This window comes from Trachemys scripta, chromosome 9 (genome assembly GCF_013100865.1).
Source record: "Trachemys scripta elegans isolate TJP31775 chromosome 9, CAS_Tse_1.0, whole genome shotgun sequence".
In the NCBI taxonomy this organism is placed as follows: domain Eukaryota; kingdom Metazoa; phylum Chordata; order Testudines; family Emydidae; genus Trachemys; species Trachemys scripta.
This window is the reverse complement of record NC_048306.1, coordinates 55,001,571-55,145,749: the sequence shown is the minus strand read 5'-3', so window position 1 is coordinate 55,145,749 and position 144,179 is coordinate 55,001,571. Positions and strand designations below refer to the sequence as shown.

Here is a 144,179-nt window from a genome sequence, read left to right as displayed (position 1 = left end):
ACGTTCATCAAACCCTGCTACTGCTTCTTCCTGTCTAATCTCTCCCTATTTCTTCTCTGTCCAAGAACCTGCTCCTTGAGCCCCTTCAGATCCTCGTTTTGGAAGATGCATGCCCTGACTCAATGGTCTCGGAATGTTCAGAGCTGTGTAACCATGAGAAAGTGTGCATATGGAGCCCAGTGTTCTAAATCATTACTGTTCCCTCTGAGTGTGCCATCACAAGTGGTCTTGGGACCCTAACTATTCCTCTTTCCCTTTCTCTTGTGCAGTTCTACTTTAACTGAAATTTAGTGTGTGTTTATTGTAATTCACCATTAATAGTAAAAAAATAATAATAATAAAGTTTTGTTGGCTAGTTCCTGATTGTTTGTAATGGCCGACAAAGTGAAATGCCCAATCTTCAGATTGTGGGCCTTGTGGAGTAAAAACGCCTTCCTTCTCACATGCCGGCACTGTTTGTGTCAGGGGTGTCACTGTAAACCTCTTTTGCCTGTCCAACATTTGCTTTTAGAATAAGGACTAGCAGAGATGGCTTTAGCTGCTCACCCTGTGGAAACTGCATTGCAACACTGAGACATCTTTGGGTCCATCAAAGATCTGAATGAAATTGAAAAATCTGAATAATTGCCCATCAGGGAATATTAAGAAGTCCTTGGAAGTACTGTTCTGTTGTCATGTAAAGGTAGGTTCCTCCAAGAGGACAGATGAAGAAAAATTTAAGAAGATGATTGAGTTCTCAAATCACATCTTTGCAGCACCATGCAGATTCTGCATACAACTGGCTTCTCTTTGATCCTGTCATAATTCTGAATCATAAGAGTAGAGCTGAGCGGTTTAGCTCTCAACAGGCCTGTGAGAGTGAGTCTTCAGGAGAAAAAAAGCAACTTTGAAAACATGGGGAGAAAAAGTGTTTTCCACGAGGACAGCTACTAACTAAGCCAGAAAGATTGCCAAAAAGGATTGCAAAATCATTTTTAAGTACATCAGAACCAGGAAGCCTGCCAAATAAACAGTGGGCCACTGGACAATCGAGGTGCTAAAGGAGCACTCAAGGAAGATAAGGCCATTGCAGAGAAACTAAATAAATTCTTTGCATCAGTCTTCACTGCATAGGATGTGAGGGAGATTCCCACACTTGAACCATTCTTTTTAGGTGACAAATCTGAGGAGCTTTCCCAGATTGAGGTGTCAGTAGAGGAGGTTTTGGAACAAATTGGTAAATTAAACAGTAATAAGTCACCAGGACCACATAGTATTCCTTCAAGAGTTCTGAAGGAACTCAAATGTGAAATTGCAGAACTACTAAGTGTAGTTTGTAACCTATCATTTAAATCAGCCTCTGTACGAGATGACAGTAGGGATAGCTAATGTGACACCAATTTTTTAAAAAGGCTCCAGAGGCGATCCTGGCAATTGCAGGACAGTAAGCCTAACTTCAGTATCATGCAAATCGTTCGAAACTATAGTAACGAACAGAATTATCACACACATAGATGAACATCATGTGTTGGGGAAGATTCAACACGGCTTTGTAAAGGGAAATCATGCCTCATCACTCTGTTAGAATTCTTTGAAAGAGTCAACAAACGTGTGAAGAAAGGTGATCCAGTGGATATAGTGTACTTGGATTTTCAGAAGACCTTTGACAAGGTCCCTCACCAAAGTTTTTGTGCAAAGTAAGCAGTCATAGGATAAGAGGGAAGGTCCTCTTATGGATCAGTAACTGGATAAAAGACATGAAACAAAGGACCAAAAAAAAAAGGTCAATTTTCAGAGTGGAGAGAAGTGAATTGTGGTGTCCCCCAAGGATCTGTACTGGGATCAGTGCTGTTCAACATATGCATAAATGATCTGGAAAAACGGGTAAACAGTGAAGAGGCAAAATTTGCAGATACAAAATTACTCAAGACAACTAAGTCCAAAGCAGATTGCGAAGAGTTACAAAGGGTCTCATAAAACTTGGTGACTGGGCAACAAAATGGCAGATGAAATTCAATGTTGATAAATGCAAAGTAATGCACATTGGAAAACATAATCCCAACTATACATACAAAATGATGGCGTCTAAATTAGCTGCTACCATTCAAGAAAAAGATCTTAGTCATTGTGGATAGTACTCTGGAAACATCCACTCAACATCCACTGGTGCAGTGCCAGTCAAAAAAGCTAACAGAATGTTAGGAACCCACTAGGAAAGGGATAGATAATGAGACAGAAAAGATCATAATGCCACTATATAAATCCATGGTACACCCACAACTTGAATATTGCATGCAGTTCTGGTTGGGTTGCCCCATCTTATAAAAGATATATTAGAAATGGAAAAGGCACAGAGAAGGGCAACAAAAATGATGAAGGGTATGGAACAGCTTCCATATGAGGAGAGATTAAAAAGCCTGGGACTTCTCCTTTCCCAAGCTGAAATGACTAAGGGGTGATATGATAAATGTCTATAGAATCATGAATGGTGTGGAGAAAGTGAATACGGAAGTGTTGTTTACCTCTTCACATAACACAAGAAGCAGGGGTCACCCAATGAAATTAATAGGCAGCAAGTTTAAAACAAACAAAAGGAAGTACTTCTTCACACAGTGCACAATCAACCTGTAAAAAGAACAGGAGTACTTGTGGCACCTTAGGGTACATCTACACTACAGCGGGGAGTCGATTTAAGATACGCAAATTCAGCTACGTGAATAGCGTAGCTGAATTCGACGTATTACAGCCGACTTACCCCGTTGTGAGGACGGCGGCAAAATCGACTTCTGCCGCTTTTTGTCGGCGGCGCTTACTACCACCTCCGCTGGTGGAGTTAGAGCGCCGATTCGGGGATCGATTGTCGCGTCCCGACGGGACGCGATAAATCGATCCCCGAGAGGTCGATTTCTACCCGCCGATTCAGGCGGGTAGTATAGACCAGGCCTTAGAGACTAACAGATTTATTAGAGCATAAGCTTTCGTGGACTACAGCCCACTTCTTCGGATGCATAATCAACCTGTGAAACTCATTGCTAGGGGATGTTGTGAAGGCCAAAAGTATAACTGGGTTCATAAAAGACTGAGATAAGTTCATGGAGGATAGGTCCATCAAAGGCTATTAGCTAATATGGTCAGGGATGCATCCCCATGCTCTGGGTGTCCCTAGTTTGTTTGCCGGAAGCTGGGAGTGGATGATGGGATGGATCCCCTCGATGATTGCCTGTACTGTTCATTCTCTCTGAAGCACCTGGCATTGGCCACTGTCGGAAGACAGGATACTAGGCAATATGGACCATTGGTCTGATCCAGTGTGGCCATTTTTATGTTCTCATTAGTTGCTGCAGATTCACTGTTTCATGGCTTGGCAATACATTATTTTCATGTAAATTTCTGAACTCTTAAGATAACTTTTGATTTCTCTTTTTTATGTTCAGCATTGATATATTGCTGGTATCAGCAGTGTAAAGAATAAAGATGCTAAAATTGGATGTCTTGATTCTGCACTAATTGGCTATTTGATAGAACCATAAAGATGAGGATAGTATCAACTGAATTCTAAATAGGTTCCGTTTTCTTTTCTCATTCTGGTACAGTTTTGCTCAGAAGTACCATTCTCAACCTGCAACGACAACTTGTTTGTCATTTTCAAAAGGTCTTTCTGAGTCGAGACCAGCAGGTATGTATTATGGCACTACTGTACTTTCGATACATTAACCCTTTCGTGATGAGGAAGGAGGAGGCCTTTGTGATGGACACGTTTATAAAAGCAGATACTAAAAGTAGTACTTTCATGTCATTAGGTTTAGACACCTCCGTTGTCTCACTTTAGTTTAGTGCTTCTGTTAGATAGAGGTCAACCTGGACACAGGCTTCCTGTGAAGTTTGGAGCAAAGTTATGCTAATGCTGAGCAGTTGCTCTCGAAATGGACCATCTTGGGCTCTCTTCAGTGTGTCCTTGTCTCTGGAATGGCAATACTTGCAGAAGGGATTTAGTTTGTTGCTGTTGTGCATTTGTCTGATATCAATGACTTTCTGTCTCTTCCAGGCTTATGGGGGTGCATATGATGTGATGAGTTCGAAGCATTTACGAGGAGATGTTAATTACGCATGGCCTACAGCAGAGGTTGCAGTAATGGGTGCAAAGGTAAATGCAGGCTGTGTTTCACTTCTGACTTCCAGCAGCCATAACTATCTCTGAAAAATCATTGAGGAGACTTGCTGAGATTAATGCAACTGATTTTTTTCTGAAGTATCTTACTAGTTTATAGCACAGCTTTTATTGTAGTGCTTTAAATCCTATGTCTTAAATAAAAGTTTTTTTTCAAGATGGATTAATTATTTCAGTCCAGTTTCAGGGCATGTTTGTATGTCTTTCTAGGGTGCTGTCCGGATCATTTTCAGAGGAAAAGAAACAGATGCAGAGGCAGAATATGTGAATAAGTTTGCAAATCCCTTCCCTGCGGCTGTCAGAGGTACCTGGGACTTTGTTCTTCAAGTTCCTTTCTTAAATTCCTTGGTTAAAATCCTTTGAGTGTCAAATTTCACTTATGTGGTCTGTGGTCACGGCTAACACTTTGATCAAATATTAGTTTAATCACACACGGCATTTTAAAGACAGGGATTTAGGAATGAAAGTGGCACTAATCATAGTTTGGAAATTATTCAAACGCTCTTACATTTTATTTTATTTTTTTTTCCAAATTCCAGCTACAAAACAACACATCTGAAGGGCTTCTAATTCAATTTCTTTGAGGCACTGGTGAGATGTAGGACACAGGGCCATGTCTGAGGTGCTGATAAGCGTAATAAAAATGTTCTAAATGTAAGAGGCATTTCAAAACCTGGACAACTTCCATAGTACTTCAGAGCACTCTGATAGTTTGGGTGGAGTTTAATGAGGTGTGCTGGTCAACTTTAGAAGGGACCAGACTTCTGGCTCAGCTTCAGTTTCCCACGTACACTACTGCCCCAGGTGGTAGGCCAAGGGCCCTTAGTTTTTGTTGTAGTGGATGTAATTCTGTATTTCCATATATTTAAAAGTTTATTTCTTATAAGTTGAACCTTAAAGTGCATTTTTACTCTGAAAAACGTGTGTGTAGAAATGGCTCTTTCTCAATGAGACCATCAGTTCCCCATATGTTTTAGTTACATCTGCTTACTCTACTGATCAGTATATTCATTTGTACCACATTTTAGTCCTGTCAGTAGCACAACGTGGTAGATTGTTTCCTGGCTAGTGGATTATCAACAGAAGTGTTAAATGTTTTCACTGCAGTGTTTATTGTTGGGGCTTGAGCCAGAAAAAAAACAGAATTTCGCTATCAGATGCCAGGTTGAATTTGCAGAATTGACAGAAAATACATCTTGTCATTTGTAAACTGAACTGACTTGATTTGAACTGCAGGAGACTATACATATAGAATTTCCCAATGAAATTTACAGTTATTCTTGAATTGAGACTCACTGTAAGTCTAAATTTCTTGGCTTTCTAATGTTTACTTATTTGATGATAAAGTTTATGCAAAGCTTTTTAAGTTACTGAAACACATTGTCAACTTTGTCAGTTTAACTCAAATGCTTCTCTTGCAAGTTAAGTTACAAATTAACCATTGCATGCAGTTCTCTAATACATGAATTGTTTGCTTTGCAACATCAAAACTATGCAGTCACTAATTACAACTAGATATATTGTGGTTGGGAGGCAATAGTGTTTGTGTGTAATTTGTTTTTGGTAAATTAAACAGGGTTTGTTGATGATATCATTGAACCTTCTACCACTCGAATCCGCATTTGCCGTGATCTGGAAGTGCTGGCTAGCAAAACGCAATCTAATCCCTGGAAGAAGCATGCGAACATTCCACTGTGAATATGATGAAGAATTGGCTACAAAATGAAGCCACTTTTGTGACACGGGGAAGTGTTCTAAATACATCTATTCCTTAGTTAAAGTGGAGAACTTAAACTTAGCACTATGAACATTTCTTTTAATTTTAATTTGCTTAAGTATTATGTAGCAATAAATTTTGAGAGAATGGTTTTATCTGGTATTATATGATTACTTTTAATTAACAGATTCTTTATTTAGCCAACAGTCCTGAAATTGCTTCCTCCTTAGAAGTCATGAGTCCAAACAGATTCCAAAACCTCATTGTCTGATCTTCTGTGATGGAGACAGGGAAGGAATGTCCCTTGAGTCCATTGGCTTTCTATCATTGTTCGGCACAGACAGAAAGGGCTCCAATAGAGAATCATGCCTTTGGATCCAGTCAGACTTTGGTATAGTTGAGATTTGGGCAGGACAACGGTCTGGGAACGGTGCATCATCTCTGGATCCTGGCCTATTGGGTCTGTCCCTGCATTACAGCACCCATCATATTTGTTAGGCAAAACTCCCAGTATGCTCCCTTTAATGGTGCTGATGGTGGGGTTCTTGAAGCATTGGGAACCATCCTGAATGCAGAGTCTTGAGGAATTTGCTCTTGGGTTCCATAGCTTCACTTCCTGTGATGTTCTCTCCAGCGCAGCTGGTTTTACGCAAAATGCTTTGGGTGAGATTGCATTCTCATATGTGGGTGTAATAACACTTGGTGGGTAGAAACTTAATTGTTTGTCTAATTAAAGTTGGATTTAATGAAAGGTGTAAAATGTGCTAAAGTATCCTGACATTGCTCAATCTACTGTTACTTTTATCACAACTTTCTATTGCTCTTTGTGACAGAAAGTAAATTAATATAACAGTGGAAATTAGTGATGGCTAATTGAAAATAAACAAGGTATGCAAATTACTGCACTTCAACATGCAGATTTGTGCATTTGGGGAATTTAAATAGCACACTGAGTGGTATGTTCAGTGCTTTGTGTGTATGGGACTGGTGCCTTGTTCCTGTGGGGTGTGATGGTGCGGATTGTCAGGAATCAGGACCTACCTCAGATCCAGTCTCTGGGCAACCTAACAAGTGCTGCCAGCCTGTAGTAGGCTGCCTGATTGGCTTCACTGCCTGAGTGGTGGAAAGAACCGGCAGACAGGCTCTTAAGTCCAGTGGCTGCTCAAAGGATTCGCCCACAGCTGTGGTAGCTCCTGCACCTGCTTGTTCCCAGTCTTGCTCCCACCTTGTTCCACCCCTGATCTGGTCTTTCCCCAGTCTTGCTTTGCTTCAAGTAACAGGCTTTTGACACTCGGCTCCGATTCCTGTCTTTTTTTACTCTGGCATTTGACTTTTGACTCTGGTTCTGACCCTGAGCTCCAATTCCTAGCCTCCAACTCCAGCTCCGACCCTGAGCTCCAATTCCTGACTACATACTCCTGCTCCAACCACTAGACATAATCACCATGTCCTGGTCTGTAACACAGATAGAGGTGCCATGCGTGAAGATGTTGGCATTGCTTCAATTGTGTGATTTTTCACTTTTTAATTTTCATGTGTATAAGGTTTATTTGTTGTATGTATGGCACTGAGAAAATGAAATTAAAATCCACAAAGAAAGGGAACAATTGGTAATGTTTTCCACTACCAACCCTGTGACATCAGACTACAAGCATGTCTGCTATAAAGCAGTACAGGAACACAAAGGGCCTCCTGCAGGTAAAAAAAAAAGGTGGGGGGCAGAGAGGTGATTAGAGGAAAGAAGTAAACAGGCCATGGTGGGTTACACAGCCTCTGCTGTCAACAAAGTGTACATCTGTGACTGCAGCCAGCATAATCCAGTTGATTTAAATACCTAACTGTAGTACTATGGGGTGGAAACGGGTATCTGAGTGTGAAGTAATTTTTAGATAAAATTGCTAAAAGAACACCAACCAAATTATTAAAATTGATAACTGGGAGAAACAACAATAAAACAGATGGAATTATTAACTGATTGTCAGGTGACTAGTTCAGGGAAACTAAAATCAAAATAACTGTTTTTGTAGAAGTGCAATGAATTTTATATACTTGAACTTCAGTAAAATATTTGATAAGGTGCCACATGGGAAATTAATAATTAAATTAGGGAAGATGGGGATCAGTACACGAATTGTAAGATAGGAACTGGCTAAAGGGGAGATCAGACTTATTTAATATTTTTGTTAATGACATTGGCATAAAAAGCAGGAGCGTGCTGATGAAACGAAGCTGGCAGCATAATAGAGAAGGAGATTGCAATATTATACAGGCAGATCTGGATGACCTTGAAGACTGTAGTGAAAGAAATGGGATGATATTCAATAATACAAAGTGCAAGGTCACTTCGGGTCTAATAATAATAATTTCTGCTACAAGCTGGGGACTCATCAGTTGAAAGCAACAGAAGAGGAGAGAAACCTGGTTGTGTAGGTTGATCGCAGGATGACTGAGCTACCAGTGTGGTGCAACTGAAAAAGGCAAATGCTATCCTAAAATGTGTCAGACGAGGCATTTCCAGTAGAGATAGGGAAGTACTAATGCTATTGTACAAGGCACTGGTAAGACATCATTTGGAATACTGTGTACATTTTGGGTCATTCATGTTAAAGAGTAACTGGAAAGAGCTTGGCTTGTTTAATCTAGCAAAAAGAAGTCTGAAAGGGTATATGATGGCTCTCTATAAATACATCCGGGTGGGGGTGGGGGCAATACCAGGGAGGATGAAGAGCTATTTAAGCTAAAGGACAATGTTGGCACAAAACCAAATGGATATAAATTGGCCATGAACAAATTCAGGCTGGTAATTAGAATTTTTAACCTTGTTCTCTAAGTTCCTGCACATGGATCCCACTTAGTTTCCATGTGCCCCAGCACAGGAGTTTGAAGCATTTTCATTAGTAGTATCCAGTAGGAGTCTTGCATGCATCCTGCATGTGCTTGTGTTCGCATAAAGGTAATTCTTATAACTGACTCCCATGACAGATATCTGTACTGTCTGGGTGAGGAACATCTCACTACATGTGAGATTTGCAAGTCCTTCAAGAAGTGCACACAAAAGGAGAGAGAGTCCAGACTGAAGCTTTTTCTGATGGAACGCTCCATGAAAGCTACTTCAGACTCAGAGGCTTCTGTTTTCACAAGTCTCTCTCCAATGCTCCTGTCACCAGAAATGTGACACCTAATTCTGGAGCAATTAAGTAGACAAAAAAGACTCAGGAAGGTTCTCCAGAGAGTCAGGGACCTTTGCTATCCAAGGACTGAGTGTCTCTGATTCTGTTTCCCAGCACTGAGCTCTGTCTCTGCTGCCAGGAGTCTTCAAAGGAGCCACTAGTGCTGGGGATTGCAGAGCGGCTAGTGCAGACGAGCTCTTCCTGGTGTGGGAAAAAGAGGGACTAGGACCTGCCATGCTGCACTGCAGCACAGAGCTGATAGAGAAACTACCCCCTTCAGCTGAAATATCTCCAGGAAAGAAGAATCATCTGCGTTCCTCCTCTTCAGCACCATCTTCAGCAGCACTGCCTCTCAGAATCATAGTGCTCAGGACAGTCTTCTGCAGAGCTTCCCTTGTCAGCCTTGATCAAAGCCTGCTCGGCACCAGCAGCTGCAGCTGCAGCGGAAGCTTCAAAGCAAAGAGAGGCACCTACAGCATCCTCGCTACAGGGACCTTTTACAACTACATTTTCAGCTCCAAAAGCTTCTTTTGTATCTTCACCAAACTTCAGGGTCACTCCAGAACCTCAGTCACCAGTCTGGGAGGTTTCCCCGATCTCAGTGCCAGACAGATCCTCTCTTCAAAAAGAATTGAGGGTACCTCTAATGAAAATGTCTTTGAACCAGTATGTCAGTGCAATTAAGGATTTGAGTACCACTCAAATCATTCAATCTCCTGCCATGGCTTCTGCATTAGAGGTTTCTTCCTCCAAAGTCCCTGATTCCTCTGCAGACTCTGACAGAAGCCCTCCACAAAAAGGGAAATCACATGGATGGAAAGAAATTAAGTCTAGGGAGGCATATGGAAAAGAGCCTCCTAATAGTCCTGAGGATGCTAATTCTAACTCTGCTGCTTGGTTCCCTCCAAACTGGCCAAACATCCCTTTCTCCTATAGTCCACAACCTTGGCCTTCATGGCCTCAATAATCACAATTTCAAGGACAAGTTCTCCCACAATATACAGGATCTATTTGTGAGCCACCTGCTGTAAACATTTTTAATTCTAATAACTCTACTGGTCAAGTTCAAGATGCAGAGGAACAACAGATTTCAAGTGATGATGAAATACCAGCCCATCAGGACAGTCCTTCTGATCCTGTACTTCATTTTTCTTCCTTGCCTTATAAAAACCATTTCACAGACTTCAGCTGATGATTTTACCACCTTTCAGAAAAGCATATGGCAAAAATACTAGAAGTTCCTTTGGAGACAGTTGAGGAACAAGCATATAAACTTTTTGATACTCTACAGCCAGCATCCTGAAGCTGGGCTGCATTTCCTATTAATGAAGGGATACTGGATCCAGACAAAGATATTTGGGCTTCCCCAGCTTCCATTTCAGCTAATGCAAAATGCACAGATTGTAGATATCAGGTGCCATCTAAAGGATTTGTGTATTTTTATGCTCATCTGGCTCCATCATCACTGGTGGTTGCTGCATCCAATGAGTCATCAAAAGAGTCTGGGAAATCTACCCTTAAAGAGAAAACCCAAGACAATGCATTTGGTTGGGGGGGGATTTATTCTTCCTGGGTTTTACAGATCAGCATAGCAAAATATGATTATCTGCAATGGGATAGACTGAGAGTTTAAGCACAGGTTACCTTCGGAATGTAGAGGTGAGTTTAAAGCTACTTGTGAATAAGGGCAGCTTATTGCCAAAACCTCTCTTCTAGATGTATTAAATGCTGTTGATTCGAGTGCTCATTCAGGGCAAGTCTAAACTACAAAATTAAGTTGACCTCCGTTAAATTGATGTACAGCCACCACAGAAATTAAACTGCTTTTGCATGTCCCCACTACGCTCCTTGTGTTGGCAATGCACATCCTCACCAGGAACGCTTGCACCAATTTAACTGTCAGTGTGGGGCATTGTGGGACGGCTTCTGAAAGGCAAGCAACAGTCAATGTAAGCAACAGTGTGTCTATACTGACACTGCATCGACCTAACTACATCGGCTTAAGTACTACGCCTATCACTGAGGTGGAGTTATTAACTCTGTATTGTGGGCGAATTACATCGGTGTGAGCTGCATTTTAGTGTAGATGCTTACAGAGTTGGGTCTCTGTAGGCTGCCTTATGTCAATCTAACTCTGCAGTGTAGATCAGGGCTTAGTGCATCACAATACATGTAGTCAACACTCATATGAGGATATGAAATATTAAGATACGACAGGCTACCACTGTAATTCAACCTTAATTTTGCTCCCTGAAACTTGCAATAGCAACTGGGAATGGGCCAAAAACCTGGGTCCTGTAATAAAGAGACACGAGGAAGGACGGAGAGAATGTGTCATTGTTTGTGTTGTGTTCCATAGATGTGGCATGGTGTGTTATCTGTCAGCTTTACCAAAAGTAGTGCAAGCGATTATTGAATATTTGTCAGTCAGTGGTTCAAATCTATTCTGTACCAAGGCTGATGAATCTCTGTGTTCATTAAAAGATTTGAGAGCCACATTCAGATCATTGGATTTATACACTCCTCCTTTCAAAAAGAAATACTTTTGTCCTCAAGCTTCACTCAGATATAGGAACACTCAATATCCTCCTTATTCATATTCACAACAGCAGAGACCTTCTAAACAATCTGTAGAAGGAAGGCTAAATGTTGAAAGAAGTCAGCTCCACTATCCTCTTCTGTAAGTAATCAGTCGGATCAGACACAAAAACATCAAATTTGATGTGATGGTCGAGGATCTTGGACTAATTTATAAAAGTGTTGTATATCCTTTACTTCACCCTTTGGTTCCCATCTATCTTATTTCCTGGAGACTTGGATGGCAGTCACCACAGAGCAATGGGTCCTTCAAGTGACTAGGGATGATTCTGCTGTTCAATTTCAATCCCTCCTCCTTGCCACTCTCCTTCCTGGTCTCTTTTCAGGGACCACTCTGAGAATGCCAAGCATCAGGAGATAAACTGGCCAAATTCAGAGGAATAGAATGAGTCCCTCAGGAGTATATTGGAAAAGGTTTCTATTCTCACTATTTTTCATACCAAAAAAGAAAGGTGGCTTATGTCAGATTCTAGATTTCAGGAACTTCAACAAATTCATCTGATATGCCAAGTTCCACAGGGTAACTCTCGCTTCGGTCATCCCTACACAGGATCCCATGGATTAGTCCATTACACTTGACTTACAGGATGCTTACACATACACAATATTTGTTTTATGGCTCTGGGGAGTCAGTACCAATTCACAATTGTGCAGTTCGGAATTTCATCAGCACTGAGGGTGTATAGAAAGTGCCTATCAGTAATTGCAGCCCATCTGTGCATATACAAGGGTTGTATATTCCCCCACACAAGCCAATCATCTACGTAAGGGAGAAGTTGTGAACACAGATCGTAGTGGCAGTAAAGAAAGTGATTCATTTATTTCCATCCCTAGATTTGAGGATTAACTTTAAAAAGTGAAATCTGATTCCATCACAGTCCCGAGTTCATTGGTGCTCTCTTAGTCTCAATAGCAACGAGTGCATTCCTCCCACCATGTGGTTTTCAAATTAAAAAAAAAAAAAAATTGATTTTCCACTCCGCACTTACTCTCAAACAATAATAAAGAGGCGCCTCATACTTCTTGGTCATCTGGGTTTATGTACATTTGTAACTAGGGCCGGCTCTAGCTGTTTTGCCGCCCCAAGCAAAAAAAAAGGACGGCCAGAATGTGCCGCCCCTTAAAATGTGCCGCCCCAAGCACATGCTTCCTCTGCTGGTGCCTAGAGCCGGCCCTGTTTGTAACCCCATTTGCCAAGTTACATATCACTCCATTTCAAGTGTGGGTCAAGTCTGTTTACAGACCAGCAATCCCTGATATGCCAATGAAAGTGCTGATTCCAGATCAAATTCTATCCTCAATGGAATGGGATATGATAGAGGGAACTGTAGGTGTGGAAATTCCATATACCCTCTGATTTGTGTCTAAAACTTTGATAATAAATGTCTCCAAGATGGGCTAGGGCAGGGCCGGCTCTACCTTTTTTTGCCGCCCCAAGCAAAAAAAAAAAAAAAAAAAAGCCGCCCGGACTGTGCTGCCTCAAGAATGGAGGGAATTCCACCCCTTAGCATGTGCTGCCCCAGGCACGTGCTTCCTCCACTGGCGCCTGGAGCTGGTCCTGGGCTGAGGAAAACATTTATATCATATTCAGGCTCATGGCCTCTGGTCTCATCTAGAATCCACAATTCACATAAATGTACCAGAACTAAGGGCAGTGACATTAGTTTGCAAAGCATTTCTACCTATCATAAAGAATTCTTCAAGTTCTCACAGACAATTCCACAGCTACCTATTACTTAGACGGGATGGCACAAGATGAGGCCTTCTTTGACAAAAAGCCATAAAGCTTTGGGTATTGTGCATTCAGAATCACACCAATCTGAGAACTCTTTAACTCCCTAGAGAGAAAAATGGTCTAGCAGATTCACTAAGCAGGAAAATGCACATCCTATGAATGGGAATTAAAAAATTCAATACTAAACCAGATTTTTTAAAAGTGAGGGCTTCCCCAGATAAGACTTAATTGTATCAGTTCAAAACAGGAAATGTCCTATATTTTGCTCTCAAGAAGGAAAGAGTCCAGGATTTCTAGCAAGCACATTCACAACACTCTCCCAGTTCTGGATTTTTCCCAAAACCATGTGTTCTCCAATGTCCAGCACTAAGAGGAATAATAAAATTTGTTCCTCTAAAGACACAAAAACATATCACAAATCTTATTAACCTAACTGGGTGTAAATATATCCTTCCCTTTAAACACGGCACTGTTGTTTATGGTAAAAATGAAGTGAATTTATTAACAAAATATACATAGGATTAAGTGAGTTCAGGTATAAAGAACAAAGATAGTTACAAGTAAAACAGAATATGTTTCTGTCTAAAATTTAATATAGCCGGCTTTATTCAAGATGGTTTCTCTCACCAGTTTACCAGCAATGGCTGTCTTTCCCTCAGTCAGGACCTCCTAATTTCTCTTGTTGTCAAGGTACAACAAGGTACTAATTTCTTCATCTTAGATGAAAGATCTTTACCTAGGCATGTGTCAAGGCTGCTTCCCCACTCTGAACTTTAGGGTACAAATGTGGGGGCCTGCATGAAACTTCTAAGCTTAACTACCAGCTTAGATTTGGTCCGCTGCCACCACTCCCAAAGTGCTAATTCCTTTCCCTGGGTAGCCTTGAGAGACTCTTCACCAATTCCCTGGTGAATACAGATCCAAACCCCTTGGATCTTAAAACGAGGAGAAATTTACCATCCCCCCTCCTTTCTCCCACCAACTCCTGGTGGATCAAGATCCAACCCCCTTGGATCTAAAACAAGGAAAAATCAATCAAGTTCTTAAAAAGAAGGCTTTTAATTAAAGAAAAAGGTAAAAATCATCTCTGTAAAATCAGGATGGAAACTAACTTTACAGGGTAATCAAACTTAAAGAGTCCAGAGGAATCCCCTCTAGCTTTAGGTTCAAAGTTACAGCAAACAGAGATAAACACTCTAGCAAAAAGGTACATTTACAAGTTGAGAAAACAAAGATAAAAACTAACACGCCTTGCCTGGCTGTTTACTTACAAGTTTGAAATATGAGAGACTTGTTCAGAAAGATTTGGAGAGCCTGGATTGATGTCTGGTCCCTCTTAATCCCAAGAGCGAACCACCCCCAAAACAAAGAGCACAAAAACAAAAGCCTTCCCCCCACCAAGATTTGAAAGTATCTTGTCCCGTTATTGGTCCTTTGGGTCAGGTGTCAGCCAGGTTATCTGAGCTTCTTAACCCTTTACAGGTAAAAGGATTTTGGAGTCTCTGGCCAGGAGGGATTTTATAGTACTGTACACAGGAGGGCTGTTACCCTTCCCTTTATAGTTATGACAGCATGTTTCACACACATATTCGATTCCGGAGACTTCGATCTCCTGCTTGGTTGAGGAACTCATCTTACACAACTTGCAGCTTGTGTCTGTCTAGTGATGGATGCCAAAAATGGTTTTTGTCCTTGCTTATATCTCCCAAAGCTCAATGACTTTGTTTCAAGAGGCAGGATGACCTCATGCTGTTCTTCCTTTCCTGTGGGCTTCCCATCCCCCTATATTGGGTGGGCAAACTTTTTGGCCTGAGGACCACATTCAGGTTGCAAAACTGTATGGAGGACTGGGTAGGGAAGGCTGTGCCTCCCCAAACAGCCTGACCCCCGCCCCCTATCTGACCCCTCCCACTTCCCACCCCCTGACTGTCCCCCTCAGAACTCCTGACCCATCCAACCCCTCTGCTCCTTGTCCCCTAACCATCTCCTCCCAGGACCTCCACCCATAACCGCCCCTGGGACTCCACCCCCTATCCAACTGCCCTGCTCCCAGTGCCCTGAGTGGTCTGACCCCTATCCGCACCCCCGCCCCTTGACAGGCCCCCCAGGACCCTATGTCTATCCAATCCCCCCTGCTCCCTGTCCCGTGTCTGAACATAAGAATGGCCATACTGGATCAGACCAAAGGTCCATCCAGCCCAGCATCGTGTCTAGCGACAGTGGCCAATGCCAGGTGCCCCAGAGGGAGGGAACCTAACAGGTAATGATCAAGTGATCTCTCTCCTGCCATCCATCACCACCCTCTGACAAAGAGTCTAGGGACATCATTCCTTACCCATCCTGGCAAATAGCCATTAATGGACTTAACCTCCATGAATTTATCCAGTTCTCTTTTAAACGCTGTTATAGTCCTAGCCTTCACAACCTCCTCAGGCAAGGAGTTCCACAAGTTGACTGTGTGCTGTGTGAAGAACTTCCTTTTATTTGTTTTAAACCTGCTGTCCATTAATTTCATTCGGTGGCCCCTAGTTCTTATATTATGGGAACAAGTAAATAACTTTTCCTTATTCACTTTCTCCACATCACTCATGATTTTATGTACCTCTATCATATCCCCCCTTAGTCTCCTCTTTTCCAAGCTGAAAAGTCCTAGCCTCTTTAATCTCTCCTCATATGGGACCCGTTCCAAACCCCTAATCCATTTTAGTTGCCCTTCTCTGAACCTTTTCTAGTGCCTGTATATCTTTTTTGAAATGAGGAGACTACATCTGTACACAGTATTCAAGATGTGGGCGTACCATGGATTTATATAAGGGCAATAAGATATTCTCCATCTTATTCTCTATCCCCTTTTTAATGATTCCTAACATCCTGTTTGCTTTTTTGACTGCCGCTGCACACTGCGTGGACGTCTTCAGAGAACTATCCATGATGACGCCGAGATCTTTTTCCTGATTAGTTGTAGCTAAATTAACCCCCATCATATTGTATGTACAGTTGGGGTTATTTTTCCAAATGTGCATTACTTGACATTTAGCCACATTAAATTTCATTTGCCATTTTGTTGCCCAATCACTTAGTTTTGTGAGATCTTTTTGAAGTTCTTCACAGTCTGCTTTGGTCTTAACTATCTTGAGCAGTTTAGTATCATCTGCAAACTTTGCCACCTCATTTTTTACCCCTTTCTCCAGACTGCCCCGACCCCTATCCATACTCCTGCCCCTAACCACCCCCTGGGATCCCACCTACATCCAACCCCCCTGCTCCCATTCCCCTGACTGCTCTGACCCCTATCCACACCCCTTCCCCTTGACAGGCCCCCTGGGACCCTGCCTATCCAACCTTTCCTTGTCCCCTGACTCCTATCCACACCCCCACCCCCTGACAGGCCCCCCAGGACTCACGCTTATCCAACTCCCCCATCCCCTGTCCGCCCCCCGAACCTCCGCCCCATCCAACCGCCCCCTGCTCACTGTCCCCTGACTGCCCACTGGGACCCTCCACCCCTTATCCAACCCCCTGGTCCCCTTCCATGCCGCTCAGAATAGCATGTCTGGCAGCCGCGTTGCTCGGCAGGAGTGTGCCACCCCGCTGCCCAGAGCGCTGCCTGCGCGATGGCGTGGCTGTGGGAGGGGGGGACAGCGGGAGAGGGGTTGGGGTTAGCCTCCCCGGCTGGGAGCTCACAGGCTGGGCAGGACAGTCTTGCGGGCCGGATGTGGCCTGTGGGTCATAGTTTGCCCACCTCTGCCCTATATGATTACTATGTTAATGGGGCATCCATTGTTTCTGATTCCTCAATGCTTAATTTATGTATGAGACAGGTGGATAGGTGTGACATTCCCTACTGTCTGGATAAACTATACAATGACTCCATAATTCCTTACATAGTGTTAATCCATATACAGTATTTCACAATGATATTGATCACCAATATGTCATTAGCTTTCAGAAAAGACCTCACTCTATTCACTTTTATAACACAGTACTATTGTATACAGTCAGTTGGTTTAGTTGCTTATCACTTGAGGCTCTAGAAGGGCCGGAGCACTCAAACAGCTCAGGAGTTTTCAGAACCAGCTATGCAAATATTCCTGCCATATAGTCTTGTAGACGGACCGTCTATGCCTAATTTGTATGTGGAAATGAGGCATCCACCTAAGATAATGAAGGAAAACCCAGCATGTAAGCAGGGTATTTTCAGAGAGTTACTCAGTCTCTCAGCAGAGGCAGGATGGTTGCTGTTGGCACAGAGTGCACAGGGCAGGGGTAAGGCCTGGTGTGATGGATGGGGTTGCTAGGAATGCAGCCAGGGCAAAAAGTCCTATTTTCTAATGATGGAATTGATGCACTAAGCTTGGAGGCAACCCCTGCATTATGACCGGCTGCTTGGACTGTATCTGTGGAACTCAATTTATTGTATAGTAAGTAACCTCTCATTCTCCTTCAAGTGTATGGTGTTATAAGTGCTCCACTGTAGGAGACTCTGAAGTAGTAACCCAGTGTGGAGTGGGGTGCTGAGGAGGTAAATCCAAGATAGTTTGGAGGACTCTGTTATCAAAGTTGTGTCAGCCCTGGAAGCAGGTAAGATTGAAGTAATGCTTGGTGAATGTTGAATGAAGGACCAAGTTGCAGTCCTGCAGATTTCTGCTATGGGAACATCCTTCAGAAGGGCTAAAGATGTGGATTGAGCCTTAGTGAAATGGGCTGTCCTCTATGGGATGTGTGTATCCTAGTAACTTTATAGCAGGTCAAGATACAACCACAATCCCACTTGGACAGTCTTCAAGTGGAAATTTGCTGTTCATTTGGCAAAGGATATAAAGATTCTGGAAAAGGACCTAAAAAACTTAGTATTGTTGAGCTAGAAGGCAAGAGTCCTCCTGAAGTCTAGTGTATATGGACTAGCTTCCTCCCTCGAGGATAAAATACCAGAAGACTAATCTTCTGATGGATATGAAATTCTGATGAGACTGGGAAAGAAGCAAGGGGAGGGAGGTAGCATGGCTCTGTCATGGTAGAAGATAGTGTGTGGCAGGTCTGCCATGTATGCCCTGAGTTCCCCATTCTTCTGGCCATTGTGATGGCTATTGGAAATAAAGTCTCGAGGGAGAGGTATAAGAGGAAGCACATAGCCATTGGCTCAAAAGGTATTGACTACAAAATGAAGGTCCTATGTGGGAGCAAAGTTTCAGATAGGAGGAAATAAATTGTGTAAACCCTTAAGGAATCTAACCATGGTTGAGTGTGCAAAGACTGAAGCCCCTTCAGTAGGTGAATGGAAGGCCATGATAGCGACTACAAGTACTCTGAGATCATTGACAGATCTTGTGTCTTTTAGTCCGACAGGTAATTTAGGATTCTTGAAAGTGGGGCTTCTGAGGCTTGCAAAGAGTGGTGAAAGCACAAGGAATGGAAACATTTCCACTTTTGCAGTTAAGTCTTGCAAGTAGTGGGCTTTCTGCTAGACAAGAGAACCGACTGAATGTTAGGAACTGAGCCTTCAGAGTTGAGGGATTGGGATGGTTCAGGGAGCCTGAGGTCAGTGACAGGAGATTTTCCCCAAGGGGAAGATGGAGAGGGGATGTTATGGCGAGGTGAAGGAGGTTGGAGGACCACACTTGTCTTGGCCACAACGGTGCTATGAAGATAACATACCCCTCCTTGTCGTAATCTGAGCAAGTTTTGAGGAGTAGATGTATAAGTGTAGAGTAAGATGTGGAACCAGCATATTAGCAAGGCATCTCTCAGGGAGTGATGGCCATATCCTCCCTTGTAGCTGAAAGAGCGACATTTTTAATTGGTTGAGGTTGCAGAGAGGCCCCAGGTTTGGCAGATACTGTGAAAGAAGGAGTTGTTTAACTCCTGCTTGTGGTCCTGCTCAGGGATTCTGCAAGTGTGTTCTGAAGGCTGGGTAGATTACCTGCTGAGAGTTCTATCTGATGGAAGATGCACGAGTCGTAGTCTTGTCCAGCATTACCCAGATAGAGGCCTTCTATGTTGTGAAGGAAGTGGTCACAAGCATAGAGGACTGCCCTTAGATTTAGGATATAGACGTGGAGCGCTATTTCTTGTAGGGACCACTTGCCCTATGCTGTGACTCCTTGTGTACACACACACACACCCATTGTGAGGATTTTTCATGGTGGAGGACATAAGAATGGGTTTCCCACGCAGACCTTCAGTGGGTCTTCCCACCGCTGGAGAGAGTCTAGTACCTGCGTAGTCACCATGATTCGTTTGGAAAGACTGAGTCTGTTTAGGGTGTTCATAGTACTTAGTCAGGCCTGAAGACATCTGAGATTCAGTCTCACATGTGGCTTAATGATTGTGGAGGCCAACACATGTCTCAGAAGTTGTAGACAAGTCCTTGTAGTTGTTTGGGTGCTGTGCTGTAAAGATCAGTTTGGACATAGTGGAGAATCTTTCCTTGGAGAGTATCAGAGGGGTAGCCGTGTTAGTCTGGATCTGTAAAAAGCAACAGAGAGTCCTGTGGCACCTTTAAGACTGACAGATGTATTGGAGCATAAGCTTTCGTGGGTGAATGCCCACTTCGTCGGATGCATGTCACCCACGAAAGCTTATGCTCCAATACATCTGTTAGTCTTAAAGGTGCCACAGGACTCTCTGTTGCTTTTTCCATGGAGAGTTAGGTCCCGATGGTTAGGAAGTTTAGCATGGCTTCAATGAAGTTTACCTGCTGGACTGGTATTAGTGTAGACTTCTTTAGATTGGTGCAAAGGCTCAGGAACTAAATAAGACTAGGACCTTGGTGGTTGCTGACTGGGCCTCTTGTGTGGAGTGGCCCCCTGAGAAGCCACTCATCCAGATATGGAAAGACTGTGTTGCCCCACTGATTCAAGTGAATTACTACTGCTGAGGACGCCTTGGTAAAGACCCTCGGAGCTCTGGAGAGTCCAAAGGGGAGGATATAGTATTGGTAATGTTCCTAGCCTATGACCAAGCATAGAAAGTGATTGTGGGTGGGGTGAATAGCTATATGAAAGTAGGTGTCCTGGAGGTGAAGGGAAACAAACCAGTCACCCAGATCTAGGGATGGGAGTATGGTGGCTAGTATTACCGTCCCAGTGAACAGAAGCACCAAATGCAAGTTTTTCAAGGGGGTTGTCCCGGTGAAGGAGGAGAGACTACGTGACCTTTAGGGTGAATTTGTTAGTTTGTTTGTCGTGTGCCTGCTTGATTGAAGTTTAAAGTGTAGTCTCTTGTGGGAGTTGTTTGTTGAGTCTTGAAATGGAGCCCTGCACAGATACAAAATTTCTATCCGCTTCCTATGTGTGATCTGCAAACATGGTCCGTGTATATCCGTATCCATGGTTTGCATATATCCTCATCCACAGATATAAAGTGGATATCTGCAGATTTGCAAGGCTCTAGATGCAAAATTTGGATCTGCATCCATCTGTGATCTGCAAACATGATCCGTGAATATAAAGCAACTATCCACAGATTTGCAGGGCTCTACCTAGAAGCCTGGTAGGCAAGGCTGAGAGCTTCCTAACGAGGCTATAGCCTGCTATCCTTTGATCCCTAACCCCTTAAGAATTCCTTGATGAGTGGCAAGGGCTAACTCAGGGAGAACAGTGGTTTAAAAAGCCAGCTCAGAAGCGACCAGAGGAGCTAGTGAATAGGAGCATCAAATGGGAATTTTGTGGGGGAGTTTAGAGACGGCGCATGAGAGCCAGATACACCTCATAAGCATTCTCTAAACTTAGGCTAATAACCCCCTCCCCCCAAAAAACACTGGAAGAGTAAAAATAATTCAGGCAGAAGTCCTGGAGCAGAATGGAGGCTATCCAGTTTATTGCACTGAATGCAGCATGTACGATTCTCTGCCTTGTAGGAAGTTAGCATACATGTGCTTTTGGTGCAAGCGACTCTTGGCCTTCAGAGACCGTGAACAGGCTCTCGAGACCAGAGTGGCTGAACTGGAGGAGATAAGTGAGACAGAGAGGTACATAGAGGAGATTTTCTGGGGCACAGTAGAGTGGTCCCACCCCCAGTCTGACAGCCTCTGTGATGTTGAGGGGGGATGAAAGTCTTGGGGAAGGAGAACATTAAGCTAGAGTGGAGGGAAACGATCCCACAATTGAGGCTCTCCTTCCAGATAATGTCATGGTATCCTCTCACACTGAGGATACCCCTTCAGGGGAGGGGAACCCAGTTATTAGGAAGAGTCAGGTAATTGTCATAGGGCGTTCAATTATTAGAAATACTCATAGTTGAGTTTGTAGTGACCAGAAGAACCGCAAGGTGAATTGCCTGCAAAATGAAAAGGTTGTGGACCTCTTGAGACATCTAGACAGACATGCAGTGCCGGGGAGGAGTTGGTGTTCATGGTACATGTAGATACCAGTGACATAGGGAAGGATAGGAGAGAGGTCCTGGAGGCCAAATTTAGGCTGCTAGGTATGAAATTAAAGTCCACAATCTCCATGGTAGCATTCTTTGAAATGCTTCCAGTTCTACTCACAGAGCCAGTTAGACAGGCAGACTTTCAGGGACTTGGTGTGGGGATGAGACAATGCTGTTGGAAGGAGAGGGTTAGGAACTGCAAAACCTTTCGGGAAGGAAAGGCTCCACCTAAACCAAAACAGAACCAGATTGTTGGCATGTGAAATTAAAAAGGTCATAGAGGAGTTTTTACACTAATGACTTGGGGGAAGCCAACATATGGTTCAGAAAGACACATCCCTTAGGGGAGGATTTATTAAAGGGCATACTCGATATCTTAGTAAAGAGAAGAGGGTAGAAGTTGATGAAGTGCAGATAGGAACTAAGAGAAACAGTGAAATGAAAGAGTCCCATTCAGTTATATCACATGAAGGCAGACCAATAGTAACAAATTTTAGAAGTGCTTGTGTACAGATGCTAGAAATCTAAATATTAAGATGGGCGAACTTGAATGCCTGGTGTTAAATAAGGATATTGATAAATAGGAATCACAGAAACTTAGTGGAATGAAGTTAATCAGTGGGACATGGTCATACCAGGGTACATAATGTATAGGAATGACAGAGTAGGTCATGCTGGTTGGGGAGTGTTACTACATGTGAAAGAAAGCATAGAGGCAAATATAGTAAAAATCTTAAATGAATCAAATAGTAAGAGAGAATCTCTATGGATAGAAATTCCATGCTTAAATAATACAATATAGCAGTAGAAATATACTGACGATCACCAGACCAGGATGGTGATGCTTACTGTGAAATGTACCAGGAGATTAGAGAGGCTACAAAAACAGAATACCCAATAATACTGGGGGATTACAACTATCCCCATATTGACAGACATGTCATCTCAGAACAGGATGCAGAGATAAAATTTCTATATACCATTAATGAGTATATAGAAGCAACTAGTCCTGGAACCCACAAGGGGAGAGGCAATTCTTGATTTAAACCTAATTGGAACATAGGATGTGGTCCAAGAGGTGAATATAGCTGAACGACTTGGTAATGGCGACCATAATGTAATTACATTTAACATCTTTGTAGAGGAGAAATACCAAAGACACCCCACACACACACACAATAGCATTTAACTTGAAAAAGGGGAATGACATAAAAATTAGAAGGCTAGTTAAATGGACCAATCAGAAGAGAGAAATGCCTGCAAGCTGCATGGAAACTTTTTAAAAACACCATAATAGAGGTTTAAACTAAATGTATACCCCAAATAGAAAACAAGACAGTAAGAGGACCAAAAAAAAAAAAAAAAAAAAAATGCCACCATGGCTAAACCACAGAGTCAAAGAGGTAGTTAGAGGCAAAAAGGCATCATTTAACAATTGGGAGTCATATCCTACTGAGGAAAATAGAAAGGAGCATATACCCTTGCAAGTCAAGTGCAAAAGTATAATTAGGCAGGCCAAAAAAGAATTTGAAGAGCAACTAGCAAAAGGTGCAAAAAACAACAGCAATTTTTTTAAGTATATTGGAAGCAGGAAGCCTGCCAAACCGATCAGTGGGCCACTTATTGATTGAGGTGCTAAAGGAGCAATCAAGGCCATTGCAGAGAAGCTAAATGATTTCTTTGCATTGGTCTTCACTGCAAAGGATTCCCATACCCTAAGCCATTCTTTTTAGGTTATAAATCTGAGGAACTGTCCCAGACTGAGGCATCAATAGGGATGGTTTTGGAACAAATCAATACATAAAACAATAATAAGTCAGCCAGACCACATGGTATTCACCCAAGAATTCTGAAGGAACTCAAATATGAAATTGTGATGCAACCTATCACTCTCTGGTAATTAGCTAATGTGGTGACAATTTTTAAAAAGGCTGCAGAGGTGATCCTGACAATTGCAGACTGGTAAGCCTAACTTCAGTACCATGAAAATTGGTTGAAACTATAGTAAAAACAGAATTATCAGACACACATATGAACAGTGTGTTGGTGAAGAGTGAACATGTTTTTTGTAAAGGGAAATCATGATTTTTATAGATCTGTCATATCTCCCCTCAGTCATCTCTTTTCTTAAACTGAACAGTTCCAGTTTCCTCATGCCTCACCGATCTATTAGAATTCTTTGAGGATGTCAACATGCAGTGTGGACAGCGGTGACTAAGTCTATGTAGTGTACTTGGACTTTCAGAAAGCCTTTGACCAATGTCCCCCACCAAAAGTTCTTAAGTAAAGTAAGGAATCATGGGATAAGAATAAAGATCCTCTCATGGATCAGTAACTGGATAAAAGATAGGAAACAAAAGGTAGGAATAAATGGTCAGTTTTCACATTGGAGAAAGGTAAATAGTGGGGTCCCACAGGGATCTGTACTGGGACCAACATACATAATCTGGAAAAAAGGGATAAGCAGATGGCAACATTTTCAGATGATACTAAATTATATAAGAAAGTTAAGTCCAAAGTTTACTACAAAGTGTTACAAAGGGACCTCACAAAGCTGGGTGACGGCAAGAAAATGGCAGATGACATTCAGTTGTTGATAATGCAAAGTAATTTATACTAGAAAACATAATCCCAACTATACATACAAATGATGGGGTCTCTAAACTAGCTGTTACCACCCAGGAAAGATCTTGGAGTCGTGGATAATTCTCTAAAAACATCTGTTCAGCGTGCAACCGCAGTCAAAAAAGCTAACAAAATGTTAGGAATCATTAGGAAATGGATAGATAAGAAATATCATAATGCCACTATAGAAATCCATTGTACACCTACACCTTGAATATTGCATGCAGTTCTGTTCACCCCCATCTCAAAAAAGATATATTTGAATTGGGAAAGTTACAGAGAAGGGCCACAAAAATGATTAGGCATATGGAACAGCTTCCATATGAGGAGACTGGAACTGTTCAGTTTAAAAAAGAGACGACCGAGGGGAGATATAATAGAGGTCTATAAATCATGAATGGTGTGGAGAAAGTGAACAAGAAAATGTTCTTTACCCCTTTCTACTTTCATTGGGAGGTCAGTAATACAGCCAGCAGCCACTTGACAACATTGGTATGTTAGTGAATTTGCACAAAGCATGAAAAACACCAACACTTAACAGGCTCACCATGTGAAGGTTGTCTTGGTTTATTCCAGAAAGACGGGTTCAAATTGAATCACATCAGGACATCTCATGGGAGATGTGGACAACCCCTCTTTAAATGGAAAATGAGGCAAACACCTGTATGCGAGTGTGGTCACCAGGCACAAACAATGGAGCACATATCTGAGTGTCCCCTTAATTCTTTTGCTGGGGGCCTGAAGGACATTCACTAGCTCCTTGCTGCAGCAATGTGCTGGCTATCAGATCTAAATATAAATTTGTAGTCATTGCTGCCTACCCAAGCCATACAAAAGAAAATTATTTGCCCCTTCACATCAGACACAAACCATGGGTCACCCAATGAAATTGATAGGCAGTAGGTTTAAAACAACAAAAGGAAGTATTTTTTCATACAATGCAGTCAACCTGTGGAACTTGTTCCCAGGGGATGTTGCGAAGGCCAAAAGTATAACTGGGTTAAAAAAAAAATTAGATACATTCATGGAGGATAGGTTCATCAATGGCTATTAGTCAAAATGATCAGGTATGCAACCCCATCCCTGAGTGTGCCTAAACCTCTGACTGCCAGAAGCTGGGATTAGATGATGGGGGTGAATCACTCAATAATTAAAAAGAACAGGAGTACTTGTGGCACCTTAGAGACTAATAAATTTATTAGAGCATAAGCTTTCGTGGACTACAGCCCACTTCTTTGGATGCATATAGAGTGGAACATATATTGAGGAGATATATATACACACATACAGAGAGCATGAACAGGTGGGAGTTGTCTTACCAACTCTGAGAGGCCAATTAAGTAAGAGAAAAAAACTTTTGAAGTGATAATCAAGCTAGCCCAGTACAGACAGTTTGATAAGAAGTGTGAGAATACTTACAAGGGGAGATAGATTCAATGTTTGTAATGGCTCAGCCATTCCCAGTCCTTATTCAATCCTGAGTTGATTGTATCTAGTTTGCATATCAATTCCAGCTCAGCAGTCTCTTGTTGGAGTCTGTTTTTGAAGTTTTTCTGTTGTAAGATAGCCACCTGCAGGTCTGTCATTGAATGGCCAGACAGGTTAGTGTTCTCCCACTGGTTTTTGAGTATTATGATTCCTGATATCAGATTTGTGTCCATTAATTCTTTTGTGTAGAGACTGTCCGGTATGGCCAATGTACATAGCAGAGGGGCATTGCTGGCACATGATGGCATATATCACATTGGTAGATGTGCAGGTGAACGAACCCCTGATAGTATGGCTGATGTGATTAGGTCCTATGATGGCATCGGGCTTTGTTACAAGGATAGGTTCCTGGGTCAGTGTTTTTGTTCAATGATGTGTGGTTGCTGGTGAGTATTTGCTTTAGGTTGGGGGGTTGTCTGTAAGCGAGGACAGGTCTGTCTCCCAAGATCTGTGAGAGTAAAGGATCATCTTTCAGGATAGGTTGTAGATCTCTGATGATGCGCTGGAGATCTACAACGTACAAAGTGTACTTGCTTTTCTTTTGAAATCCAGTCACTGGTAAAACAATTGGTTTAAAAAGAAAATACTTTTACCATAACTCTTGTGTAGCACTTTCTATCTGGAGCTCTCAAAGTGCTTTACAAAGGAGGCATATATCATCATTGCTGTACAACAGTTGTGAAAACTGAAGCAGGGGCCTAAACCCCAGATTTAGATTCTACAAGGGGACAACACACTGCCACACAACCTTATCTCCGTGGTAACATTGTTTGGGTTCTGTTTTTGTTTTTACCATTAAATTTCCTAGTTTTTTGAACAGGGAAAGATCTGTTGCTGGTGGGAGTTAGTAGAAATTTAGGCAGTTGTACATATCATTCCTGCAATTTGCACCCTGAGTCAGTCAGCCTTCCCCTCCCATCAGCTGGGTCCCACCAGCCCTGATTTGGCCCCACCTCACCAGCCATGTCCCTGAGCCATTCACTGTGTTCCCCTCTACAACCTGGCTCTCTCCCCAGTACTGTACCCAGGACCTCCACCGTCATCAGGAAACGTTTCCTTGGTGTCCTCATTCCCTGGTATACAAATATTTCGATTGCTGTTACTTCCCCCCTCCCATAACCCGACTCACAAGCAGTGCCTGGAGCGAAGAGCAACTGTGTTACAGTGGAGCGGTGGTCCTGGTCATGTTTCACAATGGTTGGCAGGTGAAGTTTGTCACAAAGCCAGCAAGAGAAATCCCAAACAGGGTTTCTGTTCCAAAATACTGACAGTTTTATGGTTGAGACAAAGATCCTCTGACCCCTGTCCAATAGATGCACCCTAGTTCAGAGAAACAGTGAGGTGTTTTGAACCAAACTACCATAACCCTTTGAAACTTTGTGGGTGAGCCAAAGTCCCACTATGTTTTGTGTTTGTAATTCTTTGTCTTAAAGTTCATCTTAGGTTCAACCTAAACTGACCCTAGTCCTTTGTGTTAAACTAATCAGTTTGAACCTCTCTAGTTTGGCACCCTCAGGACCTGACCAGTGCCAAACCAGAGAATTTGCCAAACCACGGGAAGTCAATATTATAGCGAGCGGGTCTCTCTTTATTTTTATCTCACCAAGGCAAATAAATGGAACAATGCTTGCAACACCGCCTAGCCAAGGCTTACCGGCTCTCTTCATAACAAAGTGTTAGTGTTGTTACACAATTTTACTGTACTGGCACAAGAAAATAAGTAGATAAATCATAAAATAATATGAAAAAGAAATAGATAATAATAATATAGGTAAATCTATAATTTACTCACCTAAAATTATGCCTGAATTTCACTTCCAAAGTAATATGACAAGAACTGCTAACTCAAATTACATTTGAGTTACGTTGGGGTCTCTGCTGTAGGTATATTCGGGGTAGATGAAGTGGAGGCAACAGGATTTTTGACTGTAGAGTGCTGCTCACCACTCCTCTTCACTACCTTTAACCAATCTTCCAGCTTGGCTTGTCTCATGTATTTTGTTTTTTCTTTAATGAGTTTTTCTTGTATCATGTAGAGAGACATGATCTCTTGCTCATAAATGAAATGTCTTTGCTCCAGTCCTTCTATTAAATTTGTTGCCATCTGAATGCATTTATCGATAGAATTTTTTTCTGTGACATCCTCATCATCTTCCTCACCATCACTGGCTTCTTCGTTATCTTTGTTTTTTCTCTGCTGTACCATTTGCACAATTTCTTCATGCGTCATTTGACTAACAATTGGTACATCTTTGTTGACTTCCATCCAGTCTAGTAAATTTTCCTCTCCCAAATCCTTGGTTAGCTCAAGCACTACAGGGTGGGACATACCACTGGCATACTCCATTAACAATTTTTTGGTTTTCAAACACTTGAAATCCAGTGAACTCGGACTCGTCATTGACATCAGGACTGTCCTAAAACATTAGGACTGGACACAATTTGTGCCATCTATTCTTCAGAGTAGATGGAGTTACTCTTTCCCAGGCTCTAGCTAGTGTCCATATAATATTCTTGAGGTTAAAGTCTTTCCTAAATGTTGTCAAACTCTTCCCATCATTAAGCAATACTAGCAATTGGTGCATAAACTTGGGCCTGTACATATACTTCAGGGATCATAAGATACCCTGATCACAAGGCTGAATCAGTGAGGTACAGTTTGGCAGTAAATACAGTCCCACCACATTATCTTTGACAAGCAGCTCTACTTTAGGGTGGGCAGAGCAATTGTCAAGAATCAGCACAATTTGGCACTTCGGATCCAGACCTATCGAGGTGCAATGGGCTCTTGCCTCCGGTATAAAATATTTCTCAAACCACTCGAGACTAGATTAGTCGTTATCCATCCCTTTTTCTTGCCAAGGTATGTCACGGGGAATATTTTCACCCCTTTGGATGCCCTTGGGTTCACACTTTTTCCAATAACCATGAGCTTGAATTTGTATGTGCCTGCTGCGTTGCTACAACCAAGGACAGCTACCCTGTTTTTTCGACTCCTTCGTACCAGATGATGGTCCCTCTGCATCAGAAGCCAACTTTTTTTTTTAGGCATACAACGCCAGTAGAGAGCAGTTTCATTGGCATTCTATACCTGCTCTGGGGATAACTTCTAATTTACAACTAACTGTGCAAATTCGTCAACGTACTTAGCAGCAGCTTCTGTATCTGCACTTTTTCTCACCGCACACATGATGTAGATGAATGCCATGCCTGTTTTTAAATTTCTGAAGCCATCCTTGCAAATAGTCACACTCATGCTGCAGGTTAAGTTCTTTGTGGAATATTTTTGTTTGTGCTATCATCATCTCACCTGAAATGCTAACACCTTTGTTCCTACGAAGATTGAGCCAATGTATAAGCTGCTTTTCCCCTCCTTCAATGTCTTATGAACAATCATACTTTTTTTATTGTCACTTTTGGCAAAAAAAATTAAGCTGGTCTCTTAGAAGACATATTTAGGGGTAAATTAGAGCCAAATAACAGCACAGAACACTGAGAACCAGGACTGGTGGGACTTTGCCGGACCGTGGGAATCTTGGCCCCACCCACAATAAGTGGACACCCGGCTAACTAAAATCATGCTGGACCACGGATGTTTCCGGACCAGAGACTGCCGGACTAGAGAGGTTCAACCTGTAATCAGGAAAAGGTATGTAACCAATCAGTAGGATTGTACTTAATCATCCACTTTGCTTTTACTTAGCTGACCTAGTCCAAATGCCCCAAAAGGGACCACTTCTAATTAATATGGGGGAAATGTTTTCTGTGATTAATAAAATGATAATCTATCAAAAGATGCTTTTAGATTATGAGTCATAAAAAACAGATACTGAAAACAGGTTCACAGTCAATAGGTCATTTTTCCTTGATCTCTTTTCTGTTAACACCCATAATACATTAAGGAATGCCTAGTCCTATAGATTTGTACTGTCATGGACAAAATAATGTGCTATACCAGTTTTCCTTATCCATTTTATCAATTACTAATTTTATCTATTATAGTGCATTTATGAGTATCCCTTTTGACTGTGAATCTGTTTTCAGTATCTGGTTTCTATGATTGATAATCTAAAAGCATATAAAGCAGATATCCGCAGATTTACAAGGTCTTTAGATATCAAATTTGGATCTGCATCCATCCGCGATCTACAAAAATGGCCCACAGATATCTGCTTTATATGCGAGGATCATATCTGCAGATCATGGATTGGCTGCGGATACAAATTTTGTATCCGCACGGGGCTGTACAGATGTGTTCTATAATCAATGTAACAACAAACCATTATGTGATGTGTTGATTAATGAATGTCTAAAATATTAGGAGCTAAATATGGCAACAGATGCCATTGGCTTATTGATTAGGTTGAGACTATTCAAAATAACCAAAATGAGGGCAAAACCAATCCTGGGAAAAAAGCATAAGAAGATGTTCCCTGTTCTAAACTGGTATATAAAGGGTGAGTTTTTGGAAGATAGAAGTAAACTGAAGTACACTGCCCCATCACTTCTCCATTAACAGATATTGGTATGTATCTTTCCTTTCTGTATTCTGTAGAGTGCTGTATTAAGTATTGACTGACTGTCATACTTAAATAAAACTTCAGATGAGTTTATTATTTCACATCATGTCTTACTAAATCTGAGCATACAACAGGTGTCAGAGTTTGTAATGTTTCTATGCCATCCAGTACATTTTCTGGGCAGTCATGAGCCCTGCAATTTCCCAATTAATGTTCTTCCAATTCTTATTTATAGCTTTCAAATTTTCACTGTAGCAACTATCCAGACACTCAGCCAAACCAAAGAAAACTACTTCAAGTGTCTCCACTTAGGATTCTCCAGTGAGATAACTATCCTGCCATGAGAACTTATCCTTCAAAACTCTGCACCCTTTAGTAGAAGTCTTATGTACCCAAAGATTTAGGACCTTTCTGGCTAAGTGCATCAAGCTACAAATAGTCAAGGATGGTTACAAAAACTCTGAAATCACTTTGTTTTTAAATGTATTTCATGCCTGTGATCATCATGATATTGAAATGAATATGTAATATGGGTTTGTTTCTTGCAGCTTCTGCTGGATTACCGAAAACCTTTTTTCCCCAAAAAAGCTGTATTGGGGAAATAATTAACTGTAATAAACATCAACATGGCAGGTAAGGCGAGGGTTTCAGCATATATTCTGTTGTTTTCTTAATACATTAAGTATCTTCAACCACCCCACTTGTATTTTTTTTTAAGTCACATTATCTTTGTGCTGTTATATTTCCCGTCCCCAGTCATTGACTTCACTTGATTAAAATGTTATAGGTGATCTAATTAATTCAAAGGAAATTTTATCTCCAACAATAAAAAACAAACAGATTTTTCTAAACCACAAAACATTGGAACTTAAGAAAATTTGAGCTACGTACCTATGTAATTGTTGAGTTTGGCTTTCCATGCTTATAACATAGAATCAACCTCAAGAGTTCTTCTAGTCCAGCCCCCTGTACTCAAGGCAGGACTAAGGATTACCTAGACCATCCCTGACAGGTGATTGTCTAACCTGCTCTTAAAAATATCCAATGACAGAGATTCCACAGCCTCCTTTGGCAATTTATTCCAGTGCTTAACTAATTTCTGCAATTTACATGTCAGACCTACAAAATAATGTCCAGTTACTTTGCGGACAGATACTGCACATTTGCAATTACATAAATGTTTTCTTTTGTGAACAATACTCAGGAAAATCTTTTGAGGAAAAAAATAGCACAAGTTTTGGAATACAAGAAGAGTAACACATTCTAAAGGAATGAATAAAACAGTCAGACTTAACCTGCATCAATTTTCTGCTAACTTTTCTTTGGAAGGCATGCAGTATTTTTTTCATGTAATAGAATAGAATCATAGAATATTAGGGTTGGAAGAGACCTCAGGAGGTTATCTAGTCTAATCCCCGGCTCAAAGCAGGACCAACACCAACTAAATCATCCCAACCAAGGCTTTGTCAAACCAGGCCTTAAAAACCTCTAAGGATGGAGATTCCACCACTTCCTTAGGTAACCCATTCCAGTGCTTCACCACCCTCCTAGTGAAATAATGTTTCCTAATATTCAAGACCTCCCCCACCTCATCTTGAGACGATTGCTTCTTGTTCTGTCATCTGCCACCACTGAGAACAGCCAAGCTCCATCCTCTTTGAAACCCCCTTTCAGGTAGTTGAAGGCTGCTATCAAATCCTGCTCACTCTTCTCTTCTGCAGACTAAATAACCCCAGTTCCTTCAGCCTCTCCTCGTAAGTCATGTGCCCCAGCCCCCTAATCATTTTTGTTGCCGTCTGCTGGACTCTCTCCAATTTATCCATATCCCTTCTGTAGTGGGGGGACCAAAACTGGACACAATACTCCAGATTTGGCCTCACCAGTGCCAAATAGAGGGGAATAATCACTTCCCTCAATCTGCTGGCAATGCTCCTGCTAAAACAGCCCAATATGGCGTTGGCCTTCTTGGCAACAAGGGCACACTGCTGACTCATATCCAGCTTCTTGTCCACTGTAATCCCCAGGTCTTTTTCTGCAGAACTGCTGCTTAGCCAGTCGGTCCCCAGCCTGTAGTGGTGCATGGGATTCTTCCTTCCTAAGTGCAGGACCCTGCACTTGTCCTTGTTGAACCTCATCAGATTTCTTTTGGCCCAATCCTCTAATTTGTCTAGGTCACTCTGGCCCTATCCCTATGGTCCAGTGTATCTACCTCTCTCCGCAGCTTAGTGTGATCTGCGAACTTGCTGAGGGTGCAATTCATCCCATCATCCAGATAATTAATAAAGATGTTGAACAAAATCAGCCCCAGGACCGATCACTGGGGCACTCTGCTTGATACCGGCTGCCATTGATATTGAGCCATTGATCACTACCCGTTGAACCCGATAATCTAGCCAGCTTTCTATCCACCTTATAGTCTATTCATCCAATCCATACTTCTTTAACTTGCTGGGAAGAATACTGTGGGAGACTGTATCAAAAGCTTTGCTAAAGTCAAGATATATCACGTCCACCGCTTTCCCCATATCCACAGAGCCAGTTATCTAATCATGGAAGGCAATCAGGTTGGTCAGGCATGACTAGCCTTTGGTGAATCCATGTTGACTGTTCCTGATTACCTTCCTCTCCTCCAAGTGCTAGAATATAATAGAGGCATCGAATATAATGGAATCTTCATCTTATAAATGATGGGCCTGATCCCCCAGCACTGGGATTATTTGGAATATTAACATTAACTTCAGTGGGATCAGGATTGAGATCTTTTTTTATTTCAATTTCCCACAGAATCTCCTGTGCTGCATATTTAGCCACTGTAATAAATGTATTTGTCAGTTACATGACAAATGAGTATAAATTAAAAATATTACCAAAAAATGCTGTAAATTAACTTTAGTTCTCCGTTATGTTGTTGTGATGTAATGTATCCCGTATTCACACACTATTGTAGTAATCTTTGTACAAAGCATGCCTTGCAAGATATCATTTGAAAACTCATAACTTGATGATAAGTGATATCAGGGTAGAATGCATATCGCAATATGTGTAAAGTGATGAACATAAGATGAAATCATGACGAAAGTGTGTTTCCCAGATAAATCTGGGGAGAGGCTAAACCAGTTTCTCAAAGACAAAGGGCAAGCTGATGCCCCAGCCAGGTGTCAAGAACACTGATGGACTATCACCTATCAAATGGCCATTCTTTGGCAAGAAAGGGGGGCAGGGAGAAAGAGGTCTGCATCTTAGGCTATGTCTATTCTACTGCTTATGTTGAAATAACTTATGTCACTGCAGGTAGGGGTGTGTGTGAGAGAGAGAGAGTGACATACGTTATACAGACATAAGCGCTAGTGTAGCCAGTGCTGTGTCAGCGAGAGAGCTTCTCCCACCAACATAGCTACTGCTGCTCACAGGGGCTGGAGTAGTTAAACTGAGGGGAGAGCTCTCCCATCAGGTTAGAGCGGCTACATTAGAGAGCTTGCAGTGGCACAGCTGCATCGGTGCAGTTGTGATGCTGTAAATTCTCTAATGTAGCCATGCCCTTAGCAAAGAAACAGTATGAGGTCTCCTTCCTCCACCAGACCCCGTCTCTTGGTTCTCAGCTGGAAATGCTTTTCAAAGAGGGACCGAAATTATAAAAAGGAATGGCAAACATCCCCAGACATCCCTCTCTCTCTCCCTATCCATCTCACTCTTCGCACTTGAGAAGACAAAAGAAGCCGCCATTGGACTCTGGGGGAGGGGTCCTAACCTGAATAGTTTGGTCAGTAATACCGTTGAAAGTATGTGGTGAGAAACTTTGCTTTAAATCTAACATAGCTTGTTGAATTAGAGGAAGTGTTTTGTTTTTATTTTTCTTGTAACCATTTCTGACACTTATGCCTCTTCGCTTCTACTCACTTAAAATCTCTTTGTCGTTAATAAACTTGTTTTATCTAACTCAGTGTGTTTAATTTAAACTGTCTGGGTAACTCTAAGGTAACAAACTAGTGTATATTATTCCCTTAAAGGAATAACAGACAGTACAGTTGAACTGACCAAGAGAGGGCTGGGCAGTACAGGACATACATTTCTGGGGGGAAATCCCAGGACTGGGAATGTGTTGGGGTCACCCTGCAGAAGTAACCAAGGCTGGTAAAAGCCAGAGTATAACCCAAGTGTGACTGGCAGGTTGCAGTTACACATAGACCCTCTGGGTGTGGCTTGCATGCTGGAAGACTTTGTGAGGCAGCAAGACATTTTAAGGCACCCAAGTGTGACAGATTTCTGTTACCAATCTGCCTGAGGCATTAGGTGATCAAGCTGAGGCCACAGGATCGTTAGGGGAGGAGATGAAGGAGCACACCAAGTGACTAATTTTAAAGCTTTATTAATAAAATAACAGCGGTGAGTGCGGGGGATCCCCACATCACTCAAAGGAATGAAGAAAGCATTAGTGCCCGTGTCCTAACCCACTTTCATACTCAGACATGCATAACTCAAGGCTGGCCAAGCCTGGGTGTAACGTAAGAAGAAGAGGAGGAAGGGTGGAGTTCTGTCCTGTGCACAGGCCATCCAGGGTCCTCTGTTGATCTCTGACTTGCTTTGGCTCTCAGGAGGGTTTTTAAGTCTTGGGTTCTTTTGGGGGCGTTTCATTCAGGGACCTCTGTCCCCCGTGCTCTTTGTCCCAGTCCAAACTGGCTTTCTGCGGCTTCCTCAGCTTTCCCAAAACACACCGGCTTCAGGGATGCAAGACTTTGTTTTCCCCCTCGCTGGCCTTCACTGTCTCGCTAGTTTTTGCAGCCCCTGCAGTTCTGTTCAACTGAATCCTCCTTTCTACAGCTGGTCGGGGTTGGAATCCAGGCCCCCGTCTTTCTTGGCAGGCAGCTGAGAGTTGGTTGTGTGCTGTGACTTTGGGCTGGAGTCAGCGTCTTATCTTTGGACCTAGCTGGAGCGTCAAGTTATCCCATTCCTTTCTCCCTTCCTCCCCCTTCGGCCTCTTGCAACCTGCAAAGGAATCTTTCACTCCACACTCACATCTTTAACCCTTCCCAAAATGCCTTCCGATGCCTGCAACAGCGTTAGCAACATATAATGTTGATCTGCCTCCCCAGGGGACCCCCTGAGGGAGGGGGCCATTGGGTTGTGACACAAGGTTGCACAGAGGCGAGACACAGCCCCTCACTGGTCTAGATTGCACCCGGTATATGAAAGTTATCTAATGTATCCACAAACAGCAACAACAAGCCATATATTTTCACTGAGCAATGATTTATATTTTTTTAATTCAACAACTAATTACAACCCTATAGTAAAATTCCACCTTCTTTTGTATTCAAGCCATCACAGCTCATACTGTGTACAGATATCTTTTATATAGATACAATAACTCCTCACTTAAAGTCATCCCAGTTAACGTTGTTTCATTGTTACATTGCTGATCAATTAGGGAATATGCTCGTTTAAAGTTGTGCAATGCCTCCTTCTAAGGTCATTTGGCAGCCGCCTGCTTTGTCCACTGCTTGCAGGAAGAGCAGCCCGTTGCAGCTAGCTGGTGGGGGCTTGGAACCAGCGTGGACCGGCAGCCCCCCATCAGCTCCCCAGTCCCCTAAGTTCCCTGTGCAGCAGCTGCCCAGCAGGCTATCAGTTGCCGACAGTTCAGCTGTCCCTTCCCCCACTGCCATGTGCTGCTCCTGCCCTCTGCCTTGGAGCTGCTCCCCAAGACTCCTGCTTGCTGTGTGGGGGGGAGGAGAGAAAGAGGGGGGCCCGTCAGGGTGTCCCTCTCCCCCCTGCTCTTGCACCCCACTTACCCATCTTCCATAGAGCAGGGGGACACACGACAGAGCTCAGGACGGAGGGAGCTTGCTGGCAGCAGCTGCGGTCTCAGCAAGCTGATCTAATTAACAAGGCAGTGTACTTAAGAGTAGGGTCAGCGTACTTAAAGGGGAAATGGGCATCTCTCTCACACATGGTGTGTGTCTCTGTCTTTGTCTGCAATGCTGTCTCCCCTCCCTCCATTCCTGCTGCCTTGTAGAGTGTGAGAGTTAACCATTGAGGGCTCAGCCAATTGCTAGTTCATCATTTAGCAGTAAGGCATTCCCTGGGAAATATCCCACCCTCTGACTCCTCCACCTCAACCAGGCTTCACAATCATCATCACTGTGTACCAGTATTAAATTGCTTGTTTAAAACTTATACTGTGTGTGTGGATATGTATGTGTGTGTGTGTGTATATATATATATATATATATGTATATATATATATATATATTTTTTTTTTTTTTCTTTTGTCTGGTGAAAAAAATTTCCCTGGAACCTAACCCCCACATTTAAAATAATTCTTATGGGGAAATTGGATTTGCTTAACATCGTTTTGCTTAAGTCGCATTTTTCAGGAACATAACTACAACGTTAAGTGAGGAGTTACTGTATGCCTTATAACAAATCTATAAGTTGTGAAAATATATGATAATCGCTTAACTGCAACACTTGACTCCATCATCACATATCCATTTTCTCTGATTAGCAGACCGGGCACTTCCATTCGGCAAAAGATAGAAAGGTTGAAGTTGTGCACACCAGGAAACAAGCCCTACAAATCTTTGAACAGTATCATGGCAGTCCAAGGGCTGGACATCAAGGAATAGTCAAAATGAGAATTGCACTGACCTCAAGATACTATTGGCCAGGAATGATAAAAAACATCCCAGACTGGGTATGTAAAGTAATTAAATAAAATGCTGAAATATTTAGTTTAAATGTAAATACAAATTTTAAATTTGCAAATAAAGATATTTATACTTTTTGTGTCCAAGTGTAAACTCAGTTCCTTTGCAATAATATTTTAATACATGAATGCTAATGTCATATTATTCACTCCAAACTAGGTTGAGAGATGTCTGCATTGCCAGAAAATGGGAAAGGAATTAAATTTGGATACCACCTTGAAAAGTATAAAGGTGGATTTTGGAGGGGTAGACATCTACTACCTATCTTTTGAAATTTTGTTTGCATCCTTTCCATTGTCAATGCATTAGGAATTGTCTCAGTGCACACTACATTTATGTGGTACAAAGTCTTATTCCTTTCCATAGAAAGCAGTAAGGAATCTTTTAAAGAGTGATAATTGTTTATCATTATCCATGCTTATTATTGCTACACAATGAGGCATGACGTAGTGCAACAATGACCTCTATTGCTCTTTGGCATGGTGCATTTCTGTAGGTTATTCTTGTGTCATTTTTCCTACCCCTATTCCTATAGTTCTTTTGTTTTGTTTGTTTTTGTTTTCAAAAACAGAAATTAGATTCTTATGAGGTGGTTGGGGAAACCACATTACAGTGTTTACTCGCAAAAAGAACAGGAGTACTTGTGGCACCTTAGAGACTAACAAATTTATTTGAGCAAAAGCTTTCGTAGGCTACATCCCACAAAAGCTTATGCTCAAATAAATTTGTTAGTCTCTAGGGTGCCACAAGTACTCTTGTTCTTTTTGCGGATACAGACTAACACAGCTGCTACTCTGAAACCAGTGTTTACTCTATGTGGGCTTATTGCAGGGGTGGCCAAACTTTTTGGCCCAAGGGCCACATCCATATATAGAAATTGAATGCCAGGCCATGAATGCTCGCGAAATTGGGTTTGGGGTGTAGGAGGGCTCTGGGGTGGGGCTGGGGATGAGGAGTTGGGGGTGCAGGAGGTTGCTCCAGGCTGGGACTGAGGGGTTCGGAGGGCAGGAGGGGGATCAGGGCTGGGGCAGGGAGTTGGGGCATGGGAAGGGGTTGGTAGGCAGGCTTCAGGCAGCGTTTACCTCAAGCAGATCTCAGAAACAGCGGCATGTTCCTCCTCCAGCTCCTACGCAGAGGCGCGGCCAGGCGTCTCTGTGTGCTGCTCTGTCCGCAGGTGTCGCCCCTGCAGCTCCCATTGGCTGCGGTTCCCAGACAATGGGAGCTGCAGGGGTGGCGCTTGGGATGGGGACAGCATGCAGAGCCCCCTGGCTGCCCCTACGCGTAGGAGCCGGAGTGGGGGGGACATGCCGCTGCTTCCGGGAGTCGTGTGGAGTGGGGCAAGACCCCAACCCTGCTCCCTGGCTGGAGCGGGGCAAGCCCCAGACCCAACTTCCCGGTGGGAGCTCAAGGGACAGATTAAAATGTCTGCAGGGCCGTATGTGGCCCCCGAGCCGTAGTTTGCCCACCTCTGGCTTATTGAGAATATTTAATAAGAGAGATCCAAAGTAACCTGTACCTAGGACAATAGGCCTTGGGAATTGGTGGGAGTGGATGTAATTAGGGCTATTACCAGCAACAAACAAAGGATACCAGTATATCTTGACAGTCATGTATTATCTTCCAAAATGGGTGGCATAAATCAGCACATGAGGTGGGAAAGAAAATCTGTAAAATTATAAATTGATTTGGATGTCTATGGTGAATATTGACGGATCTTGGTTCTGAATTCAGTAATGAGGTAATGACTTATTTTTTAGATTTTTGTTCACTATTTCTTCAACCACACTATCGGGTCATAGATATTTGACACTGACTATGGGCTTCATTGTCTTCATGATTTTTTTTACTGTAAATTGTTGCTGACACATTTTTCTGTCTCCTTACCAATTTTTTTTATAACAAACTGATTGCAAACTTATTTTTCCATGTAGTCATTCTAAAAGATAGAATAGGAAACCATAGTAATTACGTGTAAAATCAATTTAAAATAGGAGAAGGAACATACATGCAGACATTTCCAAAGGAAACTTTATGGCATAATTTTATTCTTTCACTTTAACCTGGCCCTTTGTGGGGAAAAATGGGGATATAACATAGCTTCATCAGCTCATACCACCCACAAACCAATGGACTGGATGAAAACAACAAATCCATCAAATTTTAGAGGGGGAAATTTCAATACTAAATACAAGTAGCATGCACCAGGCCATTAGCTACATATTGGTAATACCTCTTCAAGATCAATTTATTACATTGCAACTCTTTTTATTGTATCAAATGTGAAATCAAAAATAATCAAAGCTCTGCACTGTGATGTCCTCCTCCTCAGACCTTCTTGATTCCATATAACCTGTCTCAATCAAGACATCATGTTAACTATTTGTTTTCACAAACTAATCAATCACCATTTCTTACAGAGCACTGTGGAAGTTGGTTGATAACACTGGGAGTAATTGGGATGAATTTTTTTATAACATTTTCTTTTCTTTTAAATCTAAACTGCAAATGAGAACAAAAATGTCATCCTTTCAACTGTAGTATGGCTTTGAAGCAACATTTCCAGACAAGGGCTCAGAGAATTATATAGTAAGTGTATTTAAATACCATCAGTACTTAAGTACTAAGTAGTAGCAAACACAGTGCTATGTAGGGGAATGAGTAAATACGGTAAGCATGTACTGAAATTGGGAAATACAGTTGTAGCCAATTAGTTCATTTAATCATCTATTTATTATTATGTCATGTGGTCTGGTCAATTCATATGCTATTTCATACATAATCAAATAGATTTAAGTTACTAGGCCATAGTCTTAAGCATGCTTGACATGAGTGGGTGATTTAGGAATAACCCTACACCAGTAGGTTACATGAGATTACTGCAAAAGATGTGCCAATAGGTAATGTTATGAAAAAAACAGATTTAAATTAACTGCAAGCTGTTGTCCAAGATCATGAGACACCTGATTGTAACATCATGGAAAGTCCTGTCCTGACTGCAGGGTACATGTTATGCATAGATGCTAATGAGAATAAGAGGAACTAAAAACAAACTATGTAAAATGAGGCACCCCAATATTCATGGGGTGTGGAAGTACAGATAAGGAAAAGAGGGTTTTCTGTAGAATATCTTTGAGGATGTGAGTATGACTAAATTCTTAAATTCTGCATTTTTGTAGGATTTACATGTGCATGGGTAATTGTAACTTTACTTATTGCTTTAATAAAACTTGTAGTACCGATAAAACTTGTGAGTATATCTGTGATCACTATCCTTGGACTTTGTGCGTTTCTAAAGTCTCCAAATTTGAGAAGCGCACCAGAGGTAATGTTCACTTTGAGCTTGAAACTGTAGCAACAGGAGTTAAACCCATGATAGTGTAATACAAAATTACTAAATTCAATTTAAATAAAAAAAGGCTACACAGTGTAATCTAGATTGCATGGTTTGCCTAATTGACAAGTACAACTGCATTTTTCTTTTTTCAAAGAACACAGACTGGAATGCAAAATGATGTATTATTTCTTCCTTACAATGCACCAGGTCACTGGGTTATTGCAGTAAGATGTTTTCTATTGTTATACTTTGGGATTGTATCCACTAATGTAGTACTACATAATAGGATTCAAATACAGCTGTGATATAATTTCTTATATTTTGTGGGTTTTCAATAAATTTAATAGATACAAATGAAAATGGAACTTCAATGTAAGGCTTGAAATGCTGAAGACTGCAGTTTAAAAATAAAATGCTAGTCTAAAGAATTTGTTGTTAGATTGGTAATGTATATTTAAAAAATACACCAAGAAATTCACAATATGATTTTCTGTTGTGTATTAGTGAGATATTACACAAGTATCTGCATGCAGTGTTTTGAAAAATCATCATAAAATTGTTGAAATTATATTACCAATAACGTATATATTTTTAAATTATATATTTTAAACTTGCATATAACATTCATGGAATCAAAAGAATTGTTAATAATTGAGCTCTTGTGTGATGAGACAAGAGATGTGAAAGAACGTTCTTGAGGAACTGGAGGTGATTTTTAGGTACTTATTTTCATACTTTACAGGTAGTGTTAGTGTGAAACTATTTTCAATAAAGATGATATAGCAACAATGAAGACAATATGATCCTGATAGCTACAAATAAAAATGGAAACAACACATTCTTGTACTCACTCTGTTTAGTACTGTACATTGACTGAACTTGTAGGTTTTGAGCATGGACTAACTACTTCATTGAATGTGGACCCAAAATACTAGCATTTAGCATGAGTGTGAAGGTGGTGTTAGCAACACATGCCATAGCAAATCAAATTATATATTGCATACGACTCTATACCATAATATGAAACAGTATGTGTGTGATATATATACTATGAGCATGAAGTAATTGCAACCATTCATTAAATAGAAAAATAAAGGAGTACTAAACATCTAGAGTACCTGTAAGAAAAAATGAAACCCACTTATAAAGTTGGCTACTATATGCCTTATACATTTCAGATTGTTCGTCTACCGAGAAACTGGAAAATCCATATTGGGACTCTGGAAAATTAAAATTGTGGAACACAGGAGACAAGCAGATGGGCACAACTGTGGGCCAGTCATTCTAAAATTATTCAGTGTAAAATTTTGATTATTTCTTAATGATGTGTAATTATGATGTGTTTTCTAATTAAAAGTGTTAGTTTGTAGAAATGTATTTAGACCATAAAGATATCAGTACTATGGAAACCACACAAGAGACTCTAACTATATATAGAAGAAAAATCACAATTCTTTAATGAAAGTCAGGTAATAACTTTGTTACAAGTACCTAGTGAGACCAGAGTATATGGGAAGATAACAGGCAGAGTGGAATAATGTCATATCACAAAGTTATCTTAATACACATACAGTAGGATATGTTATAGGTTTGGTTCTCTAACGGTCTCTCTTTATGATTAGTGAAAAATGGGGAGTGGGTAGATGGTTGACATTGAAAGAGCAATGAAATCTAATTGGATATAGTTATATCCACCAGCAGTCAACTAGAAGTTTGAGATAAATAGAACCAAATATAATTTAAAATATGACCCCCAAAAAGAAAAAATATTTGCAAATCAGTAACTTAATACTTGAAATAATTGACATTCATGAATAAATCAAGATTTCTATTTAGAGTTTTGGTCATAAGGTAATCATCATTTGATTACATTATATTGATTTTGCAGAGAGCATGAAGGAGTACTGCATGTCCTGCGCCTTGTCATACACAAAAATTAAAATGAAGATTGCATGCTGGTAAGAAACACAAAATTGCATAGTTAACACCATGTTTGAACAGATAAGTAAACAGAATACTGTATGATTGTTTATAGCACAAGAACAAAAGTCATGGCCCAAGATCCATCCACTTGCACATAGGCCTGATGGAATAGCTTCGCTAAGGATCAGAATTGTTGTAATAATTCCACATTAGTAAATATTTCCACTGCTGCTGACTAAGTTTCACTAATGCTTATATGTTCAAGGAATATTATTTTATAATTGTATGAATTAATTGAAATTATATTTAGCATAATTAGTTCTGTCATAATTTTCTCATCTATTACTTATCAAAGGTACAGTTTGACTCTTGTAAGAGGTAAGCATATGTGCCCTACCTTCCAGAGAGAACCAGTGAAGACATCCTAAGTGATAAGAAGAAAGAGCACGACTGCAGAAAATGTGTATAGTTGGGATGTTTACAAAAGATGTATATTGTATGATTATTTTCTTAAGGTCAATATTTTTATTTTCTTGTTGGAATACAAATGTGTAATAGAGAAGTTAAATTTTAATGTTCATTTGAGTAAAGGAACAATATATGTTAATCACTGTTTCTAAAAATGGGTTTAGATGCTTGATTTTGAAATAATGTTGAAATGTAAAGTAAGCTATTCTTGTTTATATACCTTGTTATAACAAGTTTTCAAAATTTGAAAAATACCTAGATAGTAGCAAATTGTGACAAGACAGAACAACCATCTATCACAATTTGCTACCTCTGGATTAGAGGATGGGAACGGTGGAAGGTGACAAATTGTGAGAGGGCAGCAAAACAAAACCTCCCATAGGTGTCAGTAACTACTACCAGTAGCAAAATGTGATGACAGCAGTTTTAGATATTACAGCGGGCCAGCGTCCCTGCTGTGCTGTGCTGAGACAAGCCGAACCAGGCTTTTTGAGAGTCTGTGCCAGATTGAGCTGAGACGTGCTGGGGTGGGGTCTGCTCTAAATTGTGCTGAGCTAGGCTAGATGGTGGGGTGGTCTAGTCTTTGCTGTGCTGAGCCAAGTTGGGCAGGGGTGTGCGCTATGCTGAGCCAGGTGTGGTGTGTGTGTGTGCTGAATTGTACTGAGCTGTGTTGGGTGGAGGGCTATGCTTGGCTGTGCTGAGCCATGCTGGGTTGGGGTCTAAGCTGGGCCATGCTGAGCTAGGCTGTGGGCCTGTGCTCAGTTCTACTGGGCAAGCTGGGGCTGTACTGAGCCATGCTGGGTGGTACGAGGTTGTAATAAGCCGGGATGTGCATGGGATGCATTCTGGGCTGGACAGGGTTGAGGAGGGGGTCTGTGCTGAGGGGGGTCCATACTGGACGATGCTGGGCAGGGGTTTGACATTGGCTGTGCTGGGGTCTGTCCTGACCCACGCTGGGGGTGGGGTGCTGAGCAAAGCTGGGCAGGGGCTGCGCTCCAGGGTGGGTGGGTGGGTGTGTGTGTGTCCGTCCCCCTCTGGGCTGGACTGTACTAAGCCACGCCGGGTGGGAGCTGGGCTGAGACCAATAGTGGTCTGTGTTGAGCCATGTTGGGTGGGGGTTTGTGGTGGGCTGAGCTGTGAGAGCCGGGATGGGGGTGGGTGCATCCCGGTCTGGACAGAGTGCTGTCTGTGCTGGGCTGAGTCAGGTGGCAGGTTGCGCTGGGGGCCGAGCTGGAGGTCCATGCTGAGCTCAGCCAAGGCAAGCCAAGCAGGGGTAAGAGGGCGGGTCTGTCCCATGCTGTACCGAGCCTGGCTGGATGGGGGTGAGATCTATGCTGGGCTATGCTGAGATGGGCTGCATGACAGTAGGGTCTGTGCTGGATTGTGCTAAGGGCTGGGCTGAACTGGGCAGGGGTCCGTGCTGCGCCAGGCTCTGATTATGCTAAGCCAGGCTGAGCAAGCGTCCGTGCTGTACTGCGCCATGCCGCGTGGGGAGCTGGGCTGGGCGGGAGTCCGTGTTGTGACGGGCCGGGCGAGCTCCGAGCTGTCAGGGGCTGTCCCCGGCGCTCGCTCCTTGGGCACCGCCGGGTACCGCTAGGGGGCGCTGGCCACCCCCTCCACCCCCCGGGGCTGGGCCTCTGCTGCGGGGAGAGCCGCGGCCGGGCCGCGCATGCGCCGTGCGCAGAGCCAGGCGGCGGCGGCAGCGATGGCTCTGCAGTGACGGTTGGCTCTAACGGTTGCTATTGACATTGCGGCGCGCAGCGGCCAGCGGATTCTGCCGAGCGCCCAGCAGGGGAAACTATTGGCTCCGCGCAGGAGGCCGCGGTCGCGGCGCGGTGATGCGGCGGTGCTGAGGCCTGGTGCATCCGCCCCCTCTCCTGCTGTTGGATCGGGAGTCGCGGTCCGGGCCGCCGCCGCCCTGCGCTGGGCTCGCGGTTCCTTCCCGCCCCGCGCCCCCATGCGGGGCCCCTGCTAAGCCGCCGGCGGGACGGGTGAGGGCGTGTGGCCGACAGGAGCAGGCCCGGCGGGCGGGCGGCCCGGCATGGCCCGCAGCCTGGAGTAGCGCCGCCGCCGGGCCCGCTGCAGGCGGAGGAGGAGCCTCGCGGCCGCCGGACAAGCCAGGCCCCGGCCCCGTGACACTGCCGGAGAGGGCCGGGCGGGCCCTGCGGGGCGACGAGCGAGCCCGGCGCAGCGCGGCCCTTCGCCCCGCCCAGCCCGCGCCGGGCAGCGCCGCGGCCTCCGCGCCCGGCTTGGGCTGCCGGTCGGCTCCAGGGGCCCCGGACCCCCGTTGACTCTCGGCCGGCGCGGACTAGCCGCTGCCCTTTCTTCTCACCCCGGAGCCGTGGGCGTTGGAGCGGCTGCGATGAACCCGGTGAATGCCACTGCTCTCTACGTGTCAGCGAGCCGCCTGGTGCTCAACTACGACCCCGGCGACCCCCAGGCCTTCTCCGAGGTCACCAAGCTCCTGCCTTACTTCCGACAGTCCCTCTCCTGCTGTGTTTGCGGTGAGGAGCTTTCTATTGTTCGCTGCACAATGAATTCGGGGCCTTGTGTACCCTTGGGAACCAACAGCGCTGAAGCCCGATTATTTTTACACCCATTTAAATGGGAAATGATAACGCAAATCTTACCGTTGTTTAACCCCTTTTCAGGGGTGTGGGGCACCTCTATAAGGTGTGACACCTGTTAGGAATCTGTATAGCTTCCAATGAAGTTAAATTTTTCCCCCCACTCCTATTGTATATTTTCCAGCAACTCCAAAATTGCTCATCTTGTCCCTCAACAAATTGGAGAAATGTAGAAAACATTCCAAGAATGTGTGTGCTGGGAACAAAACCCCTCTAATTTTTGAGGTCTTATAAAATACCCAATAAAGGATTTACCATGAAAGTTTCCAACTCCACTGGAAAACATGCAGATATAAAAACAACAAGGAGTCCGGTGGCAACTTAAAGGCTAACAGATTTATTTAGGCATAAGCTTTCATGGGTAAAAAACCTGCATCTGAAGAAGTGAGGGGTTTTTTTACCCATGAAAGCTTATGCCCAAATTAATCTGGTGCCACGGGACTCCTTGTTGTTTTTGTGGATACAAACTAACACGGCTATCCCCTGATACTTGACATGCAGATATAGAAACCTTGCTAATTGAGTCCAAATTTTTTAAGTATAGCTTTGTGCAAAAAGAAGCATTCAATACCTCAGATCATTGTATATAGTATCTTGTAACCGCTGTGTCCTGTTACAGAGAAGCTGAATTTGAACCAAAATGTTTTGGCAACAGGCATTGGAACCAAAACATTTACACGTGGGTGTACTGTATTTCCCTGTCTACTTGATTTGCAAAGCAATAGATGTGGCAGGGCAGTTCCAGCAGTGGCTGGGTGCGCTGAGTGAGGGGATATGATGCTGTTGGTGGAAATGGAGCTGGTGGCATTCTTGTGTGGATAGATTGGGAGAATGTGCAAGTTGTGGTAGGTTTGTATTGCTAGCTGGGAATGGAGAGTACAATTCTCAGCTGCCTTAAAAATTAGTTGCTCTTGACTGTCTTAAAAGACTTCTGGAAAGTGTGCAGTACTGGGCAAAAAAAACCAACAACAACAACCGAACATTGGGATGCATAAAGACAATAATACAGAAAGCGTGCTATTATAAAATCAAAGGTATACTGTCTCCTGAAATACTGTGGGTCAGTTATGGTCAGTCTACCTCACAAAGGATATACTGAAAAAGAGAACACTTCGCGGTGGGTGATAACAATGATTAGAAGTAGTGGGAAAACTTTCATTGACAGAACAGGAAAAAAAATTGGGACAGTTTTTTAGAAAGGTGATGAACAAGGGGGGATGTGACAAAAGATACACAAAGCGCAGTGGTATAAAGAAAGCAGACCAGGAACTTTTATTCTCCTTTTCTCATAATGGAAGAACAAAGGGACAGTCAGTTAAATTGAAAGGCAGCAAATTTAAAACTGACAAAAATTTTCACATACAGATGCTTCCCAGGTTATGCAAACCCAATTTACGGAAATCTGGACTTATGGAAAAAAGTTCCATAAGTTGCCTCTCTCCTTTCTTTTTTTTTTTTTTTGCATAATTGTCGGAGATATGTTCCTGACTTGCGCAAAATTCGACAGGGAGTCAGGGAGCTTCTGTAACAAATAATTACCCATATAGCTCATTGCCATAAGATACCATTGTGGCCAAGAGTGTAACAGGATTCAAAAAAGAATTGCAACAGAGGGTCCTGTGGCACCTTTGAGACTAACAGAAGTAGTGGGAGCATAGCATTACAGCAGTAAGGATTAAAATAGGCAAAAAATATTTGGAAGGGGTATAATCCCTCCTGCTTTTGGACAGAAATCTAACTCTCACAGGTGGGGTTTAAAATAAAATGCGGATAGGTTATTCCATAACTTCCTACTGTGTCGTTTCTTTAAAACATCTGATACTGGCTGTTATTGGAGACATGATACTGGTCTGATTCAGTATGTCAGTTCCTGTGTTCCATTTTATTTTGCTAATTCAGATCCTTATCCTGCAAAGGCTTATTATGCTTAACTTTATTACCAGGAGTAGTCCCATTGAGCTACTCCTGGTAGTGAAGGTAAGCGCACAAATGGGTAATTCAGTTTGATTTCAATGAGGCTATTCAGGATCAGGGCCTTAGCTGATAAGTCTTCTCAGTTAGTCTCAGATGGTGCTTCTTATGTAGGAGCTGCTGGCTCTTCCTGTGAGGGTATGTCTGCAGTACAGCACAGCTACAGTGCCATGGTGTAGACTTTTTGTACATCAACGGCAGGGATTTTTTGGTCAATGTGTAGTTAAGCCATTTCACTGAGAGGTGGTAGTTAGGTTGACGGAAGAATTTTTCTATTCATCTAGCTGCATCTGTAGAGTGGGTTCGGTCAACCTAACTGCATTGCACATGGCTTGAAACATTTCACAGCCCTGAGCAGTATAGCCATGGCCGGAGCAACCACTAGGTAAACTAGGTGGCTCCCTAGGGTGCCAAAAAGCGGTGCCCCAATTTTTTTTTCACATTCCCTTCACAGAGGTGGTCCAGGGCAGGGTTTGCCTTGAGGGGCTCGGAGGATGCTGTGCAGGGAGCGGGTTCCACTTGCGGCTCCAGTGGGGCGGCCAGGGGCGTGGGGGGAACCCGGTGGTGAATCTGGGCGCTCCCAGCTGTTACCTGCTTTCTGCTGTTTCCCGGGCTGCAGCTGGTAGGAGCCAGGCCCCACATACGCCACGGTGCCGCCCGCGGGCCGAGTCAGCACCCGCAGAGCCCGGTTGTACATGCCGGCTGGCCCCGCACCTCGAGACCCACCGTGTTGGGCCCCGCGGTGTCCATGGCCGGCGGCTGCAGTCACCATGGACACCGCGGGGCCCAACACGCCAGCCTTGCCACCTCCACAGCCGTCGGGCACCCACCCTACAGGCAACACTCCTCTCTCCCCCCAGACCCTTTCCCCTGTAACCCGCCCAGCAGCACTCCTCTCTCCCCTCAGACCCTGCCCTCGGGCACCTGCCCCGCAGCACTCCCCTCTCCACCCATAGAGCCTCCCCTTCCCCCCTGCAACCCACCCCACAGCGCTCCCCTCTCCACCCACAGAACCTGCCCCTTAGCACCTACCTCTGCGGGCGTCCTCTGCAACCACGGGCCCTGCTGGATCCCTCCGCTGCGCCCCACATCACTGCGCCCCCCCTGCCAGCCCCGAGCCGCCTCCTCCCCAAGCCCCCGAGATCTGTGCTCTGATCCCCAAAACAGCCCTTTCCAGATCCATGGGGGGAGAGGGGGGACAGGAGGGACTCTAGCCACGTGCAGGAGACCCAAGGCCATTTGTTTTCATTAAATATGTAGACTAAATAATGAAATTAATACATTTTCAAACTGAATGTGTATTAATTCTAATGAACAATGCCACATTATGCAGTATTCATTTTTGAAAGTTTATAATAAATGATGCTCTGGGGGGATGGGAGGGGGAAGGGAGGCTCAAGGTGGAAGTTTCGCCTAGGGCGCAAAATATCCTTGCACTGGCCCTGAGTACAGCTAGGTCAAACTAATGTTTGTGCCTTAAAATCATACAAATAAGAGGTTAGGTCAGATTGACTACTATCCCTACCCCTGCCTTCAATACCGAGGTAGGATTGTTTATTATAGTACAAATACTGCACCCATCTGTCTCAATGTTCTATTTAACCCTAGTCACTAACATTATATGATTCTTCTCCAGCCCCTCTGCCTGATCGTTTGACTCTGTTCTCTACCTCATTGGTTCTCAACCAGGGGTCTGGGGCCCCCTGGGGAGCTGTGAGCAGATTTCAGGTAGTCTGCCAAGCAGGGCTGACATTAGACTTGCTGAGGCCCAGGGCAGAAAGCCAACACCCCATTGCATGGGGCTGAAACCTGGGGCCCCGAGCCCCGCCACCTGAGGCTGAAGCCAAAGCCTAAGCAACTTAGCTTGTCGGGGCCCCCTGTGGGGTGGGGCCCGGGGCAGTTGCCCAGTTTGCTACCCCCCTAATGCCAGCCCTGGCTTTTATATGCAGAAAAACAGTTGTTGTGGAACAGGTGGGCTGTGGAGTTTTTATAGTATGTTGGGGGCGGGGGGGCTCAGAAAGAAAAAGGTTAAGAATTCCTGCTCTACCCCTTGACCTCCCTTAAGCCTTCTATCATTTTTTCTTGCTCATGCTTAATCTCTTTCATCAGGCCTCTTTACTTTTGTCTTCCCATATGCTATTTCTCTTCCCTTAATACCTCCTGTCTTTAACTACTGTCCCATCTCCCTCCTGCCCTTCTTAACCAATCTGCTTCATTTATTTTCATTGCCTTGACTTTCTCTCTGCTAACTTTCTCCTTGACCCTCTGTAGTCTTGTTTTCATGCCCTCTGCTCCAGAGATTGCTCTTTCTTAGGTCATCAGTGGTGAAGTTCAAGAGCTGTCTTTTCTTTTCCATCTTCTTCCTCCTTGCCTCTTCTGTCTCTTTCACTGTGGTAGACCTCTGTTTACTTGTCTCCATGGTTATTTTATCTCATACACTGCTACTTCAGTGTTTCCCTTGGTGGTTCCACCTCCTTTTCCCCCTCTTTTTCTTGGGATTTCCACGAGCTCCTTGTTCTCCTTCCACATCTCTCCCTTGGATTAATTCATCTATTCTCTCGGCTTCATATACCTTATCTACAATTATAGCTTCTAAATCTCTCTATCCCTGACTTCTTCCACTTCTGTTCAGTCTCATTATTATTATTTGTACTACAATAGTGCATAGAGGCCCCAACATAGTTCAGACCTCACCCTCCATTTTGCTAAATGCTGTGTGTTTGTATAGTAAGAGGCCTCCTTGCCACAGAGAGAAGGCCCCCCCTTGAATCTACAGACACTTAAGCATGTGAATAGTCCCGTTGAGTAGGAAAGCTTACAATGTGGCACTCAGTGTGTCAGTCATCAATTTAAACTCACTATGACCAAAAGACCTTGCCATCCCCTTTTCCCTACCTGCCATTCAAGTGTTCACTCCCTCTCCCACTTTTCTATCATGGCAGAAAATGTGTGATCTGTTTCTTTGGCCCCTCCAACTTTGGTTTCATTTTTCTCATTTACTCCCTGTATCCAGTTTGTTGCTAAAATCTATTACTCCTCAGTGGTTTGAGCAGTGGCCTGCTAAACCCAGGGTTGTGAGTTCAGTCCTTGAGGGGGCCATTTAGGGATATGGGGCAAAAATCTGTTGGATGATTTAATTGGGGGTTGGACTAGATGGTCTCCTGAGGTCCCTTCCAACCCTGATATTCTATGACTATATCCAAAATCTGTGTGTTCCTTTCCATCTCTACTGTCACAGCCCTTGTCAATGCCTTAAAGGGGACCTAAAAAAGATTAAACAAAACAAAACTGGATTTGTGCTGTTTTTGCTGCTTTATTAATGTGTAGTGGTGGCCTGAATTCTCCCAACTACTTCCTGCCCTTCCCACCAAAAAAAAATTATGCTTTTTGGTTTTTGTTTTTTAATTTAGGAATGTCAAGTATGATTTTTCCCTGGGTTTTTTTTTCTGGAATACATCAGAGTGTTTCATGGATGTGTATTGTAATCTCATTTCCTTATTGAAGAAGTGGAGTTGGGCAGTTAATGAATCTTTAACAGAGATGTACTTTCTCCAAAATATTAGTCATTGAAGTTAAATAGGTATTAAAGATGACTTTAAAATAACTTTATAATTGGAGTTGTTTCCTTTTTAGGCAATTTTAATTATTTTTAACCTTTTTGTTGGCTTTTAAATTAGAAATATCAGGAGAGTAAATCTGGGATGAGAAATAATGAGAAAATATGAGAGCTGTGTCCTGACTCTAATTGAATGGGCAATGGATGTTGGATCTTTAACAAATGCTTCCTTTATCCAAAATGTTAGTAATTGGAGTTAAACAGGCATTAACAAAAAACAAAGAATTTTAAGCAGTCTACCTTGTCTACATGCAGAAATTTTAATGAAACTGGTTCAGCAACTCATTTTAAAACCCCATTTAATTTAGTTAAACCTGTGCAAACTCCTGTATGGGCTCTGATGTAGGTTTAAACTGGTTTATGTAGATTTAACTTATTCCTGATCTTGTGCTCCAGGCACACATTCTCCTTTTAAGCCTTCCTCTAAACCAGAGGTGGGCAAACTACGGGCCACATCTGGCCCGCGGGATCCTCCTGCCTGGCCCCTGAACTCCTGGCCTGGGAGGCTACCCCCAGCCCTCCCCCGCAGCCTCAACTCGCTCTGCAGCTGGCACAATGCTCTGGGAAGCGGGGCTGCGAGCTCCTGGGGCAGCGCAGCTGCAGAGCCTGGCCTGACCCAGTGCTCTGTGCTGCGCAGTGGCACGGCAGTGCAGCTGTAATGCCGCCAGTCACTGGTGCTCCAGGCAGCGCAGTAAGGGGGCAGGGAGTGGGGGGGGTTGGATAGCGGGCAGGGGAGTTTGGGGTGGTGGTCAGGGAGCGGGGGTGTGGATAGGGGTTTGGGGCGGTCAGAGGGCGGGGAACAGGGGTTGAATGGGGGCAGGAGTTCCAGGGGGGCAGTCAGGAATGAGAGGAGGGATTGGATGTGGCAGCGGGGGGCACTCAGGGGCAGGGGCTCCGGGGGGCGGTCAGGGGACAGGGAGCGGGGTGTGTGTGTGGATGGGGCAGTGGTCCTGGGGGGGCCGTCAGGGAACAGGGGGCCCTCTATACAATTTCCGAAACCCGTTGCGGACCTCAGGCCAAAGAGTTGGCCCGCCCCTGCTCTAAACCCACATTGTTCCACAATCCTTCATTCAACTGTAAAAACAAATTGATCATTTCATTTTAAAAAAACGTATCTACTAAAATAAGAAATTAGTATGATTCATACTTTACCTCCCAATCTGTTTTGTGGAGTCTGTGCTTTTTGTCTGCTTCCTTTTCTCCAGTCCCTCTTTTTGCCTGTGTTTTGTTGATTTTAGATTGTGATTCTGTGATGCGGTGGAGCTCTGTTCACTTAAGTGGGGCTTCAGGTAGATCTAATGTCCCCCTGTACAGAATGTGTTGCCAGATTAGGGCCTTGGTCATAAAGTCTTCAGCGTCAGAATTTATTTTACTGTGTCAGTAAAGTGGTGCGCACATTTTGGATGCAGCATACAAAATAAAGAACAGTATATTGCAGGGGTCGGCAACCTTTCGGAAGTGGTGTGCCGAGTCTTCAATTATTCACTCTAATTTAAGGTTTTGCGTGCCAGTAATACATTTTAATGTTTTTAGGAGGTCTCCTTCTATAAGTCTATAATATATAACTAAACTATTGTTGTATGTAAAGTAAATAAGCTTTTTAAAATGTTTAGGAAGCTTAATTTAAAATTAAATTAAAATGCAGAGTCCCCCGGACTGGTGGCCAGGACCCGGGCAATGTGATTGCCACTGAAAATCAGCTCGTGTGCCACCTTTGGCACATGTGCCATAGGGTTGCCTACCCCGGTATATTGTATAGTCTAGTAGTTTTAAAGGTCCCAAGTCTTTAAACCATGATTTGAGGACTTCAATGGCTCAGACATAGGTTTGATAAAGGAGTGGGTGGGTGAGATTCTGTGGCCTGCGTTGTGCAGGAGGTCAGATTAGATGATCATAATGGTCCCTTCTGACCTTAAAGTCTATGATTCTAAGTGATAGGACTTCCCGCACTTCCCTTGGAAGATTATTCCACAGCTTAATATATCTCACTATCAGGAGACTTTTCTTTTTAATTTAACGTAAATTTCACCTTTTTTAAATTTTGTTCTGGTATGCTTAATTATTCTTCTGATACCACCCTAAAGATATCCCATTTAACATTCTAGGTTCTTCCAAAACAGAAATCTGTAAAAGGGCAAGCATATACAGTGGCTGAAATCAGTTTTGAGGTATAGTAATTCCTTAAAGCAGAAGAAATCTCACATTCTCTTGATAATACTTTTAAAACCGTCTTAGGGCTTGTCTGCAGACTGGTCTATGGAGGTGTGCATTGCAGAGAGCTCTGAACCACCCTGTGTATACCCTGCTGGCACAACTAAAAGGTATTTAGTGTGCACTAGGTACCTTTTAGTTTGTGCTAGCAGGTTCCACACAGGGCACAGTGCTATGTGTTAGAGCGCTGTGTACACCAGTCTTGGCAGAAGTTTTTGGAGCCACTTAGTGGTGGCATGACAATTAAAACTCTAACACAGGCCTGGTTTGTTAGAAACATTTCCACTGGTGTAACTATATTGATGAACTTACACCAGTACAAAGCCCTAATGTAGATAGGCTGCACCAATGTAAGTTACAAGAGTAAACTGCATCAGTGCATGGCCTCTACACTGTGGGTTTACTACAGTGTAATTGCATGTATGAAGCAACAGAGGGTCCTGTGGCACCTTTGAGACTAACAGAAGTACTGGGAGCATAAGCTTTCGTGGGTAAGAACCTCACTTCTTCAGCAAGAAGTGCTGTATGAAGTTACACTGATGCACATCTGGAGTGTAGACATGATCATACAGTGATAATTACTTTTACAGCACTATAGGTGAGCATGATGCTTTTACAGACAAATGCAAGAAGACTCTTCTCTAAAGAGCGGGTAATGTAGAAACAAACCACTCCAGGGTTTCTGTGAGGCATTGGTGCATTCCTTAGATGTGTTTGGGGCATAAAAATTAAGCTTACTAATGCACACCCTCAGGTCTCTTGCTGTTAAAATATGGTTTGTTAATATTACAATTCATTCGAAAACAAAGTTTTGTAAACAGTTATGCAATATATTCTTCCACTATGGAAAAAGTAGTTCTTCGAGTGCTTGCTCATATCGATTCCAATTAGGTGTGTGCGCGACATGTGCACGATCGTCAGAGAATTTTCTACCCTAGCAACACCCAGTGGGTCGGCTGTGGAGCCCCCTAGAGTGGCTCCTTCATGGCGCTGGATATATACCCCAGCCAACCCAGCGCCCCCCTCAGTTCCTTCTTACCGCCCTGACGGTCGTTGGAACTGTGGAGCGCGGCATAGCTGTTCTCCACTCTCCCTAGCTTATCCTGTTATTCTGTAGATAGTTGTAGTTATATTTGTTGTATAGTGTTAGATAGTTATTCATTTTACTTTTTAATAATTGTAAATAGTTAGCGGGGGTTAAGGGGGTTGTTCTCCCCCCTTTCCCCCCCGGCGCATAGCCGGGCTCATGCCCAAGGCTCCTGGCTTTAAGCCATGCGCGTCCTGCGCTAAGCCTATGCCCACGAGTGATCTGCACGACTCGTGTCTGAAGTGTCTAGGAGAGTCCCATCAGACAGATAAGTGTAAAATCTGTAAGGCCTTCAGACCGAGAACCAAAAAGGAGCGGGACTTTAGGCTTAGGCAGCTCCTCATGGAGGCCGCACTTAGCCTGGACCCTCCATCAGCGCGTCCGGCCCCGGCACCGAGCGCCTTGGAGCGCAGCGCCCCTGCGGCACCAACCGGTACTGCACCGCGGGCAGAGTCGGACAAGGCCTCACGGCACCGGCCTCCTTCGGCACCACACCCGCCACAGGGGCCTCGGCGCCAATCCTTGACTCCGGGACATAAGAAATCCCGCAAGGTGTAGGAGACTGCTGTCCTGAAGACGCCGGCTCCCCCGGGGCCGGGGGTGGAGCCACGTCCACCTTTGGACTACCAAAAGCAAGTGCCTGCTACGCCGTCGACTCCGGCTCCGCGGCCGTTGAGTCCGGTGCGGACAGGATCACCACCTCGGCCGGTGGTGGAGCCTTGTCTTCCGTCCACCCCACAGACCTTCGCGACGGAGAGAGACCTTATTGCTCTCACGGAACCGGCACCTCTCCAACCACCAGCACCGTTGGCTCCTCGCGCGGTGCAATCCGGGGGCAAGCCTGCCCTGGTGCGCCCGCCGTCTCAGGGCATGGACTCACGGCACTGCTCCAGGTCTCGGAGCAGGTCCCGACGCCGCTCGCAGTCCCGGCGCCGACTATCACCTCGGCACCGGTCGTACTCGCGGCCAAGATCCTCGTCGTGGCACCGCTCTACGTCTCGGCACCGTCACGATCATCGGTACCGATCGGACTCCAGACGTAGTTCCCGGCACCGGTACGAGCACCGCTTGAGTTCGAGGGGCCGCTCCCGGTACCGTGTCTACTCGCGGTCATCCTCATCCAGGTCCAGGTCAGGATCTCGGCACCGACATGGACATCAGCACCGATCCCAGTACCGCTCACCGGCACTGCGCAGGGACCGATCATCTCCGGACCGGCACCGATTGGCACCGTATCATCCGGAGCCGATTTCGGCGCAATCGGCACCGCCTTGGCCTTCGAGATCGGCGTCTCACTCCTCCGATGGGGCCTCAAGATCGGCATACCCTCCTCAGGGGCAGGCTGCTGAGGCTGACTTGGGCCACTGGCGGGAGGTGGCGGAGGACCCTGCACAGGGACCTACGCACTGGTCGTTCTGGACCCCGTGGGCGCATCAACAGGCGCAGGGGGCTCCATCATCAGCCTCTCGCTCGGCACGCTCTGAGCACAGGGCCCCGGAGGCCACCATCTCCCGCCCTCCCCGAGGGGGCATGGAGGCTCCCGTGCCTGCACCACCTGAGGCCCTGGACCCAGGGACAGGCAATGCTCCACTTCAGGGACCCTTGGAGCAGGACCCGCCATTAGACCCCTTGTCACCTGAGGCATCCTCCTCATCTTCCCCAGATGAGGCGGTGGCGGGCACAACCGCCACAGGTCTGCCCCCGATAGATCTTCTGGCACACCAGGACCTATTACGTAGGGTGGCGCGTAATATGGACCTCCAGGCAGAGGAGATAGTGGAGGTACAGGACCTGGTTGTGAGCATCCTCTCCGCGGATGCCCCATCCAGGGTGGCATTGCCTTTGATTCGGACGATTCAGGCTAATGCCACTCCAATGTGGCAAACTCCTGCCTCTATTCCACTCACAGCCAGAGGGATGGAAAGAAAGTACTTCGTCCCTTCCAAAGACTATGAGTACCTATATACTCATCCCCAACCGTGTTCACTAGTCGTGTCATCGGTGAACGCAAGGGAGCGTCACGGCCAGCAGGCTGCAGAGCCCAAATCGAAGGACGCTAAGCGCTTCAATTTGTTTGGGCGTAAGGTATATTCAGCCGGAGGGCTGCAACTTAGAGCGGCCAACCAGCAGGCGCTCTTGAGCCGCTATAACTTTAATTCCTGGGACTCTATGGGGAAGTTTAAGGGGTTGGTTCCCCAAGACTCAAGGGAAGAGTTCGGGGCCTTAGTGGAGGAGGGTAAGAAGGTGGCACGGACCTCCTTACAGGCCTCCTTGGACATAGCGGACTCGGCTGCGAGGACGCTGGCCTCAGGTATCGCCATGCGGCGAGTCTCCTGGCTCCAGGTCTCGGGCTTGCCGCCGGAACTGCAGCAGACCCTGCAGGATTTACCCTTTGAGGGACACGGGTTGTTCTCGGACAAGATGGACTCTTGGCTGCAGAGCCTCAAGGACTCGAGAACAATCATGCGCTCCCTGGGGATGCATGTCCCAGGACCCCAGCGCAGACCCTTTAGGCCCCAGTCTCAAAGGTTCTACCCTCTCCCGCCTCATCCGAGACAGGACTCCACCAGAAGGCGGGGATGAGGTGGTAGGCGAAGGTCGACCGGCCCTCAACCTGGTCAGAACCAGGGGCCACCTAGACCACCTTCAGGTCCTAGGCAGAACTTTTGAAGGTGCGGTCGAGGACGGCGCCCCAGCCACTACCAAGGATCCAGCTCCCTCCTTTTGGGATCGCCTCTCCCATTTCCACCGTGCTTGGTCCCTTATAACCTCGGACCGTTGGGTCCTTCGCATGGTGGAGAGGGGATACGCTCTCCAGTTTTCTTCGTTCCCTCCCTCCCACTCCCCCTCCCCGTCCCTCTTCAGGGACCCTCCTCACGAGCAACTCCTTACACAGGAGGTTTTTACGCTCCTGTCTATGGGGGCCATAGAGGAGGTCCCACCAGAATTAAGGGGCAGGGGGTTTTATTCCCGCTACTTCCTGATCCCCAAGTCAAAAGGGGGTCTGCGACCCATCTTAGACTTACGCGGACTCAACAAATTCATAGTAAAGTTGAAGTTCCGCATGGTATCATTGGGGACCATTATCCCTTCCCTGGATCCTGGAGACTGGTTCGCCGCCCTCGACATGAAGGACGCATATTTTCATATAGCAATCTACCCGCCTCACAGGCGCTTCCTGCGATTTGTGGTAAACAAGGTGCACTACCAATTTGCAGTCCTTCCCTTCGGCTTGTCCTCGGCCCCCAGAGTGTTCACAAAATGTATGGCTGTCGTGGCAGCATACCTTCGTCGACAAGGGATACAGGTGTTTCTTCTTCGAGTGCTTGCTCATATCGATTCCAATTAGGTGTGCGCGCGCTGCGTGCACGATCGTCGGAGAATTTTCTACCCTAGCAACACCCGGCGGGTCGGCTGTGGAGCCCCCTAGAGTGGCGCCTTCATGGCGCTGGATATATACCCCAGCCGACCCGGCGCCCCCTCAGTTCCTTCTTACCGCCCCTGACGGTCGTTGGAACTGTGGAGCGCGGCATAGCTGTTCTCCATTCTCCCTAGCTTATTCCGTTTTGTAGATAGTTGTAGTTATAGTTGTAGTTGTTATATAGTTAGATAGTTGTTTAGTTTACTCTATTAATAGTTGTTATATAGTTAAAGGGGATTAAGGGGGTTGTTCTTTCCCCCTTTTTCCCCCGGCGCATAGCCGGGCTCATGCCCAAGGCTCCCGGCTTTAAGCAGTGCGCGTCCTGCGCTAAGCCTATGCCCACAAGTGACCCGCACGACTCGTGTCTGAAGTGCCTGGGAGAGTCCCATCAAACAGATAAGTGTAAGATCTGTAAGGCCTTCAGACCGAGAACCAAAAAGGAGCGGGACTTTCGGCTTCGACAACTCCTCATGGAGGCTGCACTTAGCCCGGACGCTCCTTCGGCGCGTCAAGCCCCAGCGCCAAGCGCCTCGGTGCACAGTGCCCCGGCGGCACCGACTGCCCCGGCACCGCGAGTGGCGTCGGACAAGCCTCCGCGGCACCGGACCCCTTCGGCACCGGACCCGCCGCAAGTGCCTCGGCGCCGATCGTTATCACCGGGACATAAGAAATCCCGTAAGGCGCAGGAGACTGCCGTCCTGAAGACGCCGGCCCCCCCGGTGCCGGGGGTAGAGCCGCGTCCACCGGCGGAACACCAAAAGCAGGTGCCTCCGGCACCGTCGACTCCGGCTCCGAGGCCGTTGAGTCCGGTGCAGACGGGATCACCACCGCGATCAGTGGTGGAACCGTGCCTCCCGTCGACCCCGGAGACCTTTGCGACGGCGAGAGACTTGATTGCTCTCACGGAGCTGGCACCGCCCCAACCACTGGCACCGTTGGCCCCTCGTCCGGTGCAATCCAGGGGGAAACCCGCCTTGATGCGCCCACCATCTCAAGGACTGGAACCACGGCACCGATCCAGGTCCTGAAGCAGGTCCCGACGCCGCTCGCAGTCCCGGCGCCGAATATCACCTCAGCACCGGTCGTACTCGCGGCTAAGATCATTGTCGCTGCACCGTTCTACGTCCCGGCACCGTTATGATCGTCGGTACCGTTCGACATGGAGACGTAGTTCCCGGCACCGATAATAGCGACGCTCGACGTGGAGGGGCCGCTCCCGGCACCGGGCCTACTCGAGATCGCCGTCCAGGTCCAGGTCGGACTCTCGGCACCGACGCGGTCATCGGCACCGATCCCGATCTCGGCACCGCTCACCGGCACCGCATAGAGACAGATCGTCCCCAGACCGGCACCGTACGGCACCGTACGGCACCGTACCTCCCAGAGCTCATCTCGGCACGGTCGGCACCGCCATGGCCTTCGAGATCGGTGTCTCGCTCCTCCGATGGGGCATCGAGATCAGCATACCCCCCTCAGGGGCAGGCCGATGAACCGGACATGGGCCACTGGCAGGAGATAGCGGAGTATCCCACTCAAGGTCCTTCGCACTGGTCGTTCTGGACCCTGTGGGCGTACCACCAGGCACAAGGGGCTCCACCACCATCAGCCTCTCGCTCGGTGCACTCTGAGAGAAGGGCCCCAGAGTCCACCATCTCTCGCCCTCCTCCAGGGGGCATGAAGGCTTCCGTGCCCGCACCACCTGACGTCCTGGACCCAGGGGCAGGTGATGCTCCGCTCCAGGGCTCATTGGATCAGGACCCGCCTTTGGATCCCTTACCACCTGAGGCATCTTCCTCATCTTCCCCAGATGAGGCAGTGGCGGGCACCTCGAGCACAGGTCCACCCCCGATAGATCTCCGGGCACACCAGGACCTATTACGTAGGGTGGCCCGTAATATGGACCTACAAGCAGAGGAGATAGTGGAGGTGCAGGACCCCATTGTAAACATCCTCTCTGCGGATGCCCCATCCAGAGTGGCGTTGCCCCTGATCCGTACGATCCAGGCTAACGCCAATACGATATGGCAAACTCCTGCCTCTATTCCGCCCACTGCCAGAGGGGTGGAAAGAAAATACTTTGTCCCCTCAAAGGACTATGAGTACTTGTATACTCATCCCCAGCCGTGTTCACTGGTGGTGTCATCAGTGAATGCAAGGGAGCGCCACGGTCAACAGGCCGCAGCGCCCAAATCGAAGGAAGCTAAGCGCCTCAATTTGTTTGGGCGTAAGGTTTATTCAGCCGGGGGGTTACAACTTAGAGCGGCTAACCAGCAGGCGCTCCTGAGCCGCTATAACTTTAATTCCTGGAACTCTATGGGGAAGTTCAAGGAATTGGTCCCCCAAGACTCCAGGGAGGAGTTTGGGGCCTTAGTGGAGGAGGGTAAGAAGGTGGCACGGACCTCCTTACAGGCCTCCTTGGACATAGCAGACTCGGCTGCGAGAACCCTGGCTTCAGGTATCGCTATGCGGAGAATCTCCTGGCTCCAGGTTTCGGGTTTGCCTCCGGAACTGCAGCAAACCCTGCAGGATTTACCCTTTGAGGGACACGGATTGTTTTCAGATAAGACGGACTCTCGTCTGCAGAGCCTCAAGGACTCGAGAACAATCATGCACTCCCTGGGCATGCATGTTGCGGGTCCCCAGCGCAGGCCATTTAGGCCCCAGCCTCAGGGATTCTACCCCCCCCCCCCTCGTCAGAGACAGGACCCTGCCAGAAGGCGGGGGCGAGGTGGTCGGAGAAGGTTGACCGGCCCTCAACCTGGTCAGAACCAGGGGCCACCAAGGCCACCTTCAGGCCCCAGGCAGAACTTTTGAAGGTGCGGTCGAGGACGGCGCCCCAGTCATCCCCCAGGATCCAGCCCCCTCCTTTCGGGATCGCCTCTCCCATTTCCACCGTGCTTGGTCCCTTATAACCTCGGACCATTGGGTCCTTCGCACGGTGGAGAGGGGATACGCTCTCCAGTTTTCTTCTTTCCCCCCCTCCCACTCCCCCTCCCTGTCCCTCTTCAGGGACCCTTCTCACGAGCAACTTCTTATACAGGAGGTTTCTACGCTCCTATCTATGGGGGCCATCGAGGAGGTTCCATTAGAGTTAAGGGGCAGGGGATTTTATTCCTGCTACTTCCTGATCCCCAAGTCCAAAGGGGGTCTGCGACCCATCTTAGACTTACGTGGACTCAACAAATTCGTAGTAAAGTTGAAATTCCGCATGGTCTCTTTGGGGACCATTATCCCTTCCCTCGATCCTGGAGACTGGTTCGCCGCCCTCGACATGAAGGACGCATACTTCCATATAGCAATCTACCCGCCTCACAGGCGCTTCCTACGCTTTGTGGTAAACAAGATGCATTACCAATTTGCAGTCCTTCCCTTCGGCCTATCCTCGGCCCCAAGGGTGTTCACAAAATGTATGGCCGTCGTGGCGGCATACCTTCGTCGGCAAGGGATACAGGTGTTCCCGTATCTAGACGACTGGCTGGTACGCGGTCGCACCAGAGAGCAAGTTCGAGCTCACGTCCACATAATAGTGCACACATTCAACGAGTTGGGCATCCTACTCAACGAGGAGAAATCCACTCTAGAGCCTACCCAGAGAATAGAATTTATTGGCGCAGTCCTAGACTCCGGACGTGCACAAGCTATCCTACCAGACAATCGCTTTCATACCATCACGAGCCTCATTCAAGGGCTCAGGGCCTTCCCAACTACCACGGTGAGGTCGTGCTTTACCCTGCTGGGTCACATGGCTTCTTGCACGTACGTAACCAGGCATGCCAGACTTCGGCTTCGCCCACTCCAGACCTGGGTGTCATCGGTATACCGCCCATATCGGGACAGCCTGAACATGGTGATCACGGTCCCGAACTCGGTCCTGACCTCCCTCACCTGGTGGCTAGATCACAGTGTGGTTTGCGAGGGGATGCCGTTTCACGCCCCACAACCCTCTCTGCACCTGCTCACAGACGCTTCATCTCTGGGTTGGGGTGCCCATCTCAACGAACACCATACCCAGGGCCTGTGGACTGCACCCCAGCTATCCCTGCACATCAATGTTCGGGAACTGATGGCGGTGCGTTTGGCGTGCCAAGCATTTCTCCATCTCCTACGTGGCCGCTGTGTGTTAGTTCTCATCGACAACACCACGGCCATGTTTTACATCAACAGGCAAGGAGGAGCACGTTCGTCGACTCTATGCCAAGAGGCCATTCGCCTATGGGACTTCTGCATCGCCCACTCAATCCATCTCACGGCATCGTTCCTCCCTGGAGTCCAGAACACTTTAGCGGACTGACTCAGCAGGTCCTTTCAGACGCACGAGTGGTCTATCCGTCCGGACATCATCTATTCCGTTTTCCAGAGGTGGGGGTTTCCCCAGGTAGACCTGTTTGCATCTCGAGCCAACAGGAAGTGCCACGTGTTCTGCTCCCTACAAGGGCGAGCTCCGGGCTCTCTATCGGATGCGTTTCTCCTCCCCTGGAAAGACCACCTGTTTTACGCCTTCCCTCCATTTCCTCTGGTCCACAAGGTGCTGCTCAAATTACGCAGAGACCAGGCACAAGTAATTCTAGTCGCTCCAGCGTGGCCGAGACAACACTGGTACACCACACTGTTAGAGCTCTCGGTTCAGACACCGATCCCGCTCCCGTTGTGTCCAGATCTCATCTCTCAGGACCACGGCCGACTACGTCACCCCAACCTACAATCACTCCACCTCACGGCGTGGTTGCTCCATGGTTCACCCAGGCAGAGCAGCAATGTTCGCACTCTGTCCAGCAGATTCTGCTGAGCAGTAGGAAGCCTTCAACACGGACCACGTACTTGGCCAAGTGGAAGCGGTTCTCCTGTTGGTGCGAACAACGAGCCACGTCCCCGTTACAGGCACCTATTCCTCTCATATTGGAATATCTCCTCTCCCTAAAACAGCAGGGTTTGGCGATATCTTCAATTAGAGTTCACCTGGCCGCTATATCGGCCTTTCACCCAGGGGAACTCGCGTCCTCGGTATTCTCTAACCCGATGGTCGTTAGATTCCTCAAGGGCTTAGACCGGATGTACCCACAACAATGTCAGCCCGTTCCGACGTGGGATCTCAACCTGGTTCTCTCCAAGCTCACAGGTCCTCCATTCAAGCCACTGGCCACCTGTTCACTTCTGTACCTATCCTGGAAGACAGCCTTCCTCGTAGCCATCACCTCAGCAAGGCGCGTTTCTGAGTTTAGGGCACTTACATCCGAGCCCCCATACACGGTTTTCCATAAGGACAAAGTGCAGCTTCGCCCACATCCTGCCTTTCTTCCTAAGGTGGTCTCACCGTTTCACATGAATCAGGATATATTTCTCCCAGTCTTCCATCCTAAACCACATGCTACTCGCCAAGACCAGCGTTTGCATTCTTTGGACGTACGCAGGGCCCTGGCTTTCTATATTGACCGCACAAAGCAGTTTAGAAAGACGACGCAACTCTTTGTTGCAGTGGCCGACCGAATGAAAGGCTCACCGGTCTCCTCACAACGCCTATCCTCCTGGATCACATCTTGCATCCGGACTTGCTATGACCTGGCAGGTGTCTCAACACCGCACCTCACCGCTCACTCCACGAGGGCCCAAGCTTCCTCGACTGCTTTCCTGGCTCAAGTTCCGATCCAGGACATTTGTAGAGCTGCAGTTTGGTCATCAGTCCACACATTTGCAGCTCACTACGCACTGGTACAGCAGTCCAGGGATGATGCTGCATTCGGATCAGCGGTTTTGCACACGGCAGTGTCTCACTCCGACCCCACCACCTAGGTAAGGCTTGGGAGTCACTTAATTGGAATCGATATGAGCAAGCACTCGAAGAAAAGACGGTTACTCACCGTTGTAACTTTTGTTCTTCGAGATGTGTTGCTCATATCCATTCCAAACCCGCCCCCCTTCCCCACTGTCGGAGTAGCCGGCAAGAAGGAACTGTGAGGGGGTGCTGGGTCGGCTGGGGTATATATCCAGCGCCATGAAGGCGCCACTCCAGGGGGCTCCACAGCCGACCCACCGGGTGTTGCTAGGGTAGAAAATTCTCCGGCGATTGTGCACGCAGCGCGCGCACACCTAATTGGAATGGATATGAGCAACACATCTCGAAGAACAACAGTTACAATGGTGAGTAACCGTCTTTTCCTATTTGAGGGGAAAGGTTATAAGTGCTTTTTCTACTGCTTTAATATATTTTTTCTAACTTTTTTTCTAGATTCCCAAGATAATTTGTACCACTTCAGGGCTTGTTCAGAAGTTTAGCTGACTTTTCAGCATCAGCTTACCACCAATTTATAACTCTTACTTTTACAAAAACTAAATTTGGAAAACTTTAACTTTCCCAGTTAAACTTTTATACTAGAAAGTGAGTTAGCTTAACGTGGCCACAAACTGCCACAGAAATACTAGCTTAGCACTTTGCAGGGAGAGACAGTTCTAAAGGTGAACCTTAAAGGATTTTTTTAAAAGCTGGGCTTGTATCATTTTTTTACTTTCGGATGTATAAAGAATGCCCAAAATGTTGATTGTTTATTTTACAGATGTTTTCTGTTTTTGTTTTTTTAAAACCTTAAAAATTACAGGAATGACAGGTTTGGCTTTCCTTGGTTTTGCTTGAGGCCTCCGGGATGCCAGCCTTCCATCATTCCTTTCAAACCATTATTAGTGATATAAAATAGCTACATAATATCTGTTTTAGAATTACCCTGAAAAACTGTCACTGTGGTGCCCTAGAGTATTTGTTCTTGTGGCGATCATTATAGGGGGAAAAGTCATTTTCATGCAGTTTTTGTATCTGTCAGTGGCTTTCAACCTTTCCAGACTACTGTACCCCTTTCAGGAGTCTGATTTGTCTTGCATACCTCAAGTTTCACCTCACTTAAAAACTACTTGCTTACAAAATCAGGCATAAAAATCCAAACGTGTCACAGTTCACTATTACTGAAAAATTACTTACTTATTTTTACCATATATTTATAAAATAAATAAGTTGGAATATAAATATTGTACTTACATTTCAGTGTATAGTATATAGAGCAATATAAACATGTCATTGTATGAAATTTTAGTTTGTACTGACTTTGGTGATTTTTGTGTGTCTGTTGTTGTAAAACTAGGTAAATATCTAGATGAGGTGATGTACCCCCGGAAGACCTCTGTATACCCCCAGGTGTATGCATATCCCTGGTTGAGAACCACTGGTCTAAGTGGATTAGGCTGTGTGTTGAAACTTTTACAGGTTAGCTAGGATTCCAGATCATGTAGCGTTTAGGGCTCAGGCAGCATCTCCATGTTAGTCTGGTACATGGAATTGCTTTTTTCTGCATTTTTCTCTTGTTTCAGCATCCAGGGCTGAAGTTATCTTTGGGAGGGCAATTCTGCCATCCTTGTTTAGTTAGAACAGCTCAGTCCACCTTCCCAGGTGTACTGCTCACTAAACTCCCACATCTAAAAATATGCAAAGGATATCTTAGAGGAAAGGTTACGTATCACTAACTGGAGTTCTTCAAGAGTTGCCTGGAGTTCTACATTAATTCCCTGAAGTCTAATTTTTAACTGAAAGGATGAAGGCAGTTGGGGCCATATAATCCTTATACGTGCTCACTTCGGCAGCACATATACTAATAACCTCTGCTCTGAACTTTCAGGGTCATGAAGATGTTTGTGTGGCTCCCACATGGTTCCAAGTTCCAAGGCGCTCAGGTGCCTGGAAATGGAAGGGGGAGGTGTCCCACAGGTGGGAATTGGCAGAAGCAACACATGCAAAGAACTCCAGTTACTCATACATAACTTCAGTTAAGTGAATACAAATATTGGGCTCTCCCTTATGGTTGTGGATGATTCCTCACAGAATAAAGACTAACCCTATTAAATAGAGGTGGTTAAGTGGAGTCCTAGAACACTGCATTTATGAGCATTCTTCCTAGGTCAAGTGGAATGAAGGCTGAGTAGTCATTGAACTAGATCCTAGTGTTTCCTTTCACATTAGAAAAGCAGCCTGGATTGGTTCAGAGTTTGACAAATACTTTTCATTGACATACATTTTTCTTTTTTTCCCTTCCATCTTCACTGATGGAAAATAGCATTGTCTGGTTTTCAAATACTGGCAGTTTTAAACACATTTTACCATTCCTGCCCTTGAAAATGTACACGAAGAAATACCAAAATACACCTCTTTCAAAGTTTGTGAATAATGTGACTTCTGTGGGCAGGTAGACAATCGCCAGTGGGATCAACAGGATACCTATATATGGCCCTCCATTGCAACTGCCCTTCCTCCATTCCCCTGATGATCCCCAGCATAATTTATAAAAATCTCTCCACTGTAGCAAATAGGGGAATGTTTAAGTAGTTTTTTTTTTTTTAAAGGGAAAAGGTTGTGATATTTGGAAAATGTACATATAGTTGCTATATGTGGTGGTACATGGGAAAGAGGTGGCAGAGGGGAGATGGAAGAGTTAACTTTTGTAGGGTTTAGCCCCTTTCCAGAGGAACTCTTTTCCATAGAAGACCTTTTGCAGGAATTTTAGCTAAGATTAGCCCTAGTCATGAAGAATCAGCTCCTGGGCTTTACACCTGGGAAAACTCCTTGTTTAGGGTTGCTTGCTGTATATCGCATAGGTCTTGACTACACAAGAAGGTTATACCAGTTCAGCTTAAATTCGTTCTAAACCAAAAAGTTCTTCCTTTGGCTCAGGATAAGTTGAAAAGTAATCTGGAGGGAGGATTGACCATGCTTTTTCCAGCTAATATAAAATAAGAGTTTCTGCTGAAAAACTGTCTGTACACTGGCTGAGGTCTGGTATGGAATTAAAATGAACCTAAAACTGATTTGTAGGTTGCCCTCTTGCACTCCAGAGATCCTTGCTGGGGTTCTCAGGTTCCTCCTTGAGGTGCTGGAGACACTGAGGCTGGCCATGCCGACAGACATCCATACCCACACAGATGATTCTTCTTTTGGATTGACTCAGGAATTAATGCCTGCCATATGTGTAGCTGTTGTAGATGGTTGCTGTCTTAATCCATGGCTGGCCACATTTTGGTTCCTGTATCTGAGATGAGACTGACGTTTGATAATGCAGGATTATACCATTGTAATGGACTGACCATTACATTCTATAATTTGAGATTGAAGTATTTCTGTCCTGTTGTGGAGACGGGAGCTGAAGAATCTGTTTTGAGGAAAAGATTCTTTTCCGTCTAAACAGCTAGAGCATAAAATAAACAATTATTTAAATAATACTTGGTCAGATTTAGCAAAAGACTATAGCCATCTAGTAGTCTCCTTACTTGGTTCATTAGTAAAACCAGAGTAACCTGTGAGAGCAAAGCCCAAGAAGAGGGCATTTGGGGGTCACTGTATTGATTATCATGGACAGAAGATGAAGCCCCACCATTGTAAACCGTCAACAACCATCAGTCATATTACCCCTTTTAAGATCTATAAAATCTAACCAATTCCATCAGTCTTCTCTGGCAGGTCACCAAAACAGATCATAATCTTCCATCTCCTCTGACTTTGTCATAGGACACCATAACTTTTCTGGGTGGTGAACTGCCTGGCTAATCCAAGAAGCCAACACCTTACAAGTTTTTGGCAATGAATTCAATTTTAAACCCCTCAGCTCTAGATTTCATTCCGCACCATCATCTTGGTCTATGTTGAGTTCCTGGATATTTTAACCTTTTAGTAATACTGAACTCCATCTCTCTTCTCCCATGCATTTTAGGAGAGAAGTTTATTTATTGTTGTAATATTGTGGAGATAGCTATTTAATTTTGATGGAATGAGAACCCTTTTTGTTTTATGCGATTTCAGAGTACCCAGATAACATGACGCAAACCTTGAATGCCTTAGGAGTCATTTTAAAGTACCGGTATTTAAATCTCAAAAAGTATTTACTTCAGTTAAAACTTTCAGAACATGTTCTAGCTGTCAGTAGGACAGCCATAAACATTAATTGAATGCATTAACTACGTATAGTGCTTTGAAATCCATAACAAAAATAAATTAACGTTGCTAATTACAACAAATGTATGAATTTTCAGAGATTTGATTATACATAAAGAATGAAGAGGTAAACTGCTTTTGAGCAAAAGGGTGACACAAGTCAACTTCAGGTCAAGAATGTATTTAATGACTTAAGTCAAAAACAGTTTGAATTTTCAAAATAAATTTCTCTTGTTATCAGAGTAAATCTGGCAAATTTTAAACTAATTTTGCCAACCCAAAAATTAGATGTTAAATCAATATTGAATGGCTTTCTAAAACGGGGATTGGCAACCTTTGGCACGCGGCTTGCCAGGGTAAGCCACACCCCTCGGCCCACGCTGCTTCCCGCAGCCCCCATTGGCCTGGAGCGGCGAACCGCGGCCAGTGGGAGTCATGATCGGCCAAACCTGCGGATGCGGCAGGTAAACAGACCGGCCCAGCCCACCAGGGTGTTTACCCTGGTGAGCTGGGTGCCAAAGGTTGCTGATCCCTGTTCTAAAAGCTAGAGCATGTGAGCTTGATTGAGAAATCACTGGGTGAAATTCTGTGGTCTGTATTACGCAAGAGGGCAAGTTAGATGACCATAATGATCCCTTCTTTAACTTTTTTCATAATTTCAAAGCCAGGAGTGCAAAATTAGGCTTTATAGTGGCAACTGATTGCAGTCTTAACTGCCAGGACAGATTTACTTAGTTGGCAACAGAGAATATTTCTGCAAAGTATGAAGAAAATCAAATTGTATTTTTGTGATTGTAGTTTGTGGCCCAATGCTGTTCCCACATGGGGTATGAAAACACCAGAATTTTTATACCCCTAAAAAGGAGACAAGCCAGACAGAGACTTCATGAAGTCCATTAGGAACTTTGGTATTGCTAATCAATTTTATTTTGAAGGTGCTCAGATATTGGGTTCTTTTATTATCAGATCTTGAGATAGAGTTTTTTTTTGCCATTGACTTCAGTGGGAGCAGGCTAGGTATTATATTTTAATGGCCATATTGCCTGTTTGTTTGCAGCTTAGAAATAACATAGATCCTTCTATAGGTAATAGATATTTCTTTAGATCAGTGGGTCTCAAACTTTTTTACTGGTGACCCCTTTCACATAGCAAGCTTCTGAGTGCGACCCCTCCTAATAAATTAAACACTTTTTAATATATTTAACACCATTGTAAATGCTGGAGGCAAGCAGGGTTTGGGGTGGAGGTTGACAGCTCGTGACCCCCCATGTAATAACCTTGCGACCCCCTGAGGGGTCCTGACTCCCAGTTTGAGAACCCCTGCTTTAGATCAAGCTGCATATGTTTGTTATTTTGGAGCGTGGCATGTGTCCTGTCTCTCCAGGTTTGTGAGTAGTTGCTCCTCTATAGCTAATGCTTTCATAGGGTCACAGAGTCTGGTCTATGCCCCAGCCTATATCCAGTCTCCTGGAAGTGACTCCTTTAGTGTGCCAGGCCCCAAGGACCCACATGGTTCCACGGACAAGCATGTGGTCCCCAAGATTCCAAGACTGGACTGTCAGCATCAGCAATCCCTGTCTCTCTCCATGATTCCCTGCAGAGAATCCAGCCAAGCCAGACCTCTTGCAGGAGGTTTATACTGTACCCCTTCAGTGCATGTCTACACTTAAAATGCTGCATTGGTGCCATTGTAGCACTTTAATGAAGACGCTTTAAGCTGATGGGCGAGAGCTCTCCCATTGGCTTAGTTAATCCACCTCTCTGAGAGGTGGTAGCTATGTCGCTGGGAGAAGCGCCGACAGCGCTGTCTATGCTAAGTATTAGGTCAGTATATCTACGTCACTCAAGGGTGTGAATTTTTTCACATCCTTGAGCAACGTAGTTATACCAATATAGGTCTGTAGCCCAGATGTCAGTGAGGATTTACAGCACACAGGCAGCCTTTTCAAAACATTGTAACTGTTTATTAGTCCCTTGGCACACACGGTCTGAAAGTCCTTAGGTCAGCACATAGAAATGAAGGTTAAAGCATAATCCATTCTGGTTAACCTAGAGCCCGAGCCAAGCTGTAGTGAACCACATATTCAGGCTCTGTCTCTCTGTTTGACCTTTTTAGTTACCAATGAGAGAGCTCCCAGCTTCCTCCAGAAACCAGCACTTTATCCCTCCACTTCACACCTTCCATTCCTTTGTTTTCAAGCTGGAACCTATGCTCAGCTTCCCTGCTGAGGTAAAGGAAATTCATCTCCCTCTTGGTTGCTAGGTGTCCATGTCCTGGGGATTGGGTTTCCCATTGTCAGCTCAGATTTTCCATTTATATGGGTTGGTATTTGCCAGTCCTTTTTAATGATGCATTCAGGCTCAGATGCATACACACACCTGCAACTCCAAGCTTGTCCTGAGAGCACACTAGACTTCTTTTCCCCCACTGGGTAGCCATGCAAAATATAGGGGAAACTGAGGCACACACAAGCCCCATTAGAAAACCACAGAAAATTCCCACTTACTCTCAGATGCATGCAAGTTTTTATGATTGTCTCTATTCAAAACTTGCACAGCATCTTCTTTCAGAAACTGGATAAGAGCTTTTCAAGAATAAAATTCTTAAAACAGCTCCTATTTGAACTTTTTAATAGTGTGATTATCTAGTCTGACTTCCTCTATAACACAGGCCATAGAACAGAGGTCTCAAACTCAATTTACCTTAGCGCCAGTGCCAGTCCTCAAATCCTCCCAGTGGGCCAATAACGTCACTGAAGATGGTGTTCATAAAATAAAACATTTATATTGTATTTTTTATTTCGTATTTCTTAGAAATAAAAAAAGTCATATAACTATACAATTATTCCCCTGCCAGAGAGTTTTTAGTGTTTGCCAGACACCTGACAGCGCTTCAGTTCTGTCAGTTTGTTGATGTTTGGCCTCAGTGACTGAGCAGTTGAAGCCTTTGGATTGCAGCAAGGTGTGCATCAGATAGTTGTTTGGTATTTTGACTTGTTTATATTCATTGTGGAAAAAAGTGATGCTGCCTTCATGGCTGACTCTGCCGGGTAACTAATGATGCTGCCTCCATGGCTGACTCTGGCTGGTGACTAGTGATGTCCGTTTCCCGCAGCCAATGGGAGCTCTGAGGGGCGCAGCGCCAGTAGCAGACATTGCCAGCAGCATGCCTGAATGCGTCTCTCCTCCGTGGGCCGTAGTGGGGAGGTTCTCAGGCCACAGATGGCCCGCAGGCCGGCTTTGAGACCCCTGCCATAGAACTTCCCCAGAATAATTCCTAGAGCAGATCTTGTAGAAAAACATCCAATCTCAATTTTAAAAATTCTCAGTGATGGAGAATCCACCACAACCCTTGGTAAAATGTTCCTGTGGTTAATTATTCTCACTGTTAAAAGTTTACATCTTCTTTCCAGTCTGAATTTATCTAGCTTCAACTTCCAGCTATTGGATCATGTTATATTTCTCTGATAGATTGAGGAGCCCTTTATTAAATATTTGTTCCTGTGACAATTTGCCACTTACCTCTCCTCTCATGAATACCTCCTATCAGTTGCGTATGAACCTGTACTCTCTCTCTGCTCCCAGCACCCCCTGTCGGCTGTTAAGTTCGTCAGGCTGGTCTTCAGTGACTCAGCCCTCCGGTTAAGTCACGCATAGTTTAATGCATGAATGAACAAAACCCCTTCCGGGGTAAAAGGTCCAACAGGGCCTGTCCCTGTGCCCTTGTTACTGTCTTTGACTCTGTCTCTGGGCTCAGTTTTCAGCCTCTTCCTGTCTAGCTTTCAATCTGTCCCTGTCCTGTTATAGAGCAGTGCCCCCAGGGCCTTCTCACTGGAGACTGATTCCTGCCCTTCACTTGGGCCTCTAAACAACACTTCTCCCAGGGATCCTACAAATAGCAGTCACATGCTGCTTCCTTTAATTTTGTTGCTGCTACTATTCCTTGGGCCACTTCCCACATAGCCCCTTTCTCTTTACCTCTCGTGGCCATTCCTCCACCTAGGAACATGTCGTCACTTCCAGGATGCCATGTGGAGCCAGATAGGGAGCCTGCCAGCCCCACGCCAACCGGACTACAAACCGGACTTTCTATGAAGATTAGAAATGCCAGTTTATAGTGCTTTCCAGTTGGTACAGGGTCAGATAACACAGCTTTTACTGGTTTTAGAGTGGTAGCCGTGTTAGTCTGTATCAGCAAAAACAACGAGGAGTCCTTGTGGCACCTTAGAGACTAACAAATTTATTTGGGCATAAGCTTTCGTGGGCTAAAACCCACTTCATCAGATGCATGGAGTGAAAAACACAGAAAGCAGTATAAATATTACAGCACATGAAAAGATGGGAGTTGCTTTACCAAGTGTGGGGGGGTCAGTGCTAATGAGGCTAATTCAATTAAGGTGGAAGTGGCCTATTCGCAACAGTTGACAAGAAGGGGTGAATATCAAAGGAGGAAAATTACTTTTGTAGTGCTAACGAGGCCAGTGCAATCAAGGTGGACTTGCCCATTTTGAACAGTTGACAAGAAGGTGTGAGTATCAGCAGAGAGAAAATTACTTTTTGTAGTGACCCATCCACTCCCAATCTTTATTCAGGCCTAATTTGATGATGTCCAGTTTGCAAATTAATTCCAGTTCTGCAGTTTCTCGTTGGAATCTGTTTTTGAAGTTTTTTTTGTTGAAGAATTGCTACTTTTAAATCTGTTATTGAGTGTCCAGGGAGATTGAAGAGCTCGCCTACTGGTTTTTGAATGTTACAATTCTTGATGTCTGATTTGTGTCCATTTATTCTTTTACATAGAGAGTGTCCGGTTTGGCCAATGTATATGGCAGAGGGGCATTGCTGGCACATGATGGCATATATCATATTGCTAGATGTGCAGGTGAACGAGCCCCTAATGGTGTGGCTGATGTGGTTTGGTCGTATGATGGTGTCCCTTGACTAGATATGCAGACAGAGTTGGCAACAGGGTTTGTTGTAGGGATTGGTACCTGGGTTAGTGTTTTTGTTGGGTGCTGTGTAGTTGCTGGTGAGTATTTGCTGCAGGTTGTGGGGCTATCTGTAAGCGAGGACTGGCCTGTCTCCCAAGGTCTGTGAGAGTGAGGGATCGTCCTTCAGGTAGGTTGTAGATCCTTGATGATGTGCTGGAGAGGTTTTAGTTGGGGGCTGTAGGTGACAGCTAGTGGCGCTCTGTTACTTTCTTTGTTGGGCCTATCCTGTAGTAGGTGACTTCTGGGTACCCTTCTGGCTCTGTCAATCTGTTTCTTCGCTTCACCAGGTGGGTATTGTAGTTTTAAGAATGCTTGATAGACATCCTGTAGGTGTTCGTCTCTGTGTGAGGGATTGGAGCAAATGCCGTTATATCTTAGGGCTTGTCTGTAGACAATGGATTGTGTGATGTGGTCTGGATGAAAGCTAGAGGCATATAGGTAAGTATAGCGGTCAGTTGGTTTCCGGTATAAGTATAGCAGTCAGTTGGTTTCCGGTATAAGGTGGTGGTTATGTGACCATCGCTTATTTCCACTATAGTGTCCAGGAAGTGGATCTCTTGTGTGGACTGGTCCAGGCTGAGGTTGATGGTGGGGTGGAAATTGTTGAATTCCTGGTGGAATTCCTCAACGGCCTCCTTCCCATGGGTCCAGATGATGATGTCATCAACGTAGCACAAGTAGGGTAGGGGTGCTAGGGGACGAGAGCTGAGGAAGCGTCATTCTAAGTTAGCCATAAAAATGTTGGCGTACTATGGGGCCATGCGGGTACCCATAGCAGTCCCGCCGACTTGAAGGTATAAATTGTCTCCAATACAGCTTTTATTGTATATTGTTGGGTTATATTTAGGTTGTGATCTACTGTAACTCCCAGATCCTTTTCTGCAGTACTCCTTCCTAGGCAGTCTTTTCCCTTTTTGTATTTGTGCAATTGATTATTCCTTTCTAAGTATAGTACTTTGCATTTGTCCGTAGTGAATTTCGGCCTATTTAATTGAGACCATTTCTCTAGTTTGTCAAGATCATGTAGAACTCTAATCCTGTCCTCCAAATTGCTTGCAGTTCCTCCAAGCTTGGTGGTATCTGCAAACTTTATAAGAATACTTGCTGAGTCATTATCCAAATCATTTATGAAGATATTGAATAGAACCAGACCCAGGACAGATCCTTGCAGGACCCCACTCAGTATGTCCTTCCAGCTTCATTATGAACTACTGATGATTGCTCTGAGTGTGGTGTTTGAGCCAACTGTGCACCCACCTAATACCAAAAGCCTTACTAAAGTTGAGATGTCTGACATCTACTACTTCATCCCCTATCCACAAGGCTTGTTATCTTGTTAAAGATAGTCGTTTTTTTGACATAATTTGTTCTTGACAAATCCATGTTGACTATTACTTATGTATGACCTTATCTTGTAGGTGCTTACAAATTGATTGTGTGATTATTTGCTCCATTATCTTTCTGAGTATTGAAGATAAGCTGACTGTTCTGCAGTTCTCTGGGTTGTCTTTATTTCCCTTTTTTTAGATAGGTATTATGTTTGCCCTTTTCTAGTTCACTGGTGTCTCTCCTGTCCTCCACAAGTTCTCAAAGATAATTGCTAATAGCTCAGAGATCTCTTCTGCTAGTCCCTCAAATATTCTAGGATGTATTTCATCAGGCCCTGCTGATTTGAAGACATCTAACTTGTCTAAGTCATTCTTAACTTGTTCTTTTCCTACTTTAGCCTCAGATCCTACCACATTTACACTGATGTTTGCTATGTTAGTTGTCCAGTCGCTATTGACTTCTTTGGTGAAAATGGAAACACTTTTGCCAGTGTTGCATTTTATGTCATTGTCTTTCCCTCCTCATTTAGTAATGGGCCTATCCTGTCCGTGGTCTTCCTCTTGCTTTGCATGTATTTATAAAACGCTTTCTTTTTACCCTTTAAATATGACTAGTTTAACCTCGTTTTGTGTCTTGGCCTTTCTAATTTTGTTCCTATGTGCTTATGTTGGGGTTTTTTTTTTTATATTCATCCTTTGTAAATTTACCTAATTTTCTCTTCTTGTATGAATCTTTTTTTGAGTTTCACATCATTGAAGATCTGGTTAAGCCATGGTGACCTCGTCCCGTATTTCCTATCTTTCCTATGCATTGGTATAGTTTGCTCTTCTGCCCTTATTAATGTCTCTTTAAAAAAACTGCCAACTCTCCTGAACTTTTTTTTCCCCTTTAGACTTGCTTCCCAATTCTGAATTTGCTGAAGTTTGCCTTCTTGAAGTCCATTGCCTTTATTCTGCTGATTTCCCTCCTACCATTCCTTAGAATTATGCCATGCCAATAAATGAGGGCATCATTGAATGAATCATGGACCTGTGGTTCACTGCAATTTCCTTCCCTCCAACATGGAAAGGGGAATATTGATACTATCAAGTGGTTTAAGTTGTGGAAGCTTTTTTCTGCAGGAAAAACTACTGCACCAATGTTCTGGAAATGAGCGTGGTCCTATTAGTACTAATACCTGGTATCCTAAAAAATGGACTTGATTCAAATGGGTGGTCAGTCCGCCATGTTTTACATAAATAAGTAAAGCGGTTTTGCATTGTGCCTTCAGTCAGTCAGCCGTGAAGGTTTGGCAGTGAGCTCCATCCCACAGTTTTTCCTGCTTTCATACCTGGCAGGGTAGGGGGTGGGAAATCAGTTGGTTTGTGCAAGATCCTCACAAGTGGATCTGTTGTTGATGTATCAAATCTTTCTCCAGTGGGAGATGCCAGCAATTTATTTGCTACCAACCTGAGTAAGTATCTGCCAGCCATCAGCTCTTCATGCTGAAAAAATACCAAGTTAGGAAGGAATGCCTTCACCATTCACATTGACAACTCCTTTACCATCTATCCACTGGTATTTCTAATTGCAAAGGTTCTGTTTTAACTCAGTAGCACAAACTCCCTTTCTCCTTAGAGTGTTTTCATCCCCTCTCCCCCCAGGTTGTCCCTTACTTGATTAGCTAAATTCTTGAGATTTTGATTGGTTTAAGCCTCATATTTTAAGAGGTATTCTTATTCCTCCTGTGTGTGTGTTTTTAAATGTCTAGTATTGTCTGTTTAATACAGGGGTGGGCAACTATGCCTCGGGGGCTGCATCCAGCCTTCCAGAAGTTTTAATCCGGCCCTTGAGCTTCTGCTGGGGGGTGGGGTCCGGGGCTTGCCCTGCTCCAGCACTCCAGCTGGGGAGTGGGATCGGGGGCTTTCCCAACTCCCTGTGACTCCCGGAAGCAGTGGCATGTCCCTCCGCTGCTCCTACACATAGGGGCAACCAAGGGTCTCCACAGGCTGCCCCTGCCCCAAATGCTGCCCCGCAGCTCCCATTGGCCTGGAACTGTGGCCAAAGGGAGCTGCAAGGGTGGCACCTGCGGACGGGGCAGTGAGCAGAGCTGCCATGTAGGAGCCGGAGGGGGGACATGCTGCTGTTTCTGGGACCTGCTTGAGGTAAGGGTCACCCGAAGCCTGCACCCCGACCCTCTTCTGCACTCCAACCACCTGCCCAGCCCTGATTCCCCTCCGAATCCCTCGGTCCCAGCCCGAAGCATCCTCCCACACCTTGAACTCCTCATTTCTGGCCCCACCCCAGGACCTGCACCCCCAGTCGGAGCCCGCACCCCCTCCCACACCCCAGCCCCCAATTTCGTGAGCATTCATGGCCCGCCATACAATTTCCATACCCAGATGTAGCCCTTGGGCCAGAAAGTTTGCCCACCCCTGGTTTAATATATTTAAAAAAACAACCTGTGTTGAGCATTGGCCTTATTTATTACTGCCCATACTAGTATTTTTGTCTTGCTTGTTTTATTTTGCAACCTCACGTGAGCTACTTATTCTCCAGGACTGACACAGAGGATAACATACTCTCATCCATAAAGTTAGTTTAACTCTGCTTCTCTGAAGAGGTAATGCAGGACTGGTAGTTGCCAGTGTCTATTCCCTAATTGTATGGAGAAAAGCGTGAGGTGTTGCAGGGTGGATTTGATTTAATTCACTAGTCAGGAAAACTTGATTTAATCATGGTTTTTACATAAAAGTGCATTCTTGGTTGTTATAACCTTAATACATATTCTTCACAACTCAGAGATAGATGTAGGTTTAATTTTTAGAAGGTACACATTATACATTTTTAAAGTGATTTATTTTGAAAACTTTTCAGCTTAGTTTTACAGCTATATCAGAAAATAAATGATTGTTTGGTTATTTCATTTACCAGAGGTAATGGAAGCAGATATTTATGAAGTGACTGGGATGTGAACTATCTCCAATTCAACAGGTTAATCATTAATATTTGGAGGATTTTCTTGCCATGCTGTATTAGGAGGAGAACGTCACCAGACAGACATTTAAATTGTTTTATTTAACTAGAACAATGTTATGTATTCTGGATTTTTTTTCATCAACAGCAAACATATAATATTTTTAAAAAAAAAGCATATGAATTTTTGAGTTTAGTTAAATATTCAAGTTTTTTAAAATCAGGTTTGTTTTTGTTAAAATTGTTTTTAACTAATATAGTTAAATGAAAAAAATATATATATTTTAAATTAAATTGACTATGTCAACCAGGTCAACATGAGAAACTTAAAATATTGGCTTCTGCAGCTAACTCAGTCATCTTCACCTTCATTTTCCTGTTTGTTAATAATCTGGAAAAGAAAAACAAGCTTTCCTGCTTTTTCAGGTCCCAAACGATTTCTCAATTTGGAATGAATTAGTCCAAAGGAAGAAAATATTCTTTCCACCCCGGCAGAAGACTCTACTGCTGTTAAAAGTGAGATCATCATTTCAACAGTTTCTGAATCCAAGTGCTTAAGTGGCTTCCACTAGTTCAGTGGTGTGACTTTCTTTAAAACATTTTCAGCTAACATATATTTCTTGAATGATTCATCCTTAGCTCTGAAGTTTATTATAGTTGTCGTTATGGAGGGATGATTGCTGGATGTCCACGTCATAGCCAACTCCTCTTCTTCAGCAGTTAAGGTTTGACCCTGGTACCGAGTATTGAGAATATTTGCAAGAAAATGAGCTTGAGATAGTGCTTGTCCCGTTCGTTTTTTTAATGCTTGGAATTTAACTCCGTCATTGCATATTTCTCTTTTTAAGATCTCACACCGTTCCTTCCAAATTTCAACAGCATCAGCAATAAAACAGCTCTTTCCCCTGCATTTTGTTCAAGGCTACAGAAATAGGCTTCGGGTACTCAGCATGTGTTCAATATTTGTCTTAAGCCCAATGTTGAGATCTTTGGCTGTGACAGTGCCATCTATTTTTTCGTGATTTTGTTCACAAACTGTCATCAGATTAGGCCAATTCTTGATATAGTGCTCAAAACAGTCCACTACTGAGTTCCATCGCACTTCTTGTGGGAGAGTTAGCTTGGTTCCTCCCACTTTCTTCAGAGCAGCTGCTGCAAAGTGGTTGTCACAGATGTATTTTGTAATTTCAACAGTATTAGCCTTTATTTCTGAAACACTGAAGTCTTTGGCTAGGAGGTGCATCAAATGAGCACTGCAAACATATGTTATGAGCTTGGGACTCTCTTCTTCTCATTGTGGATACATTTGCAGCATTGTCTATGACCAAGCTGCATAGTAGACATTTGAATTTTTTTTCACAGTTATAGCTTTTACTGCTACTTCTTGTAAGTATTCTTCTGTGTGTACATTTCCTGATATATCAATTGTTTCTGTAAGGAATTCATTCCCTTCTTCTGTTGTAACACAAGCACGTACAACAGGATCATTGTGGACATTGTTCCACCCATCAAGACTCAGGTTAACAATTTCACTCTCTAGACCTTTTGCACACTGCTCAATTTCTCTTTCATACACATTATCCAGGAATTTGCCTGCGACATCTGCTCTGTTGGATGGACTGTATCCTGGACTTAATGACTGAACCATGTTAATGAAGTGTGGGTTCTCAGTCATACGGAAAGCAGAGTTTGTTGCATAAAGAAATCGGGCAATTTTTTCATCAATTACCTCTTTTTGTAATCTGCTGGTTCATATCACAAACTTGATTATGGTTGTTTCTGGATGATGGAGATTTTTTTTTCTTTTTGCTACAGGCGATATACTGTGGCTATGTGACTGACATTCATGATGTGACTGAAACACTATCATTGGCAGATAATTCTGAAACTATAGAAAATGGTGGTGATCTTGAAGGTGGACAGTCTTCAGAATCCTGTATGTTAAGGATGGATTCTCCTAAACAAAATAAGTCAATGTAGTTATTTAATTATTATTACCATACTGCTCATTTAATATTATTCATTGCATTTACTGACACTCAGTACTACTTTAAAGGTGAAGTTGTAAAAGGAAGATCTGCCTATTTCAGCTATTTATTTTTTATCACAACTGCATCTAAAATGATAGTACCATAGAGTAACAATTATATTTTTTGCTCAAACATGAGAATTCAAGATTAGTCCAGAAAGAAGACAGGCAATCCTTAAGAAAGAAGTATGAAATAAAAAAGTTTACCAACCTGAATATCCTGCATGTTCAGACATGTTCCTTTCACCATCTTCAACGCAGCTTCCTGCTGAGAAGGAACACTTCTCATGATGTTGTTTCATTTGGGCAACCAGGCCTTGCATTTCTTTGTTGCACTCTTTGCATTTTGCATGCATGCCTGACTTACTCACAGGTAGAGGAACTTCAGTAAAATATTCCCAAACAGGGTCTCTTTTACAGCCTGCTGCCATCATAGATTTTCCCTTCCAGTGAGAGAATGGTATGGTAGATCTCAAATCAGTGAAGGCTACACTCAGAAAGACCTCAAGATTTCTGGAATATGCTGCTCAAACAGTTTCACTTTTGTTTCTACTGCCTGTCCTTGCCTTCTCACATTTATCTCCAGACTTCTTCTTGTCCAGATCTATTCCGCCCCCAACAATCCTCTATTCGTTTAACTTTTTGAAACTGCACTTTTAGAGAGAGGTAAGGGATTGACTCTGTGTACACAAATTTGCAGAGGGACAATAGAGTTGAGGTCTGTTATTTCTCACCTCTACATATTTATTTATTTAACAGCTTGTTAACAGCAAAAATGTTTTTATCTCTGGAGACACAAATCCACAGTTTGAGAACTTCAAAACTAAGCATCTCTGATGGTATCTTCTAAACTGAGCACTGAGTCCCATTGGGTAAATAAAAAGATTAACCTAAATAATCTATACAGAAGCCCCTGGTACCCCATAAAATTGGGTCACTAATCCATGAACTAATGGAACTCATTTACAAAAATGTTCTTAAACATTATCTGAATATATTGTCTCATACTATAGAATTAGAATTTATAATCCCTATTCTATGTAATGTATCTTAATTAAAACTCTTTAGATAGGATTTTTCCTCAACAAGCATTTTATTAAAAAAAAAATTGATTAGTTTTTTAAAAATCATTTACTTTTGCCCACCCTGGATTTAGGTCAGATATTAAGAAAAACTTTCTAAATCTAAGGGTAGTTAAGTACTGAAATCGCTTACCAAGAGAGGTTGTGAAATTTCCATCACTGGAGGTTTTTAAGAACAGGTTATACAAACACTCCTCAGAGATGGTCTAGTATACTTGGTCCTTCCTCAGCGTGGGGGGGATGGACTAGAGACCCCTCGAGATCCCTTCCAGCCCTACATTTCTATGATTCCGTGATTACAAAGTAAATGTATCATTTGACATTCCCATAAATGCATTGCATAGTGCTGCTTGTTTCTTACATTTATAACAAAGTAAGGCTCCCATCCTGTTTTTTGTAGTAGGCAGACCAATGCTCTCATGCAGAGCCCCAGTGAAGTGTTTGGGGTTCCCCATGGGTGCAGCACTGTATCTGCATGCTGCCTGAAGGAGGATTGAGGCTACAAAATTGTACCTTTTTTATATAACCTGAAGTTTGCATTCTGTAGAATGTGAATGTGCCATGTGGGCTGCAGATACATCAAGTAGGCAGGATGTTGGACAGTTCTGACTTAAGTAATTTACAGGTTTTTAAACTCATATACATGCTTTCTGAGATGTATTTAGCTGAGGAAAGTCAAGTCATCATTTGGTAAAAGAAAATATATCTATTAAAATTATTTTTTTCCTTTAAGTGAAACTGGTATGTAGACAAATTCTTCAGTTCTGCGTAACATTTCACAGTGCCTGACCTTTTGAAGTAGAAACTTCTAGTTTAGTTCAATATAGTTTTTAATTCAAATGGGGTACACGTGGTGTTTCAGTATTGTTGCGACTTTCCTTAAAGATTTAACAGAGTATTAATAATTGTCTTTGACAAGTCTGAAATGTTATCATTAGGAGGGTTTCATCAATGGCCTGCTGATGGTTCAGCTCTGTTTTCCATCCACCCATTGTCAGCTTATGGAAAGTGGAGTGGTGTTGGCTCAGAAAGCAAATTGTTAAAGCCATTCTAGGCTTTTATCTGGACTTTTATCCAGATTATCTCCTTTTGAGATGTGATCTCTAGTGAATTAGTGCCATGCTTATGAAATCAGCATTTGGAGAAGATGACATTTGTATGGTTATCTGGACCTTATTAATCTTGTTAGCCATGTATTCATCTTTCAGACAGACCTCTCGGCATCTGTAAATGACCTCTTTGTTTGCCTGTTCCTGTGTTGTTTCTACTATTTTCTGAGTGTGTGTGTGTGTGTGTATCTATATCTATATATCTCTTTATCTGTGGCTCAGTTTTGCTTTCAAAATGGCAGAAACTTGTTTTTGTTTATAATATTGATTTTGCTCTGTATAACAGAAATCCCAGGACTCTCATCTCTCTTCTTTAGAAGAAATGTTCTCTAGAGATACCACTTCCTCAAGATTCTCTCTTGAGTTTCATATTCCAGTGTAAATGAGGGAAACTCCCCTAAATCGTAGAAGTGTGGGCCACTGAAGCACCTGTACGGCTGCTCCGTGGTACTACCCCAGTGTTTCTCAAATGCAGTCACCAGGGACTTTTCTTGAGGCTGCAGGGTCCTGGGCGGTGATGGGAAGGGGGCAAAGCAGTGGCTCCTACCCTGGGGCTGTCAGCATGGGTTGGGCCCTACCCCCATCTGGAGGCACAAATGCCAAAGGAGTAGGCAGCCAGTATGAGTTCCCCATCTTCCTGGGGGCAGTGAGGTTCAGGTTTCCAGCTTCAGCCCTTGGGCGGTAGGCTCCAGCCTCCAGCTGCGGGGTGGCGGGCTCCAGCTTCAGATGCCAATCCCCACTGCATTCCCCGGCCCCCAAACATCCTCCCCATTGCCCCTAGCCCCCACTGCCTCCCTACCCACCTCTCCATCCAGGGCATAATTTGTCCCCCGGCTTGCTGGGGTTGAGTAAGTCTGCTGTGAAAAGTGGTATTTGTATGTTTGTTGATATTACTTTTCAGTGCCTCCCAACTGGCTAACAGACTTACTAGCTTGCAAGTCTAAAAAATAGAAGCAACCAAAAAAGCAAAAGAAACAACCAGAAAACACAAGAACATGCAAAGCAATTTATTTGTTTCTTTTCTGTTTAGCTCCAGTAAAGAATACAGGTCTGTCTCATCTTATGCGGGGGTTCCGTTCCGTGGTTAGCGCGTAAAGCGAAAACCGCTTATAGTCAAAACCCCATTGAGTTCAATGGCGGGCGAAATCGCTCGCACTACAGGTATAGTATTAAAACTGTTGTTTTTCTCTTTTTTTTGTTTTTGTTTTTGCCGACTGCGTAAAGTTGAAATTGCGCATGTTAAATGCGCGTAAGATGCGACAGACCTGTAGGACAACTACATTATTTTTATTATTGAGTCTGCAAACAAAACCCTAGATAAATAAATTACAATGATTTTGACATGTATGTGTGCATATTTATTTGTTTGTCCTAAAGCTAATTAAATATTTTAGGAAAACTTGTCAGAACGGCCAACAGCAAGATTGATAGCTGCATTCTGAGGCCACCAAAAAATTTATTGAGAGAACCCTAACTACAGGTATGTCAGGGGCCTTAGAATACTATGTCCCTTTCCAGCCACAGTGCACAAAGGAACTCTTGGGAGCAGCTGCCTAACCGTTCTAACTATAGCTCTATAGCCCTTGATGCTTATTCTACTTCAATTAATTACATTTTCATTGATTTTGTTTGTCTGAGTCCTGTGCTTTGGATGATTTTGTTACTCTTTCCTGGTTAGGTAGTCTATAGCAGACCCCTACCATGACATCACTCTTGTTTTTTACCTCTTTTGTCTTTACTCAGAGACTTTCAACAAGTTTGTTTCCTATATCCATCTCAGCCCCAAAGCAAGAGTATACATCTTTGTTATACACCTCTACCCTGATATAACGCTGTCCTCGGGAGCTAAAAAATCTTACCACATTATAGGTGAAACCGCATTATATCGAACTTGCTTTGAGTTACCGGAGTGCGCAGCCCCGCCCCCCCGGAGCACTGCTTTACCGCGTTATATCCGAATTCATGTTATATCAGGTCACGTTATATCGGGGTAGAGGTGTACAAGGCAACACTGTGACACTGCACCCCATATTCTTCACAGTGATATTATGATAGGATTATGGCAAAATTATGATGCATTTTGTACAAAATAAGTCATGCAAGGTGTCATTGGAAAAGTTATGATTTGCTGAATATGATTATCCTATTTGTATGCATGTATAATTTTTGCATCTGAAGTTATAAATACTGAATATGTATCTGTACTTCAAATGTAGTTACACTTAGGTAACGCCCACTAGACAAAATGCTTTCAGTCTCAATAGCTGGTGGTAAAGGGCCTTTTCAGGTTAATGGGGCCATTAGAAAGAACAATAGGCCTCAGGAGAAGCTTATCTCTAAGGCTGCCTGTCTGTCATGGACCTCCATGACTTCTGCAACACTCGGTGTGGCTGGCTCCAGGCTACCTCTGGGGCAGCCGCACTGGCTGCTGCTGGGGCAGTCTCGGGCCACAGTGCCCCCCTCTTCCCCCAATAGCAGCAGTAGTTTGGGTGTGTGAGGGGGCTCAGGGCTGAGGCAGAGGGTTGGGGTGCAGGGCGGTGCTTACCTTGGGGGCAGCCGGCATGTCCCTGAACCACCTAGGCAGAGGGGCTGGGAGCTCTGCACGCTGCCCTTGCCTGCAGGCACTGCCCCCGTAGCTCCCATTGGCTGCGGTTCCTGGCCAATGAGAGCTGCAGAGCTCCCCTGGCCTTCCCTCCCCCTAAGAGCTGCAGGGACATGCCAGCCACTTCTGGAGAGCCGCACGGAGCTGGGTAGGGAGCTTGCCAGCCCCGCCAACCCTCCCCACCCCCAAGCACCAGTGGGGGTCCTGGGCCACGTGCCACTGCCTGCCCCTCCCAGCACCTGCACCACCACCCCTGTTGCTCCCCTAGCACCGCAGCGCCCCACAGCACCCCAGCCCAAGTTTTAGTTAGGGGTATATAGTACAGGTCATGGACAGGTCACAGTCCATGAATTTTTGTTTACTGCCTGTGACCTGTCCAAAGGGTGATTAGATAGAAAGTGTGAAAAATCAGAACGGGGTGGGGGGTAATAGGCAATTATATAAGAAAATGCGCTAAATATTCGGACTGTCCCTATAAAATCGGGACATCTGGTCACCCTACCCGTCCATGACTCTTACTAAAAATACCCATGACTAAAATGTTGCCTTACTTATCTCCCACCTGGTGGGCCTTCCTGAGATCGCTACAGACAGCCTGTGAATGATGGCTGTTGTGTCTCTACAAGGACATGTGACCAGGCCACGTGATGCTGGACTCTATCTTAGGATGTCAGTATTTTTCCACAGACTGGTCTGGGAACCAAGCTTTGGAACAAAGGGTTCCCGCCATATGCAAAAGCTATATAAGGCAGTCATGACATCTGTGGTTCTTCACTCCCCGCATAAGAAGACTCCGGGAAACACTTGAGGAACAAATACTGAACTGGGGGAAGTGCTGGACCCAGGCTAAAGGAATTTCTAGCCTGTGTATGAAACACCTGGGGATTCCAAGCTGCAAAGCCAACTGTAGCTTGTGCCTTAAGAATCTACAAGTCTGCCTGTACCATCAGTTAGGGTGAGAATCTGCTATTCATATCCAATCTATCTAGTATATTAAGCTTAGGTTGCATTTTTGTTTATCTGCTAGGTAATCTGCCTTAATCTGTTTCCTATCACTTATGATCACTTAAAATCTATCTTTTGTAGTTAACGTGGTTTTGTTTTAATCTAAACCAGTGAGCTTTGACTGGAGGGGGAAGGGATAGCTCAGTGGTTTGAGCATTGGCCTGCTAAATCCAGGGTTGTGAGTTCAATCCTTGAGGGGGCCATTTAGGGAACTGGGGTAAAAATCTGTCTGGGGATTGGTCCTGCTTTGAGCAGGGGGTTGGACTAGATGACCTGCTGAGGTCCCTTCCAACCCTGATATTCTGTGATTCTGAGTGCTTGGGGAAAATCTCTGCTTGGTTACCACAAGTGTGCATTGCTCTCTTCACAGTGAGGGAGAGGCAAACCGGGCATTATACCCATATACTGGCCAGATTTGGCCACGGCAGGACACTACTGTTCTGGGGTCCCAGACTAGGAAGCTGGTGGTTAGAGAGCCTGTGTGTAACTGCAGCTGGGTGTATCCCTACCTGTATGAATGCTGGTGAAAGTGCAGGCTGGAGGGCTTTGCAGCTTGTCACAACAGTACAGTGTGAGAGGGAACCCAGGCTGGTGGGCTAGGGGGCTCAGTGGTACCCCAGTTCCAGGTGGCACCCCAGGGGGATCTAGTCACAGTGGCGTAATCGTACAGGATCATATGCACAGCTGCTTGTTCTGAGTGAGATTTGCACTTCATACGCTGGTGGCGATTTTAAGTGAGATTTAAGTGGTGGTGGCTGGAGATCAGTCAGAAGTTACCAGTTTGTTATTTTCTGTTTTCTTATTTCGAGATAGGGAAGTAGGGACAGAAAGGCAGGAAAATGAGTGAATGAAACTAGTAAGAAGCTGGAGCAGTGCAGATTGCAGGCAGAATAGATAGAAAAAGAACACATGAGACTTATGTAATTAAAAGAGCTGGAATTTGAGATAGACAAGAAGCTGCACACCGAAGAGCCATAGAAGCAGAGGATGCTAAGCAAAAAGCTGCACACCAGAGAGTTTTGGAACTGAAACAGATAGAGGCTGACAAAGAAATGGAGATCCAGAAATTAGGCCTGGAGGAAAAAGAAAAAGAAAGGAAGCACCAACTGGAGTTGATAGAGAATCAGAACCCCCCCCCCCCCCCCACACACACACACACACACCAATGAGTCCCACCTCTCCAAAAATCCACAAATGGGAATGTAAAAAGCAACAGAGGGTCCTGTGGCACCTTTGAGACTAACAGAAGTACTGGGAGCATAAGCTTTCGTGGGTCAGAACCTCACTTCTTCAGATGCAAGTAATGGAAATCTCCAGAGGCAGGTATATATCAGTGTGGAGATAACAAGGTTAGTTCAATCAGGGAGGGTGAGGTGCTCTGCTAGCAGTTAAGGTGTGAACACCAAGGGAGGAGAAACTGTTTCTGTAGTTGGATAGCCATTCACAGTCTTTGTTTAATCCTGATCTGATGGTATCAAATTTGCAGATGAACTGAAGCTCAGCAGTTTCTCTTTGGAGTCTGGTCCTGAAGTTTTTTTGCTGTAAGATGGCTACCTTAACATCTGCTATTGTGTGGCCAGGGAGGTTGAAGTGTTCTCCTACAGGTTTTTGTATATTGCCATTCCTGATATCTGACTTGTGTCCATTTATCCTCTTGCGTAGTGACTGTCCAGTTTGGCCAATGTACATAGCAGAGGGGCATTGCTGGCATATATAACATTGGTGGACGTGCAGGTGAATGAGCCGGTGATGTTGTAGCTGATCTGGTTAGGTCCAGTGATGGTGTTGCTGGTGTAGATATGTGGGCAGAGTTGGCATCGAGGTTTGTTGCATGGGTTGGTTCCTGAGTTAGAGTTGTTATGGTGCGATGCGTGGTTGCTGGTGAGAATATGCTTAAGGTTGGCAGGTTGTCTGTGGGCGAGGACTGGCCTGCCTCCCAAGGTCTGTGAAAGTGAGGGATCATTGTCCAGGATGGGTTGTAGATCACTGATGATGCGTTGGAGAGGTTTAAGCTGAGGACTGTAGGTGATGGCCAGTGGAGTTCTGTTGGTTTCTCTTCTGGGCCTGTCTCGTAGCAGGAGTCTTCTGGGTACACGTCTGGCTCTGTTGATTTGTTTCTTTATTTCCTTGTGTGGGTATCGTAGTTTTGAGAATGCTTGGTGAAGATCTTGTAGGTGTTGGTCTCTGTCTGAGGGGTTGGAGCAGATGCGATTGTACCTCAGTGCTTGGCTGTAGACGATGGATCGTGTGGTGTGACCGGGGTGGAAGCTGGAGGCATGAAGGTAGGCGTACTGGTCGGTGGGTTTTCGGTATAGGGTGGTGTTAATGTGGCCATCGCTTATTGGGAATGGTTATGTCCTGCATACAGTGAAACGGGATATTGCTGAATATTGTATCACCTTCAAGAGGCTGTGTGTACTTCATGAGATTCCTGAGGACCAACATGTGCCCACTTTGGTTGCAAAGTTGTCTGGGAGAGCTCTGGATATATTCAATAAGATGCCAATTAGAGATGCTTCAGATTATGGTAAATTCAAGGAAATATATTTAAAACTGTTTCAGATTACACCTGAAACATCTAGAGTAAAATGTAGAAGCCTTAAGAGGGGTGCTGGGATGAGTAATGTGGCATATGTAAACCTGATGAAAGATTTGATGGAAAAGTGGGTAAAGGGAAAAGGTGTTACAAGCTTTGAAGGAATGTGTGATCTTGTTGCTCAGGAACATTTTCTGAGTATATGTAGAGATGATGTGAAACAGTGTTTATGGGAGTAAAAAGATGAAAACTTGATGAACTGGCTACTCTAGCTGATCAATTTGAGCAAACCCAAGCATCTATTGCAGGAGTAGACAACCTATGGCACGCATGCCAAAGGCAGCACACAAGCTGATTTTCGGTGGCACTCACACTGCCTGGGTCCTGGCCACCAGTCCGGGGAGCTCTGCATTTTAATTTAATTTTAAATGAAGCTTCTTAAACATTTTAAAAATCTTATATACTTTACATACAACAATAGCTTAGTTATATATTATAGACTTAGAGAAAGAGACCTTCTGAAAACGTTAAAATGTATTACTGGCACGCGAAACCTTAAATTAGAGTGCATAAATGAAGACTCGGCACCCCACTTCTGAAAGGTTGCCAACCCTGATCTATTGCAAACAAACCACAGACAGAGGAGTTTAAACCTGGTGGGAAGCAGAGTTCCCATTTTACTCTTGGGAAGAAGGAGAGTGGAGGGGAGTCTGGGTGCTCACCTCCCCAAATCCATTCCTCTAGTCCTCGTTCCAAATCTCCTGTAAAAACAGAGGAGCCCAGAAGGTGCTATCACTGTACTTCCACTGAGCACCTGAGGAATAAATGCCCCGTGCTGGGTGGGAACAAGCCGCAAGCAACTCATGGAAATGCTGCTACCCTGAGCACAGAGGCACTTCAGGCACAATTGCCACTTACCATACAGGGTTGTCCAGCCAGGCATCAAGCACATAAAGGCTGCCAGGATTAATGGCAGAGAACACCAGGGGTGGAAAGACACGGGGTTGTGCAAGAAAGTTACTGCCAGGGCAGATGGCAGAGCTTTTATTAGTGGGAGGTTACAAAATCCTTGTGCATATAGAAACTGAGGATTTGGAAGCTGTATTGGCTGTGGTAAATGATAACCCGACTGCTTTGAGAATGATTTCTTCCATGTAGCTCGGGCTGTCAAGGAGAAATTTTATGCTGGAACCCCAGAGGTAAAGAGCAAAGTCTCAGGAACCGCTGGAGGAATGGGAGAGTGTCTCTTTAATTCCTCTGCAGCAGTTGAAAACTGTATGCTTCCAGGGGTGGGTGTGGTTGACGCCAGCTCCTGCCACCTGGTAGCTAAAGGCAGGGTCTCTTTGCGGGGGGAACCCGTCACAAACACCTCTCCTTTTTTTCCCCCTGCCTGTCCTTCCTCAGCAAGATGTTCCCTTCTGTAGCAATATTCCAGTCATGTGTATTATCCCGCCAAGTCTCTGTGATGTCATAGCTATGTCATAGTTGTGATTATTTACTAGTATTTATAGCTCTTCCTATTTATTCCTCATACTTCTTGCATTAGTATATACATCTAAGATACTTATTTAATTTCCACACTGTTCCCTCGTTTCTCCTTTGTCCTTGTTATAATTGCCTCATGCTTCCTTTAGATTCAGACCCTTCACCCATGTCTCCATGTTTTTGGCTTACCTGTGAGCTTTTGTCTCCTGACCCTGTTAAATCTAGCTTAAAGCCTTCTTCACTAGTTTAGACAGAGTGGAACAAGGAATTGGGAATAGAAGATTGTTAGAATACCAGTATCTCCTTTCTTTCACTGAGAGAAGAGGCAACAGGAACTATGTTAAGAATTTCCGTCTTCTGCTAAAGAGGTTTTCAGGAATCCAAGCATAACTGGATGGCACCATTGCCACAGTTCTCTCTTCCCTACTGGGAGGGTGAACTCTGGGTGAATAGAAGTTTTGTCATTTCATAAAAAGTTACTTTCAAGGACTATATTGCCTCCTTAAGAGGAGAGGAATGCTCAACTTTTTTGTCATTGTCTGAAGGTGTAGGAATTTTTAAATTCTGGTAATTTTGTGGAGGCATCCATGGGGACATTTAGGTCAGATTTGTATATTTTCAGTGAATATTGATGCTATGTTTTCCAAAAGAGCTTGTTGGGAGGCTTAGCTTGTATTTGCCCTATAGGGTAATTTGTCTGTCTGATCAGTAACAACACTTTTGAAGTCCAGATGCCAACTGAGATTGACTTTATATTGATGCAGTACTTGGGGTTCATGAAGTATTATCTGTGACAGGCTGCAGACACCTCAAAGGGAAATCAGAAATTTAACACATTAAAAATGAGCAGTTGGTTTAACTGATTGTGTACTGTGTTGTATTATAAAACTATGTTGAGTAAGGTATTTTTCTGCAAGCTTCTGATGTTCTGAACTTGATGGTCATTATGAGATGTATACAGACTATGGTTATTAATTTATGTATTTGTGAATATAGAAAGCTATGCTCATAGTCTATGGGGCAGCTTCAGCTGTATCTTACAGTAGAGTGGTGAAGCAGTCAGATAGGGAGGGGCACCTTCCAAACCAGTTGTTTACACAACCCCAATTTAAAGTACCCATATATTGTCCAGCTCAGGAAAAGAAAATGATGGACCATTAGAGTTAATGGGGAGACATTGAGACATCCTGGCTAGAATTTACCCCACTCTGAATAATCATGAGTTATCATGCCAGGAGAGAGAGAGAGTTTAAAAAAAAAAAGGGCGGGGGGAACCAGTTTCAAGCTTCCTTTTAAAAAGGAAGTTGTCATCCAGAAACTGAGGGACAGCCTCTATGAGGGAAGCTGTTCATGAACGTAGGATCCTCCATATAGCTAGGGGTATGCTGAGAAACTGTTGAAAGGCAATAAATAACTTGTATTTTTATCTTCAAGTATCAACGCAGGGAGACGATATGTGATAGTAGGGGGCTCTATAATCTAGCAGACAGAAACATAACAAGATCCAGATGAAGCTAGATAAATTCAAACTGCAATATTTTCCAGTCTGAGTCCTTGTGGTTCTTCTCTGAACTCTTCCTGTTCTTCTTTGAGTGGTTGCAGACATGTATTCCATTCGTGTGTGAGCACCCAGCACACCAAAGCCAGGGAACTTTGCCTAGGAGTACCTGTAGAAGTGGCATTTAACATAACGGCCATATTGGGTCAGATCAAAGGTCCATCTAGCCCAGTATCCTGTCTTCCAGCTTAGAGACTAACAAATTTATTAGCGCATAAGCTTTCGTGGGCTACAGCCCACTTCCTCGGATGCATATAGAATGGAACATATATTGAGGAGATATGTATACACACATACAGAGAGCATGAACAGGTGGGAGTCGACTTCCACCTGTTCATGCTCTCTGTATGTGTGTATACATATCTCCTCAATATATGTTCCATTCTATATGCATCCGAGGAAGTGGGCTGTAGCCCACGAAAGCTTATGTTCTAATAAATTTGTTAGTCTCTAAGGTGCCACAAGTACTCCTGTTCTTTTTGCGGATACAGACTAACACGGCTGCTACTCTGAAACCTGTCTTCCAACAGTGGCCAATGTCATGTGCCCCAGAGGGAATGAACAGAACAGGTAATCATCGAGTGAGCCATCCCTGTTGCCCATCCCCAGCTTCTGACAAACAAAGGCTAGGGACACCATTCCTGCCCATCCTGGGTACTAGCCATTGATGGACCTATCTTCCATTAATGTATCTAGTTATTTGTTGAACTCTGTTTTAGATTTGGCCTTCAAAACATCCTCTGGCAAAGAGTTCCACAGGTTGACTGTGTGTTGTGTGAAGAAATACTTCCTTTTGTTTGTTTTAAACCTGCTGCCTATTAATTTTCATTTGGTGACCCCTAGTTTTCTTGAGTAGTTTTGTATCTGCAAATTTTGCCACCTTACAGTTTATCCCTTTTTTCAGATCATTTATGAATATGTTGAATTATAGTGGTCCCAGTACAGACCCCGGGGACGCCACTATTTATATCTCTCCATTCTGAAAACTGACCATTTATTCCTACTCTTTGTTTCCTATCTTTTAACCAATTTCTGATCCATGAGAGGACCTCCCCTTTTATCCCATGACAACTTACTTTGCTTAAGAGCTTTTGGTGATGGAGCCTGTCAAAGGCTTTCTGAAAATCTAAGTACACTATATCGACTGGATCCCTCTTGTTCACATTCTAGTTGACCCCCTCAAAAAATTCTAGTAGATTGATGAGGCATGATTTCCCTTTACAAAAACCATGTTGACTCTTCCACAACAAATTATCTTCCTTATACCCCCTTCATGTTTTCATCTGTCTCTCAGTGCTACTTCCCTCTGAACTGTTTCCATTTTGACTTCCATAATTTTAATCTTTGATTTTCAATTTCTGTTTTAACCCTTCCCACTTTGTACAGCTGTAGCTCTCTTGGTTAGTGCATTAGGGACATTGCATAGTGTGTCACCATATTGAGATGAATGTGGTGTTTATGGGGCAATGGTGATACTGTTTTCCTTGACACCGTGTTTTCTAAAGGCTGGGTTAATGGGCATAAACAGATCAGATTATGTTGAAATTTTGCTCTGCAATATGGAAAACTTCTAAACCCAACATTGTTTTAAAACTGTGGGTACAGCAATTGTAATGAGTCTAAAATCTCACAGTTCATACTGTTTGCACACCTTTGATTTTTCTCATGACCTTGTTCATCACTAAACACTATACAGGCAATTCATACTGCTGTAAATTAGGAAGTCCCTCTTATGTTACCCTGAAAGCCTATGCCAGTTGGTCTGCTGTAATAACCTTCTTTTCTTTTTCCTCTTAGGAAATTTGCTACAGGATCCTATTGCTCCCACCAACTCCACGTGTCAGCATTATGTCTGCAAAACTTGTAAAGGCAAAAAGATGATGATGAAACCATCATGTAGTTGGTGCAAAGACTATGAACAGTTTGAGGAAAATAAACAGTTGAGCATTCTAGTGAACTGCTACAAAAAACTGTGTGAATACATAACACAGACTCCATTGGCACGAGACATAATACAAGCAGTTGACTGTTCTGCAGATCTTTTGGCTTTGCTCAAAGATGGATCACCACTCCATGAAGACACAGAAAACATTTCTGATGCAGCCATGCCTTTGTGTTTGACACATTCTCCATTACCTTCAACCTCAGAACATATTAATGATCCTCAAGCTAGTTTTTCTTCAATACCTGAAAGTACACATAATATTGATATTAGAAGTTCTGTTATCAATGGATTGCCCAATTGTAATGGGCTTTCAGTGGATAAACTTGGAGTAAATATTCCTTCCCCTGAACATGCAAATACAATTGATGTGTGTAGTACTGGAGAGTACATAAAAACTGAGGATATCTCTAGCAGTCTTCAGCCTGTGTGTGACACAGTTTCTACTAGTGACTTGTGTACATCAGGCCTTGACATCTGCAGTTTCAACGAAGATATAAAGCCTGGCTCGCTATTGCTTAGTGTTGAGGAAGTTCTCCGAAGCTTAGAAACTGTTTCAAGCACTGAAGTCTGTGGTTCTGATTTGCAGCCCAGCTTGGAAGCCACCATATCCAATGGTCCTTTCCTGCAGCTTTCTCCCCCACCTCTTAGCCATAATGTTTTCATGTCCACAGGTGCTTCTCCTCATGGGATCTCATGTACAGCAGCAACACCTAAGGTAGTTAAGTTAAACCGGAAGCGATCTCGATCAGAAAGTGACAGCGAAAAGGTTCAGCCACTACCCATTTCCAGCATCATCTGTGGCCCAACGTTGGGAGCATCAGCTCCAGTAACAGTAAAACAGGAAAATAAAATGTCTTTGCAGCCTGTAGCAACTGTACCCAATGGAGGCACTACTCCCAAAATAAGTAAAACTGTACTCCTGCCTAATAAAAGCATGAAAAAGAATCTAGAACATGCCCCCAAGAAATCTCACCCGAAAGCCAAACCAGGAATACTGAAAACAAAAGACAAAGCAAAGGAAAAGGTTGCTAGCAGTAATGTTATGCCAGGAAGTCCGACAAAAACTGCATACAAAAAGCCACAAGAAAAGAAAGGGTGTAAATGTGGTCGCGCCACCCAAAATCCAAGTGTTCTTACATGCCGTGGCCAACGCTGCCCTTGCTACTCTAACCGTAAAGCCTGCTTAGACTGTATATGCCGTGGCTGCCAAAACTCATATATGGCTAATGGGGAGAAGAAGCTGGAAGCATTTGCAGTGCCAGAAAAGGCCTTGGAACAGACTAGGCTTACTTTGGGCATTAATGTGACAAGCATTGTGCGCAGTGCCAGCACAAGCACCAGTGTAATTAATGTGACAGGGTCACCAGTAACTACATTTTTAGCTGCCAGTACACATGATGATAAAAGTTTGGATGAAGCTATAGACATGAGATATGACTGTTAAATCTTTTTTTTTTTTGTCTTTTCCCTGCCCTTAGTAGGGGAACTGCTACAGTTTTAAGGCAGCTATGGTTCTGTTTAACTTGCCGAAGCTCCTGCCTATAGATCACTTGTATCAAGTGTTTTTCATTGCTATGTTATGTGTGTTAGTGTCTGGGAAATAGTTTGCAGATAATGGAGGAGTTACCCTAAAACTATGTCTTTAGATCTCACAGCACCTCATAGTTTGAGATCAGATGCTGATGTAAATGGTTTTAATACAAGATGACCTTTGGAAAGGAACATATTAACCTCATTGTACCAGTTAATGCTTTGTGCTCAATTAAAACTTCCGATTAAATGTAAGGAAGTGGTATCTAGTCAGTCTATCAAAGTTGTGCTAATTTATGATGTGTGAAAGTAACTGCCAAATACACTGCCATAGGGAGTCAGTGTTGCTAGCAAATCACATCCCATTCCTGTTGAAAGTACAGTATTAACGGAGGACTGCAGTCTTTGAATGACACATCTTTTTTGATCTTGAGCGTTGGTTATCTAGAGCATGGAACAGTACAAATCAGTAATTTCATGGAAAGAAAAGTTGTCCCTCATTGGAATTGGCTAAGAAGTAACTGGGCAATCAACTGGAGTCAGTTGTAAAGTGGCTGTCCCTCCAGATCCTGCTCAAGTTTCTGTGTAATCGCTTCATTCACTTTTTCTAAACAGCCTGCAGGTGGATGTGTGACTGGTATATTTTATGCCCTGTGGCACTAACTCCATTCATCTTTGGCATGTTGCTGTTCACTTCATCAGGAGAGGGGAAACAACTGATAAACAAAGAAGGGCCAAATACCACATATGTAAACCCATTGATTTCAGTGGGAGTTGCTGCAAGTGGTATCTGAGAAGAATTTGACCCTAGGTTACAAATATAAAAAATAAATCTGGGCTGGGTTAAAATCTTTGTCCATTGGTGCCCCCCAATACATCCTGGTTTATACAGCCTTTACCCACCATTGGTTTCTCTTTTCTTCACTTAAAGATATAAATGAGGTTAACACTGTATTGTGATACACTTGGGATCTATTTACTCTAGGAAAATAGCCCATTGTTACTTGCTTCCCCTCAGTCAGGAAAGAGAACTGATGGGTAAACAGGATCAAGTTATTTTCAGTACTCATTAGGTAAAGTATGCAATACAGCATCTTCCACCAAGTGTTCAGCTCACTCGTCTACATTTAGTATGCCCAACTGGTTGATTTCCTGTTAATCCCTGAAAATAAGGAAATAGTTCAAAGAAGGCTTTTTGCATTTTGCACAACATTACAGCAGTTTTAAGATTTTTTTTAATGCCATTCTAAAAAGTCAGACTTCCTCATGATGCAGAGATATCTCCTCTTTAAATGGCACAGCACCAAAAAAAGATGGTCTGACTAGTATACAAAGCATTATCCTTGTAATTTAAAGGACAATTACTATTTATAACAGCATGTCTAAAGAGAAACAGTGCTTGAATTTTTCAAATTCCATTTTATGGCAGCCATATTTTTATTAATTAAATGAAATCTCCAATGAATTATGACATAATGGATATATTTTGATTGTGCACAAAGCATGTACAATGATGGTTACCTGTCTAAGAAATAAGCAAAAACTTTTTGGACACAAATCAAATGACACCACCTTTTGTTTTTGTAGTGTACTATGGTGTCATTTTCTGTGAATGTGGTCAGATAATTTTTTTCGTTTTGTTTTGTATTGCCCCCCGTCTTTTTTTGTGGGGTCGGGTAGGGTGGGGTGTTAAAGCCATAGGAAGAAAAATGTGATGTATGTGTCCAGTCTGTACTATTTTGTTTTTGTTTTGCAAGAAGAGTTGAAAAATATTTTTGATAACGAGAGTAAATGGTGGAAAATGCTTCTTAGTATTCTTGTCTTTATTTGCCAATCCAAGTACCTGAATTCCCTTTTTTTAACCCTTATGAGGCTTAATGATGTCCTATTAAAACATATTTAGTTACATTTGTATGTGATTTTGTGTGTTGACCAAGAGACTCCTACCATTTTCTACTTTGGTGGTTTGACTTTAACCTACTCATGTAAATCTGTGTTTATTATTCCACTACATGTAAGTAAAGTAATCAAGTGACAAACAGATTTTAGTGGAGTTTGAGCAACATGGGTAGTAGCTTCTGAACACTTCCGCAAAGCTGTTAAGTTTTGCTGAGATTGTTGTTAGTACATTTATTTGTACTCTAAACTATATACTTCAGTACACATTCCTCAATGTAGGAGTAGTTTGGAATTATTTATTTTTTACTGTTGCATTAAGTGAGGTTCCAGTTGTTGGAGATTTAGGTGAAGTGTTTTTTGGAAGCATTGATAGGAGACCCCTGATCATTAATGTAACATTGCTAAATGGTAAATTCAGGTTGTTTTAAAAACAAGTTTTCTTTTATGCTACCACGTTCTTTAAATGTGTATTAAAATGTAAATTGATTAATAAATGTTAGTTTTCTAATTCTATTTTGTAACTGCTGGGGGCATCAGTGTGGCATGTCTGAATGCTTTTTAGTTTTCAAAAGAAAATTACTTGTTTCTTCATAATTTAAAATTAGCTTTTGTTTCTTTTCATTTTCTGCCTCCCCTGTATGTTGAGTAAATTAAGCAGTGGAAAAGGATTATGAGTTTGGAGGAGAGAACTGCAGTGAAATTGGTCCTGTCTTTCTAGGACCATTTAAAGCAACCTAAATAGTAGCATAAATTATCTTTACCTTCACGCTGGCTGTTTTTTGCCTATCTACACTAGTGAGTACCACAGTTGCTATTACAAGTGGCGCTGCCCCCATGGAGTGGTGCAATAGTGGGAAACCTTGAAGTCTTTGCTAATGTAAATAAGACCACTTGGGGCTACCCTGCATTTGGTACATGTGTGCTCTTTTTCTCTCTCTGAGTTTTTGAAGTAATGCATTACTCTTGCAAACTTTCTTCAAATTCTCTATAATTTTAGAACTGCATCAGCAACAAAATGTAGCTGGTGAAGGACCACTATCCTCAAAGATATTTCTGATGTAAGTTGTTTTTTAGCTGGGAGTATGCTGCACAAATTGGAAGATCAAAAACTTGCTTTCAAAAATTGGATCAGTAACTTGTCTGTCCTTTTCTGGGATGTGTAATATTTCTCTTGGAAAGGTCCAGTTCATCTGGCACAAAATTAATGTGGTGTTCACATCCATACCATCTGAATACAAGAGTGAGAATCCTTTGTCAAGGAATAGACACATTAAAACGTTTTCCATGCACCAAACTACTAAAATATATATATATATATATATATAATGTGTGTGTATATACATATACACAAATATGTCCAAGTTGCAAGCGCATCTAGTTTGGCTATACTTTCAATTTATTATTTTTACAGTAACAAAAGTATGCTTCATGTATGCTTCAAAAGTATGTTTAAAGAAACATAAAGAAAAAAGGTCCCTGCCCCAATGGTCTTAGATTTATCTAATTGTAAACAGGCACTAAGAGGGAGAGAAACAAATAGGATAGATGAAGTAATAAGTAATTTGGGCACTTGCACGTCATGAAATTATGTTGTGTATAAACAACTTCGGAGTGTTTTTTCACCTTGTAGCTGATATGGCAAAAGTGAGTTTTAAGAGGGATTAAAATAAGGTAAGGATGGTGGCTTGATAAATGTATATTGGGAATATGTTCCACACTGGAGGGACAGTGTGAGGAAAAGAATGTGTGGGATTAGGAGAAAGAAACGAAGGGAGATGTTGAACAGAGCTTGAATTGCAGGGGGAGGAGGGGGGCTGGGTCTCATTATTTTTAGGGTCTAACCAGCTTTTGATTTATTCAAAGGCTTGGGGCGGGAAGGGTGATTTGGCCCCCTTCTCCCTTTGTGGCCAGCAGTAGGGTCAGGAGCTACCAGGAGATCAGCAGCAGCAGGTGCTGCCACCCCATGGTAGGGGGAGCTGGAGTGTAGCAAGGAGAGAGTCCACAATCACAGCTGGTCCTCCTGTTCAGACTTGGTACTTCACTGATGTATCCTAGGCTCTGACACCCCACTCTGGAGAAGCCCCTTCACCCCAGCAGGAAGTGATAGGTGCTGTCTGGTGCCTTGGCCAGCTGCTTGACAGAGATCAGTTCCCACCACTCGTCCAGCAACAAGGCTGAGGGAAAGGGGGTTAGAAATTAGGTGAGCTGGGGCCAGAGGGGAGGTTGTAGACCTGTTGAATTGGGAGGAGAGGGGACTTGGCATCTACATGGGGGAAACTGGATAGAGAACTGGTAGTCGAGGGTAGAAGGGGTGCTGTGGTAGGTGCAGAAGTGGGAGTTACGTGTGGGGAGCAGGCAGGGCAGAAGGTGGGGGGTTATGCAGTAAGGACAGCCAGGAAGAAGAGGAGGGTCAGAAAGGGGCAGTTTAGGAGTAGGGAAGGCATTGGGGCAGAAAGGGGAGTTAGGGGCAGAGAGAAGAAGGCCGTCTTGCTGCAGCTGAATTCAGCTTTGCAGCACCAAGGTGCTAATACAGGAGTCTCCAGGGGATACTCTGGCACCTCAGTCCAGCTGCCTCCAGGGCCATTCACATTCATTAAGGGCTCCATTCATTATGGTCAACCCCTACTTTTCCCCCCCAGGATTCGATCATTGGTATTGAGGCTGATGACATTTTGACATTTGTGGATCAGTCAAAGTTGGGGGAATGCCCTGGCAGACTGAGTCACGGATACAGATCAAGTTGCAAATGAGCAAGGTCCCTGAACATGTGAATGAGAAGTTTTGACCTTGATGATCAGGGTAATGGGAATTGTTGCAGGCTTAAAAGATGTGGGCAATGTGATCTGAATGACATTGAATGAAAGGATTTTGGGGGAACATGAGGGGAACATGCAATCAATAATCCCCATGCTATGACACCTCAGTAGAATGAATTACTTTTAATTTGAAAAACAGACCAATGCAAAGTAAAACAGCAAAGGTAAAACCATGCAGCACAAGCGATCTCCATGCTACCTCTTTGAGTTTCAGAACCTTTGCTATTAAGTCTCTATTTCCTGCAAACATCACCTAATTATATATAAAAAGCAGGTTAAAATACATACAGATTAAATTGCAAGCATTGTTTAAATCTATAGTTCTTACAGTAGTTTGTGTTCTTTATTGGAGCTCATTTTTGATTGCGTGGATTTAAGATACTGTGATTTTTTTTAAAAAAGCATATTTTTCAAGTTGCCTGTACAAGTGGTATCCTCGGTACCGTGCAAGCATCGAAGCCTGACATCTACAATGCTTGCAGTGTGCCCACCATCACTGGTACCATTGACCCCAGCTATGGCAATCTCAGCTATGACATTGGTACCAGTGTCCTTTCCGGCACTGTAGGAGTTCCAGTACTTGAGGGACATCTCATTGTTGGAAGAGCCAGAGTCCCCGTTATCAGGTACTAAGCATCTTTTGGTACTGAGACCTCATTCTCTGAGTAGCCATTCCATGTCACAGGACTCTCCTCCAACCTCATTGGCTGTCCCCATGTGGAGGAAGAGGACTGCTAATCAGTCTTCTTGATTTCTGAGGTGTTCTCCTACATACCCCTTTGGGAATCTGCCTTTGTGCCAGGAGGACCTTGCAGGTCATCAAGGATGGTGGAACCAACCTTGTATGCCACCCCTGCTTCCTTATGAACCCCGCAGTGGCCGTAGTGGGACCCGTGGGCTGCCTATTGACAGCACTTTAACAGACCACAAGTACCATCCCTCAAAGAGACCGGGATTTCACATTCTCCCTCTACCCATCCATGACAGAAGGAGACATTTCAAGAGCAGGAGGCTAGGGCATATGAGGAAGTCATCTCTGAGACTCCCATTTCATCATCACCAGATGAAGCAGTTATTTCTCCACCACCTTCCATGTCCAATGACTTCAGGCAGTTTCAGGACCTCACTAGAAGGCTACCTGACATCCTACAGATCCCTCTGGAGGAGGTCAAAGATCTGCAGCACAAGTTGCTAGATATTTTGCAGTTGGCAACACCCTCCTGAGTAGTGTTACCTATTAATGAGGCTCTCCTGGATCCAGCTAAGACGGTACGGTAGATGCCAGCCACTGTTCCACCAATATGCAGTTGTGAATGCGCCGTAGTTGTGAATGAACAGAGTAGGCAGCACATTTTGAGAACTACCCCTATGACAAGGACCAAAAGCAACTGAATGTCTTTGGACCAAAATGTTACTAGTTCAGAACTGTGCAATTCCAGATCACAATCAGGCTGTCAGCCAAATATACATTATTGAGGCCAGGTCTACACTACCACTTATTTCCCCATATCTTATGTCTGTGAATAAGCCACCCCACTCACCCATCCTGAGTGACATATGTTCCACTGACCTAAGCACTGGTATGGACAGTGCTATGCCCCCCGACATAGCTACTGGGGGGAGGGATAGCTCAGTGGTTTGAGCATTGGCCTGCTAAACCCAGGGTTGTGAGTTGGATCCTTGAGGGGGCCACTTAGTGATCTGGGGCAAAATCAGTACTTGGACCTGCTAGTGAAGGCAGGGGGCTGGACTCGATGACCTTTCAAGGTCCCTTCCAGTTCTAGGAGATAGGATATCTCCATTAATTTTTTTTATTGTTATTTTTTATTTTTTTGAATTACCACCTCTCATGGAGGTAAATTTATTATGCTAACGGGAGAGCTTTCTCCCATCAGCATAGAACATCTTCACCAGACGCGCTACAGTGGCATGGCTGCACCGACGTAGTGCTTCTAGTGTAGACTAGCCCTAATTAAAACAAGCTTGTGGCTTTTATGGAACAGCAGCCACACAACTGCAGGAAGCAGTTCCAGTCCGTAGTTGTGGAGGGTCAGCTATTGGCCAGAACATCTCTCCAGGCATCCCTAGCTGCTGTGGACACTGCTTCCAGATCCATGGTGTTAGCAGTGCTCTGGGCATCTTGGCTTCAACTTTCAGGGTTTCTGAGAGATTCAGAACACTGTGGAGGACCTCCTCTTTAGTCTAAGCTTTTCTCAGAAGCCATGAATGACTCCAGGGCTACCTTGCGTTCCTTGGGCATTTACACATCTATGAACAAGAAACGTTTCAGCAGGTCACAGAGATCATACCATGCTCGGTTCTTGGAGTACCCCTGGAAATAGAGACAAGTTTCAGAGGAAGAGAGCCACTCAACCGCCCTCCATGACCACTCAGGCACCATCTAAACAGCAGTTTTGATAGGTTGGTTGAGGCTTTGAATCCTCCCACTCCTCTGACTTTACAGTTGCAGGGATGGAGTTCTACTCAAAATACTTCCTAGTGCCAAAGAAGGATGGAAGTTGGAGGCTGATTTTTAGATCCAAGACAGCTGAACAAGTTTGTGAAGACTCAAAAGTTCAGGATGGTGACTCTAGCAACTATAATTGCTTCACTAGAGGAAAGGGATTGGTTTTCATCCCTCAATCTACGTGACTACTATTTCTATAATACTATACATGCATCGCACAGGAAATACCTAGCTCACCATAGGCCAAGATCATTTCCAGTACTGAGTGCTTTCCTTTGGCCTATATTGGCCCAAAGGGTGTTTTCAAAGGTTCTAGCAGTAGTGGCAGCTTACCTTCTGGAGGAATCAGAGTAGCAGCCGTGTTAGTCTGTATCCGCAAAAAGAACACGAGTACTTGTGGCACCTTAGAGACTAACAAATGTATTTGCGCATAAGCTTTCGTGGGCTACAGCCCACTTCTTCAGATGCATAGAATGGAACATATAGTAAGGAGATATATATACATACAGAACAGGAAAAGGTGGAAGTAGCCATACCAACTCTAAGAGGCTAATTAATTAAGATGAGCTATTATCAGCAGGAAAAAAAACCTGTAGTGATAATCAAGATTGCCCATTTCAGAGAGTTGACAAGAGGTGTGAGGATACTTACCAGGGGAAATAGATTCAATCTGTATAATGACTCAGCCATTCCCAGTCACCATTAACTTAGGCTTGAATAGAATCTAGTTTGAATATTAATTCAAGTTCAGCAGTTTCTCATTGGAGTCTGTTTTTGAAGCTTTTCTGTTGCAAAATTGCCACCTTTAAGTCTGTTACTGAGTGACCAGAGAGACTGAAGTGTTCTCCTACTGGTTTTTTAATGTTATGATTCCTGATATCAGATTTGTGTCCATTTATTCTTTTGCGTAGAATGTCCGGTATGGCCAATGTGTATGGCAGAGGGGCATTGCTGGCACATGGTAGCATATATCACATTGGTAGATGTGCAGGTGAATGAGCCCCTGATGGTATGGCTGATGTGATTAGGTCCTATGATGGTGTCACTTGAATAGATATGTGGACAGAGTTGGCATCGGGCTTTGTTGCAAGGATAGGTTCCTGGGTTAGTGTTTTTGGTGTGTGGTTGCTGGTATTTGCTTCAGGTTGGGGGGCTGTCTGTAAGTAAGGACTGGTCTGTCTCCCACGATCTGTGAGAGTGAGGGATCATCTTTCAGGATAGGTTGTAGATCTTTGATGATGCGTTGGAGAGGTTTTAATTGGGGGCTGTAGGTGTCGGCTAGTGGCGTTCTGTTATTTTCTTTGTTGAGCCTGTCCTGTAGTAGGTGACTTCTGGGTACTCTTCTGGCTCTGTCAATCTGTTTTTTTCACTTCAGCAGGTGGGTATTGTAGTTTTAAGAATGCTTCATAGAGATCTTGTAGGTGTTTGTCTCTGTCTGAGGGATTGGAGCAAATGCGGTTGTATCTTATAGCTTGGCTGTAGACAATGGATCGTGTGGTATGTTCTGGATGGAAGCTGGAGGCTTGTAGGTAAGTATAACGGTCAGTAGGTTTCCGGTATAGGGTGGTTATGTGACCATCGCTTATTAGTACAGTAGTGTCCAGGAAATGGACCGCTTGTGTGGATTGGTCTAGGCTGAGGTTGATGGTGGGATGGAAATTGTTGAAATCATGGTGGAATTCCTCAAGGGTTTCTTTTCCATGGGTCCAGATGATGAAGATGTCATCAATGTAGGGCAAGTAGAGTAGGGGCGTTGGGGACGACAGCTGAGGAAGCATTGTTCTAAGTCAGCCATAAAAATGTTGGCATACTGTGGGGCCATGCGGGTACCCGTAGCAGTGCTGCTGACCTGAAGGTATATATTGTCCCCAAATGGGAAATAGTTGTGGGTGAGGACAAAGTTCAGTCACCAGGTTTGCTGTGACGTTATCGGGGATACTGTTTCTGATAGCTTGTAGTCCATCTTCGTGTGGAATATTGGTATAAAGGGCTTCTACACCCATAGTGGCCAGGATGGTGTTTTCTGGAAGATCACTGATGGATTGTAGTTTCCTGAGGAAGTCAGTGGTGTCTCGAAGATAGCTGGGAGTGCTGGTAGCGTAGGGTCTGAGGAGAGAGTCCACATAGCCAGATAATCCTGCTGATAGGGTGCCAATGCCTGAGATGATGGGACGTTCAGGATTTCCAAGTTTATGGATCTTGGGTAGCAAATAGAATACCCCTGGTTGGGGTTCTAGGCATGTGTCTGTACAGATCTGTTCCTGTGCTTTTTCAGGGAGTTTCTTGAGCAGATAGTGTAGTTTCTTTTGGTAATCCTCAGTGGGATCAGAGGATAATGGCCTATAGAAGGTGAAGTTAGAGAGCTGCCTAGCAGCCTCTTGTTCATATTTCAACTTATTCATGATGATGACAGCACCTCCTTTTATCAGCGTTTTTTATTATGATGTCACAGTTGTTCCTGAGACTGTTGATGGTGTTGTGTTCATCATGGCTGAGGTTATGGCTCATCTTAATTAATTAGCCTCTTAGAGTTAGTATGGCTTCCACCTTTTCATGTTCTGTATGTATATATATCTCCTTACTATATGTTCCATTCTATGCATCTGAAGAAGTGGGCTGTAGCCCATGAAAGCTTATGCGCAAATAAATTTGTTAGTCTCTAAGGTGACACAAGTACTCCTGTTCTTCTGGAGGAAGTTATTCCTGTCTTCCCACAGTTCGGCTGTTCCTTTTGAGACAGTGTTATCAACCTAGAAGACCCTAGCTCTCTTCCAAGAGTTAGCCATACAGCTGAATGTAAAGAAATCCACGCTTGTAATGGTACAAAGGATATGGTTTATAACTGTGTATTTGGACACACTGACACCCAGAGCATATGTCCCTTTAGACATATTTGTGACCCTTTCAGGACTGGTAGGAACAATTCAGGGAAGCCCTTGGACCATAATAAGGAACTGTCTTCAACTTCTTGGCCATATGGCAGCTTGCACTTTTGTGACCAGTCATGCAAGGCTACACCTTTGCTGATCCAAGGTTGGTTGAAAACTGCTTATTCTCTGACCAGGGACACCTTGGACAGGTAGGTGGCAGTCCCCTTGAACATGAAGAACTCTCTAAACTGGTGGAAGGAGCAATTCCATGTCTGTGTGGGTGTCCCTTTCTGTCACCCAACCCCATCAGTGACTCTAACAACTGTCGCATCCCTGTTAGGGTGGAGAGCCCACTTCAACACCCTGACAGTTCAGGTCAGATGGACAGCTCATGAAACCAGTCTCCACATCAACCTATTAGAGCTCAAGGCAATAAGGAATGCTTGCCTCTATTTCCTGCCTCTCATCAGGGACAAGATGATCAGATTCATGATGGATGACATCCTGCATGCTTTACATCAATAACCAGGGAGGAGCAAGATCCCCCTCCTTGTGCACCAAAGCAATAAAACTCTGGAACTGGTGTATAGCCCCCCCCCACATCCAGATTTCAGCAGTCTACTTCCCAGGCATCTGGAACACCACTGCCAATGCGCTCAGCAGACACTTTCTCCATGACTGACATTCAGGTCCTCCAAAACATATTGCAGAGATGGGGACTGCCAGAGATTGATCTTTTTGCCACCTCTGAGAACAGCAAGACCCCGCTCTTCTGTTCAATGGGAGCCTGGGTCACCGCTCCCTTGGAGATGCCTTCCTTCTACTATGGAAGAAGAGTCTGTTCTCTACCTTTCCTCCAAAGCCCATAATTTGAAGAGCAGTGAACAAGATCAGGCAGGGGAAGGCCAGAATTATCCTTGTAGAACGTACTTGGCCAAGGCAAGGTTGGTACCCTTATCTGCTTCACATCTGTGTCCACCTGCTGACCAAGATTCCTACCATCCTTCATCTATGGGGCTACTATTTCTGCTCAAAGGCTTTGAAATGGATATTGGGTTGCATCTCTACTAACTGTGGTATGTAACCTATCACTTAAATCAGCCTCTGTACTACCTGACTGGGGGGTCAGCTAATGTACACTGATTTTTTTTTAAAAGGCTCCAGAGGGGATCCTGGCAATTACAGGCTGGTAAACTTCAGTACCAGGCAAATTGATTAAAACTATAGTAAAGAACAGAATTATCAGAGACATAGATTGGGGGTGAGGGATAGCTCAGTGGTTTGAGCATTGGCTTGCTAAGCCCAGGGTTGTAAATTCAATCCTTGAGGGGGCTATTTAAGGATCTGGGGCAAAAATCTTTCTGGGGATTGGTCCTGCTTTGAGCAGGGGGTTGGACTAGATGACCTCCTGAGGTCCCTTTCAACCCTGACATTCTATGATTAACTTGATTTGTTGGGGAAGAGTCAACATGGTTTTTGTAAAGGGAAATCATGCCTCACAAGTCTATTAGAATTAATTTAAGGGGTCAACAAATATATCAACAAGAGTGATCCAGTGGATATAGCATATTTGGACTTTCCAAAAGCCTTTGACTAGGTTCCTCAACCAAAGGCTCTTAAGCTAAGTAAGCAGTCATGGGATAAGAGGGATACATGCATTAGTAACTGGTTAAAAGACAGGAAACAAAGAGTAGGAATAAATGGTCAGTTTTCGGAATGGAGAGAGGTAAATAGTGGGGTCTTCCAAGGATCTGTTCTGGGACCAGTGCTGTTGAACATATTCATAAATGATCTGAAAAAAGGGTTTAACAGTGAGGTGTCAAAGTTTACAAACAATACAAAATTACTCAAGATAAGTCCAAAGCTGACTGCAACGAGTTACAAAGGGATCTCACCAAACCAAGTGACTGGGCAGGAAAATGGCAGATGAAATTCAGTGTTGATAATTTGAAAGTAGTGCATGTTAGGAAACAATCCTAATGATACATACAAAATGATGGGGTCTAAATTAGCTGTTACCACTCAAGAAAGAGACCTTGGAGTCATTGTGGAGAGTTCAAAAAGCTAACAATGTTAGAAACCATTAGGAAAGGAATAGATAAGACAGAAAATACCATAATGCCACTGTATAAATCCATGGTATACCCACCCTTTGAATATTGCAGGCAGTTCTGGTTGCCCCATCTCAAAAAAAGATATATTGGAATTGGAAAAATTAGAGAGAAGCCCAACAAAAATTATTAGGGGCATGTGATAGCTTCCATATGAGGAGAGATCAAGAAGATTATGACTGTTCATTTTAGAAAAGAGATGAAGAATGCGGGATATGATATAGGTTTATAAAATCATGAATGGTGTAGAGAAAGTGAATAAGGAAGTGTTGTTTATCTCTTCACATAACACAAAGAACCAGGGTCACCCAATGAAATTTAATAAGCATCATGTTTAAAACAAACATAAGAAAATACTTCTTTACCCAATGCATGGTAAAGCTGTGGCCCCACTGATTATTTAGTAGACTTCCTGCGTCTGATGTGATTAAAACAATTTTTGCTATTAGTTTTTGTGTTTTTTCTAGTTGTTCTTTGAATTCTTTTTTGGCCTGCCTAATTATGGTTTTATACTTTATTTGCCAGAGTTTATGCTCATTTCTATTTTCCTCAGTAGGATTTGACTTCCAATTTTTAAAGAATGCCTCTTTGTCTCTAACCACCTCTTTTACTTTGCTGTTTAGCCATAGTGGCAATTTTTTGGTCCTCTTACTATTTTTTTTATATTTTTTTTTCAGCATACATATAGTGTGAGCCTCTTTTATGGTGGTTTTTAATAGTTTTCATGAAGCTTACAGGCTTTTCACCCTTGTGACTGTTCCTTTAATTTCCATTTAACTAGCTTCCTCAGTTTCGTGTAGTTAACTCCACCACAGTATAATTTTAGTTTGGTATTTCCCCCTTATGAGGATGTTAAAAGTAATTACCTTATGGTCGCTATTACAGAGCAGTTCAGCTGTATTCACCTCTTGGACCAGATCCTGTGTGTTAGATCCCTGCGTGGGTTTATTTTTAATCCCGCTCCTGCTATTATGGCAGCGGATCCTGTGGGATCCTGGTCCTGCTGCAGGGCTCTACTATGTGCCACTTAGGACGAAGTAAAAAATCTTGCTTCTCAGTCTCACCGGTGTCCTGTTCTTTGGTGGGTCATGCACTGCAACTCTGTTCCTTTCACCTATATGATAATGAGGGCAGATGTGTTGCCAGCACCATGGGCTTCTGGGGTTCTTCTTGGGGACAGGAGGTGGTTACTATACTCATACAAATAGAAGGGAAATTAGTGGCCAGCCTAGTGGATTTGGGATGTGCCTAGCCATGGCTGCAGGAAACTTGGTGGGATTTGAGTGCCTTTGCCTATGCAGAGAGGACTTCTGCGTGATAGCTCCCCTGTGCGTGGGAAATCAGGGGCTGACTCATTGTCCAGGCCCATTTTTGTGCAGTGAAACTGGGTTTCTCCTGAGGGCACCTAGGAGAATCAGGCAGGCTCATGGCTGCAGAAAAGGAGATTCTGGAAATGTCATGTGGGTCCTGGGGAGCTGAAAGGGTTGCACAGAGAGAAGACAACAAAGAGCATGTCCTGGACAATCTGGTACATACCTCCCCAATGTGCACCTGAAAGTCCCTTCATCCTTTTTGAAGGTTTTTGCTGGGAAATGCTTGCTGCCTTCTTGAGGCATGTGATGATGTCCCATCTGCTCATAAAGGCGGTGGGAATGGCTCTCTGAGCTCACAAAGGAACCCTGGGAAAAGCCACACCCAGGAAGATTGGAGGTGAAATTTGTTGTTGCTTAGTTGGTTATCTGTATTATGGTAGCACCCAAGGGACCCCCATTTAGGGATCAAGGCTCTACTGCACTAGGCTAAGTCAAACCCCCAAGAATTGTGAAATTGTGGACTCTACATAGCATATGAACTGTGCTTTCAGAACAGCTTGTTTACTAAGGGTTGTCTGATTTCAGCTTCTTTTGTTAAACTCCCATACTTGTGAACATGTTTTCACAAGTGCACTGGTAATACTTCAAAAGTTGATACTTCACTTTACCCTCTATGAAAGGCAGGCTGTTTCAGAGGGGATATTAGATTTTTTTTCTGTTGTTTGAGCCTCAATGTTGCAAGTCAAGTAAGCTTTATAATTGTTTTCTTGCCTCGGTAAGTTGGAGAGAGAAACTCCAAAGACTATGTGTTGTTGGGAAAGCCCATAGCACCTGTTGAAGGAATTCTGCATCTACGGACCTAGGTTTTCATGTAGCAATATTTCACATTAAATGAAATATTAAATGAAGCAGATGAAAGTTCAGCCACTAGCTACTTTTAATTTTCTAGAAAAGACTGGTGCTTGACTGATGAAAAAGTTCTGCAACAGCTTCCCTGTTGGCACTTGATAAATGTTAATAACAGCCCATTGTTTTGTTTCATTAGTGTTTAAAAAGGTTATTTCAATTTAAAATGTCTTCCCCTTCAGCCAGAGGAAGGGGAAAATATGACAGAAGCAGTAATCTGAAAATGAACTAGTGTATGTCTTCCCATCACTAAAGAGACATTGAATATAATGGTTGTAAACACAGGGCTGGGACCTGGGAATTTTACTCTAGGCCCTGATACTGATGTAAGCAGGGTCTGAATGAGTTCTCCCCTGACAGCTAGTTGAGGAGGGGAAAAGGCTTCAGGACCACACTGTATTTACCTGAACACACCCACTCTGCCTTGGTATCCAGCAGACAGAACTGTGTGGCCAAAGTGATCAACTTTGGCTGGTGTTGGGTTACAAATCACTATAGTGTTGAATGCAGGGGTAATGAAATGTTATCCATACTGTATGAGAAAAGGACAGCTGAACTGTGCTTAGCTGGTCCTCGGGTGCCAGATCCCTGTGAAGGGTAAGAGGGGTTGGGGACAGATGTCCCTGCCGGGAAGTGGGGCTCTGTCTGAGTCCTAAGCATGGTTTAACCTACCCCTCCCCACTGTTCAAAGATAGAGCCAATTAAGGCCCTATTAGGAGTATTTTGTTTTGTTAAGTGATCACTAGACCTGAAATCACTTCTTGTGGGACAGCGTTTCTGGACAGCCTGCTTCAGCAATGAAGTTCCCCCATTAAGAGCTGGGTGGAACCTCAAGAGGTGACCTGCAGAGGTTACAGTAGAGAAGCAAGTGGTAGCAGAAGGTGACAGTGTGCAGCAGAGTGGCTGGCAGGGCAGCCAGCTGAGTGGAATGGTGGCCAGTGGGGCAGCCGGATGGTGGGTCAGGTTGGGCGTCTGGCAGGGCGGCTAGCAGAGAAACAGACGGTTGGCGAGACAGCAACACCAGAGCAAGTGCTTGGATGGTGTATCAAGCAAGGTACTTTCTCTCTCTTCCCCGGGTGGGAGGTGAACTCATACAGATGCACCTCTAAATTCTGGGTCTTCACTGACCAAGGACAAGCACTGTGAGTGGAATGTGATGAGGGAGCAGAGAGGAGCACAGTAAAGGAACTTTGAGTTGTAGAACTCAAGAACCTGAGGTGAAAGTCACTGCCCAACGTACTCTGGGGTGGGTGTTTTGCTCATGGTTTTATGTTTATGAATCCTGCTAGCAGCGTTTTCCCTAATTAATGTCAGGTGACTTCCCTCCTTTCATTAACTTTATTTTCTACACTCAGAATCTGTGCTTGCGAGAGGGGAAGTATTTGCCTCTTACAGGCGCCCATGGGTCGTGTAATTTTCCCAGGTTACTAGGTGGGGGCTTGTCAAGGCTGAATCCCCACTCTGTCACTCCGAGTGCAGAAGTGGGGGCCCGCAAGGATTCTAAAAATTAATACTTGCCACTCCAGGCTTGTATTACACTCCCAAGGTTACAGCTTTTCTCTGACCTGGGCTTGGTAAATGCTGCCACCACCCAAATGCAAAAAAACCCAACAACCTTTGAACCCAGGAAGGAGCACTTGGGCATTCCTCCCTGTTGGGGGTACCCTCAAGCTCTCTCTCTCTCTCTCACACACTCACTCACTCACTCACTCACTCACTCACTCCCTCCCTCCGGGGAAGAGCTGAGAAAGAAAACAAAGGAAATTAGCTGTGGCTACCAGCTAATCAAACAACATGCACAAACCTCTTAGGACACCAAAAATCCAATCCTGTTCTTAAAAAAGGTAAATTTTATTAAAAAGAAACAAACACAAAAAAGAAAATACATCTGGAACTTAGACTTTTGCTAGATTTTAAAAGAGCAATTCCAAAAATCAAGCACCCAAAATAGCTTTCTTGGGGGTTGAGTTTAAAGATTACAAGCAAACAAAAGCATCTGGGGTTAGCACAGAGGAGTCCACAAGCCAATAAGATATAAAAGAAATAACCCTAATCGTGTCTTTTTAGACATTCCCTAATTTTACTTACATATCTGAGGCTACAGATAAGTAGGTTCGAGGTATGAATTGATAATCTATAATCATACCTGGCTTAAAGCTGGTTACAGAATTATTGCCCATGTCCCTGCAGCCCAGAGAACAACAGACAAAAGGAAAGTTTATTTTCCCATTTTAAAAACTTCTAGCCCTCCCATTGGCTCTTTTGGTCAGGTGCCCACTTTTTTTTCTTTACCTGAGGGACTTTTTAACCCTTAATAGATAAAGCAAGTAAAGAACAGCTACCAAGAGGGATTTTATAGCTAGCTGGCTGGCTGGGTGTCCATTGAAGGGAGCTATCCCCCCCTTTATTTATCACAGGGCTTGAGCTGGTTCTGTGTTGTATTGTTGAAAGGGAACCCCTCAATATTGAACCTGGCCTTGGTTGCTGCTGACTCCACCTGACAGAAGAGTTACATTAATTCCATTGAGGGCTTTGACCAAGTTATTTAACCTGTCTGCTGCTGTTTCCCTTCTGTAAAGTGGAGATAACTGCATAGAGATGTTCTGAGAATTAGCTGCTCTTTGTGAAGTAGTGTAAATGCAAAACACGCTGCAGAAAAGCCAAATATTTCTATAATTATGTGTGATCGTGGCACTTGAAGAAAGAATAATCGCTACTGTTCGCCTACGTGAAATCTACCTGAAATAGATATTAAATGGAATCTTGTACTTAAAGCAAGGATTCAATTTTTTGTGTGTGAAAAGTGTGTAAGCAGAGTCTGAATCAGCTCTCCCCTGACATCTAGTGATGAGCTGTGGAAGAGGACTGCAGGAGCTGATCTCATTTGCATGGGCACACCCACCCTGCCTAGGTGCTCAGCATGATGGGATTGCTTGCCCAAATGGTCACTTTGGCTGGTGTTGGATTCCCAGTCTCCTGGTTATTGGGGCAGGAGTAATAAAGGGTTGTTGTTCTTGTTGTGTGCATCCAGAGCAGCAGAACTTTATTTGGCATTTCCCGATTGAGGGACTCGCTCTCTACTTAAGGGTACTCGCTAGGCAGGGGACATGGGTTCCAAAGTCCAGTCAGTTGAAAGAGGGTGGGGAAAGTACAGGTAATTGGTGGTGTGGGCCTTGCCTAAGGACTCTAGACACCATTTGACCTTTCCTCTCTCCACTGTGTAATAAAAGAGCTAATTTAGACTCAACTGAGAGTCTTGTTACATACTACAGAGCTGCAATCACTGATACCCAGGCCTAAGTATTAGCCCTGCTTTGGGACAGTGTCTGATGCAAGAGACTGCCCAGTGTGAATCAGCAGTGAGGCTCCCCCACTGAGAGCTGTGTTAAGTGTGGGGCCCTGAAGACATCTTGGTGAGCAACTGGCAGAGTGTGCCAGAGCAGAGCCCCACAGAGAGGGGCAGCAAGTGAGTGCCTGAGCAGCATAGCGAATAAGGTGCCTCCTTACCTCCCCCCCTCCCCCCACAGGGTGGGAGGTGAACTCTGTAGATGCACCTCGGAACACTGGTCTGCACTGTCCAAGGACAGCAACTGTGAGTAGGGTGCAGAGGAGGGATGAGCACATTAAAGGGACTTTTGGGTTGCTGGACTTAAGAATCTAATGGGAAGAGGACACTGCCCAACTTACTTGGTGGTGGGTCTTTTGCTCATGGTTTATTTTTATAAACCCTGTTTGTGGTGTTTCCCCAAATTAATGCTGCGTTATTTCCCTCCTTTTATTAATTTTTTTTTTGCTACACTCAGACTCTGTGCTTGCGAGAGGGGAAGCATTGCCTCTTAGAGGCACCCAGGGGTTGGTGTGTAATTGTCGCGAGCTGGTTTCATGTTGTATTATTGAAAAGGAACCCCTAGATACTGAACCCAGTCCTTGTTACTGCCAACTCTGACAGGCAGAAGGGTTACAATTGCAATGTGTATATCCTCCCCCAGAATTACAGGATTTACTTTTGTGGCATCAAATGAATTTTCAGAGAACTGACAAATAAGCCATTTATTAATATGATTTGAAAGACCCCTTTTTAATTAAGAAATTTAGCACCCTATGCCAGACCTCTCTTTTGTCCCTGGTGATCTCAGCATAGGCATAATCTGCACAGAAATTGGCAGAGGTGTAAATTCTGTGTAGCTCTTGTGCAAAGGGCTGTTTTTGAAAACAGATATTCAGGATCAACTGTACGTTTTTTCTGTTTTTCTTCACAGCTGAAAGTTTCTCCTTCAGCCATCTCCTTTGGTTAGTGTCTGTGATCCCAAATTATCGATTTTTAAGGACACTAGATTTTTAAAAATATTTTCCCCCTTATGTTACAGGGCAGAGTTAAAATTGTTTGGGTGCCTTTATTATGTAGTTCCATTCCTTAATAGGTTTGGATTTATTTTAAATTTTCTCCATATTTCCATACTTTACATCATCTATTTTTGGGCTAATTATAACATCCCTTTACAGGCTTTTACTTTAAATTAGCGGAGTATGTACTTAACCTGAACTTAATCTTAATGCATTTGTTTGGGAATTTCCTTAAAAAAAGTCTTACATAAATGGTAAAAAAAGAAACCGAAAGAGAATGGTTCCATTTATTATCATTAAGGCTGTGAGTTTGTCATGGAGGTCATGGATTACGTGACCCGTGTGACTTTTGCAGCGGCTGGTGTGCCTGGCACAGGGGCAGCTCAGGCAGCCCCTGCACCAGTCGCACCAGCCGCTGTTGGGGCAGTCTCGGGCCACTGGCTCCCTCCCCCCCCCCACTCTCCATGCAGCAGAGTTTGGGTGTGGGTGGGGGCAGGGAGTTGGGGCACGGGCCAGGGTGAGGCAGGCTCTGAGCGGCGTTTACCTTGGGGGCTCCCCAGAAGCGGTGACATACCCCTCGCTCAGCTCCTAGGCAGAGGCATGGCCTGGCATCTCTGCGTGCTGCCTCTGTCTGCAGGCACCGCTGCACAGCTCCCATTGGCCACAGTTCCTGGCCAATGGGAGCTGCGAAGTCAGCGCTCTGGGAGGAGGCAGCATGCAGAGCTGTCTGGCCATGCTAGGTAAGCTTCACCCAGAGCCTGCCTCACCCCATCCCGTGCTCCAACTCCCTGTCCCCTCCCATACCCAAACTGTGCTGCAGCTGGGGAGCAGGAGGTGCAGAGCCAGGTAGGGAGCCTGTCAACCGTGTCCCCCCCCCCCCCAGCACTAGCGGGGGTCCTGGGCCACGAGCTGCCACCCGCCCCCCCCCCTCTAGGACCTGTGCTGTCCCCCCCCCATGCAAGATTTAGTCAGGGGTATATAGTAAAAGTCATGGACAGGTCATGGGCCATGAATTTTTGTTTACTGCCCATGTCCTGTCAGTGACTTTTATTAAAAATACCTATGACTAAAACATAGCCTTAATTATAATCAAATAGTTTCTAATGATTTGAAGATATGCAGTATCAACCTTCAATCTTTTCTAAAATTTGAACGTACAGGGCTTCATTGGAACACCGTGGCTGCTTCATGCTGCTGTGGACCAGTTCAAAGCACCCAGAGCATTCTGGCATTAGTTGGCAGCAGCTTTGTATCATCTCAGCAGCACAAAGCAGCCAGAGTGTACACTCCAGTATTCCCCTCCCATCTGTGCTTCACATGATCCCCCTACTCACACCTAGTGTTCCATCCTGCCCTATCCTTTTTTGCACAGTTTTTCCTTCTTCCTTAGCCCCCAACAGTCTTCTGTGTGTACACAGCCTCATTTCCCTCTCCCTCCTTTTGCCCTGTTGACTAGATCTAATAAAAGAGGCAATTTTTGAGAAGAACTATTCAGTATTAAGGGTAATTTTTTGTAACCATAATTCTGCATAACTGAGATTTTTCTTCAGCAGAGATTGGTGTATCAAATCTTCTTATCCGGAAAGCTTCTCAAGCAGTGCTTAATTTGTGCCAGGGCTAAGCCCGGCAGTTCATAGCTCCGGCACCTCTGGGCTTCCCATGTCAGTTTTGAAAATAAAAAAAATTGCTTGAGCCTTGGCATCTTTTTCATTACAAGTTAAGCACAGCTCTCAAGAAATTTCCCTCTTCTCATGGCCACCTTCCCCCACTGCTCCCAATAGGACTAAGGCTACAGGCTGCCCTTAGCAGATATAACTACTGTCTTCTGTTTGTCCCAGTAGGAATGAAGACAAATTGTCCACAGGAAATACGGTGACCCTATGTTATCAGGACGTAGAGAGGAGCCAATGAATGAAGGTGATGGTAATCTTTGGTAAGGGAAGATGTGGCCTCAGTCCCATGAGAACATATGTTACTAATAAATTAATGATTGTTGCATAGTATCACTAGAGGGCAGAGTTAAGATTGTTTAGGTACTTTTACTGTACATTTCCATACCTTAACATGTTTGGATAGTTTGAGGATAACTTAACTCTGAATTTCTTCAGGATGTAATGCATGCTCTGGGGATCATTAGAAAGCCCTGCAATGTTTTAACCTAAATTACTCATATACACTCAATCTTCTGCTTATTGATTATTTATTAATTATTGGTATTGCAGTAGTACCTAATGGCCTGGGCCTCATTAAGCTAGACACTTTAAGGGCAGTGACAGATTTTGCCATATGTCTGTAGTTTACAATATATGTCTAAGATTATAGCTAACATGTGGATACAACAGATGGGAGGAGCATTAGGAAATGGAGATAATTTAGGTTAACATGAGAAGCAGCACTCATAGCACGTCAGCTGCCCTAATTGTTGATATTTTTGTAGGCATCACAGCAGAGAAGAGTTTCAAGGAGGACAGTACGGTGGCATTGTCAGTATTTGCAGGGAGTTCCTTCTATCCATGTGAGAGAGTGCAAAGGTGCTAAACCTGAATTCTGTCTTAATGTGGTTTTTTTTCGTCTGTAGTACTGTAGCTGTACATTGCCCTGTACAGTGAGTAAAATACGCTTAACAAATAAGCGTTTGAAGAGCTTACAGTGTAAAGCACAAGAGGGCACCTTAATTTGTGTGTTGTGTTTGGGGATATTTTCTGTTTCCAGAATGAGCAGGACATTTTTAGATGAGGCTTGATGGAACTCTTTAGATGTTCATTTAAACGGAGTTAATTTGTCAGCCTGGTAAAGTTAAAGGGTACAGAATAAATAATACAGAAATGACGGCCTTGAATTAATTTGGTAATGACTACTGTGCAAGTTGCATGCAATTTTATTATGTTTAAGCATTAGATGTTAGACCATTATTGCACATGGAGACTTTATAGAATTTGTATGGCAAGACAAGAAGGAAACAAAGTGCAGTCACCATATTTAATGAGCATGCACAATAACAATTTGCAAAAAGACTTTTTATAGAAATTACCTTCTTGCAGTTACACATATGAAGAAAAAAAAGATCTTGAATTACAGTGTATAAAATAAAGCACTTTGCTTCAAGGAAGGATTTTTAAAAAAAAACTCCTAAGTGTCTACCGACCACTCGCCACTTAAATATTGACAGATACTAGTTCCATGTCTTCCATTTTTCTAGGATGAAAGGTCTGAGATAACTAGTTTGTCCGACTTGTCTGCAGTTTCAGAGGGAGTTAAAAGTTCATCTGTTTCATAGTCCTCTTCAAATGATCTGCAATGAGAGAACAATGATACTGTCAAAACATGTAGAAACATGTTTTTTGGTTGTAAAAATCTAATGTTTTCAGATACAAAAGTATCTGAACGTTTATGCTGCATTTTAATTGCTATCTGCAGTTCTATTACTTTAACTTTTACACTTTACTGCAGTTCTATTACTTTAACTTTTGATACTGTTGATTTTTGCAGTCCCACCCTCCAAGAGATCAACATTTTTAAATAAAGATGCAATAGCACAGAGGGATGTTTGGGGAAGATTTAAATATGAACCTGTTTTTCTTGTTAAAATCTACTGATGTCCTTCAAATTGCAGCACAAGAAAATTGTGACTATGGTTCTCCTGTATTTGTGTCTACACAGAGCACTGCTGTCAGTTATGTGCCTGTGGTCATAGAATCTTCTTTTTTAGTGGTAATAGTTGGGGACATGTGCCTGACATTCCAGTTCTTTTCACCCTGGAGCCAAGGTTAGGAATAATCTCACCCTCTCTAGCAGTCCCCAGTTCCTCTCTCTGCTGAAGCAGTGAGGAACCCTCCTCCAGGTGAAGATTTCTGTTTTGTGAAATAGATTTAGTTTTAGGATTTTTATTCAATTAAAAACACTTCTGTTCTAATGTTGTCACTTTTTCAGTGCTGTCATTCTCATTTCAACAGGTGCTCCTCTTGGCACTGATGGTGCTCACCAGACACCACTGCCTTCAACATATAGGGAAATTTATCTGGCCGTGAAAGACTGTAAAGCTGGGTTGTGGACCCTTCTTATGGAGGAGGCCTTGGCTTTGACTCGCTCAGAAACTCCCCCGTGCCTCTGGAGAGTCTTGGCTTAAGTGATGCTTTGAAGCCCACTAAAATGCTGAGATCTGAGACAATTCTCTCAAGCAATCACACCATCATGTCCCATTCTCAAACAGCTGGAAGTCTCAGCATCTAGCTCCTAGTATTAGAGCTCAGTGGCTCTGAAAAGTCCCTTAGTTCTAAAAGGAGGAGCTATGGTAGAGTTGCTTTATGGTCAGGCTGGTCAGTATCCTGGTTAGCAGGAGGAGCGCTATCAGAGCTTCCTAGTCCTACCCATAAGGAGACTCCTTTGGGTCCTTGGAGGCTCTGCCTGAAGTTTCTGCATCCTCTTTAAAAAGAGCCCAGGGTGCCATGCAATTTAAATTCTCCCTATGATCTTGGGTCCCTTCAGTACCAGAAGCAATCCCTGACACTGTTTATATGGAGAGATACCTATCTCATAGAGCTGGAAGGGACCCCGAAAGGTCATTGAGTCCAGCCCCCTGCCTTCACTAGCAGGACCAAGTACTGATTTTTGCCCCAGATCCCTAAGTGGCCCCCTCAAGGATTGGACTCACAACCCTGGGTTTAGCAGGCCAATGCTCAAACCACTGAGCTATTGTACTGCCCCAAATCTTAGAACAGAGATCTTTTGGCAGCAACCACATGGCTGCCTCCGTGGTGTTCCGCACTGTGTATGGCACCACAGGATAGTGGCACATCTTGACCAGGCAGAAGCACAGGAAGTACCTCAGGTTCATACTGGACAGCAACCATCCCAGTACAAGATGCTGCCCCCAGGTGTTCAAGTTGTTATTATTTAGCATCTAGGAGCCCCAGCATGCAAGACGCTGTAAAAACACAGAGCACAAAGACAGTCCCAGCCCCAAAGAGCTTACAAGCCAACAGTGGTCATAGCTCACCTCCTTTATCCCTGCCTACACCTCTCACTGAGCCTCATCGTCAGAGGGGGCAATACACACCCTCCAGCAGACATCTGACCTCTTCCAAACTCTGGCTGAGGATCAGCAAAGAGAAATCTACTCTCTAGTCTATGTACGTCTTAACACTGCTCGAATGGGCAGCACCTTTTGGGAGCTGGTTTCTGTCTCTCAAAAGACAAGGGGATAGTCCTTAGTCCAGGGGTGGGCAAACTATGGCCCGCATGGCCCACCAGCTGTTTTAATCTGGCCCTCAAGCTCCTGCTGGGAAGCGGGGTCTGGGGCTTGCCCTGCTCTGGTGCTCCAGCCAGGGAGCAAGATCGGGGGCTGCTCTGTGCAGCTCCTGGTTGCAGCAGCATGGTCCCCACTCAGGCTCCTACGGATAGGGGCAGCCAGGGGGCTCTGCTCTGCATGCTGACCCGGCCCCAAGCGCTGCCCTTCAAGTTCCCCTTGGCCAGGAACCGCGGCCAATGAGAGCTGCAGGGGCGGTGCCTGTGGATGGGTCAGTGTGCAGAGATGCCTGGCTGCACCGCCGCATAAGTGCCAGGGTGGGGACTTGCTGCTGCTTCCGGGAACTGCCTGAAGTAAGTGCTGCCCAGAGCCTGAACCCTCAAGCCACCACCCCACGTCCCACCCTGCCCCAGCCCTGATGGCCCTCCTGCCTTCTGAACCCCTTAGTCCCAGTCTGGAGCACCCTCATGCACCCCAAACCCCTCATCCCCAGAGCCTGCACCCACTGCCCTCACACACATCCCTGCCCCAGCCCAGAGCCTCCCTTGCACCGTGAACTCCTCATTTCTGGCCCACCCCCCAGCCAGAGCCCTCACCCCAACCCAAATTTTGTGAGCATTCATGGGCCGGCATACAATTTCTATACCCAGATGTGACCCTCAGGCCAAAAAGTTTGCCCACGCCTGCCTTAGTCAGTGTTCCTTGCTATGTAGAAGGAACTGGCCAAGTAATGCACTTTCTCAGGGTTCTGGGGTTAATAGCAACATGTTCCTTTGTCACACCTTAAACAAAGCTCAGGAGGAGACCCTGTCAGAGTTAATGGAATCATGTGTATAACCAGGCTGAGAGCCTCTGGACAGGTTAGTATGACCTCCACTAGACACCAGTGGAGTGTGACTTTACTTGAGGGTTGTAGGGCAACTACATGGAGCTAGGTCACTACTTTCTTAAGCCAGCTTCTAGAGTGAGCTGAGTTTGGGCAATTTGATGTTCTAAACATTTATATAACACAGTTCCTCACCCATCCTGCTTTTGGAAGGCATTACTAACTAGTCTGCTATAATGAGGCTCCTTGGAGCCATTCTCATGAAGGAGGCAGGTTACTTTTCACCACTTCTATTCTCCAAATGTTGGCCATCTATAGAATTGGTTTGAGCTGAGATCACCTTAGTAAGGATGACCTTTCAGATCCTAGGAATGAAGGAGTAGGTGATACATGGTAGTATGCCTCACCCTGCCAATAACTGCATGAGTGGGGTCTGTGTCCTGCTGATTCAGTGACAGTTAGCAATATTTCACCTCAAAGGTATTATTTCCAGTTGCAGGAGCTATTAGGACAGATGGCTGGCTCTAGAAGTAACCACTCTACTAGAGAATTCAGTCTAAGGCCTGGTCTACACGACGTGTTTAGTCGAATTTAGCAGCGTTAAATCAAATTAAGCCTGGACACATCCACATGACGAAGCCCTTTTTTTTGATTTAAAGGGCCCTTTAAACCCATTTCTTTATTCCACCTCCGACGAGGGGATTAGCGCTGAAATCGGCCTTCCTGGGTCGGATTTGGGGTAGTGTGGACGCAATTCGACGGAATTGACCTCCGGGAGCTACCCCACAGTGCTCCATTGTGACCGCTCTGGACAGCACTCTCAACTCAGATGCACTGACCATGTAGACATGAAAAGCCCCATGAACTTTTGAATTTCATTTCCTGTTTGCCCTGCGTGGAGTGCACAGGTGACCACACAGAGCTCATCAGGACAGGTAACCATGATGGAGTCCCAGGATCACAAAAGAGCTCCAGCATGGACCGAACGGGAGGTACGGGCTCTGCTCACCATATGGGGAGACGAATCAGTGCTAGCTGAACTCCGTTGCAGTAAACGAAATGCCAAAACATTAGAAAAAATCTCAAAGGGCATGAAGGACAGAGGCCATAACAGGGACGCACAGCAGTGCCGCATGAAACTTAAGGAGCTAAGGCAAGCCTACCACAAAGCCAGAGAGGCAAACGGATGGTCCGGGGCAGAGCCACAGCCATGCCGCTTCTACGCGGAGCTGCATGCCATGCTAGGGGGGTGCAGCCACCACTACCCCAACCCTGTGCTTTGACTCCATCAATGGAGAATCACGCAACACGGAAGCGGGTTTGGGGAACGAGGAAGATGATGATGATGAAGACAATGACGATAGCTCACAGCAAGGAAGCGGAGAAACCAGTTTCCCCAACAGCCAGGATATGTTTATCACCCTGGACCTGGAACCAGTAACCCTCGAACTCACCCAAGGCATGCTCCCAGACCCTGAGGGCACACAAGGGACCTCTGGTGAGTGTACCTTTGTAAATATCACACATGGTTTAAAAAGCAAGCGTGTTTAATGATTAATTTGCCCTGGCAATCACGGCCAGTACTGCTACTGGAAAAGTCTGTTAACGTGTATGGGGATGGAGCGGAAATCCTCCAGGGACATCTCCAGAAAGCTCTCCTTCATGTACTCCCAAAGCCTTTGCAAATGGTTTCTGGGGAGGGCTGCCTTATCCCGTCCGCCATGGTAGGACACTTTACCATGCCAGGCCAGTAGCACGTAGTCTGGAATCATTGCATAACAAAGCATGGCAGTGTATGGTCCCGGTGTTTGCTGGCATGCAGACAACATCCATTCCTTATCTCTCTTTGTTATCCTCAGGAGAGTGATATCATTCACGGTCACCTGGTTGAAAGGGGGTGATTTTATTAAGGGGACATTCAGAGGTGCCCATTCCTGCTCGGCTGAACAGAAATATTCCCTGCTGTTAGCCACGCGGTGGGGGGGAGAGGTGAAGTGATCATCCCAGAGAATTGGGTGTGGGGGTGAGGGGAGTTAGTTGGGTTTGTGCAGTCCCTCCTTTTACATTGCAAACCCATTTTAAATGGCCAACCCAACGGGTCCTTGGTTTGAGAAATGAGGGCGCTGCTGTTTGAAACCATTCCCACATGTTATGAAGGTTAAAAAAGCGAAAAGACTATGGCTTACCATGGCTGCCTGCAACCCAAATTCTGTTGCCTGGCACTGCGTGAGTGATCTCTCACACCAAACTGACAGGCCCTCAATATAAGAGGAAAAATGCGACCTTGTAACGAAAGCACATGTGCTGTGTAATATGAACAGCATAATTTAACGTGAAAGAGTGTACCCATTGTTCTCTAAAATGGGTCTTTTTAACCACCTCTCCCTTTTCCTCCACCAGCTGCAAATGTTTCTCCTTTGCAGAGGCTAGTGAAGATTAGAAGGAGAAAACGGCGGACTCGGGATGATATGTTCTCGGAGCTCCAGCTGTCCTCCCACGCTGACAGAGCACAGCAGAATGCGTGGAGGCAGACAATGTCAGAGTGCAGAAAAGCACAATATGAACAAGAGGAGAGGTGGCGGGCTGAATCGCGGGCTGAAGAGAGCAAGTGGCGGGCTGAAGAGGATAGGTGGCGTCAGATGGCTGACAGAAGGCAAGAGTCAATGCGCCGGCTGCTGGAGCATCAAACTGATATGCTCCAGTGTATGGTTGAGCTGCAGGAAAGGCAGCAGGAGCAGAGACCGCCACTACAGCCCCTGTGTAACCAATAGCCCTCCTCCCCGAGTTCCTCAGCCTCCTCACCCAGACGCCCAAGAATGCGGTGGGGAGGCCTCCGGCCACCCAGCCACTTCATCCCAGAGGATTGCCCAAGCATCAGAAGGCTGGCCTTCAATAAATTTTAAAGTTTTAAAGTGCAGTGTGTCCTTGTTCTTCCCTCCTCCCCCACCCCTCCCGGGCTACCTTGGCAGTTATCCTATTTGTGTGATGAATTAATAAAGAATGCATGAATGTGAAATAACAATGACTCTATTGCCTCTGCAAGTGGTGCTCGAAGGGGGGAGGGGAGGGTGGTTAGCTTACAGGGAAGTAGCGTGAACTGGGGGAGGGAGGGGGGTTTCATCAAGGAGAAACATTCACACCGTAGCCTAGGCAGTCACAAAACTGGTTTTCAAAGCTTCTCTGATGCGCACCGTGCCCTGCTGTACTGTTCTAACCGCCCTGGTGTCTGGCTGCGCGTAATCAGCGGCCAGGCAATTTACCTCAACCTCCCACCCCGACATAAATGTCTCCCCCTTACTCTCACAGATATTGTGGAGCACACAGTAAACAGCAATAACAATGGGGATAGTGGTTTCGCTGAGGTCTATCCGAGTCAGTAAACTGCGCCAGCGCACTTTTAAATGTCCAAATGCACATTCTACCACCATTCTGCACTTGCTCAGCCTATAGTTGAACAGGTCCTGACTACTGTCCAGGCTGCCTGTGTACAGCTTCATGAGCCATGGCATTAAGGGGTAGGCTGGGTCCCCAAGGATAACTATAAGCATTTCAACATCCCCAATGGTTATTTTCTGGTCCGGGAAGAAAGTCCCTTCCTCCAGCTTTTGAAACAGACCAGAGTGCCTGAAGACGCGAGCATCATGTGCCTTTCCCAGCCATCCCATGTTGATGTTAGTGAAACGTCCCTTGTGATCCACCAGGGCTTGCAACAGCATTGAAAAGTACCCTTTTCGGTTTATGTGCTCGCTGGCTTGGTGTTCTGGTGACAAGATGGGGATATGGATTCCGTCTATCGCCCCACCACAGTTAGGGAATCCCATTGCCGCAAAGCCATCCACTATGACCTGCACGTTTCCCAGAGTCACTACCCTTGATACCAGCAGGTCTTTGATTGCGTTGGCTACTTGGATCACAGTAGCTCCCACAGTAGATTTGCCCACTCCAAATTGATTCCCAACTGACCGGTAGCTGTCTGGCGTTGCAAGCTTCCACAGGGCTATCGCCACTCGCTTCTCAACTGTGAGGGCTGCTCTCATCCTGGTATTCTGGCGCAGGGCAGGGGAAAGCAACTCACAAAGTTCCATGAAAGTGCCCTTACGCATGCGAAAGTTTCGCAGCCACTGGGAATCATCCCACACCTGCAACACGATGCGGTCCCACCAGTCTGTGCTTGTTTCCCAGGCCCAGAATCAGCGTTCCATGGCATGAACCTGCCCCATTAACACCATGATTTGCACATTGCTGGGGTCCGTACTTTCTGAGAGGTCTATGTCCATGTCAATTTCTTCATCAATCTCGTCGCCGCGCTGCTATCGCCTCCCCGCCTGGTTTCGCTTTGGCATGTTCTGGCTCTGCATATACTCCAGGACAATGCGCGTGGTGTTCATAATTGCCGCGGTGATCTGAGCGGGCTCCATGATCCCAGTGCTATGGCGTCTGGGCTGAAAAAAGGCACAAAACTATTGTCTGACGGAGGGAGGGAGGGGCGAGTGACAACATGGCTTACAGGGAATTAAAATCAACAAAGGTGGCTGTGCATCAGGGAGAAACGCAAACAACTGTCACACAGAATGCCCTCCCCCCCCCACCAAAGATTGAACTCAAAACCCTGGGTTTAGCAGGCCGTTGATTTCATGAAGGGAGGAGGAAGCAAATGAATACAGAACAAATTTGGTCCATCTATCTTTTACATCTTAGGCTGGCAGCAGACAGTGCAGCATGACTGATAGCCATCGGCATCTTCTGGGTGCTTGGCAGAAGATGCTGCATTATGACTGCTAGCCATCATCGTCAAGATGGTGCAATAGGACTGCCGGCAGGACTGAGTCTCCAGGAGACAAAACATGTCTGCCCAGGCGCCTCTGACCGAACTCACTGAGGAGTCTGACAACGATGGATACCAGTCGTAATACAACATCTACTGCCAAAAGGCAAGGCGCTGCTGCTGTATAGCAATGCAGTCCCACGTCTGCCAGCACCCAGATAGCCAATGACGGCTACCAGTCATACTGCACTGTCTACTGCCAAAAGGCAATTAGCTGCTGCTGTGTAGCAATGCAGTACCACGTCTGCCGGCATCCAGATGACACATGGTGACGCTGAGCTGAATGGGCTCCATGCTTGCCGTGGTATGTCATCTGCACAGATAACCCAGGTAAAAAGGCATGAAACGACTGTCTGCCGTTGCTCACACGGAGGGGGAGGGACCTGACGACATGTACCCAGAATCTCCCGCGACACTGTTTTTGCATCATCAGGCATTGGGATCTCAGCCCAGAATTCCAATGGACCTCGGAGACTGCAGGAACTGTGGGATAGCTACCCACAGTGCAATGCTCCGGAAGTCGACGCTAGCCTCAGTACTGTGGACGCAGTCCGCCGACTTAATGCACTTAGAGCATTTTATGTGGGGACACACACAATCGACTGTATAAAAACAATTTCTATAAAACCGGCTTCTATAAATTCAACCTAATTTTGTAGTGTAGACATACCCTTAGACATCTATGAGTCAAAGCAGAAAGACAGAATTTCCCTTCAGTGAATGAAGAACTTGGATTGATTCCAGAGTCAAGCCAGATCCTTTGTTCTGGTGTCAAGGGAAAGCAGCCATAAAAACCAAACAAAAAATCACCTTATAACAGCCTTACACACACACAACAAATGGAAAAATGGGGAAACTGATAGCAGTGAATGTAAATCAGAAAGTAGGAATTGTAGAAAATTGATAAGGGAAGCAAAAGGACACTATGGACAAAAAGTTTTTCAAGTACATAAGGAACAAAATTGGTCCATTACTAGATGAAAATGGTAGAATTGTCACTAATAATGTAGAAAAGGCTGAAGTGTTCAATAAATATTTCTGTTCTATATTTGGGAAAAAAAGGATGATGAAATACTTACCAAAAGTAACTCAGTAGGATGTTAAACAGTGCTTATTAAAGATAGATATTTTTAAATTAGCAGGTCCATATAACTTTCATATAAGAGTTTTAAAGAGCTGCCCAGTGCACACTCTGTGCTATTATATATTTTTTTCAATACATCTTGGAACACTGGAGAAGTTCCAGAGGACTAGAAGAAAGCTAATGTACCATAATTTTAAAAAGGTAAATGGGATGACCCAGATAATGATAGCCTGTCAGCAGGATTTGTTCCTGGGCAAGATGCTGACTTGGTACCACATGACATTTTGATTAAAAAATTAGACTGATATAAAATGAATAGGGCACACATTAAATGGATTAAAAACTGGGACAGGTCTCAAAATGTAATTGTAAAAGAGGAATCATCATCGAGCATGTGTGTCTCTAGTGGCGTCCCACAGGCATTGGTTCTTGGCCCTATGCTATTTAATATTTTTTATCAATGACCTGGAAGAAAACAAAATAATCACTGATAAAGTTGGCAGATGAGACACAGATAGTGGGAGTGGTAAATAATGAAAAGGACAGGTCACTGATACAGAATGAGCCGTATTACTTGGAAAACTTCTTGGCTATAAGGTTCCATTGTTGAAGGTGATCGCAGTATCCAGGAAGTTGATGTGAGTGTGTGAGGGTTCCAGAGAGAGTTTAATGGATGGCTGGTGGTTGTTGTAGTTGTGGTGGGAGTAGTTGTATGAGGGAGTTTAAGCCACGTGTCAAGAGGATGAAAATATCATCAAAGTATTCCAGGTATATAATTGATTTTGTGGTGCATTTGTCCAGAAATACTTCCTCAAGGTGGTCCAGGAAGAGTTAGGCATTGGAGAGCCATCCTAGTACCCATGGCTATTCCTATGGTTTGGACAAAGTGTTTGTTATTGAGTGTTACATTGTATCCTCATCCGTAACAATTTATTTGGGTGGATATCTGAGTGTTGTCCATTGTCTTGTAGATATTTGAGGCAGGCAGGTATGTCATCATGGTGAGGAATGTTGGAGTACAGGGAAGTGACATCCATAGTGGGAAGGATGATGTTCTGAAAGAGTTGTTAATGTTGCGGAGTTTCTGGATGAAGTCAGTTGTCTTGGAGGAAGCTGGCCTTGTGTGTGGTGAGTGGTTTGAGGATGATTTCTCTAAGTCCTGATATTCTTTCAGTAAGCGTGCCATGGCCAGATATGATGAGTCTGCCTGGGTTCCCTTGTTTGTATATCTTGGGAAGCATGTAGCAGGTCCCTGGTGTGGGTTCTTTGGGGATAGCGGTGTAGTGTTTCCCTTGAAGTTGTTTGGGGAAGGATTTGATGATATCCTTACATTTCTGGGTGAATTGTGGTGTGAGGTCTTTTGAATTCTTTACAGTAAGTGGTGCTGGAGAGTTGTCAGTTGGCCTCATTAATGTAGTCAGCACAGCTAAGCACTACAATGGCACCTGCTTTGTTTGATCACTATCTGGTGGTTAGGTATCAGGAACTATATAGCTGTCCTCTCAACAGTGGAGAGCTTGTGGTGGATGTGGTGATTAAGGATTTCACAGTAAATTTTTTCCTCCCAAGCAATCAATGCAATGATCAAGTGTGAGATTTCATCCACTGTTGGGGTCTCCAGTCATATGGTTCTTTTTTCTTATGACTGACGGTGATAGTTGTGGGGGGTGATATTATTATTGTGAAAGAATTCTTTGTCCTCATCCCCAAAGGAAAACTGCACAACACCTTCAAAAGATGAGCCTGGGATCTTAAATTCATAACTTTGCTAGACACTAAAAATCATGGTCTTAATAAAGAGACTGGATTTACGGTTTATTATAACAGTCTGTAACCCCCCTTCCCCCACTAACTCCCTTTTTGTCTTATGACTAAAGAGGTGTTAATTGGCTACTTCACCTTGAATGAGTCTCTGACAACAGTGGTTCTCAACCAGGGTTAAGTGGAGGTCTTCCTGGGGGAGGGGAGGGTGTACATCAACTCATCTAGATATTTGCCTAGTTTTACAACAGGCTACATAAAAAGTGAACGGTTTCAGAGTAGCAGCCGTGTAATAAATTTGTTAGTCTCTAAGGTGCCACAAGTACTCCTGTTCTTTTTATAAAAAGTGAAGTCAGTACAAACTAATATTTCATACAGTGAATTGTTTGTACTGCTCTATATACGATACACTGAAATGTAAGTACAATATTTATATTCCAATTGATTTATTTTATAATTATATAGTAAAAAGGAGAGAGTAAGCAATTTTTCAGTAACAGTGTGCTGTGACACTTTTGTATTTTTATGTCTGATTTTGCAAGCAAGTAGTTTGTAAGTGAGGTAAAACTTGGGGGTACGCAAGACAAATCAGACTCCTGAAAGAGGTACAGTAGCCTGGAAAGGTTAAGAGCCAATGTCTTATAATATATGTTAACTACTTATGCTAAACAATCTGTTCCACCTTGTATTTAGCTGTGACACTCGGGAGTACATTTCCCAGACCTGAAGAAGAGCTCTGTGGAAGCTCAAAAGCTTGTCTCTTTCACCTACAGAAGTTGGTCCAATAAAATATATTCTCTCACCCACCCTGTCACTCATCTAGACTGACATTCCACTTTTGACAATCATCCAGCTGGTTTTGATTATGCCCTTTAGATCACAACTGCCATCTTCTAGTAATACTTCAAGGTCTCATTTTCTATCTGCCTGGCATTTCTATACTAGTACTGTAATACATATATACTCTTATTCTGAAACAAACAATGAAGATTATTTTTTACCTTCTAGCATTTGCTTTAAGTATCTGCCTGTTGATCTGAAGTAAGCAAATGCTCCCCTTCTCTCCCTCTGTGGCCTAGTTTAAGGCAGTTTTTCGATATACAAAATGTGTGGGATTACTGAATGTAAGATAGCTGCGCAAATGTCAACACCTACCCTTCTTGTAACTGCTCATTTCCAGATTCTTCAGCAACAAGAAGCTCATACTCCTCTGCAGCGTATCTGTCCCAGTCTGAGGGCTCCGGTCCATCGTTTTCAACATCCTAAACACATCAGAAAAGCAAATTAAATAGGAATGTCCTTACTTATCTACAAACTTGTTTTGCAAAAGCTTCTCACCTATCTATAAACACTGCATTTCTGCAACACTTACTGTTGGGGTTTGAAAATGCCTTAAGGAAAACAACTCAAAGTTTAGTCTCTTAATCAAAGAAAAACAGTTTAAATTATGGACTAGTCAAGTTCTTTAAACAAAGCCCAGAGTAAACAAATATGTTTTGTATTAGGCTTTAAATCTCGGACACAGGTGGAATACTTTGCCAACCATCTTGAACAATAACATTCCAAAAATGTCAAGTAAGAATAACTGCAAATCTGAACTGCTCTGACAGGACATACTGTAAGAGCAAGGGAACTCTGCCTAGTGACTGGTTCTCAGAGCATTCCAGGATTTAGAAAATGTTGACACTCCTTTGAATTGCACCCACAACCAAGCACGCAGCTTTTGCAGAGCTTGGTGCACAGGGGCAATATGCTCAGAGAACTCCTCTCCATGTATTAGTTGGGCCATGCCTTTCACCCTAGCTGAGCTTTTCAAGAAATATACAATGCTGGCCCCAAGTAGCAATGCAGCAGTGTGCCCTAGAAGTAACAAAGTCCTGGGTCACTATGGCACAATTCCTCTCCCTCCTAGGTGTGCACTGCCTTCAGATGTGTGAGGTGCTGTGCAAACACACAAGAGACAATACAGATGGGAAGGAATTTAGACTGTCTTATTGATAAGGACGTGCCCAAAACAAACCCTTGCATTAGATTAGAAGGAGGACCAGTTCTATCATAGTTAAGATTAGGAAGCCCTTTCTGTTTAAAGGACATCTCTAAGTGAACTAAACTCTGCACAGCTACTTGGCTTGCCTTAATAATTGGTATACACCTAGGGTGTGTGTGATGGGGTTATTACTAGGACTGTCAAACGATTAAAAAAATAATTAGTTTTAATCGCACTGTTACACAATAATAGAATACCAATTTAAATGTATTTATAAATATTTTTGGATGTTTTCTACATTACAACACGTACAGTGCTCACTTTTGTCAAGGCTCCTTCCCCACTCTGAACTTTAGGGTACAGATGTGGGGGCCTGCATGAAAACTTCTAAGCTTAACTACCAGCTTAGATCTGGTCCACTGCCACCACTCCCAATGGGCTAACTCCCTTCCCTGGGTAGCCTTGAAAGAGACTTCCACCAACTCCCTGGTGAACACAGATCCAACCCCTTGGATCTTAAAACAAGGAGAAATTAACCATCCCCCCTCCTTTCTCCCACCAACTCCTGGTGGATCCAGATCCAATCCCCTTGGATCTAAAAACAAGGAAAAATCAATCAGGTTATTAAAAAAGGCTTTTAATTAAAGAAAAAGGTCAAAATCATCTCTGTAAAATCAGGATGAAAAATAACTTTACAGGGTAATCAAACTTAAAGAGCCCAGAGGAACCCCCTCTAGCCTTAGGTTCAAAGTTACAGCAAACAGAGGTCCATTTACAAGTTGAGAAAACAAAGATAAAACTAACATGCCTTGCCTGGCTGTACTTACAAGTTTGAAATATGAGAGACTTGTTCAAAAAGATTTGGAGAGCATGGATTGATGTCTGGTCCCTCTTAGTCCCAAGAGCGAACTCCCCCCAAAACAAAGAGCACAAACAAAAGCTTTCCCCCCACCAAGATTTGAAAGTATCTTGTCCCCTTATTGGTCCTTTGGGTCAGGTGTCAGCCAGGTTACCTGAGCTTCTTAACCCTTTACAGGTAAAAGGATTTTGGAGTCTCTGGCCAGGAGGGATTTTATAGTATTGTACACAGGAGGGCTGTTACCCTTCCCTTTATAGTTATGACAACTTTATATTTGCATTGTAAAAAAGCAAGCTAAAGAAATAGTATTTTCCAGTTCGCCTCATACAAGTACTGTAGTGCAATCTCTTTATGGTGAAAGTGCAATTTACAAATGTAGAATTAATATTTTTGTTACATAACTACACTCAAAAAGAAAACAATGTAAAACTTTAGAGCCTACAAGTCCACTCAGTCCTACTTCTTGTTCAGCCAATCGCTAAGACAAACAAGTTTATTTATATTTATGGGAGGTAATGCTGTCTGCTTCTTATTTACAATGTCACCTGAAAGTGAGAGTAGGTGTTCACATGGCACTGTTGTACTATAAAATGAGTCCTGTACACATAGTATTCTGTTGTTGTAATTGAAATCAGTATATTTGAAAATGTAGAAAAACATCTAAAAACATTTATAATTTAAAGTGGTATTCTATTATTGTTTAACAGTGCAATTAAAACTGACTAATCAGGATTATTTTTAAAATCTAGTTATTTAGTTTTACGTTATTCACTTGAGTTAATGGCGATTAATTGACAAACCTAGTTTTTATGGATCCTAATTTGGGGTTATTTGACCAATGGGTTACTGAGAGACAAGACCCCTCCTCTCTCTCCTCCAAAAATATTTTTTATTAAGGGTGACAATGTCTACTAATGGTCTACACCAAGACACTGTAAACTGAAACCCAACCCGTGGCAGAAATCTGAAAATGAACTGTGTAGGCTTGTTGCTACAATCTGCCTGTCAAAGGGTTGTTCGTTTTTTTTAAGTTAGGGGAAATGTAAGCTGAGTATAGCAGAAAATTCAGAAGGTGCTGATACTGAGCATTCAAGTGGACAGCGGAGACAATGAATGCAGTGAGGGGCAGGGCTACCTGCTTGCCTGTCAGTCCAGCAAACCAACTCTCTGCCAGCAATGGACAGGGCAAACACTTGGAGCTTGGCCTTATACCCAAACCCTGTACATCTGTGGTCTCCAACCTTTTTATTCTCAAGATCACCTTTTGAATTTAAGGCCAGCCCAGGATCTACTCTGCCCCTTCCCCAAAGCCCTGCCCCACTCATTCCATTCTCCCCTCTCTCCGTTGCTCACTCTCCCCAACCCTCACTCACTTTCAGCGGGCTGGGGCAGGAAGTTGTGAGGAGTGCAAGCTCTGGGAGGGTGTTTGGGTGCAGGAGAGGGATCAGCTGGGGCCCAGGGGGTTAGGGTGCAGGGGGATGTATGGGGTGCTGGCTCTGGGAGGGGAGGTCAGGGCTGGGGCAGGGCCTTGGGGTGCTGGCTATGGAAAGGGGCTCAGGGCTGGGGGTGTGGCTTCCTGCTGGGCAGTACTTACCACAGGTGGTGCAGTGAGATTAAGGCAGCCCCCCCCCCCGCCCCAGCCCCACACCGCTCCTGGAAGGGGCCAACACACCTCTGTGGGCCTGGAAGGGGGGCACGTGGCTCTGCGTACTGCCCCTTTCTCAGGCACCAGCTACAAAGCTCCCATTCACCACAGGTCCCCACCAATGGGAGCTGTGGGGGTGGTGTTTGCAGGCAGAAGCAGCATGCGGAGACCCCTGCCTGCCCCCCGGGGTTGTGCTGGCTGCTTCTGGGAGCAGTGTAGGGCTGTGGCATGGAGCCTGCCTTAGCAGCAGCCCCACTACACCACCGGAGATTGCAATTGACTGGGAGCCCCAGGCTCAACAAGTTGATTGCAATCGACAGGATGGTGACCACTGCTGTACATGAATGAGCTATATTTTGTTTCTGTTGCCAGAGAATGGGTGTGGTGGATGGAGTGCCCATCAAAAATATGCATTGGACAAGACCAACAAGTCTGTCTTCAAGGCTGTAGAGAAGCAGTTCCCAGCCTACTGCTTAGGGGATACACTGCCTGATGGGAATGGGAATTGGTGTGGCCAGCTGCTGGACACTATCATGTTCATACCCATACAGCACCTGTTTCCTAGAACACGCTGTTTTAGTTCCAGCCTCTTTCCATATCTGCTGCTTTTCTCTACAACAAGCCAAACTTCACTGTCCCTAAAAATAGTTTTGGGGCAGCAATGTTTGGAGACCTTGCTCTATACCTTCTGTATTGCAAACGGATCCCGCTGTTCATTGTCCAGGTACTTTTCTAAGTTAAAGAAGGTGTTGTAGAATACATGAGCCATTCTGCATCTCTTCAGGTCTCGCAGCATCACCCTTCCTGCAGAAAGAGCACCAGTTATTTTAGTAGCACGTTCTTAATTAGTGAGTGATATGACCTGTCGGGGTCGTCCCCCCCCCCCCCCGAACTCTGGGGTACAGATGTGGGGACCCACATGAACGATCGCCTTGTCTTATATTCTACCAGCTTAGGTCAAAACTTTCCCGAGGCACAAATTCCTTCCCTTGTCCTTTGACAGTATTGCTGCCACCATCAAGTGATTTACACAAAAATTCAGGGAAGGATCATTTGAAATCCCTTCACCCCCTTTCCTGGGGAGGCTTGTGAATAATATACCAACCAGTTGCCTCAGCAATGTGAGAACAGCCCAGACCCTTTGTCTTCAGGACACTGAAATTAATCAGGTTCTTAAAAGAAGAACTTTTAAGGAAAAAAAAATAAAAGAATCATACCTGCAAAATCAGGATGGAAGGTAACTTTACAGAGTAATAAAAAGATTTAAAACACAGAGGATTCCCATGTGGGCTCAGCTTCACAGTTACAAAAACAGGAATAAAACTACCTCTGTAGCACAGGAACATTCACAAGCCAAAACAAAAGATAACCTAATGCAGTTCCTTGTCCTACTTACAATTCCTGTGGTTTTAGATGGCTTATTCCAGGTATATTTTCAGGAGATATTGTACTTGCTTGGCTTCTCCCGCCGGAGAGGGAACAACAAAAAATCCTCCCACCCCAATTTGAAAGTATCTTCTTTCGTCATTGGTCCTTCTGGTCAGGTGCCAACTAGATTATTTGAACTGCTTAACCCCTTACAGGTAAGGCAATCCAGTACAGCTGCCTAGGAGGGATTTTATGCTACTGCATACATAAAGGTTGCTACCCTTCCCCCTATAGTCATGACAGGACCCATTTAGCACAGGTCTTTTCTAATTTAGGATAATACCATTAGCGTGTGTTGTTTTTTTAGGCTGCCAATGCCCATTTATTAGACAAGCAAATCGATCTGTGTCTAGCGTGAACCAAGGACGAGGAGGCATCTCATATGACTTCTGTGGTTGTTTTGCATTCTGCTTCCTATATACAGATTTCACACAGCATTCATGCCTGTCTAAAAGAGCACATCTTGAACTGTGTTCTTACATTACTCAAGACCCAGACAGGTGCTATGTAATAAATAGTTAGCACTATAATCCCCATAATTCATGACACGCTGGCCCTTGTAGAGCATGCCAGCATGTGCAGCAACTTCATTTCATTGGTCCTAATATGGTTTTATGATTAGAGATATGTGGGTTCTTCCAGTAGAATTATTGACTCAGGCTGTAGTAAGATTGGGCTAGTTTTGTGTTTCCTGTGGGAGCTTATCAGATAGCGTCAGTAATGGGTAGTACTTGAGTCATATTTATTGACAGGCAATTGCTGTAAACAGCTCCTTACCAGACCTGTATTTCCCATTTACTGATTTTTTGCAATTCCAGGATAATTGGCTGAAGTCCAGATGGTGTTTTGCCGTCTGTTTTTTGTGCTAGGGCTTCCTACAGGTTCCACTTTGACCAATTTTTGCTCATACATATACTCAGGAAACTCATCCCAACCAAAAACAATGGCCAGCATTGCTTTTTCAATCTGAGCACAGTTCTTTTGTGTTTTAGTCAGTGCTTTAGAAACGTGTTGCTGGGCGATCATCTTGCAGAAGGACATTATCCAGTCCCCTCAGTGTATGTGGCTTCTGCCCTGCTGTTTGGTGTAATGTTCTTTTCTTTGGCATGGTCCAAAACGTTACACATTGTTCCTCTCATTGTGTTGATTAAAATCAGGCGATCATCATGGTTACCTCAGCCAGATCGCTCCATTGCAGGACAAGCCGCTGAGGGAAATCTGAACAGAAGGTACTTCAACTGTAACGGTGATTTGAAGGTGCAGAGTTTTGCAGTGAACCTTCCACTACCAGCTATACTTTGATCCCCATCTTAACCTACAATGGACCTTTTAATTCACCCTCCCTCCTCCCCCCTGTTAAGCAAGACTGAATCTAAATAATATTTGAAATATATATTACAACCACCAGGTAATCCATCATTTAATTGGATGTGTGTGTGTGTGTGGGGAGGGGGGATTCGCCATCACTTGAAATCTTTAAATGAAGATTAAATGTCTCTTTCTAAAAGAGAGCACATCCAGCTGGGTTAGAGTCCAGGAGCCTGGTGACATGCCATGGCCCATGCAATGCAGGAGGTCAGATTTGATGGTCATAATGTTCCCTTCAAGCAGTAAAACCTATGAACGCAAGAATTTACACCAGGTCTTGGATTGTAGTGCTGTGCCTAAACTTTCTCTTGGGGGTGTGTGTTTGCTTGTCACCCAGGCCTACAGTAGCACAAGTCATCCATAAGGTCAGCAAAAGCAAGTTAACCCATTTGTTAATGGGTTAATAGAGACAAGTAGGGAGCTAGTGAAAGCCAGTTCACCGCCTACGGGGCTTACCAAATGGGTTAAACTGCTTCTGTTGATCTCATGGTTGACTTTTCCACCCCTCCCAGAGAGGTTTTGCACAAAGGCAATTTGTGAGACATTTTAGCTAGGCTAAGGAAAAGGAGAGGTTACTCACCTCATACAGTAACTGGAATTGTTTGAGATGTTTTTGTCCTTATGGGTGCTCCATATTAGGTGGCTGCGCACCAGTTTGCCTTTGATTGGAAACTTTTCTTAAGCTGTGTCTGCAGGTCCAGACCAAAGGTCTATAGGGTGGGGCAGACCTGCTGCCAGTCAAGTTCCTTCTCAACAATGACATACAAAGTACTCTGAGGTGGAGGGGAAAGAAAGCGGGTAGTGGAGTACCCAGAGAAGGACAAATCTTGAAGAACTACAGTTACTGTACAAAGTTAGTTACCTCCCTTTCTTTGTGTTTTTGCCCCTGTGGGGACTCCACGTTAGGTGACTCCCAAGCAGTACCTTGATTACGGAGAAGGGTGCTGCGGAAGTGAGTTCAGAGAACAGCCTCACCTAAGGCTGTATTTTAGCTGGAGATATGAATAACATGAAAAAGTGTGCACAGATGACCAATTGGCAGCTTTGCAAATGTCTATAATGGGTATGTTTTTAAGCAGTGCTACTGAAATGGATTTAGCTCTGGCGGAATGGGCCAGCGCCCTAGGATGAGAGTGCATTCCAGAAGCCTTATAACATGCTAAGATGCATTCTGAGACCCATTTTAGATAGTCTGTGTGTATGGAGAGAGAAAATCCCTTCATTCTCTTATCTGTCCCTCAGAGATGGGGGCTTGAAATTGGTCCTTCCGGTCCTGTGGCAGATGGTCAATAAATTGTGCAAATTTGGTGTAATTGGTATAATAGTACTTTGCCAACAAGGCGTGATAGTTGGTGACACTGAACTGTACCTCAGCCAAGAAATAGCTCTTGCTTCCAAGAAGATCAATGCACTTGAGCTCTTTATCATGAGGAGCTGATCTTTCCTGGTGGTGTCTGCTCCTTTCATTGACCACATGTCGACCACAGGAAATGGGTAGTAGGGTGAGAAGAAAGGATATTCAGAGCCCTTGGTTGGAACATTGTATTTTTTATCAGCCCTCTTGCACCTGGGTGGGATGGTGACAGGTGTCGCCAAGCCATAAAATCTGGCAGACAAGAGGATGTCATGAATAGGCAGCACTATTTTACCTTGAGATGTGGTGGGGAGGATATCTGCCAAAGTGTGTTAGGGCTCTTGTATCTCTTTCAGGCAATCTGTAGAGTCTTGGCCACCCTCTTCATCAGGTCCTGGAACAATCTAAAATAATCCACATGGGATGGTGGAGGGGGCATAACTGCTTCATACAGAAATGATGAGGATTATTTGTTGGAAGGAGGTGCTTCCTCCTCTGCTCTTAGCTACTGGTCCTCCTCAAAGTCTCCTTGAAGATGTTTGGGATGCTCCATAGTAAAGGGGCTCCCTGGGTACTGAAGGCTGCTCCTGCTGATGGGCCCTTGTATGTTAGGGTACGCTATAGAACCAGAGAGGGCCCCAGGATTCCAGAAAACCCATTGTGGTCAGGGTATGGAAAGGGAGCGGGACTCCAAGCATGCTCCTGCGAAGGTTGGCGGGGCTAGTTTCCAGACCATCATCACCAGGATACAGGGGGGAGGCTGGAAAGAGAAGGTGGCTGAATCTTGGATGGAGATGTCATATTCTGAAGATGTAACAACCCCTGTGTCCAATAGACAGGCTAGGGATGTCAGTACCAGCATCCGAGTATTTGCTGGTATCCGAGTCAGTACTAGTGGCTGAGCTTTTGTGGGTGGATGCACTGATACTGACTGGTAGGTTGTACAGGCGGATAGATTAATACTGACAGTGACATCCTCCCCATACCTCTTAGTAGAGGGGATTCATGCTCCTCTGTCACACAGAGGTCTTTGTGTGATGAAAGAGGATGGAACCGGTGATCCATGGCAGTAGTCCTTGAGGTAAGGTGAGTCAATTGGTACCAGAGACCACATGGATATGTGGTCCACATGCCCCTTATGGCTATTTCCCTCAGAGGATGCCAAAGTTGGGGCCAGTGCTTTCTTTGAGGAGTCCCCGTGTTTGGAGGGCTCTGAAGATACAGAAGCCGGAGCTGAGTGGGGTTGCATGCCAAGAGATTTCTCGGTATGTGGAGTGCTTGGTAGACCTGATGGAGCCAGAAGAAGCAGAAGCCTCAGTAGTACCTGGAGGGGGATGTGAGGTCTCCTTACTCCCTGGTATCTGGGGTGAATTTCCCTGTGCTTAGACTGGTTATCGGGAAACTGAGATCTCTTCTGCTTAGAATGTTTGGAGGCTTCAGAAGTTGTCCCTTGGTCTTTGCTTGCTGGAACTGAAGTTGTCTCTGGAACACTGAGAGGCTGAGGCCTATGTATGGGGGAATCAGATCCCATGGTCTCAGGGAACACTCCATAAGGAGCAGCTTAAGTCTGTCCTCCTTCAGCTTCTTTGATCTGCTCTGTAATCTGGAGCAAACCGTACAGTTTGATGGGACATGGAACTCTCTGAGGCAGTAGAGGCAGCTGGAATGCTCTTTGCTGAGGGGGAAAGACCTGTGGAAGGTCTGGAAGGGTTTGAAGTCCAGAGTTTTGGGCACAACCTGCAGAAGGGAGACTATGGGGAAAAAGGCCGAGGGTAGCAATGGCCCTTCCACTGCCAATGAAGAAAAGGATGGGGTAGAGCCCCAGGCAGTGCCATGTCTGAGTGGTGACAGAGAGGGACTGTGCAGGCAGTATGCACCACCTGCAGAGCTCATAGCTCAGCTCTGCAAGGCCCTTTGTGTGGGTGAGGATAGTGCCAGAAGAGCCTGTGGGGGAGGGGAGTGGTATTGGTGCTGCATAGTAGCCAAGAATGGCTCCACAGGTGCCCTCCAGCCTGGCTGGGGCGATCCCCCTCTCTGTAGAGCCAGGCGCACAGGCCCTGTCCAGAACCTGGCCTTTCGGAGCTTTAGACACTCAACCACCAGGCCTGACTCATTTGGTACAGAGCTTATGAAATGTCCTCATTGCCTTTCTGCCACTCCTACCTAATGGACTATTTCATTGCGGGGTTAATGGGCTGTCATACTTCTCTCAGCAGTGTCAGAGGAGAATTTCTGTTGTTGTTTTTTTCTCTCTCTATTATGTGTTTGCCCTAATCTATGATACATGGAATGGCATGACATGAGCAGGCTGTAGCCCATCTCCTCCTTGTTATAAATCAGAAATTAAAAAGGTAGCCCTGTTAATCTAGCAAGAGTTAGTCACCATAAACCCCTTACTCCTTGGGGCTTGATTGTTACCGCTTGTGCAGGGATGTGCAAGCAACCTTCTCCTCCCCCATGTCCAACCACTTAGCACGGACATGGGCCATGTAGGCGTAGTGGGGAGCGAACCCAAATGAGCTCTTAAAATAAAAACAGAGTGAGCATAGGTGTGAACTTGGCCTCACTAAACACCTCCAACAGGCTGGGGTTTACAGCAGCTCTTACCATCACCGTCTGGCTTCACCAGGTCGAGCATTTGGCACAGTAAGTCATGGAATGGCAATGGCTCGATACCCATCGCTTCCATCCTCTCACACTGTTCCTCATAAAAATACTCCAGTTCATACATAGACAGCACGCCGTCTCCGTCCAAATCCAGACAGCGGAACCAGTATTCGATACTAAGGAAGAAGAAGAGAATTAGTCTTTTCATGTTGGCAGCATTGCAGAAACCAGCAATATTATCTTAGCCACCAGAGATCGGAGCAGTGCAAGTTCCTCTGTCCTGTACCACATTCACCATGAATTGCAGAGTAAAAGCAGAGTCTGACAATACCCTCAATTACCCAGGGGCCGGCATTTCCCTGACAATACCCTCAATTACCCAGGGGCTGGCATTCTTCAACTGGCCTTCAGTGCTAATGATGGGGAGGGGGCTGGAGCAGCTTCTAGGGGTTTGGCCAGCGCTAACCAAGCACCAGTTAAAGTAACCTCTCTGTATAAGTCAGCTAGAGGCAGATCCTGCTGCTTCTGCCCTAAGCACTACATGGGTCAGTTTACTCAGTAGGTTTGGTGTCTGCACAATGGAGGGGAAGCACAGTGACTGGTATTAGTGAATGTACTTGGGCCTATGTTTCCCAGCAAAGGCCCAGCATTCTGTGTTTGCTGTGTCCTGGGGTATGGGCACTGCTCCCTAGTCAAAGGTGGGGTTGTCCAAACAGGCTAATTGCCTGCGGTGATCCCTACACTTGGGCTATTGACTATCTCTGGGAAACCCCTGGCAGGAGCTAAAGCAGGCCTGGAATGTTTAAAATAGTTCCATGTGCTCTTTTATGCAAAAGGCAAAGCTCTCAAATAACTGCTGTGGCTTTAGCTACGGACAGGCCAGGGGCAGGACTGATGGGACTCCAGTTTTTACTCCCCCTCACCAGTCACTGTCCTAAACAACTCAGTGATTCTGTGTGAGTGGCAGGCCACTGGAGAGGGGAATGCAAGGATAGGCTGTGTAGTATTCTTCCACACCTGCTAGTTCACACATCTGCCAAGTGCATGGAATCAGTGGACCACTGGATTGCAATTTTTGTCATGTTCCCCCCAGCCATTCACCACAATATGTAATCCCAGTTCTGAAAGGCATGTCCCATATCCTCATTGTTTCTATAACTGAGTCAGTAGTAGGCAAGTATCTGGCAGGAGGGCAATGGAGTGGTGGCAGTCAGGGGAACTTTTCTGTTCTAGCAGCATCCTACTGAGTCTCCCTCTTTTTTACCACCACCTTCCCACTCACCCAAGTCAGTGACCTATACTAACAGTGTACAAATCCCTGCAGGAAACACCTCTCTGATAAGCAGCATCCTTAAAAAATCAACACACATCAGAACCCCAAAAGTCAGGGTTTCTGCTCAGGAAAAATCACTGAGACAGCAACACATGTTCCTTAGATTAGTGCAGCTCTTTAGCACCACATTGACAACGTTTGCATAACACTCTGGGATGGAGCTATGCCCCATTCTCGGTCTGTGCTTTCCTGCCACGTCCTCTTCCCAGGGTGTGGCAAGAACAGGAGTGGCACTAAATCCTGTGTAAGAGACAGATGCATTATTGGACAAGGGTGTCTGGAACGCACTGGTTGCCAAAGCCCTCAAGCTCACTCACTTCACAGCCAGAGGGATGGATTGTGGTTGGCAGCTCTCTGGGAGGGCAAAGTGGCCTCCTGCCAGGCACTGCTGCCACCAGCTGGATGCTGACCTGGCAGCAGAAGAAAGCTGGCATCCACCACAAGCTGCGATCCTTATATGACATCAGGAGAGGGCTCAAGTGAGAGGAGCTTTTCTGGGGTGATGTAGGCATGTAGGGGCTGGACAGTCATGTGGGGAAGCAAAATGGTTTGCTGGTGCCCAGGTCCTCCACCCTGTCCTGCACAGCAGCCTCCATGCCAGAGAGAGCTCTGCCTGCCTCCCTGCAACTTGGGAGCTCCATGATGGCTGGAGGCCCCATGCCTGCTGGCAGCGTTTGCACATAGTCCTCCATGCAGGCAAGGTGAGGAAGGGCCCTGCAAGGAAGGTGAAACAGGAGGCACTGAATTTGGCAGCTGGGGGTGAAGACACAGCCACTTCAGCCTAAACCGTGGGGGGGAGGAGGAGGGGGCAAGAGGGGGCGGCGCCTTCAGTAGGCAGTTGGGAGCATCCACTGCTGTTATAGCTCAGGTAGTGGCCTTCCCTTACCCTTGGAGGGGTGCTGGGACATGGGGCAGCCAGGGGCCTTGTCCTCTGCCCAGGCATAAGTCATGCTGAGGCCAGCAGCAGGGCCTGCCTGCTGGTGGTGATGATGGCATGGAGCAAACAAATGAAAGCTTCTCTCACCTCCTCAGCCCTGCTCCCTGCCTGTATCCTTAGGCAAACATGGGGCAAGGGACAGAGTGGAATGTGGTGGGAAGTTTTGTGACCACCGATAAAATCCAGGGGCAAGAGAAAAGGTCACTTTAAAAGTAAAAAGTCTGTTTTTACCCAGTTTTCCACTGGCAAAGGCAAGTTATCTGTGCAGGGTGATCCAGCAAGTCAATGCCTTACCTCCCACTGCAAGCCAGGCTCATCCTGGTTCACAGCCTTTGCACTAACGAGAAGGTCCCAGTCTCCTGTAATCCCATGACCTTTCTGCATGTGTCTCTCCACACCCTTCCTAGAATTCCTACCTTGTGGGGCTCCTTTTGTCTTCTTCAGCAATGAGGAGCCACACGAAATCTGCATAGCTCAGCTGTCCCTCTTTCTGCGCTTCATTGCCTCTGAAAGACCCAAAGCACCTTCTAAATTATAACATGAACACACAGCCAAAAGCACAGTCAAAATACCCTCTGGGGAGCGAGTTGAGAATTTTCATACACCTGGAAAACACCCATGCTTGTTCTTTTAGGCCAGTAGGAGTGTGTTAGTATTGGTCGGCCCCTCCTATACCTGAACTTGCTCAGGGGGGAGAAGTGCTCCTGAGAGCAGATACTGCATTCGCAGTCCTACTGTCACGAAGTTGATTTTGAAGTACTTCCCCCTAAAACAGTTAGGAGCTTTTATTTTTTATTTTTATTTTAAAGGAGCTTTTGTAATTGTGCCCTCCAGCTGCCTGACACTGGCACTGCTGTAGGACTAGGAGACACACACATACATGAAGTGTACACACCTGTCCCCTCTCCTGTGGCCCACAGCAATGCGTTTGGGAACTGTGCTAATTTGACAGGGTTTTATTTATTTTTAAAATCACCCACCGGTCCGTCTCTTCCTTTTCAGACTGGCACTATCCTGTGACGGAAACGCCAGCACCTTGCCCTCTCAATGGGATGGGGAATGTATGAGAATACCTTGCATTTCTACCTAAGGCTGACAGGATTCCTGTTCTAGTTTTTGCTTCCTTCCATTTCTCCCTTTAATTCTCCAGCCAGGGTGCTATACCTTACCTCACCACTGCTCCACTGAATATCCTCTCAATAATCCTGGTTGATAAAGCTGGAAATGAAGAAAATGAAGCATCAATACATAGGCACTGTTAGCCTCATGGGCTATCAGAGCCCTGTGTGTGTGGTCAATCTGTATGAAGTCGTTATCACACAGCTAAAAGGATGGGCAACGAACACAGCCTGCGTGGCCATTTTAGTACAGCCCAAACTTTAATAGCCTTGCAAACAGTAGCAATTAACCATCCAAGTCTCTCTCACTCTCTGTTGCTTCCTGTGCCTAGCCTGGCAACAAAACTACTGTCCCCTTAGAATGTGGCAGCTCCAGATTATCCAGCTATAAGCCCTTGGACACATGCCCTATTAGTGCTATTAGTGCTACTGGGACTTGTGCCAGAGTGCGGTGAGCACTTGTGGCATGAGGGCATGAAGGGTAGCTCAGCATGTTTAGCTCAACAAAAGAAACTCAGCGTCTTTACCTCTATGGTGAAACATTGAAACCCTGCACCCCCATAACAAGAGCTGGGTGAATACTGGTGTTTTTGGTTTGCTGGCAATGCTGAATAATTGGAAAAATATTTCATTTTGGGTGGAAATTTTCAGTGAATCAAAAAGTCTGAGCTGGGTCAAAACACACTATGCAGTTGAGCCATTTCTAAAAACATGTCTATTTTTGTCAGTTCAATGAACCAATTCAGTGAACTCGACATAAATTTGCAGAAGGGTTGGATCGCCCAAAACTACATTTTTTCTTTTAGCAGATTCATTATTTGCTGAAAAAAAGGTCACCGAGCTGCACGCACAGCCCTGCCAGGGACTATCTATCTCTCCCCACCGTCATCCCACAATTTAACGGTACTGGCTGTCAGGATTTACCAGGTTACTGTGATTATTTTTTACAACACTCAGGCCTGGTCTACATTGGAGGGGGTGGAATCGATCTAAGTTATGCAACATCAGCTACGTGAATAATGTAGCTGAAGTCAATGTACTTAGATCTACTTCTACAGCTGACGCTCTCCTGCTCTCCTGTCTGTGCCTCTCACCTGGTGGAGTACCGGAGTTGACGGGAGAGCACGCGGCAGTCGATTTATTGCATCTAGACTAGACGCAATAAATCAACCCCCGCTGGATCAATTGCTGTCCGTCAATCCAGCGGGTAATGTAGACAAGCCGTTACTGCAGAACACTTTCTAGCACATAGTGAAGTACTTGCCTAAATAACTGGCCCTCACCTACAGCTCTCACAGTATGCCAGCACAGTCCATTCGGGGCGGCAGTATCCTTTATTCATGCAGGGTGGCTTCACCCCATGCAGAAGACTGCTGAAGGACTAGCACTACTTAGGCAGCCTGAGTTCAACAGCTGCTCTTGGCTAGTGCCATAAGGTGGCAGGGCCTGAAAAGCAGGCCGGTTGCAGAGAGGAGTGCAGGCTACAGCCTATGGGCAGCCCGTATAAGTGCTTTGGGGAGGCTAAGAAATGCTGGATGTGGCGTACCTCCCTTTGGAGGCACGCTGGCCCACCGCCTTTGGCGCGTCACCCGCGCCCCCGCTCCATCTCTTCCCCTGAGGCCTCCTTGCCCGCCACTTGCTCCTATCTGCCCTCTCCCCCCCAGTCACTCACCTTTATGGCAGGAGGGGGCAGAAAGGAGTGAGAGGTGAGGGGAGCTTGGGAGAGGAGTGGAGAGATGGGAATGGCAGGCAGGGAGGCCTCAGGGGAAGAAGCAAAGTGGGGACAGAAAGAGGCAGAGTGGGCGGGGAGCAAAGCCTTGGTAAGTGGAGAGGCTGAGCAGGAGCAGGGCCTCTGGGGAAGCGGGGGTGGAGTGTGGATGGGGCCTCGCGGGGAGGAGGCTGAGCTGGGGTGGGGCCTTGGGGTGGAGCAAGGGGCAGGGGCCATGGTCCAGGCACTGGTGCCCCCTGCCCCACAAATCTAGGAAGCTGCCAGCACTTGCGCCCAGTCTCCCCAAACACATATATATAGTATAATTAGATTTTCAGAAAGCCTTTGACAAGGTTCCTCACCAAAGGCTCTTAAGCAAAGTATGCTATCATGGGCTAAGAGGGAAGGTCCTCTCATGGATCAGTAACTGGTTAAAAGATAGGAAACAAAGGGTAGGAATAAATGGTCGGTTTTCAGAATGGAGAGAGGTAAATAGTGGTGTCCCCCAGGGTGTACTGGGATCAGTCCTAGTCAACATATTCATATATGATCTGGAAAAAGGGGTAAACAGTGAGTTGGCAAAATTTGCAGATGATACAAAACTACTCAAGATAGTTAAGTCCCAAGCAGACTGTGAAGACCTACAAAAGGATCTCACAAAACTGGGTGACTGGGCAACAAAATGGCAGATGAAATTCAATGTTGATAAATGCAAAATAATGCACATTGGAAAACATAATCCCAACGATACATATACAATGATGTGGCCTAAATTAGCTGTTACCACTCAAGAAAGAGATCTTGGAGTCATTGTGGATTCTCTGAAAACACTCACTCAACATGCAGCTGCAGTCAAAAAAGCGAACAAAATGTTGGGAATCATTAAGAAAGGGATAGGTAATGAACAGAAAATATCATATTGCATCTATATAAATCCATGGTATGCCCACATCTTGGATACTGTGTGTAGATGTGGTCACCCCATCTCAAAAAAGATATATTGGAAAAGGTTCTGAAAAGGGCAACAAAAATGATTAGGTAAGACTGGGACTTTTCAGCTTGAAAAAGAGATGACTAAGAGGAGATATGATAGAGCTCTATAAAATAATGATTGGTGTGGAGAAAGTAAATAAGAAAGTGTTATTTACTCCTTCTCATAACACAAGAACTAGGGGTCACTAAATGAAATTAATAGGCAGCGGGTTTAAAACAAACAAAAGAAAGTATTTTTTCACGTGACACACAGTCAACTTGTGGAACTCCTTGCCAGAGGATGTTGTGAAGGCCAAGACTATAACAGGGTTCAAAAAAGAACTAGATAGGTTCATGGAGGATAAGTCCATCAATGGCTATTAACCAGTATGGGCAGGGATGGTGTCCCTAGACACTTGATGATTACTGTTCTGTTCATTCCCTCTGGGGCGCCTGGCATTGGCCACTGTCAGAAGACAGGATATTGGGCAAGACCCAGTATGGCCATTCTTATGTTCTTAATTAATGAGTCAGGGGAGGCAGGGAGTGCTCC

The 144,179-nt window shown here is 44.6% G+C and overlaps 3 protein-coding genes across 9 annotated transcripts in view; 2 read left to right on the top strand and 1 right to left on the bottom strand.

The window, feature by feature from the left end:
• The window catches only part of PCCB (propionyl-CoA carboxylase subunit beta), a 70,088-nt gene extending 63,324 nt beyond the window's left edge, over positions 1 to 6,764 (top strand). Inside the window, 3 exon segments of the mRNA XM_034781028.1 lie at positions 4,025 to 4,123; positions 4,358 to 4,451; positions 5,724 to 6,764. Of these exon segments, the coding sequence (XP_034636919.1) occupies positions 4,025 to 4,123; positions 4,358 to 4,451; positions 5,724 to 5,845 (315 nt within the window). The 3' untranslated portion in view covers positions 5,846 to 6,764.
• Positions 6,765 to 38,389: 31,625 nt separating this feature from the next.
• On the top strand, positions 38,390 to 96,255 carry MSL2 (MSL complex subunit 2). 5 transcript variants are annotated; one of them, XM_034781692.1, is made up of 4 exons: positions 38,390 to 39,660; positions 41,587 to 41,707; positions 42,297 to 42,366; positions 92,166 to 96,255. In XM_034781692.1, the coding sequence occupies exon 4, from the start codon at positions 92,246 to 92,248 to the stop codon at positions 93,755 to 93,757; it is 1,512 nt and encodes a 503-aa protein (XP_034637583.1). In that variant the 5' UTR covers positions 38,390 to 39,660; positions 41,587 to 41,707; positions 42,297 to 42,366; positions 92,166 to 92,245; the 3' UTR covers positions 93,758 to 96,255. The 5 variants fall into 5 exon arrangements, with proteins under 5 accessions (XP_034637583.1, XP_034637582.1, XP_034637586.1 ...); XM_034781691.1 differs by having other exon boundaries at positions 41,587 to 42,366; XM_034781695.1 differs by lacking the exons at positions 41,587 to 41,707; positions 42,297 to 42,366.
• An 18,497-nt stretch (positions 96,256 to 114,752) lies between these two features.
• Positions 114,753 to 144,179, bottom strand: part of PPP2R3A (protein phosphatase 2 regulatory subunit B''alpha) — a 168,549-nt gene continuing 139,122 nt past the window's right edge. For all 3 annotated transcript variants that reach the window (XM_034780490.1, XM_034780488.1, XM_034780491.1), the window contains 6 exons: positions 140,998 to 141,046; positions 140,245 to 140,334; positions 137,559 to 137,734; positions 131,487 to 131,605; positions 127,466 to 127,572; positions 114,753 to 115,861 (listed from right to left, as the gene is read on the bottom strand). In XM_034780490.1, the coding sequence (XP_034636381.1) occupies positions 115,765 to 115,861; positions 127,466 to 127,572; positions 131,487 to 131,605; positions 137,559 to 137,734; positions 140,245 to 140,334; positions 140,998 to 141,046 (638 nt within the window). In that variant the 3' untranslated portion in view covers positions 114,753 to 115,764. The remainder of the gene's footprint in view (positions 115,862 to 127,465; positions 127,573 to 131,486; positions 131,606 to 137,558; positions 137,735 to 140,244; positions 140,335 to 140,997; positions 141,047 to 144,179) is intronic.

Coding starts and splice junctions, on each gene's coding strand:
- MSL2 (XM_034781690.1), top strand. CDS start 45,162: ATGAACCCGGTGAATGCCACTGCTCTCTACGTGTCAGCGAGCCGCCTG. Junction 45,304..92,165: donor CCTCTCCTGCTGTGTTTGCG/GTGAGGAGCTTT, acceptor TTTTCCTCTTAG/GAAATTTGCTACAGGATCCT.